This window comes from Urocampus carinirostris, chromosome 19 (assembly GCF_059441175.1).
Source record: "Urocampus carinirostris isolate Australia breed hairy pipefish chromosome 19, RoL_Ucar_1.0, whole genome shotgun sequence".
NCBI classification, from domain to species: domain Eukaryota; kingdom Metazoa; phylum Chordata; class Actinopteri; order Syngnathiformes; family Syngnathidae; genus Urocampus; species Urocampus carinirostris.
In genome coordinates this window covers 22,700,362-22,824,853 of record NC_142367.1, presented here as the reverse complement: position 1 = coordinate 22,824,853, position 124,492 = coordinate 22,700,362, and the positions used below count along the sequence as shown (strand labels likewise).

General features: G+C 39.6%; 6 protein-coding genes across 11 annotated transcripts; 3 read left to right on the top strand and 3 right to left on the bottom strand.

Annotated features, from left to right (window-relative positions):
• The first annotated feature begins 31,027 nt into the window (after positions 1-31,027).
• Positions 31,028-40,073, top strand: LOC148347757 (progestin and adipoQ receptor family member 4-like). Its single transcript, XM_088323581.1, has 3 exons — positions 31,028-31,296; positions 38,247-38,465; positions 39,596-40,073. The coding sequence occupies exons 1-3, from the start codon at positions 31,134-31,136 to the stop codon at positions 40,027-40,029; spliced, it is 816 nt and encodes a 271-aa protein (XP_088179707.1). The 5' UTR covers positions 31,028-31,133; the 3' UTR covers positions 40,030-40,073.
• A 1,819-nt stretch (positions 40,074-41,892) lies between these two features.
• pelo (pelota mRNA surveillance and ribosome rescue factor) lies at positions 41,893-55,021 on the bottom strand. The gene is made up of 13 exons (XM_088323755.1): positions 54,778-55,021; positions 53,200-53,292; positions 51,168-51,318; positions 49,898-49,988; positions 49,669-49,832; positions 48,091-48,151; positions 47,854-48,015; positions 46,256-46,302; positions 46,119-46,192; positions 45,711-45,782; positions 44,126-44,200; positions 44,012-44,043; positions 41,893-42,092 (listed from the first exon to the last, which is right to left on the bottom strand). Exons 1-13 carry the CDS (start codon positions 54,816-54,818, stop codon positions 42,004-42,006), a joined length of 1,152 nt encoding a protein of 383 aa, XP_088179881.1. The 5' UTR covers positions 54,819-55,021; the 3' UTR covers positions 41,893-42,003.
• A 5,073-nt stretch (positions 55,022-60,094) lies between these two features.
• LOC148347755 (serine/threonine-protein phosphatase PP1-gamma catalytic subunit B-like) lies at positions 60,095-74,703 on the top strand. Its single transcript, XM_088322951.1, has 7 exons — positions 60,095-60,534; positions 62,807-62,938; positions 64,230-64,460; positions 66,063-66,167; positions 70,328-70,551; positions 71,558-71,692; positions 73,946-74,703. The coding sequence occupies exons 1-7, from the start codon at positions 60,480-60,482 to the stop codon at positions 74,039-74,041; spliced, it is 978 nt and encodes a 325-aa protein (XP_088179077.1). The 5' UTR covers positions 60,095-60,479; the 3' UTR covers positions 74,042-74,703.
• Positions 74,704-79,753: 5,050 nt separating this feature from the next.
• Positions 79,754-105,324, top strand: atp2a1l (ATPase sarcoplasmic/endoplasmic reticulum Ca2+ transporting 1, like). 6 transcript variants are annotated; one of them, XM_088323090.1, is made up of 25 exons: positions 79,754-79,934; positions 80,878-80,990; positions 83,314-83,431; positions 89,068-89,085; positions 89,744-89,826; positions 91,665-91,769; positions 93,464-93,602; positions 95,238-95,318; positions 95,711-95,796; positions 95,869-96,166; positions 96,245-96,411; positions 96,494-96,582; positions 96,751-96,853; positions 96,936-97,067; positions 97,939-98,055; positions 98,129-98,347; positions 98,436-98,547; positions 99,530-99,753; positions 99,882-100,102; positions 101,626-101,828; positions 101,896-101,981; positions 102,062-102,195; positions 102,261-102,378; positions 102,569-102,686; positions 104,995-105,324. In XM_088323090.1, exons 7-25 carry the CDS (start codon positions 93,515-93,517, stop codon positions 105,009-105,011), a joined length of 2,613 nt encoding a protein of 870 aa, XP_088179216.1. In that variant the 5' UTR covers positions 79,754-79,934; positions 80,878-80,990; positions 83,314-83,431; positions 89,068-89,085; positions 89,744-89,826; positions 91,665-91,769; positions 93,464-93,514; the 3' UTR covers positions 105,012-105,324. The 6 variants fall into 6 exon arrangements, with proteins under 6 accessions (XP_088179216.1, XP_088179215.1, XP_088179214.1 ...); XM_088323089.1 differs by having other exon boundaries at positions 83,297-83,431; XM_088323088.1 differs by having other exon boundaries at positions 83,272-83,431.
• Positions 105,325-108,756: 3,432 nt separating this feature from the next.
• On the bottom strand, positions 108,757-117,285 carry LOC148347753 (sulfotransferase 1 family member D1-like). The gene is made up of 7 exons (XM_088324281.1): positions 117,135-117,285; positions 114,752-114,880; positions 111,840-111,937; positions 111,632-111,758; positions 111,475-111,569; positions 110,122-110,302; positions 108,757-109,008 (listed from the first exon to the last, which is right to left on the bottom strand). The coding sequence occupies exons 1-7, from the start codon at positions 117,283-117,285 to the stop codon at positions 108,875-108,877; spliced, it is 915 nt and encodes a 304-aa protein (XP_088180407.1). The 3' UTR covers positions 108,757-108,874.
• A 777-nt stretch (positions 117,286-118,062) lies between these two features.
• Positions 118,063-123,119, bottom strand: LOC148347752 (sulfotransferase 1 family member D1-like). The gene is made up of 7 exons (XM_088324280.1): positions 122,969-123,119; positions 122,644-122,772; positions 122,416-122,513; positions 122,209-122,335; positions 122,048-122,142; positions 119,468-119,648; positions 118,063-118,175 (listed from the first exon to the last, which is right to left on the bottom strand). The coding sequence occupies exons 1-7, from the start codon at positions 123,117-123,119 to the stop codon at positions 118,063-118,065; spliced, it is 894 nt and encodes a 297-aa protein (XP_088180406.1).
• Between the last annotated feature and the right edge of the window lie 1,373 nt (positions 123,120-124,492).

Below are 124,492 nucleotides of genomic sequence, written 5' to 3'. Positions count from 1 at the left end.
GTGGTGTCTTGGGCAAGTACAGCCTGGTGGTGCCCATTTTTGTCCAGGCCGTTTTTAGTGTAGAGGTTTGCTGTGTTACATGAGAGTACTGGTTTTCACTAGTAGCAGAAGCTTACTGATCTGACTGTTACAGCACCTTCATCATCTGGTTACTGTTTTTCGGGGAACAGCGTCATCCCGCTCTTAGAGATGAGCTGGACCTCTGCAATGACAGCCAGCGGTGTTCGTAGATCTGTACTGTGTACAGGATTTAAAATATTTTTGAAATCCCTGTAAATACATTAATTGTGGTACATAAATGTCTTCAAAACATTTGAAATTATTTTGTACTGACTGAAAAGAATATAAAAACTAAGGTATTGTCTTGCCCTTGGCTGTTAAATTTCCCTTACACAAGACATTGGACACCCTTGGTTAATACAGACCTGTCGAGAACCAATTTAAAATGTTTCAAAGATACTTTTGTTATCCCAACAAACACAAAGGATGCCATGCAGAGGTCATCAGTCACAGTCTAAATACCCTCTCTTTGCTTCTCTAACTTTCAATTCAGTGTAAATGTGCATCAAGGGCCTAATTGCTCACTTGGCGCTTAAGTGCTTACAGCGCCCATGTGGATTCTAGACAAATTGGGTGGGAGAGCAAAGGAGGAGCACTCGTGGACTGTGTATATGAGACACTGGCATCTGGTCATATTGCCCACTCTTCATCTTCAGTGAATTCTGCCATTGCCAATAAAATAACTTCAGGACTTTATTTTCCTTCTAGGTCTACTATGGGTGGACACTTGGTGTTGCAGAGTGTGCTGATCTTGTGGCTGGTACAGAGTGCGCACACTGGGGGTAAGCCTAACATTTCAATTTATGCAGACAAAGTTGACAAATGAGTGTTTTTATTCAGTAGTTGATCAGAACTTCACTGTCCAACGGCATACTCGTATTAAATTTACGCTCCACTAGTAAGTTTACATTATGTAAAATAAAATATATGATGATGTTGATTGTTTCTACTGTGACCACAATCACGCACAACTTTGACCAGCAATCAATGAAAATGTGAAATTTGAAATCTGTCATTATTACATTTTGATAAGCTTATTAAAAACTGTAAAGTGAGTGAGTACTGTTGAATCTTTTTAGTTTTTTTCCTCTCTGTACTTGTTTTAAGATACCATAATTTGCAAACATGTGAAGTAGTTCTTAACATTTTAATTTTCATGATTGTATGAACAGCTTTTTTTTCAAATATTTGGTTATTTAGATGTATATTTCCATTTTATGTAGTGAATAAAATAAAATCAGAATATATTGTAGATGCTGTTGAAATTGCGGGGAGGCGGGACAAACCACAAAAAACCCTATGCTCAATGATTTTATCTTTTTATTTGTTTTAAATAAAATTTATCTTCCACTGAACAATACATGGCAAATAAGATTTGTGTACTCTAAACATTGTACTTAATTGTGAATTGGTTATTTTTCTAAATTGCAAACATGTGTTTTTTCTTTTTTGCCGCAGTTCCAGAGACCATTTCTATTGCAAAAATTGCCATATACTAAAATGCAAAAACATAAACTTTTAACTATATAATTTTGTAATTTAAAAATCATTTATTTTTATATCAGGATCATTGGAGTAAATAGTATTTATATGGAGTTATCAAAATGCACCAGTGTTAAACCTTTCTATTACTTTCCAGCTGACTGACATAACACTGAGTTTTTACAGTTGGCAGCTTTATTATCCGGCAATTTAATTTCACAACCTAAAATTCGGCTTAGCGGTTTGATATAACGACAAAGTAAATATATGCAGTTACTGTAATGTTATCCTTATTCATCTCGCACCGATTTCTTGTGGTTCTTTGCCAACGCGCTTGTTGCGGCCGTGTATCATGAATGGTGTAACCTGCTCCGAGTGTACATAAACGCTGTGGTTTACCCGTCAAATTTCGAGCCGGCGTGTCAACCGGAAATCTTAGCAACCATCCCCGCGTTGTCTTTAAGCCGTGCATCCCCTTTTGTGTGCTTCCGCGCAGAATCAAAGGCGGTCGGGTTGCGCTGGCAGCAGCCGTCTAAATTTTGCATCCCGCTGTGAGCCCAAGAGAAGGGTTTTCACGGCCTTACGCACAGTCACGGCATTGACTTCCACTATTCGTAAATGTGTTACTATCTTAATGACTTGCTAATGCATGGATGTTGAGGAAAAGTTGTATATGCGTCAAATTTCAGAGAATCATTTTGAAAATCTGTTTGTTGAAGGCTATGGAGCTGGTGTGTCTGGAGTGCCCAATGGCCATGGACACTTGAACGGTGAGACGCTAGAATCTTCTCAGATTATTTTACATATCTATAGGTAATAACATTTTTGGTTTAGGAAGGAGGACATACAATGGTGGTGGAGCTGCGAGAATGTTGATGCCAAACAAAGGTTTGTATCAGGGGTCATCAACCTATATATCAAAGCACTTAACTCCTTGTCAAGGTTAAAACTTGAGATTGTAGTAGAATGAAGAAAAGAACACACTGAGTCGGAGATTTAGGTTTTCGATAGCCCCTTCCATTGGAGGTGCGTGTTTCCAGGATCAGATCAGGGAGAAATCACGCTCCTCTTTCAAAAGGCTAATTTATTGGAAAACACAGGAAGGAAACAACACATCGGATTGGTTTATATGAACAAGGGAAATGAATATGATTAGTTTAGACAGGAATCACATATTTAAATGCAGTGTATAATGTCCGTCGCTAGATAGCATGCGAGTGTAATAAATGAGCAATAAGGATGACTTGGAATGTGTGTGAAGCAAGCTCTCCCAAAACCGAAACTTCTTAAACACAATGCGTCTCTGAGAAAAAAATGTGGGAGGCAAGGCCCTCTTTTGACCTCGAGGGCGCTCGTCTCTGATCACCAAGGGCAATCATGAAACCACACACACCTAAGTATACTATAAAAATAAAGATCCGAGTACAAAAGTTAAAGAGTATATAAAATTACAAGAGTATAATTTCCCTTACACTCATTTTCATGGATTATTTTTCCCAAAGGTGTAGGTTCGCCAATGGGCGTGCAGAACGGATACAGTGGATACCCCAATAAAGGATTAGGTGAGTAAACTTCATATGAAAGGGACACATTTCTTAGGTTCATAACTTTACAAAATATAAATAACATGACAAATTATAAAATTTTGCCCCATTGCTTGTACAGTTAAACACGTTTTAAGCTCAAGTTTCACTTTTAGTATATGTCTTGGGATACTGAAAAAGGGTTGGCGAGTAGCAAATGGCCCCCAGACTGTATTTTGAATGAATTTAAAAACAAATTTTTGTTTGAAATTAAGGATATAGAGGTGCTGCCGGAATGACCAACGGAGCAGCAACTAAAGGTCAGTAAAACTAACTTGATTATTATAGTCTGTGTTGACTAATGAACACGTTTTGACATTTTTTCAAGGTTACGGTCCGGGAAGAGGTCAAGGAGGGTGGCCACAAGGTAATGGGCATGTCTTAAAAAGACACACATTTCAACTGGTAATTACAGATGCAAATAATAAAAAACAAATAATTTGAGAGCACTAGGATGATAGTCTAAGAATAGAAGGAAATATGCAACCTAAAGTTCATTTGTGACTTTATGGTATCACTTGATCATTGTTGCAGGATATGGCAGTCACGCGGGTCCCACCAACCAACATCCATTGAAAGGCAATGGTATGCTTCCCTCAGAATTTCTCAATGTTCGTGCTCCCCAACTATTTTATAATGTCCATTTTTCACATTGCAGGATACAGAGCACACGCTGGTGCTTTTGCCGGAATGGGAAATAAAGGCAAAAAGGAATATTATGTGTGATTTTAATTATTCTAAAAAAATTCTACTATCAATGACCATTTATAATGTTTAAAGGTTACGGTGGTGCTGCTGCTGGACCCCAGAATGGAAACAAAGGCCAGATAAAGGGTATGGAATCAGATTTGAGTAATTAAATGTCATTTTATGTTCTGATATGTTTATTAATATTCCTTAGGTTATGGTCCTTCCACTGGTGCTCTTGGTGGAAATGCTGCTCAGCCAAATGGTGTGTGATCACTGATAGCCAATCATACTCCCACCTCCTTGATACCCCATTTGGATTATTTGGAAAAAAATGCATTTGTTGTGACCCTTTTATAGGTCACGCGCGCAGCGGAATGGCAATTAAACCTTATGGTAAGGAATCTTGGCAGTGAAAAGTAATGGAAGATTCTTGTCCCGTATAGCAAGTAATGCTTGTGATGGGCAACATATAAACTGCGCAGGCAAGGACAAATTGGGGAAACCTCTCTGATTCTATTTGATATTTTGCAGGATATGCATCCAATAAAGTTAACCTGGTGGTTTTTAAGCCCGATTACAAAAAAATGATGACCTAAATACAAAATCTTTATAGTATAGTGTCTTAAAGCTTAAAATGAATGAATTGATCCAGTTATCCAATTTGTTTGTTGATGAGGGCTAAAACGTGATCCTTGTGAAAGACATTAATTGTACAGTTTATGAGATGCTTCGTTTATTTATGACTATATGACCTGTTGCTGTCAAGACCATAACGGATACAGGACCCACTTGCGTTACGTTTCTCACAAGTTTTATTAAAGGAAAGATCTGCCAGGCACGGGAAGAAGGTCACTCTGAACATGAAAGTGTATCTTCCGTGGCGAACGATGGCTGGTCAGTAACCGGGACAGGAGAGCAAAAACTTGGTCAAGGTCGGAAGCGAGGCGTAAGCCAGGAAAGGAGAGTAGACGTGGTCGGGGACAAAAGGAGGTCGAAAGCCGGGACGGGAGAGCAAAGCGTGGTCGGGGTCGGAAACGAGTCGTAAGCCAAGACGGGAGAGTAGATGTAGTCGGGATCAAAAATGGGCCGTAAGCCGGGACGGGAGAGAAGACGTGGTCGGAATCAAAAACTGATCGAAGCCGGGGACAGACGGGAGCATAAAACATGTGGGAGTCGGGGTCGAAAAATGATTGCCTAGTGTCAACCGAGGTTCGCAGATGGACTAACCACAGGGGATTGACAGGACTGGGTTTAAATAGGGACAGGGAGCCAATCAGAGCCTGCAGCGGTTGGCGCCAAAAGAGCTGGCACAGGTGATTCACATCGGTAATCATGACTGATTGCATTGCCTAGATCAGTGGTGGCGAACACGTGGCTCTAGAGCCGCATGCGGCTCTTGGCCAATAAGAATGCGGCTCTTTGCCTGATCATATTTTCTTTATACTGTGGCTCTTTGCCTTGTTTCATGTTTAGTTTTTTTGTGTATTGAGGGTGGACACTTTACTTGTTGTATTATAAGGAGAGGAGTGTGTTATGGGAAATAATCTGTTTTTAATTGTGTGTGTTTGTGTGTGTCTATCTGTCGTGGCAGATCAGTGTGTGGTGTGGCTCTTTGACTCTCACAGTTAAAAACTTCGGCTCTTTGTGTCAAACTTGTTTGCCACCCCTGGCCTAGATCACTGCGTGATGTGTTGCCGTTAATATTACTACTCTTTATCATTAGGATACGGAGCAAAAGCTGGTCAACCAAACGGAGCTGGAAACAATGGTAACATTTGTTGAAGACAACCTCACTAAAAGGCAGGTCTATATGAGTTATATATAATTTATAATCTGCATGGCACACGGTACTTTATAGGTGTAGGCGGTGCAGGACGTAAACCTCTGAAAGGATACGGACATCCGTACTATGGAGCAGGTAATAAAACTCGTCTAGTTGTATCGTATGTCGTCATGAATTTTATCTTTCATGTTCAAGGTCATGGTACGGGTGTGGGAGCATCCTATGGTCAGGGAGTGCCTCAGCTCGCCAGGAACCAGGGGAAGCGTATGTGAGCTTTTCTGTCCAGCATGTCCGTTTCATGATGCATTGTGTCTTACAAAACTTTATATATTTTTATTCAGCTTATGGCAGTTACGGTATGCAACCCTTTGGTAAGTCCTTCAGTCCTCATGAATCTCTCCTGCTATTGTATACAGTTTAGATACGATGCATTTCTCAGGTTACACTGGTGGTTATGGAATGGCTGGAATGGGCCTGGGGCCACGCTATGGAAATGGAGGAATCAAAGGACCCAAACCAGGTTATTTAAAGCGGAGGCATCTATATATTGGGAATATAGGGGCGGCAGTAGCTCAGGAGGTAGAGCGCTCGTCTTGGGATCAAGGGATCCCAGTTCGAATCCCGGCTTGTCCGTGTTACATGCCGAAGTGTCCTTGGGTAAGACACTGAACCCCTAAGACCCCCAATAAGCAGGTTAGCGCCTTACATGGCTGCACGGCCGCTATTGGGAAATGTGAAGCACATTGTAAAGCGCTTTGGGAAGTCATTGACTTGAAAAGCGCTATAGAAATGCAGATCATTTCATTTCATATAAATTAGGGAATTACAGAACAAATGAAACTTAAGAAAATGTATTATATGTTCCTGTGTACTGCGGTTTGTTCGTCTAGACCATGGGTGTCAAACAGGTGGCCCACGGGCCGTATCAGGCCCACCAAGGGTATTAAATCAGGCCCGCAAGATGACATTCAGAGCGCGAGAGAAAAATGAGCTGCAGTGCTAAATATGTCCACTTGATGTCAGCAAAGCCAGGCACCACTCGCAAAGCCACTGTAGTAGTATTTCTCTGTCTCTATCAGTTTCTTTATCAGTTTCTTTGTCAATTTGTTTCTCTTGCTTTCTTTTCTCTCATTTTTCTTTCTGTCTTTCTCACCCTTCCTCTCTCTCTCTTTCCCTCCCAAATTTGTATTTATCTTTTTTCTTTCTCACCCTCTCTCTCCCCCTCCCATTTTTCGATGTATCTTTTTTTCTTATTTATCATCCCTCTCTCTTTCTCTCCCTTTTTTACTTTTCTCTCTTTCGCCATTTCCTTTTTTTTCCTCACTTTTTGTCTGTTTTTCTCACTCCCTTTCTTTATATCTTTCTCATGCTCACTCGTTTCCTCTCTTTCGCTCGTTGCTTTTTTTCTCCTGTGCTTTTGATCTTTCTCTCTTTCTCACTTTATTTTATTTATTTATTTATATTTCTGTCTTTTCTCTCTCTACCCTCTCTCTCTGTTGTGCTCTCTCTATTTCTGTCACTCTTTCTCCCTTTTTCTGACTAACCTTCTCTCTCTTACTGTCTCCATTGTTCTCTCCATTGTTATCTATCTTTCCTGCTCTCTTTTTCTCCCTTTCTCTTGATTTCTCTTTTTCTTCGACCTACTAGTCTGGCCCCCATGCGTTTTTTTTGTTCTAGCATGTGGCCCCCAGCTCTAATGAGTTTGACATCCCTGGTCTAGACCAATAATCAATACCACATACTCGTAATATCCCTTTTCATGGAATACAGGTTACACGGGTGCTCAGAATGGCAATGGAGGCATACCAAATGGTGGGACATTATTTTTCTATTCTTTTGAACTATTATTATTTTACGTTTTCTATTTTTCATTCTGAAGGTTATGGATACCAAAATGGTGGCGCTAACTATCCTTTAAAACCAGGTAGAAGCGTTTTTTATATAGTTTTGTTCTACAGTCCTCAAAATATGCATGCTTGTTTTGATTATGTTCACTGGTGTGAATGTTGTCTCTTCTTTTAGGATATGGCAATATTCCAAAGAGGAACGGCATCAAACCCAATGGTGAGGCTCATATTTTAATTAAGGATTTGTCTCGTGTACTAGTTGTAAAAGCACATTTTGTCTTTCAGGATACGGTGCAAACGGAGGAGGTACTTTATTATTACTATATCTACATATGCCATATCTAAATATACTTCTAAGTCAAATTTCTATTTGGATCTGTTTAAGGTCAAGGTTATGCACCTGGAGTTGTTCCCAATGGATATGGAGCCAAACCGAATGGTAGGTGATCATTGTAAGAGAAGCAAATTAGAAATGATGTATATGATTTTTTGTCTAAAGGATATGGAAACGGAGCTGGAGGCACGAAAGGATATGGAGCCAAACCCAATGGTGATAATGCTAAAAATCTGACAATTAAGTGACTGTCTCACTCATATCTTATTGTCTTTCCTTTCAGGACCTGCAGCTGGAAATAAACCAAATGGTGCGTTTCCAAATGTCAGGATTATGTTGTGACAACAATGTTACATGTTAAACTCTTCATTCAGGTTATGGAGCTGGAGGACTAGGACTTGGCTCACCTCCTGCTAAAGGTGTTGGGCCTGCGTCATCTGTGCAAGGTAGGAGTTGCAAGCTGAACAGGGGTAAGATCTCAGGCCAGAGTCCAAGCCCGACTTGAATTTTGGCTCTGGTCGGGCCTAAAATATACATTTGGGTCAGGCTAGAATTTTCCTTCACTGCCTTTTTAAAAAAAAAAAAAAGAATAAGTTTATAAGAATGTATACTAAAGCAATATGTGGACACTAAACTAAAGAATTACAAGCAGTCATTGTTTTTCTTTGGCTCTCTGCCTCAAAGATTTGGACTATACTCCTTAAATTTGTACTGCTGCTGTGGTTTATGGCTCAACTTTCAACCCGTCAACATAACGGACAGCTCTATAATGTTCCCATCAACTCTTGAAAACCATCAGTCAATGATGGACAATTGACCTTTATTGTAACTGCTGCCGACACCGAAAACATAATAGATGTAAATGTTTATACAGTATTGTTCAAATGTTTTTTTTTCTTTGCAAAACACAGGCTTTAATTTGTTAATCATAAATCACCCCTCTTCCTCACGAGTCCTCAGAGATGACATTTCGGGTTTGCTTCGGGCTCGGTCCTGAAAATTAGGTTTATTGATCGAGGTCGGGTTTTAATACTCGCAAGCCTGGTTTTTTTTAGGCCCAATCTTACCTCTAACGCTGAATGTCATATTCATGATAATGAAACCTCCAAATTAGACTAGCTCGCCAAGCACATGAAGAGGTTTTGCAATTCATCCGTACGCGATTTTTGCATCTCAGGATATGGCCAGATGCCGTATAGTAAAGGTCCGAAGATCCAAGTCGCCCCAAGCGGTCAGCAACCACCAGGCTCAACAAACCGTGAAGGCGTCCAACCTCAGCGTCCAATCATCGTCGGTGACTCACTGCCGGCGCCTGAACCTACCAACGGTCGTTTGGTTTTGGTCACCCAAGACCAGTACCATAGGCTGCCATTGCCCGTCCCGCAAGGAAAACAGTACTTGCCACGGCAGGCGACGCCAGCACGCGCACCCGTTTTCCCGCAGGGGAAAGAATCAAAGCTTGGGCCTGAATCAACTCTTGGATCCATGAAACCACTGGACAAAGGTGTCAAGCCCGCCTCCTATGGAGCTGGACAAGCAGGAGGTAGACCTGTAGGCAAGTACTCGGATGTTTCGACTCACTTTTGATTTCAATGATTTGTAGATTTTTTTGGTTCAGATTACTGGAGATACGACGGCATTTTCTGTTATGAATACTAAAGAAGAACAACTTTGCCTAGTGTAGTTGAAGTTTCTCAGCTTATGTTAGTGTTTTATTTGCCTAGCTTTTAGTATCTGGTGCATCTATTTGCTCTTATTAGCCGCTCTAGCTAATTTTTGTAGATTCTTAGGTTTTTGAGCAGATGAAGCTGTTAGGGGCGGAACATGTTAGGCAGGAGGAATTGTTGTTGGGGGGAGTGCCAGGGAGTGACGTCATGCTCATCCAAGTTTTTTTTTTTTTTTTTTAAACTTCTATTTGTCTGTGTAGCATGAAATTAGTTAAGTGTTTCAAGTCCATTTCACACGCTAACCCATCGAAAGCATGTTGAAGAAATGCACATATTGCGTGCATCATTAAGAAGCTGACAGAGGTTGCATTGATGACACAAACCAGGCGATGGCGGCAGCGTGTAAAATGGTTCCAAATTGCGTTCAGCTCCTTACCTAAAATGTTTTTATCTTTCTGAATTATTTTTGAAAGTGAGTCTGAGGTTGAAAAGGGGGAAAATACAATTGTCCTTCTCGAGTCTAAGTAGCCATTTTTGAGGCTTATGATAGGGATGGGGTGACAAGCCCCCAAAAATAATAATCAGGACTGGGGCTGCAACAACTAATCGATTAAAAATGATTATAAGTGTTGGCAACTGATTAGATCATTGATTCGTTGTATCATGTGGTCTATGACCCCCTTAAGTATGTTAAATCAATGCAAATATGAGAGCACCCAGTTCTGTTGTATTATAAAACATAACTTCAATATTTGAATAAAAATGTCTTCAAGAAATCTGATTCATGGACTAATCAACAGATTAATGAAAATAATCTTTAGTTGCAGCCCTAATCCAGACGATTGCATTTTTAAATATTTATTTGGAATTAAAACAAACCTAATTAAATAAAAAACTAAAAACATTATAGCAAATCTGGGTGGTTTATATTATTTGAAACAATAATCCATTGACCAATTAGATTGAAAAGGCAAGTTTAATCATTTTTTAATCTCGTTTAACCTTTTTAGAGCACATCAGTTTGATCAGATTCAGTTATTCTGAAGGATGGCTACACAACAGTTTAAAGTGATTTCTTTTCACCGTTTTTCTAAGTTCAAGATACTTGAATCAAGACACACTTAGGGAATTTTCTTTACTAATCTATAAAAGAAGCTTAAATAGAACACACAAAGCTAGATTGTTTGGGATCTTGGCTGACACCATTAGAATCGAAAATTTCTTTGTGCCTAACCAAAATTAAGTTAATAATTAACTCAATCATGTCTTATTGCCCCCGCACCCAGGATCTGCCCATTCAGTACCATTTTTTAAAAATTCCTCCCTTCGAGTTAGCACATTTTAACATTTTTTTTCTTTCAAATGGCGAATTAATATAATTCGATTTATTGTCCACCACAATTCAACAATGCAGCTATATTTTTAAATTAATTTAATGCAGAACAGTCTAGTTGTTTGGCGTAGATTCTATGCTGTAGAAGTAACTTTTTGACGTGAATGACTAAACTGCTAATATGAGGTGCACAGAAGAAACTTATAGCTTTTGGCATAAAAAGGTCATAAGAAACTGACTCTAGATTGACACAATCTATGGCCTCCAGGTTATGGGATTGAAGGCGACCATCCCACACAAAAAAATCGAGTGTCAGGTGATGTATATGGGTTGGGCAGCAACGGTGAGGGATTCGCTGCTCCCGTTTCCAAGGACCTCAGCAATCCTGAGCAAACGCCAGCTTCTGAAAATTTGGAGACTGAGGAGGCAACTGACAAGCAGCTTGGCAAAGGTTGAGCTTATAGGGGAGGGGGGACTTTTTGGACTAACGGAATTTTCATTTAGTGCATGTTTGGATGTTATAATTTACTCCAAATCTTTGACTTCAATAACCGGCCTGGTGTCCTGGAGTTGGAGTTTGTTCACGTCGGTTTGCTGCATGGTGTGCAATTTAACATTTGTGCCGTTCAAAACAATTGCAGACACTTTTTGACGTATTCACTTTTAATCCATCTGAATTTCAGACAATGGGGGTGGAGCTCCAACAGCCAAGGGACAGGGAGCTAAAGCAGACAAACCTGGTAAAATAAATCCACTTTTTCGTATATGCTGTGTGCAGAAATGTTTGATCGTTTAATTAAATGCATGTTGCAGACTGTGGCCCAGGTGGTTTGAATGGGCAATGGATGAAAATACCTCGACCAGGTAAATGGAAACGCATACTGGTTGGTTTTTTTTATTTAATCTTTGAAACATTCTTTTACAGGAGCGGGCATAAACACCAAAGGTGCTTACGTTTTGGTTTGCAGGATAAATGACTCAACAGCAGCTTCTACTTTCATTTATCCTCAACGTTGTTTATTGTTTTTTAGGTTACGGCGCTGGGGCGGGTGCTCCAAATGGATATGGCACCAAACCAGGTAAATTCAATCTCAGTTTTTACTTTTAAACTGAGAGAGCATTTATGTTGGATGTATATGTGTTGGAAGGTTATGGAACTGGCGGGACTTATAATGGATATGGAGCCGGTAAGTGACGGTAAAAAACAACGAATTTGTTCATGCTTGATCTGATTTTGGGGTTTTTGGTGCAGGCCTGGGAAATCCCAATGCGGGCAAACCACAACAGCCAAGTGAGTACCCTATTCTCTCACCCCAAAACATATTCTAAATTTTTTCTTACTATTCTTTTACAGATTACAGACAAGCCAATCTTGGAGGAGGTGGAAACGTGAAGGGAAATGTTCACCCAGGTAAGCATTTTGATTTTTAAACTAAATTTGTCAAAAACGAAGAAAAAATGTATAACTGTCCTTTAGGGTGGGGTGTGTAGTTTGAGGTGTCCTTAAAATGTTTTAGATTACATATATTCTCTATTAAGTATGTCTTAACAGTGCCCAACTTTCAGTACACCGTGCCTATCTGCTTTTATTCTTCATCTTCTAGCAAGGGGGAGGCAGGTGGCAAGTGATTTCACACGCATTCTCGCGGTTTACTCTTATTCTAGGATAAAAAGGACTGTTTGAAATACAGTCCTAATGCCAACACAAACTCCCCCAAAAAAGCTTTATTTGAGCACATCTAAGAGGGTCACGTACTTGCACGCGCAACATAAGAAGCTTGACAGGCATCAATGACTGTTTCAGCTTGGAGAATACCTTAAAGATCCAATTTATCTTCCTGGTAGAAATTCAAAAGCAGGTCAACTAAGGAATGTACTTAAGACTTGTGAATTATTTTGTTTTTTTGTTCTGGCCCAGGCTATTCAAATGGTTACGTTGGTGGGGTCCAGCCTGACTATGCTAGTATGTAATTTTTGTTTCACTGCGATTGGATGACATACAAATAAAGAATATATATTAAATTAAATCTGCAAAAAGGCAAACTCATGTTGAAAACGCTTTACAGATCTTGGTCATGGTGTTCCGTCAAGTGATGTAAAATCAGGTATGAAAACGAAGCCCAATCAGAATTCACATATGTAAAGTTTTCCCCTTAGATTTTTCTCTTATGCTGACTTTGCAGGTGGTGGTGTGCAGGGACCCTACAATGGTGCACCAACTGCAGTGGATGGTAAGATATGCCACTTAATAAACCCTTTTTTTTCCAAACTATTTGTAAAGGAAACAATATTGCTGTAGTATTTTGTATGCTTATACAGAATAACCTCAGTTATTGCAGTTATGAGGGGGCAGAATCCCCTGCGAAACGTAAAAATCCTAAAAGTAACAACGCCCCTTGATAAAAGCTTGCACGGGGGCAAACTCACCTCGAGGTTGATGTCTTTACTGACTGAGAGTATACGACAGTAAAAAAAACAACAACTATAGATCTACAAATAATAACACAGAATTACAGTTGAAGGTGTGGTTTATTGTCATTATACAAAAGTACAATTAGAGGGCTTCTCCTTTCAGTGTAAGGTGATTTTAAAAGCAGTTGACGTTGGGCATCCTTGAATTGAGCCAGGTCTCCCTGCTGACTGAAATACAACCATCCCAGATGTAGAAGTTTCCCACGAGTTGTAGCTCCAGGTAATCCGTTTCACGGTTAATGGAGCTAGCGCTGGTGAGATACAGGCTCGACACGGGTGGTTATTGCGTAGCCGTAGCAGTAAGTCCGACTTGTAGTACCGCTCTTACTTTCCCGGCGCAGCCTCAGTCCCTTCCCGGACCTGATAACCCACAAAGCATCCGTTTATATTTTTTTGTGCTTTTCTGACTTTTTTCAGTGTCTAATTTCCTTGAATTTCTTTTCAATGTAATGAGCCGCTAAAATACTAGCTGCTGTCGACTGTTTTGGGTGGAACCATTAACTCGTGCACTCCTCCTGAAAGCATACACGAGATTATCTCACACACAACCTGCACCATGATAGCATTAGGTGTGTGCTGTCTGCTGGAGAACACTATACACAATATGTTAATCGATGACAATTGTTAGGGAAAAAACTATATTACAAATTGTTCGAATTAGTTATCTGACTACATTAACCAAACACAAACTTTATTCTCCTAACAATGCATGCTCGTTTCTTAATTTGAGGGAAAATATTAACAAGAGACAGGCTTTTCCACACGGGGGCGGATTTATTTTCTTGAAGTATTTAAGTGAATTCCATCGAATTTAGCCGTATTATCGTCGAATTAGTCTAATTAGTCTTCTTCCAGCCTCCCTTTCATCCTCGATCTGATCTCTCGTCTCTGCTCCCGTCTCTCTTCCGTCTTTTTCTCACGTCGGGGCGTCGGCCACCCCCATGGGCATGCTGACTCCTCCCCTGGGCGTGCCGACTCATCCCCTGGCAGACTCCTCACGTGGCCTCCGCCTAGTCGCCACCTCCTCGCCGAAAGGCGCCGCCATAAAGGACTCACACCAACAAAGCTTATCAGCCTTTTCCCGCGTTAGCAATCACAGGAATTCTGTTATCAAAAGACATCTGATGCATTCCAGACAGCCTAACGTTCTAATGTACCTTGAAGAGAAATAGTCAGTGAATCTCTCTACTGCATCAAACTGAGTACATGTACTTATTTTGTAGTTAATTTTATAATACCCGTTATAGTCAAATGTATAAAATATTTCACAATCAACATAATTCAATTCAAAAGTATCAAAAGCACGATACAGCAAGGGATTATTTCATATACTGGTATCTTTGTTATCCAAATCATTGGGATTGTATCCATTGAAATCTTGACTTTTGCAGGTGGGACTCAACCTGTGCCACAGCCAGTCGGCCTGAGTCCAAATGGAAATCAAGGCCCAGTCTATGGCGGTATGTTTAATCTTAATGGTAAACCTCATTTTACGTGTAATTTATTCTCAACATTGTCTACTTTTGCAGCAGGTATGGAGGGCTTACCTTACGGGGGTCAGCCTGGGCCCAGTCCTGAGAAAGCAAAGTATGGTGAGTTATTTTCTGATTAAAAATCAGTTTTAAATGGCCTTATTCTATTAAGTACTGAAGTCAATTATTTTTCTTTTGATTCAGGCATTGGTGGATTGCAGTTTGGCGGCAACCCTCAGACGGGGAATAATGGTGGAGGTATTTCGGTGTTTAAAACATGTGACGGAACATTTTGTATGCATCTCAAATTGGTAGCATCAGTAAGCTCTTATCTTATGTGAGAGGAAGGAAAGGATTACAGGGCCCAAAAAAGGTATCAGTTTTAAATTCTCTACACCAGTTTATACGGGTGCCTAATCGTTGAGTATGCATGAATTTTCATGTTTACAAGAATTGAAAAAGGCTTGGAATTTGGGTGAAGTGCGCTTAAATGATTGATATTGTTGCCAGGTTTCTTAACAAGTGTCCTTAAAAATAATACAGACATTGCTCTGTAATGGCTTTGCCACTGCATTTCTTCTTAGTGATAACGGAAGCTGGCATTAGTTTGTATGGCATTGTCCTACGAAGAGGATCATTGCAGGGCTGGCTGAAAGGCTTTGTTTCATCTTTGCACAAGAGGATGTCAGCAAGCAGCCAGAGCTTTACTAAATTATCAGCACAATGAGAATTGAACTCTTCATGATCATGTTTCCCATGTTATCATTCAATGATAGATTTTTTGTTCATTTTAAATTACTGAGATAAGTAATTCCTTGATGATAATAGTACTAAAAATGATGGTAATAAAACAGGTAGTACCCTAATTCCTTGATGATGGTAATAATAAATAAAAGATGGCACGTAATTTAACTTTAACCATTTAAGTAAAAATAAAATAATAATTTATTATTGATATAGTAAATTTCTCCTCATTAGACATGATCTAAGATGGCAAGTGATCCTTTAGCACCCCCTTGCGGTGCAGAGCATTGAGGGGCGTCTGAAGGAAGGCTATGGAACTGAAAGTCTGAGGGGGACTGTGTGCAGTGCATCATTATTATATCATGCAGGAAAATATAAATGATGTACTATAAATATTTTTAACCACTATTTAAAACTACATTAAATGTTAATTTTATTTTTAAAAAATAATTAATGTAAAAAAATCTATTAATCTGGATAATCTGCAAAAATACATTTACCATCAAATGAATGTGCTTTTTTTTTTTTTTTTTAAATAGATTGAAATATTTTTATTTTGTGCATAAATACATTGGGGGCGCAAACTCCCACCCCAAAAAAGAACGGCCAGGAGAGGGATGGTTGCCGCCAGGCTGTTCTTGCCCGAAACACACCACAGGAAGTGCTGCCCCTACAACCCTAGCGGTTAAGGGAACCGTGATCATCATTATGATAGTATATCTAGTATAACTGCCTGAAATGAATGAATAAATGAAAGAATGAATGAATTAATTATGTATCTGGCCAACAAAAGAGTGCAAAAAAATGGAGCATGCATTTATGAAAATTAAAAAGCTACGTTTTGAAAAGGTAAATAAAATCACATTAATAGAGTTTAGGTCTGATTTCTGTGCAATTATCTTTCTCTTTTTACCTTTGGGCTCCATGCCACATCAACCACACATGCTGGTTTGCCTTTAAACAGCCACATGCTTGGTATGTGACGCTGCCCCTTTAAAAAGGGTGGCACAGTGGCTCTCACCAGAGAAAAAAAAAGTAAGCACAGGAGTTGGAGAAATGCGCGTACTTACGTGGAGGCGACTTAAGTTAAGTAACGGCTTCAATGTAGCAGAGTAAGAGTACAGTTTCTTCTTCACAAATCTACTCAAGTAAAAGTACAGAAAATTTGTGATTAAAAAGACTACCACAAGTACAAAATTTCTTGAAACTTACTCAAGTAAATGTAACGGGGTAAATGTAACTCATTACTACTCACCTCTGCATTCAAAGCCACATCATACAATTTTGCACACCCTTAATATTTGAGTGTCTTGGGCAAGACACTGAATACCTAATGCCCCCAATAAGCAGGTAGGCGTCTTGCATGGCTGACTCCCTATTGTTGAGTTGTGAGTATGTATGGGTAAGTGTGAAGCACATTGTAAAGCGCTTTGGGAGGTCTTCATTGACTTGAGCGGCGCTATAGAAATGCAGACCATTTAGCATCTTTATTATCCTCAAAATGTTTGTAGGCTGACTCCCTATTGGTGTGTGAGTGTGTGTGTGAATGGGTAAGTGTGAAACACATTGTAAAGCACTTTGGGAGGTCTTCATTGACTTGAAAAGCACTATAAGCGGCAGTAGCTCAGGAGGTAGAGCGCTCGTCTTGGGATCAAGGGATCCCAGTTCGAATGCCGGCTCGTCCGTGTTACATGTCGAAGTGTCCTTGGGTAAGACACTGAACCCCTAATACCCCCAATAAGCAGGTTAGCGTCTTACATGGCTGCAATACAAGGTCGCTATTGGTAAATGTGGAGCACATTGTAAAGCGCTTTGGGAAGTCATTGACTTGAAAAGCGCTACATAAATGCAGATCATTTCATTTCATTTCATTTGCTATAGAAATGCAGACTATTTACCATTTACCATCTTGATTATCCTCAAAACGTTTGGAGGCTGACTTCCTATTGGTGTGTGAGTGTGTGTGTGAATGGGTAAGTGTGAAGCACATTGTAAAGCACTTTGGGAGATCTTCATTGACTTGAAAAGCGCTATGTAAAATGCAGACCATTTACCATTTAAATGTGTAATTACATAATAATCCAGGTGAATGACTGTCTACCTTTTAATACAGGTTATGGCAACTATAAACCAACTTCCAATGTGAAATCTGGTAGGCGCCCTGATTAATTCAAAAAGAGAATCTAATGCGGACAAATGTTTTAAGTGAACATTTAATTTGAAATCACCTTTTGTAATGATTGTAGGTGCAGCCAATTTGGGAGGTGGAAACGGACAGTATGGTAAGTGTCCAGGTCAATTGGCTACAACGCGTTTGCCTGAAATCTTCATGTTTTTTTTCTTCCAGGGTACGGCGGCGTCCCCAATAACGGCCAGAATTTAGGTCTTGGGAGTAACGGACACGTGGTCGGAAAATACGGTCAGTCCAGTTTTTACCACGTTTCCCTTAAGAGAATCGTCCTCACAGCTGTCCTCGGTGCAGGTTATGGACGAAGGCCTGAAGAAGTGCAACCTGTGGGATATGCCCCCTCTGCTCATGTTGCCTCACAATATGGTGAGAAAATGTTCGATCTATTTTGTCCGTTTCCTGCTTACTGACTGAGGAGATCATTTCTCCCTCATGCCATGAGGCTCTTTAACTCCACCCGGGGGAGTAAAAGCCCACATTAAGCCCCACCCTACATTTGCATATTACCCTATTTTTATGACAGTGTGTATTTTATGTAGCACTATTTAAATACGCTATATCAACACGTTATATTGGGTATTTTTGTATTTTATATCTTTTATTTTTCAACACAAGGATACTGCTGGAAGTGTGATTTCCCCTACGGGGATGAATAAAGTATCTTATTTCTTGTCTATTTACTTCTCACAGGTCCATATCAGCCAGGTCCAAATACAAATTATGGTGAGATACATGCAAGGGAATTTTAGATTATTATTTTGTAATCTTGTTTTTCGTGCTATTGTAAAAGGTGGTGGTGGTGATGGTGGTTCCTATGTTCCACAAAGCCATGGAGGTGAAGCGAAGCCAGCGAAACACGGTTTGTGTGTTATAATCCTCGAGTGCATGTCACTGCTTCAGGTGCGTTGTCATTTATTGTGAACCTTTCGGTAGATAACATGGGACATCATCAGGGCCAGCCTCAGGATGGCCGATCAGGTAAGACTGAAATCAAAGCCGGCATAAGCGATTTTAGCGGCTGCTTGGAGCTCTTGCACCTACTAGGGGGAGCCCAGGAGCGTTTCACTTCTTGGGGGCCAACATTGTCACTTTTTGTGTCCACTCAAACATACTTCTAAGGAAAAACAACAAAAGTACTACACAACAACTACAAAACTACATATCAAATATAGAGCTTCAAAACAAGGGCTGCATATATTATTTTGCTTCCATTCTGAAAATAAAAAATAGTATAGAATGGCTACAAAAACACTACAGTAATACTATATTACAAAATACTTCTACTGAATTATTGACTCAAACTATTACAAAAAGAAATATGACAAAAATACTACACAATAACTACAAAACTAAATATCAAATACAGTGATTAAAAACGGGGACCTCATTTTTTTGCTTTCAATCTGAAAATAAAAAAATAGTATAGAATTACTTCAAAAATATTACTACAGTAATACTATTACAAAATACTACTACCGAATTATTTACTCCAAAAATACTACAAAAAGACATCTTCATATACAAAAATATGAAAAAAATATGACAAGAAATCTACTACAGGAATTCTCCAAAAACACCACAAAAATACTGCTTTGGAAATACATCAAATATACTTGTACTGAAATACTAAACAAATATAAATACATAATATTATAATATTAAAAACGAATTGAGGATTATTATTACAAAAATATTACAAGAAGTTTACAACAGAAATACTGCTATTTACACCTAGGGCGATACTACAAAAATTATCCTATGAAAATACTACAAAAATAAAACTACAGTAACTCTGTACTACAGATATAAAACATTCTTATATGGGAATACTACGAAATACAACAGAGTAAGAAAATTCTGAAAAGAATACTACAGTAATACTACAAAAATACTATAATCCTAAAACTACTGTAATAATACAAAAACACTACGAAAATACTACAGATGTACATAAAAAAATCTACTTTGGAAATACAACAAAAGTACTACAGAAATACTAAAAAAATACGACTTTGGAAATGCTACATAAAAATGACTTCAGATACAACAAAAATGGTGCAAAAATAAAACTACAGTAACACTGTACTACAGAAATAATTCAGATAAGAAAATTCTGAAAAGAATATTACAGTAATACTACAAAAATACTATAATCTTAAAACTACTGTAATAATAAAAAAACACTGAGAAAATACAGATATACATAAAACAACAAAAGTACTACAGAAGAACTACAGAAGAACTAAAAAAATACGACTTTGGAAATGCTACATGAAAATGACTTCAGATACAACAAATATAGTGCAAAATAAAACTACAGTTTTGCTACAAAAAATGACAGAACTTCAATAAAAATCTGACTTTAGAAATACTTAAAAAAAAAAAACTACAGTAATACTTCAAAACTAAATCACAAATGAAGGGATATAATATACCATTTTGCCGTAATTGTGATCGTTTTAAAGCCAATTTGATGAAACGATTTTTAAAAGAAGTATGTCCCCTGCCCACTGCCCAATGATTGCTGGGATGGGCTCCAGCACCCCCGCGACCCTACTGAGGATAAGCGGTGCAGCAAATGAGAATGAGATGAGATAATATGCAGGGTTGGGTAGGGTTACTTTAACTTGATTACTTTCCATTGCTTTTGGATGACTCCAATACCAAATATGTTAATAAAAGACAAAAGAAACTAAATATGAATAAAGTGATGACTCACAACACGTGGTAAGCTTTCTCTCCTGGCTTTGATCTCTTTGATCTCCGGCAAAACGAACATAAAATGCGACAGAAACCAAATGAAAATCAATCCAAACAACTTGCTAACATCATTTTTGCCGTTCCATGTGTTCTGTTACTCCCCAAGTCTGCACAAAATTTAATAATTTCATTTATATTTAGTTTCTTTTGTCTTTTATTAGCATATTTGGTCTTGGAGTAATCCAAAAGTAATTGAAAGTAATCCAGTTAAAGTAACCCTACCCAACCCTGATAATATGCCACATGCAGCCCTCGACACCCCTGGAGTAGAACATGGTATGCAAATGATCAAGTAATAGGGGCCCCAAATCTCATTTTGCTTAGGGCCCTATAAAGACTGAAATGGGTTCTTCCATGTCAGTCACCCCAAAGCAAAGACGGTCTTTGTACTTTCAACAGGTTCGCCTTATGAATCCCAACCAGCCCCTGCAGAGAACACCAACGGTATGGTTCTCAATTTCCGTACAGTAACTCACCCAGAGAAGTCAAACTCTCTTTGAGTCTGGGTCCGGATCCAGACTTTCGGTTCTGAGGAGAACCGGATCAGGAAAAGCATGTCAACTCCAAATTCTTAGCTTGGTTTTCCGGTATTATGCTTTATTATTCAGCCTACACGAGTCACCCGGCCTATACAGTGGCTTGCGAAACTATTTGTGGAACACACATTATTGGATACTTTTTTAAATCAAATAAAAAACGAAAAAGTGGGTGTGCAAAAGTATTCAGCCCCATTACTTTCAGTGCAGCAGACTCTGTCCAAAAAAATCAGTGAGGATCTCTGAGTGATTCAATGTTGATCTAAATGACTAACCATGATAAATGGAATCCACCTGAGTGTCATCAAGTCTCTGTACAAATGCACCTGCACTGTGATAGTCTCAGAGGTCTGTTTAAAGCGCAGAGAGCATCATGAAGAACGAGGAACACACCATGCAGGTCTGAGATACTGTTGTGGAGAAGTTTAATGCTGGATTTGATACAAAAAGATTTCCCAAGCTATAAAATATCAGTTTCTCGATGTGCAAAACTGATAGACATACCCCAAGCGTCCTCCAGCTGTAATCGCAACAAAAAGAGGCGCTACAAAGTATTAACTCAACGGGGCTGAATCATTTTGCACACCCACTTTTTCGTTTTTTATTTGTTAAAAAAGTTAAAAATATCCAATAAAAAGTGTTCCACCTCATGATTGTGTCCCATTTATTGTTGATGCTTCACAAGAAAATTACATTTTTATATCTTTGTGGGCAACACGGCGGCGCAGTGGTTAGTGCGAGTGCGGCACAGTTCTAAGGTCTTGGGATCCTCCTGTGTGGGTTCAAATCCAGCTACCAGACTTACTGTGCGGAGTTTGTATGTTCTCCCCGTGCTTGCGTGGGTTTCATCCGGGCACTCCGGTTTCCTCCCACATTTCAAAGACATGCATTTCAGGTGGATTGGCCGGTCCAAATTGTTCCTAGGTGTGTATGAGCGAGCGAGTTGTCTGTCCCTGTGTGCCCTGTGATTGGCTGGCAACCAGTTGAGGGTGTCCCCTGCCCACTGCCCGATGATTGCTGGGATGGGCTCCAGCACCCCCGCGACCCTACTGAGGATAAGCGGTGCAGCTAATCAGATGAGATGAGATCTTTATGTTTGAAGTCTGAAATGTGGCAAAAGGTCACAAAGTCCAAGGGGGCCAAATAGTTTCGCAAGCTACTGTATATTATAATCACAGGGGATATTTTTCAAACATAACTAATTTACCGTATTTTCCAGACTCTCATTCGCTCCGCAATGTAAGCCAAAAAATGTATGATCAAGGAGAGACCATAAATCAATTCCAGCCAAATTATGAAAAAAAGGCTGCGATTTATAGTCCAGAAAACAAGATTTAGCCATTGAATGTGTTTAAGTAGAGTGAAGGCAGTTTTACACCTGAACCTACTTACCGCATTATGCAAACTCCAAACGAAGAGAAAGCTTTTTAAAATATGATTTAATATTTTTTTCTCTTTTGAGCCTTTAATGGATTTCGGTGTTTATGAAGAGAACTAAAGTTAACTAAATCTCTCACAATGCATTAAAGGGACAGTGTATTTAACCACTAGGTAGTCTGAAAATGAGTTAATAAATACATACCGGTAATAAAAATACTAAGAATTCTCAAAGTGACCCAAAATGCAACTATCCTTTTATCCCCATTCTTTTGGGGCGGGTTTTAGGGGACCCGTAGCAGCAAGATGTCGGACAATTCTGTCGCCTCCCTTTATGTGAGGCTCATCTTATGTAAAATGCTCATTTCTCGACCTCCTATTATTTTTTAAAATTGCACGTTCATTTTTGCATTCATCTAAATGTTTTTACCACTAAGAGGCGCCAAAAACTACATACTGTCGCTTTAAGACCAGTTTGAAAATGTTTTTATTTCTATTTCATTTTTGGGGTTTATTTATTATTTTGGATTTATTTAATATGCAAATCAGTATCTGCAGGTACATATAATCCATCTTAAATCGTATTTTCAGTTTGATGATCCTAATATAAGAAAAAAATGCTCATTTTGAGTGCCGGAACTACTATTTTATTTTTCTGCAGTTGAAACCTACCGTACATTTTGTTTTTAAGCACATCAAGATAAAAAAATAAAAAAAACCTCCTAATTTGTAATGTTCAAGAATGAGTTTTTAAATAGACTTCAAATTCATTGAAGTCCTTGAAGTGCCATGAAGGATAATTGTACCACGAAGTAGAGTGTTTGGAACTGAAAGTGTTGATTTCTTGGGGGGTTTTGTCCTCGTTTCCTCTCAGCGGGAGGTGATCGGAATCCTTCCCGAGGGCATGATGGTACGCCAAACAATAATTACGGTAAGTAAGGATTTGTCGGCCGGTTTTGGGGCGACGCACGATGACGGCTTTTGTTTTTGTCTTTCAGAAAATGTCGGTTACATCAGTGGTAGCAAATTGCAGCCAGAAGGTGGCGTATCGCTTTGCCAGTTTTTATTATTTTTTTCTTCTGTCCTTCTTTCCTGACTTGCCTTCCTTTTTCTCTTGCTTTTTCTTTTTTTTCTGTCTTTATCTTTTTTCTTTCTTTGTTTTGCTTTATTTTCTTTCCTCGCTTTCTTGCTTGCTTTTTCCTTTCTTATTTGCATTCTTTTCATTTTTTTATTCTCTTTTTTTGGGGTTTATTTGCTTTTTTAAATTCCTTCCTTCATTGCCTTTTATTTCTTTTTATTGCTCTCTGCCTTTTTCTTATCCTGATTTCTTGTTTGGTTTTTGTTGCTTTCCTTATTTTTTTGCTTTGCTGTTTTGCTTTTCCTTCTTGCTTTCTTTGGTTTGTCTTGCTTCTTTTTTTTTTTTTTACTTCTTGTTTTTTTGCTTTGATTTCTTTGCTTTAGTTGTCTTCATTCTCTTTCTTTTAATTGTTCTTGTTTTTCTTTTTTTTTGCTTTGCTTCCTTCCTTTCTTTGCTTTATTGTCTTCCTTCTCTTTCTTTTAATCTTTGTTTGTTTTCTTATTTTTTTTGCATGGTTTTCTTGCTTTCTTTGCTTTGTCTTCGCTCTTTCTTTTAATCCTTGTTTGTTGTCTTTTTTTTTTGCTTTGCTTTCTTTGCCTTATTGTCTTCCTTCTTTTTTCTTTTTGGCCTTCTTTGCTTGGTTTCTTCTGCTGTTTTTCTTTCTTTGCTTTCTTTCCCTTTTCTTTTTTTTCCTTGTGTTATTGTCTTTTTTATTTCTATTTCTTTTTTGCTTGTGCTCTATTCTTTTGCTCACTTTGCTTTCCTTTTATTTTTTTCTTTCTTGCTTTATTTCTCTAGTCCTTTGTTTCTTATTATTTCCTTTCTTGTTTTCTCTTGTTTTTATTATGATTGATGGACGGAAGGGTTTGTTTCCTCCCCAGTGATTTCACTCCCCGCGGCACCTTCCCCCTCGCCACTAGACCCATCTCTGACGCCGGCAAGAACGGGCGATACCTCCCCCGACCACCAGGGGGGCGCTACCGGGCTGGCCTTCGACCCCGAGAACCCGGACGACCCGGAGCAGCTGCAGCGACGGCTTCAAATCCAGAAACAGCTCGAGATGAATTTTCACACTCGAGGCAAGAAACTGGATCGGCAGGTTAAAGGGACAGTGTGTATAGAGCGCCTCCTAGTGGTTTAAAAAAAAATGACATGAACTGTGATAAACGTGCAGTATTTTTTAAATATCGGTAGGTCAAAATAATTGCCTTGATTTTGAATGTTAGCCTCACTTAAAGTGAGCCGATATAATTGCCCGCCATTTTGTTGCTATGAGTACCCAAAAAAAAACAAATTCCCTGCAAAAGGTTGGACAAAAAAAGATAAGATTTGGTCATTTTGAGGCTCATTAGTCTGTATTCCTCCCTGTGCTTTCTAGCACTCCATTTGCACAATACAGTGCAATTAAGTGGTTAAATAATACACACTCTCCCTTTAGAGCAGGGGTGTCAAACTCATTTTAACTCTGGGGCCGGACTTGTAGATTAGGGAGAAAGGACAAAAAGAGAAAGAAATAAGGGAAAGAAGAAGAAAAGTAGAGAGCGTGGGACAGAGAATGAGCGAAAGGAGAAAGAGAGAAAGAGAGAGAAAAGAGAGAACGAGAGAAGGGGAGAAAGAGAGAGAGAAGCGGAAAGCAAGAGAGAGAAAAGGAAAAAAGGAAGAAAGAGCAAAAGAAGGTAAAAAGACGAGAGAAAGAGACAAAGAGTAACAAAGAAAGAGAGACAGGGAGAGTGAAAGAGACAGAGATAGAGAGTAAGAGAAAAGGGGAGGAAGAGAAAGAGAGAAATACAAGTGAAGCATTTGTGGAGGCACCTGGCTTTGGCGGCATCAAGTGGATATATTTCAACCTGCAGCTCGTTTTTCTCTTGCGCTTCTCTGAGCGATGTCTCGCGGGTCAATTCAATCCCTTGGCAGGCCTGATCTGGCCCGCGGGCCGCCTGTTTGACACCCCTGCTTTAGAATCTATGAACCTTAGTGACTTTTTCTTTTTTTGTCATCAGGATCGAAGAATGCAAAATACGACTTGAATGGCTTCTTTGGAAATGGCGGCTACCAAGGTAAGTGAATTATTTGCTATGTTCAACAGATTTCTTCATACCAATTCCAAAATCTCTGAGTTTTTCATAAGATACCATATGTACATAAATCATTTTCAATGCCTACACAATGTTTTTCCTCAGCATTTATCGATTGTAGTTTACCACTTAAAGGAACAGTGCTTTATTATTTGAATGAATGAATGAAAACTTTATTTTGAACATTAAAATAAAAACAGAACAAAAACAATCACTCAACAACAAAATAATGTTACAAAATATGTTCGAAAAGGGGTAAAAAGAAGCAGATGTTTATTTTCCCTACCCCTTCGTCTTCCCTATTAAATACACCAATGATGATAACAACAATAGTAATAATACTAATAACAGTTATGATATATAGCAACAATAATAACAAAGTTAACCATAGTTCTAGACGCACTATTCCCAATCTCTCGTATCACTCATACCCCATTTTCTTCATCTCTGTATTCCGCCAGTCATGTTTTTTTGTATTTAAATTTGAACAGGTGAATAGTTGGACATTGTTTGATCTCGTCTTGTAAATTGTTCCCAAGTTTGACTCCGCACACAGACACGCACATACTTTTCCTGGTGGTTCTCACCTTTGGGATTATGAATTTATGACAGCCCCTTAAGTTACAATTTCCCTCTTTCCGAATGAATAATTTTTGGATGTTTTCTGGCACTATGTTTTTTTTGACATTAAATAGCAGTTGTGCAGTGAAACATTGTACTAAATCATCCAATTTTAATAATTTGAACTGCAGGAATAAAATATGAGTATGATCTCGATATCCTACCCTATGGCCCCAGACTTCTGCACAATATGTTAAGTATGGCAGAACTAGAGAACAATATAATAAATACAATACTCATCTCATCAGCTACACCGCTTATCCTTAGTAGGGTCGCGGGGGTGCTGGAGCCCATCCCAGCAATCATCGGGCAGTGGGCAGGGGACACCCTGAACTGGTTGCCAGCCAATCGCAGGGCACACAGGGACAGACAACTCGCACGCTCATTCACACCTAGGGACAATTTGGACCGGCCAATTCACCTGAAATGCATGTTTTTGGAACGTGGGAGGAAACCGGAGTGCCTGGAGGAAACCCACGCAAGCACGGGAAGAACATACAAACTCCGCACAGGAAGTCTGGAGCTGGATTTGAGCCCACGCAGGAGGTTCCCAAGACATGAACTGTGCTGCACATGCGCTAACCACTGCGCCGCCGTGCTGCCCTACAATACATTACAGTTTAAAATGAATTTGGTTTTATTAATTATTGAAATGCTTTTAGATACTTTAGTTTGTATGTGTCTGATGTGTGTTTTCCAGCTTAATCTGTTGTCTATTATGACCCCTAAAAACTGAATTTCTGATACAGCGTCCATTGCAGCAGCATCCATTTTTACATCTAAATCTTGATTTGCGATTACCAAAGAATATTACTTTGGTTTTATTTAAATTTAAAGATAATTTATTTATAGCCATCCCTACTTTTAGGTTGATTAATTCACGATTAATACAGGTTACCAAATCAATATAGTTATCATTTGAATAGAAAATGTTAGTGTCGTCTGCAAATATGACTATTTTCAATAGTTTTGAAACATTAAAAATATCGTTGATATATAAATTAAATGGTCCCTGGATAGAACCCTGTGGTACTCCACAACAGATGTCCAAGTATTCAGATGACAACTCTCCCATTTTTACATGAATAAAGTATCTATCTATCTATCTATCTATATTGCTTCCTCCCCGTCAAATAACTTTGAATCCATTGCAAAGCCACGCCTCTGATGCCATATCTTTCCAGTTTTTTTTAATAGTATATTATGATTAATGGTATCAAATGCTTTTTTTAAGTCAATAAATACCCCGACTGTGTATCTCTGTTTTTCTATGCTATGGGTGATTTCTTCTTTGCTCTATAACCATATTGACTTTCATTAATCAATTTGTTTATCTACGAATTGTTCTAGTCTATTATTGTATTAGAAGTAGGGTTGAAATAAGCATAGTCAACCACCGAAACATTGATTTTTAAAGACGCTGATCATGCCAATGACTTCTCAGGCCAATTAGAAATTTCCTAGAAAATTTCATGTTTTGTCAAGATTATTTGTATAGCCCTTAATCACAAGAAGTCTCAAAAGGCTGCACAGATCAAAGACTATTGCAAACTACGGACTATTTCTACACCATGCCCTGATCTAAACCCTACATGAGGGGAAGGGAAAACACAAAAACCTTTATCAAATACATTTTTGACAAAAATCCCATTTTTAAATATTTTAGTTAATTAGAAGCTTTTTTCAGCGGCACAGTGGATAAGTGGCTAGTGCGTCTGCGGTACAGTTCTGAGGTCATGGGATTGAATCCTCCTGTACGGAGTTTGCATGTTCTCCCCGTGCTTGCGTGGGTTTCATCACTATGATCTATGATCAGTGGTGAGCTAGTTTCACGCTGGAGACGAGTGATTTAGCGTCTCCTAGTGGTAAAATAACTGAATTCTTTGAAAAATAAATATGTAAAATAATCAACTTTGATATAAATTTGCATTTTTTTTAAATACATGTAGGTCTAGGTATTGGTGTTTATAGAAGTAGCTGACATAGTTCTCCCTTGTGCTTTTTATCAGTCGTTTTGTGGTCAAATAATACACACTGTCCCTTTAAGGTCCCTGATTTGTAAAATGGTACTCACCCCATTTCCTATTAAATGTCAATTGATGACTGTGTGTTCTTCCACGCAGGTTAACATTGCCGTCATCACTTCATTCCTTTGTCATTGTATGATAGATATCACTTCCTGTTGTGTATTATTTGTATTTACTCCTTTATTGACTTGTTTATCGTTTTGAGTTTGAAATGATCCCGTGTACGCTGCATACAAACAATGTGACAGGCATGAAAATCCCCCCCACTTAAAAGAAATCGAAGTCAAACAGGGTGACTTCAATGAATTTTATAGATGAAGGAGAAGACATCTTTAGGTTGGGAGGGTTAGGGTATTGTGAGATTTATTAGAGGGAATTTTGAGGTGGTCTGTTTGAATTAAAGTCGAGTCGTGTTTATTTGCGACGCCTTTAATCACAAGGAGTCTCAAAGGGCTGCACAGACTATTATGACACCATCCCCTGATCTAAAACCGACACGAGGGAAAGGGAACACTCCAAAACCTCCACATGAGGAAAATGAATAGACTGCACATGAGGTTATCAGAGAAGTTTGCCTGGGCAGGAGTACTGTGCTACGTGTAACGTGCATTTGATTTTACCTCATGATCACACTTTTTTTCACAGTACCAGAGACAAACGTTAAAGAATTTAGAAAAGAGTCATCCTGAAATAATAAAGGCAAAAAAAGCACAACTGAGGAAACGCTTTTGCTGTAGCTGATGATGAAATCTTATTATGTTGGTAATGTGTTCCTAGTTGTGAATAAATGATGAATTCAAGCAGTGTCTGAAACGTTAGCGGAGACCAGGGCAGGCAACTTTTCAGAGTTTTTCACAACTTGAAACACAATAAGACGACTCATCGCAAAAAAAGTATTAAGGATTGATAATCAGAATATATAACAGAACATTTTAAAATTATGTTTATTATAAATCTACTTATAACATTCATTGAATGTATATGACATTGCTGTTTTCCATCTGCTATCAGTACGTACCTGTATTGACTCATCTTCTTTTATGCAATGTTTGCTACAAGCCACGTGAACTCCTCTTTCCATGATGCTTTTAATATACGTTTACGTTTTGTAGCGTCATCAATTTGGTTAGCTTCTTTTGAATCTTTCTTCTGGGGCTGAGGTTTTCTGCTTGATTCCTAACCACTTCTCCATTTTTCTTGTATTCTCTGTGCGTCTACTTTGGAAAATGATATCCAAATGCTTGACCTCATAAGGCTCGGGAAAGTTTGGAAGCATGAAGTTATCCGTTGCAGGCTTCTGATTGGCTGCCGAGTATGCAAATTGCCAAAAGAACCGATATTCTGAAATTTCCAAACCGAACGAAGATTTTGAAATCGTAGTAAAGCAAACGTTTTTGTTTTTTCCCTTGAAAAAGTTGTCGGCCACCCGGGCGGAGACGTTTTGTAAGTTGTACGCCCGACGTAAAGGATGCACGCCCCGGGCGTCCGGGCAGACGTTATTTCAGACACTGATATTGGTAATGTGTTCATAGTTGTGAATAAATGAATTCAAGGCAGGGATTTAACAACGTTGTCACTTTCAGTGCTTAGTTTGAATCCCGATAATTAATCCAAAATGAGGGGCGTTATACACAGGGTTGGGTAGGGTTACTTTAACTGGATTATTTTCAATTACTTTTGGATGACTCCAATACCAAATATGCTAATAAAAGACAAAATAATAAATATGAATAAAATTACTAAATTGTGTGCAGGCTTGGGCAGTAACGGAATACATGGAATGGCAAAAATGATGTTGGCAAGCTGTTTGGATTCATTTTCATTTTGTTTCTGTCGGATTTGATGTTCGTTTTGCCGGAGATCAAAGAGATCAAAGCCAGGAGAGAAAGCTTACCACGTGTTGTGAGTCATCATTTTGTTCATATTGAGTTTCTTTTGTCTTTTATTAGCATATTTGGTATTGGAGTAATCCAAAAGCCATTGAAAGTAATCAAGTTAAAGTAAACCTACCCAAACCCTGATAATAACAACTGCTAAGAGTTCATTTTGCATTGATTCTAATCAGGGTTCGTATGGGTACTTGAAATCCTGGAAAAAATTGGTAGTTTAATGTGTTTTCACGGATAGAAAATGGCTTGGATTTGGGACAAAGTGCTTGTAAACGCTTGAAATTGTTGCCATGTTTCCCGGTAGTCTGACTTAATAGACCACGCAATGAATAAATATGTGTATTCGTTGCTGTATTATGCATCATGTATGGACATTTATTTTGGGTTATGCAAAAACGAAGGTAGCGTTTCCAAGTGGTATATTGTAGTAGAAGAACTTCCTTCCATTTTCATATTGTTTCTGTCGCATTTTATGTTCGTTTTGCCGGAGATCAGAGATCAAAGCCAGGAGAGAAAGCTTACCACGTGTTGTGAGTCATCATTTTGTTCATATTTAGTTTCTTTTGTCTTTTATTAGCATATTTGGTATTGGAGTCATCCAAAAGTCATTGAAAGTAATCAAGTTAAAGTAACTCTACCCAACCCTGGTTATACACCAATACAGTACTTCCTCCACCCCCTTCTCACCTTTTCAAGCCCCTACCGGTTTTCATGCCTGAATGTGACCAATGGGATTTTTCTTTGCCTTCCTATATAAAATGCTTTTTAATTTATTTTCAATGGCAAATCGAGTATTGCTTTTTTTGGGTGGAGAAATTGTCTTTTTCTAATTTCCTGTACAGTTTTTTTGAGTGATTAAAAGCCAAGAACACATTCCAGCTTCCTGCAGTTTCCAATGAGGTTAAGGTGCGATGGACCTAAATTGCCAAACGAGGCGAGCGCGGGCCCTTTTTGTGGCGGGGATTAGCGCACCTTTAATCCTTAAGAATCAGAAGCGTGCGGCGATTGGACCTTGGAGAGCTGGCCATTCGGACCGGCGGCGGCGGCTTCCTCTGGCGATGGCTGGCGGGAGGCGGCGGGAGGATGCCGAGCGCGCCCCCGGGTAAAGCGTCGGGATGGTGGGCCGGGGGCCGCGGCTGGTGGACTTTGCCAAAACCCCCTCGCATCTTCAGTTCAACAAGTACGTCTTGACCGGTTACCGGCCCGTTTCCAGCGCTCACGAGTGTGTGCGGAGTCTCTTTTACATGCACAATGAGCTGGGCAATATCTACAGTCACGGTAAGCCACTTTTTCTGTTAAAAATCGTGCTTTTTATCTTTTTTGGGGGCGGGTGGGGGCCACATTTCGCGTCCGTCTACTCTCACTCGCGGCTAGTTTTCGAAAGCCGACTGCAGGAGGGTGTAATGAGAAGATGGGATTAGTCGTAATCTGCCCTGTGAATCCCGTGCCTGGAAATATCCCCTCGCGAGCTGGGACTTGAGCAAAGATAGCTGAAGTACGTGGTCAAGTTGAAGTATACGGTGCCTTGCAAAAGTATTGCCCCCCTGAAGCAATGTTCCCTGTCATTTTCCTTACGAGTCTGAGCGTTCACACAAAGTCGGTGAGCAGCGCTTGAAACAACAGTGAGCAACCATAATCCCAAGTGTGGCAAGATAATTATCAAACATGTCCAAAACTTGACATCAAGTTACATTTTGCTGAGTTTCCGTCAATGCGAAATTATTTTTCTCTTTTGAATGAATTGACTCATGTACGATTGCAAAGGTTGTAACGGCCTACAAACGTCGTTTGTTCTTACAACAATTCTTTCACAAGATTTCCATTTCTTTTTTTTCCTGGTATCTTTTGTTGCATAATTCTAACATTTTTAATAATAATAATAATTTCCTTTGTATTGTCATTCTTTGTAACAATGTACACAGAACGAAATGTCGATACACCTGACCCGTTGTAGCGAGCCGATGCAGCCGCAGCCAACAGAGGGCGCCGCCATTTTACCAATGTTATAAGTCTTAGGTATGACTCGGCCGAGGCGCGAACCAGCGACCTCCCAGTCTCAAAGCGGGCGCCCTACCATCTAGGCTACTGAACTGGTTTTGGGGGCTTATTGAGTCGGTTGTAAGATACAGAACTGCACTAAATCACATATTTTAATGGAAGTACAATGTTGGCAACAAAATTCACTTGATATAATTGGAAATTATTTGAATGCAACACATAACTTTCTTCTTTTTTCCGTGTTTTTAAATTTCTTTTAAAAAAAAATCTCATTGTGTTTATTTTTTCCGAGCTGTTACTTTTTTCTTTTTGTTCTCTATTTACTTTTTTCCTACATTTCTTTCTTTTTTTTCTGGCTTTTCTCTAAATTTTTCCTTCTTTTTTCTCTTCCTTTTGTTTCTTTTTTTTCTCAGATTTTCACTTCTTTTTCATCTTGGTATTTTTTTCTTTTTTTGTTCTATTCACCCTTCCTTTAAGTCATTTTGTACATAATTTTACATCATATTTGGTTATGTTGGGATTAAAGAAGCAAAAACAACCCGAAAGAGCCGTTTAGGACCCGAAAGAGCCAATTCCTTTTAGTGTGCCGAGCCGAAGAAGCCGGTTCCCCGACAAACTCTACTGACTTTACTCAACTTCGTTCTCCTTCGACTCGACTTCGAAATACCGCATTTAGGACACAACGTCAGGGGAACCCGTGTATTTTTACCTTCATGCACTGTAACTTTGACTTAAGTCGCTTCTTAATTAGTAATTTTGAGCCCTCATTTTTGTACGCTGGCTAGATTTTCTTGTGCGCTGAGAATGTGCGAGCAGTGCGCAATTGCGCACGCGCGCAGCTTAGAGGGAACACTGCCCTGAAGAATATTTCAGGCTTCCAAGTTACAAAACAAACTATTGACCAATAATCAACAACATGAAAGGTACATACCTGTCAAGCTCCAGGGCTCCATGCCCGTCCCAACTGTTGTATTTTTCCTTACAAAATAATCTTGCACTAAATATTTTTTTTCAGAATGATGCATGATGGGAAATCCCCAGGCGGCAGACGCATGCGCACAGTAGCATCAAACTGCTCGCTTCGTTTGCAACAAAAAAAAACGATACCGAGATAGAGGCTACCGCGGCAAACTTGTTTGACTTGATTGATTTGCCGTTTCATGATAGTCGGTGTATACCGGATGGTACCCATCATTGACAAATTTGCGTTTTTCCGTACAGATTTTCTTATACGTTGTACACGTCTTAAAATGCATAATAAACGTACTTTGTACGGCAAAGACGTACAGGTTGACAGGTATGAAGGTAGGATTGTGAAGTAGAACCAAATTATTCCAACATTTTGTATTCTGGTTAAATGGGTTGGATCCCTGAACCACTAGGATGGTAGGGACACCACTTCCAGTGGTGTGTCTTGGGCAAGTACAGCCTGGTGACACCCATCCCTCTTCAGGCCAACACGTTTCCACCCGGTCTTGAATCGGGGACCTTTTGTGTGAGAGGCGAATATGCTAACCACTACACTACGGAACCTTATTTTGTATTCTATCGACAACGCACAAAAACCAGTGTCGCGAACATATTGCCCCGTGTTCTCTCAGCTCAGCAGATTCCGGATGTTCCCTGATGATTTATGAATGATCCAATGTCGACCTAAATGACTAACAAAGCAAAGTGCTTTAAGTCTCAGTTTAAATGCACCTGCTCTGGGCTGGGCTCAGAGGGCTGTGAAAGGAGACACTGGATAACACACAGCATAATGAAGACGGATGAATACGACAGGCAAGTCCGGAATAAAGTTGTGGAAAAGTTCAAAACAGGAATGAGATGCGAGAAGATTTGGCAACATATCCTGGAGAACTGTGCGAATAATATCAATACTTTTACAAGGTACGATAGATATTTAAACAAAAGGATGGAGTTTTGTTGCCTTCCTGGTAAAAAGCACATGTTAATGTAGCTAATATAACTATAGAGAACACTTAAAATGTGATTTTTTTTTTTTCATCCTCTTAATCAATTTTTCCTTTTGACAGTTTAATATTAATCTTTTCTTTGTAGGAGTCATTTTTAGACTGGGTTCCCAAACAAGTGTTTTTTCAGAAGATGGAGAAAAAAAAATTGACATGGTCTGCATGCCAGGTTGAATTAGTGTAGAAATGTATTTTTCTGATTTTTGTTCTGCAAAAGTATGTGAAAATGCAAATTGTCACTGCTATTCTAAAAAGATATCTTTTTTTTTTTTTGTTTAGCACGAATTGAGCTTCTTGGGTATGAAATGTTACAAGAGGCACTAGCAGAAAACTTGCAGGCCTGAAACCATTTTTATTTTTGTGCGTAGCGTTTTGTTGACTTTATATTTTGAAAATATCCTGCAAGAAAGAAAGAAATCAATACAAACACTTAAAAGCTTATGCTTCAAGTTGATTCTCTTTGGGCACATAATTATGCAATAAATTATCGTAGGCTATATGGTTGTGTGTAAATATTTGGCTTTTTGGTAATTATTTGTTGATTCATTTTTTGTTCTGTGACCAAATTCATTCCACAAACATGAACATTGGAACATTTAAAACCCAGCTCTTAAACTTAGTTGAGTCTGGGGCCTCTGAAGCAAGGATCCGGGTGTTGTTAAGCCAAATTGTTTTTTCACAAAAACTTCTGCTGTTCTTAAAGGGACAGTGTTTTCTACTTGTCCACAAGATGTCGCTGACATGTGTAGGGCAAACAAAAATGAGTCCGAGGAAGAACAGTGAGCAAAATGCAGCCCTTCCAATTTTTACCCAGGCTTTCTCAATGAAAGACAAGATTTTTTTCTTTTAAATTAAAAAAATAGAGAAAAAAAATCAGAACGGGCAAGAAGGGAAACTAAAGCAAAAAAAACCGAGAAAACAAAATAATTTCTTTTTTTTAAATTTATTTTCCATTGCCTTGTTTTACTTTTTATTCTCATCCCCCCCCCCTTTTTTTTTTTCTTTTCCTGATAAATTTATATTGATTTCTTACCAAAGTAATAAGGTGCGTTTTCGTCATTTTGTTTTCTACCGTTGTGCTTTTGGCACTCGTTTTCAGAGGAATGACAGAATACAGCGACTTCTAGTGGTAAAATAATACACGCTGTCACTTTCGCATTAAGGCGAAGGCCTCAAACTATCATCGTAGGGGCTGCAATTGTCTTCCGGGCCATGAGTTTGAGACCCCTGATTTTCAAACCATCCATGCAATTTAGATTTTCCATACGAGACCCTGAACTGAAAAACGTCTGAGGTCATTACACATCATGATTTTCCTCAAAATAATACATTCATACTTTTTTTTTTTTTCTTTTTATAGAAACATTTGGTTTGAGTCTGTACCAGGGGTGTCAAACTCTGGGGCCACACGATAGAACATTTTGTCGGGGGCCGGACTCGTAGATTAAAGAGAAAGAAAAAGAGAGATAAATAAGAGAAAAGGGAGGGAAAAGGAGAGAGGGAGGGACAAAGAAAGAAAAAGAAAGAGAGGGAGAGAGTGTGAGAAACAAAAGATAAAAAGTCGTGAGAGAGGGGGGGAAGAAATCCAAAGAGAAATAGTAAGACAGGAGAGAAAAAGAGCCAAGGGTAGGAAGAGAGAAAGAGAAAAGAGAAAAAAGGAAGTTAGAGCAAAAGAAGTTAAAAAGACACATAGAGAGAAAGAGACAAAGAACAACAAAGGAAGAGAAAAAGAGACACAGAGAGTGAAAGAAACAGAGACAGAGAGTGGGAGAAAAAGGGTGGAAGAGAGAGAGAGAGAAAGAAATACAAGTAAAGTGTCTTTGTTCGAGGCACCTGGCTTTGGCAACATCAAGATGACATATTTCAACCTGCAGCTCGTTTTTCTCTTGCGCTTCTCTGAGTGTTGTCTCGCGGGCCAGTTTCAATCCCTTAGCGGGCCTGATCTGGCCCGCAGGCCGCCTGTTTGACATCTGTGGTCTGTACTATGATTGGATTTCTTTTTTGAGAAAAATTTACCGGTATTCAATTTTCCGGATTTTCCTTGGGTAAACTCGGAATAAAGAAGGAGGCAAACATTTTTAGGATGGCCTGCATAGAAATGAGTTATAATAGTGCAATTAAGAAATAGTGCATTGAAATTTAGCAGACAAAATATTTCAAAGTTAGAAAACATGAATACCCATTTTTCTATACAAAGGCAAGATGTATATTCCAGTTTTGCGTGCCTGTTTAGGGTGGTGATGGCTCTAGGGAAAATAACTGCATGTTTGTCCTTCTTTTAACCCTGGAGAACCCAAGATACCCGTTTACTTTGGAAATTTCTGACCCGTGGGTTCCTCAGAGTTAAGAGACCAGCGGCAACTACTCGAGAGCAACAGGTCATTGAGGTGGTGGCCAGGGTGAGAAGAGTCCTTTACAATGTTGATGGCTTTGCTACGGTATTGCTAGGTGGAAATGTCCTCCAGACTGGGCAGAGAGTAGCCAATTACCGTCTGGGCTGTGTTGCCTTCCAGCATATCAGTGACTTTCTTCCTAAGAAAATAAATCCTGGCCTAAAAATCTTAATTGTGTGAGCTTAACCTCCTTGAAGTGTTGAATCCATGCTCCATTTTCTCAGATAATTCCCTTAGTTAATTATATGTAACACGCTTAGAAGAGGAAGAAGTAAAGGCAATGGAGCTAAGTGAGGTTATTCCAGCGGTGGGATATCAGGGCCTGCAAGGCCTTCTCTGCTGGCCTAAAATATACCTGAACTATATTTTGTCCATCAATACTTGTTAAATAATACCAAACTGTCAGCTTTCATTCATTGCTTGAATATGAAAGCACCCATCTGAAAACAGCACAACCAGGGAAAAGTACTCACCCAATCACATCATTCGTTGTTGCTAAGCTCAGAAATCTACCCAGAAGCCAGGGTTGGGTAGGATTACTTTAACTGGATTACTTTCAATTACTTTTGGATTACTCCAATACCTATTATGCTAATAAAAGACAAAAGAAACGAAATATGAATAAAATGACTACATTTTGTGCAGGCTTGGGGAGTAACGGAATACATGGAATGGCAAAAATGATGTTGGATATATTTTCATTTTGTTTCTGTCGCATTTTATGTTAGTTTTGCCGGAGATCAAAACCGGGAGAGAAAGCTTACCACGTGTTGTGAGTCATCATTTGATTTATATTTCGTTACTTTTGTCTTTTATTTGCATATTTGGTATTTGAGTAATCCAAAAGTCATTGAAAGTAATCATGTTAAAGTAACCCTACCCAACCCTGCCGGAGGCCTTCACAAAAAAATCCTGAAGGCCCTGTCCCAAAACATCAGTTCGAGTAAGCTGAGTAAGATCGTTCTAAAACAAGATACCGGGAAAATATAAAGCCGTATAGCTCACCTAAGTTCTCTTGCAGCCATCACGTTCAATAATGATATGTAACCATGGTCTTCTTACAACCGTGAGTGTAGTAAATCCAGGAGAGTCAAATATTTACAAATACAGAATAGTAAAAAATGTTTTCTCTATGCCATAGTGCAACCCAACGTGTGATTTACATTCATCTTTTTCGGCCAATTGCGGGCTTTGTTTCGCCCCTTTAGCCTATGCGAGCCTCTAAATGATAAAAAGGATCCGCCCCCTTTGCCTCCGAATAACTTTAGCCAATAGTGACTGATTCAAATGATGATTGACACATTGGTTAGGAAATGAAACGCCGGTATATAAATCCCGGCATACACCATGGACGACTTCGCCTTCGGGGGAAAATCTAGTCGGCGGCTGCTTGCCTTAGTTGCAAGACTTTGCCACTTAATATTGATCCATATATAAGGCGCACTGTATTATAAGGCGCATGGTCAGCTTTTGAAAAAAATAAAGGCTTTTAGGTGCGCCTTATAGTGCGGAAAATACGGTACTCGTTTAATCCTAATCTGGTTTTCCAAATGAGTTCTCACAAATAAAAACGAGAAATTTCACTTCAAAGAGTCGGTTTGCTTGCATAATTACACATCACTAATTCAGACTGGAGCTGACCACCCTATGAAGAGCAAAGGGTTTCTCTGTGCATTTGTAGATTAGATTAAAACGAGGAAAATGAACCTCCGACGTCTGAACTGGGATGGCAAAAAGGCATATTACAAAAACAGCAGAATGCCAATGAGGGCAGACTGATGAGATGAGGTGGGCTGTTGAGAAGGCAGAGGGGATCAGGATTTTCCCAGAGGAACGAGAACACTGATTTTCCTGTCTTTCCCAGGCATCCCCTTCTTCATGTTTCTGGTCCTGCTTCCCTTCAGCATCCCCTGGCAAGAGGTGGACAGCGTTTGGATCTGCGTGGTCCACTACCTGGCCTGCTTAAGCCCGACGGTGGGCTCGGTGCTCTATCACGTGTTCATGAACCACGTGGGCGGCGAGCACGTGTACGACACCCTGCTCTCGCTCGACATGTTCGGCGTCTGCTTGGTTAACACTTTAGGTGGGTTTCCGTCAAAACCGGAAATACATGTCGATAAACTAATGTCTAATCGATCGATTATTTTTTTGATTGATCGATGAATCCGATTTTTATTCCTCCTCTTTATTACAGTATTGAAGTTTTGGATCGAAAAATAGTGCACAGACCAGAATATTCTGTAATACAAAACAATAAAAAAGTTTGTCAATTAATTTGACATTAAACAAAAATACATCATTGTATGCAGGGTTGGGTAGGGTTACTTTTGGATGACTCCAATACCAAATATGCTAATAAAAGACAAAAGAAACTAAATATGAACAAAATGATGACTCACAACACGTGGTAAGCTTTCTCTCCTGGCTTTGATCTCTGATCTCCAGCAAAATAAACATTAAATCCCACAGAAACAAAATGAAAATGGAAGGAAGTTCTTCTATTACAATATACCACTTGGAAAAAAAACGCTACCTTCGTTTTTGCATAACCCAAAATAAATGTCCATACATGATGCATAATACAGCAACAAATACACATATTTATTCAATGCGTGGTCTATTAAGTCAGACTACCGGGAAACATGGCAACAATTTCAAGCGTTTACAAGCACTTTGTCCCAAATTCAAGCCATTTTCAATCCGTGAAAACACATTAAACGACCGTTTTTTTCCAGGATTTCAAGTACCCATACGAACCCTGATTAGAATCAATGCAAAATGAACTCTTAGCAGTTATTATTTTCAGGGTTGGGTAGGGTTACTTGAACTGGATTACTTTCAATGACTTTTGGATGACTCCAATACCAAATATACTAATAAAAGACAAAAGAAACTAAATATGAATAAAATGATGACTCACAACACATGGTAAGCTTTCTCTCCTGGCTTTGATCTCCGGCAAAACGAACATAAAATGCGACAGAAACAAAATGGAAAATAAATCCAAACAGCTTGCCAACATCATTTTTGCCGTTCCATGTATTCCGTTACTCCCCAAGCCTGCACAAAATTGAGTCATTTTATTCATATTTAGTTTCTTTTGTCTTTTATTAGCATATTTGGTATTGGAGTAATCCAAATTAATTGAAAGTAATCAAGTTAAGGTAACCCTACCCAACCCTGATTACGAGTGACCCGGCTCCTTTTCACCAGGTGCCCTCCCCATCATCCACATCACCCTCCTCTGCTTCCCGACGGTGCGGCGGGCGGCCATGCTGGCTTACGTCTTCCTGTCAGCCTACGGCATCTACTGCGCCACCACGGCGCGCACCAACGTCCTGCGCCTGAGGGCTTTCGCCTGGCAAGCCGTCTTCCGCTTCGGCCTCTTCCTCTACCGGGTCTACGGCAGCGGGGCGGGTAGCCCCGACTCGCTGCGCCTCTTTGTCATCATGGACGCCTTGGCCGTCCTGGGGGGGCTGGTCAACGTGGTCCAGATCCCCGAGCGCTTCGTGCCGGGCTTCTTCGACAACTGGGGTAACAGTCACCAGATCATGCACGTTATGGTTATCTGCTCCATCGTTTACCTCCACTGGGGGACGTTAGAGGACCTGACCTGGGTTAAGAACTACAAGTGTCCTGCGGAGTGAGTCTCACTGATGACCAGTGTTCCCTCTGAACTGCGCGCGTGCGCAATCGCACACATTCTCAGCGCACAAGAAAATCTAGCCGACGCACAAAAATGAGGGCTCAAAATTACTAATTAAGAAGTGACTCAAGTCAAAGTTACAGTGCATGAAGGTAAAAATACACGGGTTCCCCTGACGTTGTGTCCTAAATGCGGTATTTTGAAGTCGAGTCGAAGGAGAACGAAGTTGCGTAAAGTTAGTAGAGATTGCCGGGGAACTGGCTTCTTCGGCTCGGCACACTAAAAGGAACCGGCTCTTTCGGGTTGTTTTTGCTTCTTTCATCCCAAAATGACCAAATATTATGTAAAATGATGCACAAAATGACTTAAAAGAAGGGGGATCAGAACAAAAAAGAAAAACATACCAAAATGAAAAAGTGGGGAAAAAGAAGAAAACATTTGTGTTGCATTCAAATAATTTCCAATGATATCAAGTGAATCTTGTTGCCAACATTGTACTTCCACTAAAAAATGTGAAGTACAGTTCTGTATCTTGCAACCAACTAAATAAGCCCTTAAAAATGTTAATATTATGCGACAAAATATATCAGGAAATAAAAAATTGATATCTTATGAAAGAAGTTTGTAGGCCGTACAACCTTTGCAATAGTACATGAGTCAATTCATTCAAAAGAGAAAAATAATTTTGCATTGCCGGAAACTCAGCAAAATGTCACTTGATGTCAAGTTTTGGACATGTTTGATCATGATTTAGTTACCACACTTGGGGTTGCCGTTGCTCACTGTTGTTTTAAGCGTTGCTCACCGTGTGAACGCTCAGACCCGTGTAATATTAGAGGGAACATTGCTGATGACTAACAGACCCGACAGTAGGGCCAGAGAAATAATTCTAAAGAAAAAAAAACTTAAGTTTTGGTATCCATCAATCCTATGCACCTTGAGTTTGTGCAGCCGCCAGCATGCCGGACCAGGCCGGGCTGTCTGTCTCACGTTCTGATTGGCAGGAAATGGTGCAGTGGGATCTATTCTAATGACCAGCTCATGATCGCCCTCAGGTGTTACTCTGCAGAAGCTCATGCTGTTAATAGTATAATGTATCATGTAGCAATTTTAAAAAACAAAATCCAAACATTGGGGCGTGAGACACTGAAAAAGTATAATTTATTTTCCATTTTATTTTCTTCTTTTACTTGATTGCTTATCTTTAATGGCACGTCGGCGCAGTGGTTAGCGCGTGTGCGGCACAGTTCTAAGGTCATGAGATCAAACCTTCCTGTGTGGAGTTTGCATGTTCTCCCCATGCTTGCGTAGGTTTCCTCCGGGCACTCTGGTTTCCTCCCACTTTCCAAAAACATGCATGTCAGGTGAATTGGCCGGTCCAAATTGTCCCTCGGTGTGAATGAGCGAGTGAGTTGTCTGTGTGCCCTGCGATTGGCTGGCAACCAGTTGAGGGTGTCCCCTGCCCACTGCCCGAAGATAGCCGGGATGGGCTCCAGCACCCCCGAGACCCTACTGAGGATAAGCGGTGCAGATGATGGATGGATGGCTTATTTTTAATTAGGGGAGAAAAATGAGCAGGTCCTTTTGATCTTTAGCTTCCTCAACCCTAATACAACTCATGTACACTATAGTAGATGGTGCTATTGGAAGGGAGATGTATACAGTAATCCCAAATGTTTTAAGTACACAAAATTTTCACCTATTTTGAAAGGAAAATCTATTTAAAATGCGCGTTAGCTCAGTCAGTACTTAGGCGGTTTAAATGAACAGTGGAATTCACATGCAAATAAAAATCCTGCTTACTTGACCTGTACAGTAGCTAGCTGAAATGCAGATGGTTATTTTTAAAAAAGGCACAATAAAGTATATTTTTGCATTTTATTCCTGTGTCCTTTTTTCCCCGATTTTAATGAAAAGATATTTACAACACTTGGAGATGATTTTTTTTTTTTTTTAATAAAGCATGTTTTTATACTCAGTCTTCCTCTGAGCTGCTGTCGTCTTCGGAAAGGTCGGCGATGGGAAAGCGCAAGATGGCCGCCACACCGCTCAGTTGAGTCAGTTCTATAACAGGAGAAGAAATGGAATGGGTTGTACTGGAAAACGCCCAAAGAAGATGAATAAGTATTGTTCCCTCTCAGCTATGCACTACCCTGACTGTCTCGGAGCACAAAAGCCATCCTGTGCATAAAAATCAAGACTCCAAACCAGGGATGTCAAACAGGTGGCTGGCAAGACAACGTTCAGAGAAGCGCAAGAGAAAATCGAGCTGTGGGTTGAAATATGCCCACTTGATGTCGCCAAAGCCAGGTGCCTCTCACAAATGCTGTACTTGGATATCTTTACCTTCCTCCCTTACACTCTTTTTCCTCATCGCTTTGTCTTTTTACCTTCTTTTGATCTCTCCCTTCTTTTCCTTTTCTCTTGCTATTCCCTTCTTTCTTTCTCCCCTTCTCCCTTTCTATTTCTCTTTGACTTTCTTTCTTTCCCCCTCTCACACTATTACTTTTTATCTCTTGTTTCTCACATTCTATCCCTTTCTCTTATCTCTCTCTTTCTCCCTTTCTCTCTTCTTTTTACCACCCACTCACTTTATCTCTCTTTCTCCCTTTCTATCTTCGTACCACCCTCTCTCTTTATCTCTCCGTCCCTTCTCTTATTCTTTTTCTTTCTCTCTAATCTATTGGTCCGGCCCCCAAGAGAATGTTTGTTCTATTGTGTGGACCTTCGAGTTAAAATAAGGTTGACACCCCAGCTCTAAATTTTGAAATTTGCAGACAAATTCGGCCAGAATTCCATTGCATGCAGGCAAAAACAATGCATATTCCCTCTGCTGTTTTAGGTGTGGTCTTTTGAAGACAATGTCAGCGCGAGATTGAGAAAGATAGAGGTAAGGCAGGGAGGAGCAGTGTGTAAGAGTTTGTATTTTTTCATCAATAGGACATTAAAATATCAAGTACAGTTTTATTTATTGCCTTAACAATTAGAAAACATAGCTCTGTAAATGTTGCTGTGCAAATATTCGTCTTTTTTTTTTTTAAAAGAAAAGCCACTCCGCTCACTAAAAAGCTCATCCATATTATAATATGCACAAAATGTATTAAAAGGGGTGGGAACAAAACAGGAAAAGTAAAATGCTAGGAAAGAAAATGAAGAAAAAGAGGTCTTGGGTTACATTCCAAAAATTAGCAAATTATTTGAATGGAACAATCTTTTTGCCTACACTGAACGTAAACTAGGGCAGGATGGCGGCGCAGTTCTGAGGTCATGAGATCAAACCTCCTGTGTGGAGTTTGCATGTTTTCACAGTGCTTGCGTGGGTTTCCTCCCATATTCCAAAAACATGCATGTCAGGTTAATTGGCTGGTCCAAATTATCCCTAGGTGTGAATAGGCGAGTGAGTTGTCTGTCTCCGTGTGCCCTGCGATTGGCTGGCAACCAGTTCAGGGTGTCCCCTGCCCACTACCCGAAGATGGGCTCCAGCACCCCCGCGACCCTACTGAGGATAAGCGGTACAGATAATGGATGGATGGATGAACATAAACTAAAAAGTGTGATTAAATCCAGGTCTGTATAATGCAAGGAACTAAATAAATCCGTAAAATGTTAGTCTGTAAAAACAAATATGTGTGTGAGCCGTGCAACATTTCCAATAGTACATTAGCAAATTCATTAAAAATTGAAAAAAGTTAGCAGAACATAACTTGATTTGATCACAAATTATGTTGGATAATGATTTGCTTGCAACACTTGGAATTGATGTTGCTCAGGGTTATTCCAGGCAACACTCTGACTTTTTGTGAAAGCTTAGAGAAAACATTCTTTATGAGTAGTACTTTATTTGCAGTTGTATACATTTTATATATTTTAAGCATTTTTTGTTCGGTAGGCCGGATTCAAAAACCTAGCATGTGACCTGCGAGCAACATTTGGCCCACCCTTGTATTCATTTACACTTATTATTCGAAAGGCCTTGAACTTACGTTCTCCAGAGACGTGAAGACTTGAGAATATTCTGTTTGAAGAAGACGTGCGTGTCAGCACATGATAACACGGCCAAGATAAACTTTTATTTATTTTTTTTGGTCTGCTCTTACCTGACATTGCCACCGCTGTCTTTCACTTTGTCCACCAGGCGAACATAGCGCGCCCTAGTGGGCACGTCTTGGTGCCTGCACGGACGGGACGGTAAGCAGTGAGTCAACACACATCAGGTTTTAATTCGCTTCTTTCACAAAATAGCATTGGAAATGTACAGTGGCGTGAAAAATGATTTGTTCTCTTCCTTATTTCTGTGTTTTTTGCATATTTATCACTGATTAAAATAAAAGTAAGTTTTCAGATCATCAAACCAAGGGAATACACAAGGCAGTTTTAATATGTTGATTCCATTTATAAAAATTCTACGCCTACCTGGCCCTATGTGTAAATGGAATTGCCCCTTTTAGGCCCCCTTTGGCAGCAATCACAGGAATCTAACGTTTGCTATAATTGGTAATGAGTCATGACACTGGTCGAATTTTGGCCCACTCTTCTTTGCAAAACTGAATTAAATCTGCATAATGGAAGGTTTTCTAGCATGAACTGCCTGTTCAATAGTCACACTAATGCATCTCAATTGGATTTAAATCCAGACTTTGACTTAACCACCTTGTTTAGCCATTCAGAGGTGGACTTACTGGTGTGTTTCGGATCATTGTCCTGCAGCATGATCCAAACCTCCCTAGAAAGTGGTCGAACAACTAAGATTACTTCAAGAGTGCAACAACAGCTCAACCAGGAAGTTGCGAAGAACCTCCATAACATCCACGAAACGGTAGGCTTTGATGGTTTCATTTAGGGTCAGTGTTCATACCTCTACTATAAGACACTGGCCATAGAGGGTATCCATGGGAAAGTTCCTAGACAAAAACCACTGCTGTCACACAAGAACACAAAGAGTCGTTTCACATTAGCCAAAAAGCATCTTGATTATCCTCAAACCTTTTGGAGAAACATTCTGTGTAGTGATGAGTCAAAAATTGAACTTTTTGGAAAATGTGAAGCTCATTACATCTGGCGTAAAAATGACACAGCATTTGACAAAGGACATGATGCCAAGAGTAAAGGATGGTGGTGGCAGTGTGATGGTCTGGGGCTGCCCATGCCGCCTCAGGACTAAAACAAAATGCTTTGGTTGATGGAATCCTGAATTCTGGTGTTTACCAGAAGATCCTGAAGGAAAACAAACATCCGAAACACACCAGCAAGTCCACCTCTTAATGGCTCAAAAACTAAACAAATGAAGGTTCTGGATTTATATCTAATTGAGATGCTGCAGTGTAAGCCTAAACAGGCAGTTCATGCAAAAAAATGCCTAGAAACAACTTTGCAAAGAAGAGTGGGCCAAAATCCCCCACAACGTTGTGAAAGGCTACTGTTTATCGTCAATGTTTGATGACTATTATCGCTGCAAAACTCACTATTAGGTCCAGAGGGCAATGCCTTTTTTTACATAGGGCAAGATTTTTGGGTTTTTGTACCTTAATAGGTGGAATCAACATTTTGTATGCCCTTCGGTCGTCTCTGTGTTTTATTTAAATCGGTTTGATGATCCAAATCCTTTATGACTGATAAATATGCAAAAAACAGCGAAATCAGGAAGGGGGCAAATACTTTCCCTTGGCACTGTATATTACTCACCTAAAAAGTTTATCGCTGACCAATAAAGTATCAACGGCGAGAGCATCGGCGGCCCTTTCCACATGAGCGAGCCTGGGATAAAAAAGGAGCTCTGATTTAGATAGATAGACGGATACTTAATTCATCCCCGTAGGGAAATTCACTCTTCCAGCAGTATCCTTGTGTTGAAAATAAAACAATAATAAGTAAAAGGAATATAATACATGAATACCCAATGTAACGTTTTGATATAGAGTATTTAAATAGTGCTACGAAAAATACACACTGTAATAAATATTGGGTAATATGCAAATGTGAGGGTGGGGTTTAATGTGGGCTTTTACTCCCCCGGGTGGAGTTAAAGAGCCTCATGGCATGAGGAAGATTTAATCCCGAAAGACCACCGTGAACACCTTTGACAACGCTCACCCGTAAAAAGCTCTGTCGGGCTCATGTTGGAGCATCTTGTAGAAGTCTTCCAGGGCTTTCACCTCTCCTGCTGCCTGCAATTTACAAAATCGTATTCAGAAAATAATACATCTACACTCTGATCATACCATGCTCACCTTGGTATCGGATAGCCTGTTTGTCACTGTAGGGTCCGAGAGGATTTCTGCAAAATAACCAATCGATGTTTTATCTAACTCAATTTCATTCGTAATCATGAAATTATTATGACATTTGTTATTATTAAAAGCGTGATTGACAATAATTTAAAACCCTATGACATTACGATAAGTTTTTCATTTATCAAGGCATTCGTATAATGGAATATTGAAATTGGTAGTCTTTTCTTTAAAGGTACAGTGAGTAAGATTTGACTGTTAGGTAATGTGTATGGTGTTGTGCAATGGAAAACGAGTGCCAAAAAGAAAAAGGAAGAACACTGACCAAAACACAACATCATTTTCCCTCACTATTTGCCAAGCTTTTTTGTGACGAGGGAAAAGAGGAAAGGATCAAAATATTTTGAAAAAAAAAACTAACAGAAAAAAAGGGGGAAAAAGCAAACTATGAAGATATAAAAAGAAAGGTTAGAAAATCCAGAAAGGGGGAAAAATGGAAAAGAAAACAAAGAATAACAAAAACAGGTGAGGATCATCATATGTCAAATAAAGGCTAATTTCTCGACAGACAGCTGTTTTAAAACTGCATGTTTACATAAGAGTTCATACAGTTTTTCTTATCATTTAAATAGTAATTTTCACATAGTTATTTTTACCACCAGGAAGCGCCACATAATACACACTGTCCCTTTAATGCACACCTTGGCCACACAGGGGGTTGCATAAAACAGTACACCCCCGGGATACAGTTCCCTGACTTACAATGTTTTCGTTCTATGAAGCTGAAAATGTTCTTATAATTTTATAAAACAAAAACTTTGTGGGTTTGTGTTAATGATGACGTTTTTTAGATGCCTGTCTGCTATTGCTTTATGTCGCGGCATCATGAAAAGGCAGACATGCTTTTGGCTGAAATACTTCCCACAATGCTCAATGTCTCGTTTTTCCAGTTTAAAGGCTTGGGTGCTTTGTTTGGACTTTGCAAGTCAGCAATAAAATACAGTATTTATTTGCTATGAGTTCGAAGGCTTGCAGAAGCTAAAGGGTGAATCAAAAACATGATAACCATGGAAACAAAACTTGCCGTCATTAAAAAAAGGAAAGAGGCACACAAAATATAGCAACCTTTGCTATATTGCTTGGCCGTAATCAATTTACGTACAGGACTATATTTAGGAACGAGGAGAATAAAGCATGGGAATCTTTTCAGTGCATTACCATCATTCATTTTTTATTTGTCAACTCTTCTTCTTTGCATCTACCCGCAACACCACTTGACCAGTTCAAGCCATGTCACACCAAAGGAATACAATTTCATTTTTCCTATACATATTAATGTTATTTAATAAGCACACATGCTACATACAAGTAGAACTTACTAAAAACAATTTTATCTGAGGGTTCAGAATGCATTAGCTGATTACCATAAGGTCCTATCCCCCACTATAGGGTGATTTCCTCTTACGATCCCTACCTCAGAAACAGATTGTTGTTGTATCCCAAGGCTTTGTGCAAACTACATTAATATTCGCTATTCTTTAGAGAGGATAAAGAATATAGAACTGAAGATATTGTACACCAAATTTTCTGTTTCTCACCTTTAAGCGAATACTTGTGACCGGACGACGAGTGGACCATCACGAACTTAGGTCGGTTCTCCAGCAGTATCTTGTTGTCCTGTCGCACGGCCTCTTTAAACAAATACGTCATGAACTGGTCCTTCACGAAACCCGGACTGGCCACCAAGATGCATTTCACCACTGAGGAACGCGTGACCGGGTTATCGCGGTTCACAATTTTTAGGCTGCTATAAAAACACAGCAGGAAAATCTTACCGTCGAAATTAACGTGGCGAAGTATGGCTTGCATAACGGCTTCATAAAACCTCTCCAGAGCCTGCAAGAAGCCAAATGAGTTCAGGAAAAATACAATGCCTAGCGAGAATATTGACCCCCCAGAACAGACTTCAACCTTAAAGCCAAAGAAAATATTTTTTTTATGAATCAACAACATGTAAGACAGAATCATGAAGTAGAACCAAATAATTTCAACATATTTGAAATGGGTAAAAAAACATAATAGTAGGTGTAAAATGTTGGCCCCCTGTTCCTTTAGACTTCTGAATGATCCCATGTCAACCTAAATGACTAACAATGTTAAAAAGTGCACCTGTGAGTCATTAAGTCTCAATTTAAAATGCCTGCTATGTGATTGGTGCAGAAAGCAGACACTGAAAAACAGACAGAATTAAAGACCAAAGAACACAGCAGGCAGGTCTGGGATACGGTTATGAAAAAGTTGTAAGCCGAGAATGGGATACAAGATTTCGCAAGATTATCACGTCTCCCTGTGCAAGTATCAAAATGGAGAGAGCATAAAACCACTGCATACCTGCCAAAACCTTACCATCACTCTACTAAACGTTGGGCCCAACAAGGAAACCAAGAGGCCCATGATCACCTGCAGGCATGCACAGCTGAGGTGGGACAATCTGTGCATAAGACAACTATTAGTCATACCCTGCATAAATTTGCACTTCATGGGAGAGTGGTAAGAAGAAAGCCCTTTCTAAAAGAATCCAGCCAGTTTAGTGTTTTCAAGAAGCCACATGGGACACACAAATAACATGTGGAACAAGGAGCTCTGGTCAGATGAGACCAAAACCTTTTGGGTCGAATGCAAAGTGATGGTTTGGCGTCAAAGTAACACTGCACATCAACCTGAAAACACTATCCCCACTGTCAAGCATGGTAGTGGCAGCATCATGCTCTGGAATTGCATTTCTTCAGCAGAGACTGCTGTTAGACATGATAAGAAGATGATTGGAGCCAAACACAGGGTGATTCTGGCAGAAAATCTGATGGAGTCTGTAACAGACCTGAGAATGGGGTGCAGATCACTTTCCAACAGGACAAGGACCCCATAAATAAAGCAAAATATACAATAGAATGGTTTACAACTAACAGAATTGCCGAGCCAAAGTCCAGACCTCAATCCTAGAGAGCGTTTTATGGAGATATCAGAAAACTGCTGTGCGCAAATGATTACCATCAAACATTAAGAAACTTGAGCTGTTTCCTAAGGAAGAACGGGCAAATATTTCTGTTTCAAGATGTGAAAAACTTCTAGAGAGATACAGAAAGACTTGTGGCTGTGATCACAAAGGAGGGTCTACAAAGCATTAACTCAAAGGGGGCCATTATTTGTACAACGTCTACTTTTCATTTTTTTAGCGCAATAATGAAATGTGGAAATTTTTCTCTCACGATCGTGTCTCACATGTTGTTGATTCTTAGAATATATTTTCAGTTTTTTACCAATAAGTTTAAAGCCTGATTTATGCCAATATATAGATAAGTTCTTGGAGGGACAATAATTTGCCAGGCACTGTAAAATACCATGCTATGGTGCACCTTTTCATGCTGAGTGCAGCTTCCCCTGCGTTTGCGAGGAATAGTGAGCTCCACTTTGGCCCGCAGAAGTGTCATGGCAGGGGTTACCAGCACCAGGTTTGCCAGGCCCTCCTGCATCACCACTGCCGCCACGTCCGCCTTCTGCGAGGCATCACAGGCCTCGTCTACGCCGCATCGAGCCGTCAACGGGACAAAAAGCAGGAAGACTTCACGAGGTCGGCGCACTTACCGATTCTGGCCAATACCACACTGTCCCAGTTCTTTTTGGCGAGGGTGAACTTCCTGTTGAGCTCCAGCTCAATTGTGTGGTACGCCCCCATCTGGTGGGAGGAGACCACAGTCTCGTTAGACAAGGGGGGGGGGGCAAACTTTGGGAAGGAAAAAATGGTCAAAATGTAATGACAATATATATAATGATAAAGTATTAGAAATGAGAATTTTTTTTTGCCAACTTTGTCCCCAGTGTCCCTTTGTGTCAGCTACAACAAAACTACTACAGAAATACTACAAAATTACTACAAAACTTCCTAAAAACCTGGGACATAATAGATTATTTTGCTTTCATTCTGAAAAGAAAAAAAAATACTACAAAAGTGCTACAAATTACTACCCCAGTAGTACTATTAAACAAAAATATTACAACAGAAATACAAAAATACAACTGTAGTAATATTACAAAAAGTACCCAAGAAATACGACAAAAATACTACAGAAATGCAACAACAACAAAAAAAAAAACACAGTAATACTACAAAAACTAAATATCAAATTCAGTGCTTGAAAACAGAAACCTGAATGTATTATTTTGATTTCATTCTGAAAGGAAAAAACTAATAACAAAAATACTACTACAAATATAATCTAATACATCAATATCACTACAAAAATACATTTACAGTAATATTGCAATAATCCTATTATGGAATTATTATAAATATTCTAATACAGGAATACTACAACAATACAAAAATACAACTACAGTAATACTACAGCTTTGCACCAAAAATAGACGGCAATCGAATGATGATCAGGAACCTTCTTCTGCTACTGGTATCACTGGAAACCAGTACTATCATTTCATGTGGGGGAGCAAACCCCTACACAAAATATCGGAGAGGGATGGGCGTCGCCAGGCTCTACTAGCCCAAAACACACCACAGAAAATGGTGCCCCTACGACCTAGGTGGAACCGAATACTACAAAACAAAATAAATTAAGCACTTAAAACAGGGACGTAATATATTTTTGGGATTAATTGCGAGCGCTTTAAAACCAATTTGATGAGACCAATCTTGTTAAAAACAAGGAATGTAACATGTACATTAATTCATAAATGAAAAAAAATGGACAGGTCTCCGGGATCAGCCCCATAGCCAGATTTCTGAAGGCAATGCAAGCCCTGGCGACGCCAATTCGATGCCCACCCCCCGCAACAGACGATAAGTTTACCCATAATCGATCCGCGAGTACTTGAGTTTGTGTTTTCTTTTGAACAAGACCTTGACATATTGGTTCTCTTCGATGTTGGTGCCCTTGACTCTCAGCTGGCAGGCCTGCGTGTCAAAGTCGATGGTCTCCACGCATAATGTCAAAGTCGTACGAACTCTGGAGCTGCCCACGCTTCCCGTAGTGGATTCGGTCTGTACTTTTCTGCAGGGGGAAGTCAAGTCACGTTTGTTGGTCACAGAGACTCTTAAAAGGCTGCATAGGCTCAGCATTATGGTAGTTACAACATCCCCTGATATAAAACCAACATGAGGGCAAGGAATAACACCAATATTAGCATGAGGAAAAAATAAAAACCTTGAGAATAGAGGTCGACCTATCACCAGGCGGGACGATTATCGGCACCTATATTTAGGAATTCACGGACATCCCTATCAGCATTTTTTCAAGGCTCAGATACAGCCGAGCCTTTCTCTCCCTCTCTCCCATCTCTGACGCTAACCAACCCACGCCTTCTGACGGGCCACTAAAGCAGGAAGAATACAGAAGTAAACAACAACTCCTGAGTCCCGAAATGCCTGCTTTGAGTCAAGACTGATGATAGTATTGAGATTTAAAAACATCAGTGGTAGAAAAGCGTGTGTGTGTGTGTGATATAGAGATAGCGTAAAAAGTGTAGTTAACTTGTATTAGGGAACCCTGTTTAGATGGAGACTGATATATTGGCTCTTATCATAACATTACTTCGTCAAAGCGTGTGTGTTTGTGATTGAGAGCTTAAAAAGCACTCTAAAGAGAAAGGCTGAGTGATTAGATGTTACCATAACATTAATTTGTCAAGCTAGCTCCAAAACAGGAGTGCCCACAATTCACGAGCTCTGTTGAAATATTGATGCACTTTTTGTTTTAAGTTAATTTAAGTCATGTTGGTTGTATTGACATTTTTATTTATACATTGTAAAACAATCAGGGAGCTATTTAAGTTTGTATGGACCTTTATACTACTTTCTGCTAAGCCTAATTTTATATCCTGCACTGTTAGTTTTTCGTTTAAGTGAAAGATTAGTCAAGTTAGATGTGTTGAAATTCATTTTACTTTAAAATGGTTTCAGAGAACTGTTAAAAGTTGTGTCCGAATTTTTAACAAATATTTTTTGTTTCTTTTCGCGTTAATCAAAATATCTTAGTACCAAATCAGTACCAAAAGACTAGCTTTCTTCTTCAAAAAAGGTTGGTGACCCTTCAATGATGTACAAGATTCTGTGTTTTGGCCTTATGCTATCCCAGTCTGATGCAGAGATTACAATTCATGCATTTTGTTACCACAAGTCTCGATTACTGTAATGTGCTAGGCATTCTGATTTAATTTCCCCCAAAGTTCCTGCTTCGAGACTTTGCTCAGAAAACGCTGATCTACGAGTGATTCCAAGATCCAAGAAGAAATCTGCAGGTTCAAGAGTGTTCTCCAATTGGGCCCCGGTGCTGTGGAATGCTTTGCCTTCTGAGATTACATCTGCAACCTCAGTGGAACTGTTTAAGTCTAGGCTTAAAACACACTTATTTTCAATGGCTTACGAGTGATGTTGGCCTAATAATCTTGTCTTCTTGTCCTTGTGGGAGAAGGATGAGCTTGATTGTTGTGCGGTGCATGCATTCCAAGCCATCTTACTGGCACTTTGACATTTTGTACGCCATCACCTAGAGCCTGCTGCATCAGTCAAGATTTCAGAACAGGAAGCCATCAACTGGACATTTGATGTTGATGATGTCTGTGTATTGTTTGTTGATTCCCCTGCAACATCTATTGCAGCTTGGTCATGCTGGATGGGGGATTATCTCATGTGCAGCCCTTTTCTCAAGGTTTCTTCATTTTCCTCATACCAAGTTTGTCCTTACCCTCATGTAGGTTTCAGATAAGGGAATGGTGTAATGGTTAGTCTGTAGAGCCCTTTGAGACGTCTTGTGATTAAGGGGTTATGCAAATAAACACGACTTTTCGTGAACTGATTTTGACATTTTTTGAGTGATCAATGCACAAAAGAAATCAGAAAGAGTTAGACACAAAGCAAAAAACTGAAGCCTTACCTGATAGTAGATGCTCTCAAACTGTCCCCCTGTTGCAACAAGTTATAGGTGTGCCACATGTCTTCTGCTTCCTCCGGCATCAGAGTCACCTGGCTGCAAAAGTGCACAGCAGGTGAGTTGTAATCAATATTACAACTGGGCACAACATCTAATTCAGTCATGTAGCGTGACACCTTCGTGATTTAAATTAAGTTACTTTGTCATGCTTTTCTCTGAAGTTAAAGTTTTTTTCATAAAGAAAATAAAAACGGCATTTTTACATCACATAACTATTGATTTTTGTTTGTTTGTTTACATTTCAGCCACGATGCGAGAAAGCAAAGACTTCCAAAACTCTATTCAAGCACATTTCTATACTGATTTCCTACATGTAAACATAATTTTATTCTTGAATGTATTTCAAACATGAGAAAAACAAAAAACAAAACAAGTAAAAAAAAAAAACATGTTAACATAACAAGAAGCATCTGCTTATTTCATCCCATCCCTTCGACTCCCTTAATAATTGTTTGTTACAGGTAGCTTTTCTGTGTATTTACATATAACAAACACCTCACCAATACACATATTTACATAGGTGCATTTTACCAGACACTAGGGAATTTAAAGCTTTTAAAAAATAAATAAACCATATTTATTTTTCCTTTAAATTGCGCTTTATGCAAAAAAAAAAAAAAATCACATAAAGGAAGGAGACAAAAGATAGCACGAAAGGGACGTGGGTAGAAGACATGCTTATTTTGTCCCACCCTCTATTCAGTCTTTTATCTTCTGTGGATTTCACCATCTTCATCATGATCCTCACCATCACTATTTTCACCATCATCATTGCTGTTGCCATACATTTTCAGAAAACTAGATAATAATTCAATGAGTTTTATGTTGTGTATTTTCTATCACACAAAGCAACTTTGAACCTGCTGGTGGAGGAAGGCTGCCCCAGGCAGCAGGATCACCCACTGCCAAGTGTCCTGATCCGTGTAATAAAAAGACAAGATATGGGACTTTGAACCAGTCACCTCCAGCATCATAGTTCCCTCTTGTCTTCTCTAATGATGATCCGTGCATTACGAAGACAAGACATTGGACCTTTAGCCAGATACCTCCAACATCAACCTTCCCAGTTGTCTCCCCTAACTATGAGTTGTCCAGTACATGAATATTTGTGTTCTTATCAAGTTATTTCTATGTGATTGTACCCCAGTTTATTTATTTGCATGTTATAATGGTGACAGCACTATAATGACAATTACATCTTTCGACAATAACATGAAAATAGTCTTAATGATAATAACAATAACACAAACAACAATAAAAATAATGATAATAGTTGAGTCATGATAATAGTTGGGTCACGCTAATAAGCTTGTTATTACATCTATTGACTGTATAAGGCTTCTGCTCACTAACATTAGTTGGATAACGATAATGATCACAATAACACCAAGAAATGATACATGGCGAAAAAAATTGGTCGAAAAATAGCAACAAACGTGCTGATTTGCAGCACGTGGGTAAACAGCTGTAAAGTTCGCTAGCAAGCTAGCAGATGCTAGCAAAGTTAGCTAGCTCACTCACCCGGCGTTATCTTTTTCAATGTCCCGATGAAGCAGCTTCATGGTTACTGTTGCTGTAATTTTTTGTTTTTTCAAAGAGAAAGAACACAGATACGCGAAGGTTTATTAGCATGTAACCACATTATCGTAAGTGGATAACAGTCAGGAAATTAATTAAATTCGGACAGAGGGGAAAAAAAAGCACAACATGAATAGTGGCCATGTCCGTGCGTGACGTCACGACAAAAACTCGTTCGAATGGGCGGTGACATCCGGGTACTTTAGCCTTGACGTCATTCCATTCGTTTGTAATTTGGATTTAATAAAAATATAAACATAATAAATAAAATGTAATAATAATAATAAAGTAAAATAAACTATTTGGAGCCACAGGCCGCATTGAGTTTAAAAATTTGGCCAAGGGACTGGAGACCTATTCAGACATCGATATGGTATATTTCTTCCTTGTTTTATAACCTTATCTTCTCGGTTCCTTATCTTCTTGGTTTCTTTACCTCACTGTGAATGTGTGAAACTGGAGTGTCATGCCTAATTTCGTTGTCACAATATGTTAACCCATTTTGTAACAATGACAATAAAGGTATATTCAATTCTATTCTATTTCTTTGTAATTAATATTACACAAATAAGTTAATTTCAATACACTCAATTAAAACAAACTCATATATAAAGTCCCTGATTCAAGCGCCTGATTTGATATTTAGTTTTGTAGTGGTACTGTAGTTGTATTTTCGTATTATTTTTTATTGTATTTCTGTTGTATTTTTGTAGTATTACTGTAGTATTGACGTAGTAGATTTTTTTGTATTTATGTAGAAATATTTTTGTAGCGTTTCCATCGTAGAACTTTCAAGTATATCTATAGTATCTTTGTAGTATTTTGTTTAATGGTATGGTATTACTGCAGTGGTGTTTTTCAGTATTTCTGCAGTGGTATTTTGTAGTCTTTATGTAGTATTTCTTCCGATTTTTGTAGTATTACCATGGTAGTAATTTTGAAGTATTTCTGTAGTGGTTTTTTAGTATTACTGTAGCATTTCTGTAAAAATATTTTTGTAGTGTTTCTATTGCAGGATGTTGTAATATATATGTAATATATTTCTAGCATTTTTTGTACAGTATTATAATATTACTGCAGCAGTGTCTTGGTGGTATCACTGGGGTGATATTTTGTGGTATTTATGCAGTGGTATTTTCGTTGTTTTTTAAGCAGTGGTATTTTTGGAGTCTGTCAGAACAGACAGTGGACCCAGACGCGTAACGTTTTCACACAAGCTTTATTTTATGGAAATTGGGCAGTCATGCGTGTGAACACAAACGCCAGTGATTTCCTTTTCCTTACTGCTCATTTATTACGCTCATACACCATCTAGCGACCAGCATTATTCATTTCATTTAAACATGTGTTTTCTGTCTAAACCAATCAGATTATTTTCTTGTATCCATGTGACCTCGCTTAAGCCAATCAGATGTGTTGTTCTATGCCTGTGCTTTCCAATAAATGAGTCTCCAGCCATCGGCTTTATTCCTTTCTGAGCAGATTGTGCAAGCACGCGCCTCCGATGGAAGGGCTATCAGAAACCTAAATCCCCGACTTAAGAGTGTGTTCTGTTCTTCATCCGAATACAATCTCAAGTTTTAACCTTGACAGTAATTTCTTGCCACCTACTGTTGACGATGAATGCTACAGTTACTTGGCTGATCATTGGAAGAAAGTGTAGACACTGAACAATAGCATACTCTTTTTTTTTTGCAAAGATAAAATGGGGCAATTCCCTGTGGCACACTAGACAAAGTCTCATAGCACACCATTGTGGCCCAGCACACTGGTTGAAATACATATTTAGACTGCCGATTGTCAGGACCAGAACAGAAACAGGAACCAATTGCGTGACGTTAACCACAAGTTTTATTGAAGAAAGAGGAAGGGCTGCGCCCACGATCCGGTGTTTGCTGGACGCGGGAAGCAAGTCGCTCTCGTATTCGGATTCTGATACGAACACGGAAGTGGATCTTCCGTAGCGAGCGATGGCGGTGTCAGGGACGGGAAAACTGGTCGGTAGCCGGGAATGGGAGAGCAAGGCGTGGTCGGGGTCAGAAAGGAGTCGTAAGCCAGAACGGGAGAGTAGACATAGTTGGGAACAAAAATTGGTCGTAAGCCGGGACGGGAGAGCAGACGGCTTGCCTTGTATAAACAGAGGTTCCTAGACGGACTGACAACAGGGGGTTGACAGGACTTGGTTCAAATAGTGATAGGGAGCCAATCAGAGCCCGCAGCGTTTGGCGCCAAATGAGCGGGCACAGGTCATTCAGAGCGGCAATCATGACACCGATTGCCACTACAGTATACTGGATGTAATCTTGCAAAGAAAACTTCTTCTGTATACACTAAAATTTTTAAGTTATTTGGGAACTCCTGGGTTGATTAACAAATTAATTTTGAAACCTTTTGTTCAATGACCTTTAACTGCATAGAAAACAATTATCTGAAACTGTTGAAACTATAATAGAGATAATAATGCAACATTTTCCTCAAACAATCTCTGCAAATATTTCATTGTTGAGGAATAAGACCTCAATAACCTTGAAAAATCATGCTTCAAAGTTGGTCAACTCCCTTTTAGGACACATTGGGGGCAACTGCTATCTACAGGCAATGAAAGGTATTGTTTTTTTTTTGTTATTTAATTCAGGATTTTTTAAATTTGATATATTTTTAAATGAGTCCCAACTCACAATTGTGTTTGATAAATATACCTCAAGTGGGAAAGGCTGGGCATTGCGTCACAGTTAGTGCAATGTGCAGTCGTTAAATTGTTATCACTCTGTTGGCTGTTGCTTCATGAAGCAAACACAATTGTTCAGTTGAGGACGCTAGTTCGGTCCGCCTCATCTCTGATAGGAATGAATACAGGAGATGGAAACGGTGACAACGTGGGTTTCGAGAGATAAACCAATACTGGAAATTAGAAGATGCAGGGAAGTCATACTTGACTACAGTAGGAAAAACACTAGATTTAAACAGTTCCACTGAGGTTGCAAATGGAATCTCAGGGGTCATAGCATTCCACAGCACCGGATCTCTTCTTTGATCTTGAGATCACCAGTAGACCAGTATTTTCAGAGTAAAGGTTCCGGACCGGAACGTAGGTGTATTGTTTGTTATTGAAACATCCGTTGCAGCCTTGTCATCCCGGAAGGGGGATTACCTCATATGCGGGCCCTTCTTAAGGTTTCTTCATTTTCCTCAACTTGAGGTTTTTGAGTTTTTCTTTGCCCTCATGTAGGTTTTAGATCAGGGGATCGTGTATTAATAGTCCGTGGTTTGCAATGATATGTGGTCTGTTCAGTCCTTTGAGACTCTTTGTGATTACGGGCCAAACAAATAAACATGACTTGATTCGACCCAATTTTACTCATCGTCAATGGATATCGTGTAGAGCAGGTATGTCAAACATACGGCCATCGGGCCAGATCAGGACAGTTGGACCATTTACCCAGCTTGACATACATTTCTGAGTGTGTCAAAAATAGAATTGAGTCTGTAAGCCATTTCCAGTGTTGGGAATAACACCGTTGTAAATAACTCCGTTACGTAACAGCGTTATTTTTTCAGAGACGGGGTTATCTAACTCATTATTTTTGCAGAGAGTCAAAAGCGATGCGTTACCTTGTCTTGTAAAAATCAGCATAGATAAGCAAGATACCTTCAGTAAGCCTTTTGGCAAATTCATTCCTGTCAACCTCCACGGCTCCATGCCCTTACAAACTGTCGTATTTTCCCTTACAAAATAATCTTACATCTTGTTTTTTTTTTCAAACGTGTTTATTTATGTAGTTTAACATGTTATATTGTATATGTGTTTCATTATATCATATATATATTGTTAATTAACATTTTGTTGTGAGATTCTGAGTCGCTGGACATGAATGAGGTTTAGTATAAAAAAAGTTCAAAAATGAAGTAGCTTGGACGTTCACTTGAGAAGGAAAAAATACATGCAAATATAATTAAGTAGAATTTTCTTATTCAAATTATAAATTCATTTTCCGCATTAAATTATTGTTGGTAATATACCGATTAAAGGGATAACCACAAACCTGTCCTTTTTCCTTTTATACTTCCTTTTTTTCTTAACTTCTTTATACAACATAATAATTCGTAATATAATGCATCAAAGCAGGTGAGCCGTTTGAGAGCCGGCTCTCTTTAATGAGTTGAGCCGAAAAAGCCGGTTCTCTAAAAAGAGACGGACTTCCTTTCACTACACAACTGCCACGGAATGATGCATGATGGGAAATCCCCAGGCGGCAGACGCATGCGCACAATAGCATCAAATCGCTCGCTTCATTTGCAACGAAAAAAAATGATACAGAGAAAGAGGCTACCGCGGCGAACTCGTTTGACTTGATTGATTTGCCGTTTCGTGATAGTCAGTGTATACCAAATGGTACCCATAATTGAGAAATTAGCGCTTTTCCGTACAGATTTGCTTGTACGTCGTACATGTCTTAAAATGCATAATAAACGTACTTTGTACGGCAAAAACGTACAGGTTGACAGGTATCTACCTACCTTGGTCATATCCCTCAAGAGGGGTGACCGACAGCAAGACACACACATACAATAACAAAGAAAATAAAAGGGAAATAAATATCCCCCCCCAAAAAAACACACAAAATTTTTTGGACCATGGCCAACCCAATTGCCCCAACAAGTTAGGCACCTCGGCACCCAAGTTGGTCATGCTTTCGTCCCTCCAGATGAAATGGGACACTAGAAAGCGGCCATGTCACTCGGGTCAGGGTGACACAACACACTCCTGTGTTCAACAGCAGGGCCCGGCAGCTTTCACTGGTTTACCCCTGCCGCATCATACGGACAGGTATGGAATTCACAATACTTAACATCTCATTTGGGGAGACTAGTGTAGGATTCTTTCTTAGTGGCTTATTTAGAGGTTTTTTTTTGTCATATTTAAGACTATCCTGACTTTTACTAAGGGAAAGAGAGATTATTTAAAAATACCGGTAATTTTGGGGGGTGTTTGAGAACCCCCCTAAAACGGGCTGGTTACGCCCATGGCTTGGCTTGAAACGCAAAAACTGGTATTATATAATGTACAATAGTAATTTAAATTCTGCCGAGTCTGTGTCTCTTAGTTTTAAGCAAACGTTTGGCATTTAAATGATTGATTTGTTTCGTGTGAGTAAATGCTGACAGACACTAGAAACCACCCATGCTCAAGAATATTGAATCCCGCTAACCCCGCCTCCCTAGGAAACCTAACCAATGAGAGAGCGGGGATTCCGCCGTCACTTCCGCCCATCCTTTCACGCCATCGCTCATTCAGTCTTCTAATTTTTTTGGGTCGATGGCATGGTGCTAAACACCCGCGGCAGGGACAACCAAATCCTTCGACGATCCCCCGTTTGAATTCGGATCTCTCTCGGGAGGTTTTCCAAGCAGTCGCATTTTCCAAGTGAATATTAGCTCTTCCGTTCTGAGCGGCACCGGTCGACGCGGCCTTTCGGCTTTGCTCATTCTTTCCCCAAGGTTAGCTAGCTCGCTGGCTAACGATAGCCGATTAAGCGCTATCGCTAAACTAGTCGAGCTAGAAAAATACAATCAGGAGATCGCTATCATTTAGTACTCCGTTCGTAGGTGTTTGCAAACACATATTTGGAATAAAAGAAGATATCATGGCGGAGGCCGACAAACTGAACATCGATTCCATCATTCAGCGTCTGCTGGAAGGTAGGAAGGACTTCGATCGTTTCGCTCTTCCACCGAGGTAGCCATTTTGCCAAGTTTGCTGCTGATTTCTCGGTGCTTATCGCGTACATTTGGAGTATTTCCCGTTAGGAAAAAACGCATGAAATAATATTCTTTTTTCCCTCGCCTTTATCATAATCACGAGGTTAACAAAAATGATCAAGAATAAAACGCAGGATACTTTCCCGCCCCCGATGCATTTTTGTATTGCATATAGGAAAAAAACTACTGTGCAAGGAATAAATCGCGTATAATTTCCCTGCAAGTTTGGGAGGAAATGAGAATTAAAACAGAAAATAACGCGCGCAATTGTTTTTCTCTACTAATTATATGCGCTTTACTGCGCGGAGAGAACAATGTACAACAGTGGTTGTGACCTACTTTTGATGAAAGTTAGCAATATTCGCTGAAAAGAATCAGTAAAATTGCATACCCGTCAACTTATACGTTTCCCTGTATTTTTATATATTTTTTTCATCATTTCAAATTGTGTGCAATATTCCACCGTTAGCAGACGACAACCTCATATTGATAGTATTGTCGCGGTTCACGAGTACATTGTATCCTCGATCGCGCGTATTTTCTTAAAAAACAATTGTTTTTTTTTTTGTTTAAATAAGGAGAACAATTCCCTGAGGTTGACAAGTATAAACCAGTTTGTCTTTATTTTACACCTGCTACAAGTACCAAGTGCTTTTCTGGTTGTGGCTAAAATAAACTTGTGGTAAAAAATGGCTCTCAATAAATAGCAATTGACGGGAAGTAAACACAAAATAACTTGGCAAGAAAACCAGACTTTACTAATAGTTTAGATTTTGCATAAAGGAGTTGAATTGTTTTATTGAGCTGACATGAAGGGCGTCTTCCAACTGCAGCCAAAGCTTGGAAGAAATTGTGAGATTATAAAAACCTTTATCGGAAGACCAAACAAATTCCAAATTTTGCAGCACCATATGCACAAAATTGGCAGTGTTTCTGAGCACATTTCTGATTAGAACCTCGAATTAACTGCTGCAGAAAAGTATTCATTTTTTTGTGGAGAAATGTTTTTTCTCAGCAGCAGAGTTTTGCAAATATGAATTATAGGTTGTAAAAAACTAAAATTGTTCTAGATACAAAGGCAAGTTGTCATCAAGTGTACCCTAAATAAAGTAACATGAAAAAAATGTTCTAAAGTTGAAGCCTTTGCAATTCCAGAAGATCATTTGATAAATAATACCTTTTACTGAGCTTCCTAAATCTAAGAATCTCTGCGGTTTACTATGCCAGTTTATAGCCAATTATATAATACTGTACACATTTTCTGTGAATACTGTAGGCAGAAAATCAAGCAATGTTTGATTTTTGTTGCAAATGTGACTAGTTTCAAATTTGTTGACTTTTGCAAACGTTAAGCAGCTCTATTCATAAAAATCTACTTTTTGAAGATATTTTTTAGGTGATAACACTTTTCAAGAACCACCTTCAACCTAAGAAAATGGTACTAAGAACAGTTTTCTTCCTTTATCCATTTTGAATATGATTTTGAATGTTTGGCAGCTCCGCCTTAAAAAAACATTATTTGATCTTAAAACTTATTTTATAATTTACTTCTTCATTAATGAGACTTATACAGTTTACTTTTTTTTTTTCCCCGTCTATTCTGCAGTCCAGTATTTGTGCTTTAGCTGTTTTTGTCTTTAAAGGGTGGTTTCTCATTGCATTAGATTCGTGATTTGAATTGACTTTAGTTCAGTTTTGATTTGAACATCTTGGTGTGAATTGTTACCCACTTTTTTTGTATTGTGCGTCAGTTTAGTTCAAAAACACAATTCAATCCACCCTAGCATTAATAATGCATCTTTTGAAAACATAAACGTCATTCCTTATTTACTGTGAAATAGGATCTTTAATATGTGATTTTTAAATATATTTTCGTGTATGCGCATCATTTTAAAATTCTATACATTTTGAAGACCAAAGCTAATTAATTTACAATTGATTATAATCCTTTTAAAAATTAAAGACTGGCCTAAGTTTTGCCGATTGTTCTACAATTTAGCTTAGCCCAAAAAGGTTCGTTAGAGGCGGATTGAGCAGGTTCCTCAAATGTGTTGGATGTGGTGCCAAAAGTGCTTTTTCACTACCGGTTCCAACTCTCCCATTAAATGCTTGAGCCCTGACCCATCACTTGGGAATCACTGCGTTGAAAGACAGTTTTATCAAGTGTTTTGTTCAAGATTTCTCGTGGAGTTCACTCTCTCCTCGGTTGCAGTGAAAGGATCCAGACCTGGCAAAAACGTCCAGCTGACAGAGAACGAAATCCGCGGTCTTTGCCTCAAATCCAGGGAGATCTTTCTCAGCCAGCCAATCCTGCTGGAACTCGAGGCGCCTCTCAAGATTTGTGGTGAGACTCCTCTTCGGGGCTTTTGGGATGTATGCCAAAGTGCTTTTTAGCGCTCAATCAGGCGTTTTTTTTTTTTCTTTTATTAGTGTACTCTTTGCTTAGTGTATGCTCATGTGTATTAAAGGATTATTATATTAAATGTATCAAAGGACTGCACGGGCCAGCATTACGGCATCCCGTGATCTGTAACCGCCTTGCGGGCAGGGGAAAACGAACACTTTAGCATGAAGAACATAAGAAACCGATAGAGGTGGCCACCCAATAGGTAATCATCCTTCCAGGATGGTAAGGCTGCAATTGATGTTGCACTTGGTAACAATAGACAAAATGTAAGCAACATCAACAATAAACATAGGTAATATGTAAAGCTGTTCAAGAAGTCCAAGACTGCGACAGCGTGGCTTCCCATCGAAGCCGCACTGGTCGATGCAGATGATGACATGCGTCAGGTGATGGTCTGCTGACTCATCTCAGTTTGTCCTTCTCCCTCATTTCACCACAAGTCAGGCAACCAGAAAGGACAGGAAAAGAAATGCATGAGATTGGAAACAATCATAAGATATAGCAGGGGTCTCCATCGTTTTTCAAGCCAAGAGCTATCACCCAGTTGATGTGCATTACTAAAATAACTTACTATATTTTGATGTTACTACTATTTTATTTCCGGGTTAATTATTGGAAATACGGATTAGTAGAAGCAGTCAACCACTAGAAATAATTTTACTAGAAAATAACTGACCAAGCACCGGTGAGCTATTTCCAGAACAGGTCTGCGGGCACCTCAGCGGTCCTTATGGGGCACCCTGGTGCCCGTATGCACCATTTTGAAGACTCCTGAGTTATAGAGTAGTAGTGTGTAGTAGTCTAAACTTCAACACTTCTGCCAAGGTTGCAGATGATCTCAGGGGGGCAGAGCATTCCACATCACCAGGGCTCGGATGGAGAACACTCTCAAGTTTGCAGATTTCTTCTTGACTCTTGGAGTCACAAAGTTGTCCAGCATAAGGGGAAATAAAATCAGAGAGATAAAAGAGGGCAAGTCCATGCAAACATTTGTATGTTAGTAACAGACCTTAAAGTTAAATCTTAAACAGACTGGGAGCCAGTGCAAGTTTGCTTGAATTGGATTGATATGATCAAACTTTCTTTTCCTAGTAAAAAAAAAAAAGTCTTGCTTAGAGGTCAGTGGTTCTTGCTTAAAGCAATTTCTTCATCCTACTTGAACTTAACCTTGAAATGACCAACCCAATTCAAACCAAAATTAACATTCAGACGCTCATCTGTTCATTAGGGGACGTTCACGGGCAGTACTATGACCTGCTGAGGCTCTTTGAGTACGGTGGCTTCCCGCCAGAAAGCAACTATCTGTTCCTGGGCGACTACGTGGACCGAGGCAAGCAGTCGCTGGAGACCATTTGCCTGCTGTTGGCGTACAAGATCAAATACCCAGAAAACTTCTTTCTGCTGAGAGGAAACCACGAGTGTGCCTCCATTAACAGGATATATGGCTTCTATGATGAGTGTAAGTCGCCATAAACCCCATTTTCATTCTTGCAGATCCATTGTGGCTTAGTCGACTGCACTGAAGTAAGCGCAATAAACAATGGAGGGTAACATGATAACACATGTTGTTGTTTTAAAATCAAGGACACTCAATTTATAAGGTCCAATTAAATTCAACTCCCCTGGTGTGAAACATCACAAGTTTCACTATAAGGAAGTCTTTCATTTCGGTAAGCACTTGTTTGATCGCATTAATTTGCGTGAGTAATTGATAATGGGTTGTAATGCCACGCCCTGCTCTGCGTCACTCTAAAAGCTAAAAGAACCGTTTGAGACACATTCACCTCCAAGTATATTTGTGGTGGTGCATTTTGAAGTATAAATAAAGAAAACATTCAAAAAGTAGCAGTTATATTTACTCATTGAAATATTGAGGGAAATTCCGAGTAAAATAATGGATTCATCAATTTATGAATTCATATAGTATTTAAATAAGGTTGACTCCAGATTGATCCTTTTTTTTTTAAGGGTTAGTGTGTGTTATTTCACCATATAGTCCCTGTATGGTGTAGTGCAACATAAAACAAGTGCTAAAAAGAACAAGGAAGAAAACAAACTACGGAGACACAGAGTGACAAACGAACAATTTTCCTTCTCGTTATTTTTGGGCATAAGGTAGACAATTATGTCAGCTTCATTAATGTGAGTTTTATGTTATGTACAATAAATACTAATTTTTTAACATACAAATAGTTGAAAAATAATGCACATTTATATTAAATCAATATAATTTTTTTCAATAACTTTTCATACCACCAGGAAGTGTTTAAAAATATGCACTACCCCTTTAAGCCTAGGTCTAGCATTGGTGGTATCGATATATAATGGTTACATATATAAATTAAAAAAATTACAAGACAGGACCCTTTAACTAAAGGGGAATTGTGTAATATTTAGTGCTTCCTAGCGGTACAATAACCCCCTAATCCCATAAAAAAATTGAATAACGGGCAAAAATACACAAAAATTTATAGCAATGTTACTTATTATAAATATTCTTAGGTCAGGAAGTTTGTTTTTCTTTTACATGGGGGAATCTATAGCTAGTAGTCGCTGCCATGATTGTCTGGCATCCTGCTATTATGCTGTGCTTATTTGGTAGTAGGTTTTGTATGCGTCAGACAATACAGTTCCATCTCGTGGTCAAATATTACACAATGTACCTTTTAACTTACTGGCGTGATCTTAAGTGATTTACTATGTGGACATGATTTTCTTGAAAGTTAGTATCACATAATTGTCTCTAGCCTTTGGGGGCTCCACCATTCTCATTTTAGAATAGATGTTCCAAAGAGTTTGAACTCGGACTCTCGCACAAAGAAGCAATTTTCGCTGTGTAGTCTGCGTTCACGGGTTTTGCAACACTGCCAAGCCAGAGCGCCGTGTGCCCACAGGCCACACAGCGTGATGAAGCAACGTGAGCCTGTCTAATGTTTACGGCCCGAGTTATGTAAAATGTTTCATTAATAACGTGATGCAAGAGTGTCCCAGCCTTGAGATTTTATTGGCGTCCAGATAAGACCGTTCAATTTATCCTCTCTCTCTATTGCCCGGTCCACAGGTAAGAGGCGATACAACATAAAACTGTGGAAGACTTTCACCGACTGTTTCAACTGTTTGCCCGTCGCCGCCATTGTTGACGAGAAGATCTTCTGTTGCCATGGAGGTAGTCACCAGAACAACAAACACTCACGTGCTCGCTTGCCGGCTGTTGACTGTCAACAGTGTTGTCGCCGACCTTTAAGGCTGTCGTATTCCGTTCGGATGAACTTGACGATCAGTCCGAGCACTTCTGTTTATCAAAGGGGTCTCAAACTCAATTGACTGCATTAATTCGTGTATAACGCGCATTCTCTCTCGTGCACTATACACGAGATTTTGGTTGTAGCGGTATATGAACCTGGGTCCGAACCTTGGTCGGGACAGTGAGAGCACCATACCCTTTCCACTGGGCTACCAGTGATGCCGATGACATTTGAAAAGGCATTGGGTTTTATATGTCGCTGTCACAATTGATGTGTCACAATGCCTAAAATAGAATAGAATTTATTGTCGTCGTAACATGTGAAAAGCACAACCAAATTACCATTTGTTTTTGGAACAGTGGTAAAAGGTAATTGCATAAAACCCAGTGTCTTTTTATGTGTTACTGTTATCACTGGCGGTCCAGTGGTTAGGATTTGCTGCTCACACCGAGGCAACCCTGTATTCCCACTGCAAAATTTGAGCTGAGAAAAAGTGGAAACAATTTATACTGATTTCTTAAAAAAAATTAGGGGTGCACGTTCTATGCAAGTGTGCGTTATACATGGAAAAAAATCTGTGCCTGGGGGCCACTGGAAACTGTGTGTGTGTGTTTTTTTTTTTTTTACAAGCAAAATTGATAAAAACATTCCAATTAATCAGGAATAAACCAATAAAATGGTACAATAAATACAGGGTTGGGTAGGGTTACTTTAACTGGATTACTTTCAATTACTTTTGGATTACTCCAATACCAAATATGCTAATAAAAGACAAAAGAAACTAAATATGAATAAAATGACTAAATTTTGTGCAGGCTTGGGGAGCAACGGAATACATGGAACGGCAAAAATGATGTTGGCAAGCTGTTTGGATTGATTTTCTGTCGCATTTTATGTTAGTTTTGCCGGAGATCAAATAGATCAAAGCCAGGAGAGAAAGCTTACCACGTGTTGTGAGTCATCATTTTATTCATATTTAGTTTCTTTTGTCTTTTAATAGCATATTTGGTATTGGAGTCATCCAAAAGTAATTGAAAGTAATCCAGTTAATGTAACCCTACCCAACCCTGAATAAATATAAAGGACTGAAGAAACCACATACAGTGTAGTTGCTGATGAGAAAAAACATAATTGTATTCAGTTCAACTGCTTGTATTAAGTTATTGAACTTTTCTAAACATGCATTGAACATTAACTGTTCTGAACAAACAATATGAATTGCACTTTCAAATTTCTGGCCGTTATTGGTTGCGTTTAACAGTCCAGAAAATATGGAACTTACATTTTGAAATATAACCGGTGCAATTTGTTTTCTGAATGCTTAATTCATTAGAGGATGGAATCGGGTATCACTGCAACATTGACTTTTCACCTCTGCTGGTTTTCTGACTACTTGAGTCAGCTAGGGGTCAAAAACATGCAGGAATGACTAGAGTCCTATCAAGATTCATACTGAAGAGCAAAAATACACACGCTCGCACACAAATAGGCAAATGGTATTGCTTATCTTCGGATTTATGTTTCTGTTTTTGGTTTAAGTTTTTAGTATTCGAAATATCTAGCATCTATGAAAGATCATTTTGCTCTTTTGGGGGATATTTTAAAGTAAAATATCAAGAAAAAGATTGTACTAAAATTGGGCTTAACTCTTCTTGTTATTTTCATGTCACATAGTGAAAATCTTGTGGCGTTGACATCTTTTATTGTCACTTTTGACAGGTGGATTTAAAATTCTTGTTAGGAAAGCAAATCATGCCAACTCTTCTGGAAAATATGTCTCTAATTCCTTGAAAGTATCATGACTATTCCCCAGAACAATGTGATTAGTTTTGCCTCAGAATGTGTCATATGAGTTAAGAAAAATGAATGTTATTGTTTTTTTGATTTTGTAGTCTGGATCAAGTTATGAAATCATAGTGATCCGCTTAAGGCAGCGCTATCAAGTCTCAACCATCAACAAACACATTGCTGAATATGTAAACAGACGGCACTGATAATGGAGAGGGTAAACACGGCCCGTCGGAGCTTGTGCCACGGTTCCCTTAACCCCCTGGGTTGTAGGGGCACCACTTCCTGTGGAGTGTTTTGGGCAAGCACAGCCTGGTGGCGCCCATCCCTCCCCAGACCGTTTTTTTGGATAGGGGTTTGCTCGCCCATATGAAACGGACTGTACTGATTGCCATGGTAAGCAGAAGCCTCCTGATCTGATTCAGTCACAGCACTTTCATCATCCTGTAGCTGTTGTTTTTCGGTGTAAAGCGTCATCCCGCTCTTTAGAATTGAGCCGGATCTTGGCATTGACGGGCAGTGGGATGTGAGTGACAATACTGATACTGGATAGTTATAATCCATTAAATTTTGCGTCCGATCCTTTTCCACCACAATATTCTTTAAATACAGTGGGTCTGGACTAGTGGGTCGGGACCCAAAATTGCGTCGCGGACCCATTTTCAGTGGGTAGCAGGATTTTGCCTGGGGAAAATGATGCTAAAATGCAAAATAATGCTAAAGTGAGGCAAGAATTACCTTCTAAACTGTAAAATAGAATACTCAATACCATGCTTAAACGGGAATGTACAATATTGGCAAGGGATGATTATTTTTTTAATCTAAAAAATATTGTGTTTTCCAGACTACAAGTCAGTTATTTTTGATAGCTTGGCCGGCCTGGTGTGCAACTTGTACTCCGATTAGACTTATCTGTGAAATTATTCTCACATTATTACCAGGTATATTACTTGGCATGTTATTTTCACACCAAACTGCAAGAGGGCGATCTAGGCTCAACACTGTTGTGGCCATACATTTTGGGGAATTTTATTTGATAAAGTCCAACACCCAAGACATGCATGTCATCCTGAAAGGCAATTTTAAATAAATATTAAACGGAGATTAGGCTGAATGAGTGTACGTTATACTAACGTTACATGAATTACATGCCTGGTAATGAGGTAATTTATTAAGTTAGTCAAATAACTCTAGCATGGGAGTTCCTGCATTAAATTCGTTATTCTAAAATATTAAATTAAATTGTCTTAAATTCAGTTTTAGAAAGTCTTAAAATGTGAACACATTAGTAAGATTTATTTGTTTAAAAGGTCTTGTATTTAACTTGCTTTAAGATGTAGGAACCCTGTGCATAAAGAACATGCTTACCAAACTATCAGTTTAGCTCAAAGTCAAATGAAAATTTCATCCTCTGTGTCACTGTTACGATAAACAATCGGCTGCTTCCGCTTCAACGTCGCTTATGTCAGACTCGTCACCTTCGCTTCTGGCTAACTCAACTTGCTTTCTGCTGCTCAATTATCGTTTTTCGGCTGCATATTTCACTATTTGCTGCTTGTAATTTGTACAATATGATTTTCTTTTCAGTGTCATTTTTGTTCAGCCCCTTCAGGTTCTGGCAATTTTTTAATATGTTTAGAGGCCTAAAGCTCTCTTGCAGTTTATTGCAAAACTAAGAAATGATATAATGTGATAGTAAAATTACACATAAGGTTTAGTGAGAAAATAACATTATATATGTTAATAATTTCACACATAAGTCGTACCCCCGACCAAACTATGAAAAAACAAATGCAACTTATAGTCCGGAAAATGCGTCACTGCGGCGCAGTGGTTAGCACGTGTGCGGCACAGTTCTGAGGTCATGAGATCAAACCTCCTGTGTGGAGTTTGCATGTTCTCCCCTTGCTTGCGTGGGTTTCCTCCGAGCACTCCAGTTTCCTCCCACATTCCATAAATATGCATGTCAGGTCAATTCGCCGGTCCAAATTGTCCCTTGGTGTGAATGAGCGAGTGAGTTGTGTGTCTCCGTGTGCCCTGCGACTGGCTGGCAACCAGTTCAGGGTGTCCCCTCCCCACTGCCCGAAGATGGCTGGGATGGGCTCCAGCACCCCCGCGACCCTACTGAGGATAAGTGGTGCTGATGATGGATGGATGGATAGTCCGGAAAATACAGTGTGTATTTTTGGGCTGGTGCGGATTTTAATCCGGGGACGTTTATATTTGTAAAAATATTGTATTTTCATACCCTTTATTACCCTTAACGGGAAAGCATTTTTTCCCCCTACCTCAGGTTTGTCTCCAGACCTGCAGTCAATGGAACAGGTGCGAAGGGTGATGCGCCCCACTGATGTCCCTGACCAGGGCCTCCTGTGCGACTTGCTGTGGGCCGACCCCGACAAGGACGTTCTGGGATGGGGAGAGAACGACCGCGGCGTCTCTTTCACTTTCGGCGCCGACGTGGTCACCAAGTTTCTCCATAAGCACGACATGGACCTCATCTGCCGGGCTCATCAGGTCTGATTTGCTCCCAAGAATCTGATTCAGATATACTTTATTGTCATTCTTTTACACATGTATACAGAACGAAATGTCTACATCTGACCCGCACAGTTTCCTTGAATGTACAGATATAAATAAATGTTATATTGAGTTGGAGTATTGAAATACTAATATACTAAATAATTTATAGCTATGAGTATTATACAGTAGTTGCAAGAGGAGCAGCTAAACAGATGTGCAAAATGGGCAGTCAGGTAAACAAGTCGCTATACAATAACAATAACAAAGATCTTAAAAGACTGAATTTAAATGATGATAGCATAGTGAAATATTAGACATGGCACTCCTAACCAAACACTTAATGTATTCATTTGAACATTTTTTTAAGCAATACACATCTTTCAATTTCGATTACACATATATCTGTGTATAAAGCACATTTTTTCAACCTAAAAACGGGGTTTGCATGGGTGCTTGAAATCCTTGAAAAACTCTGGAATGTTAATGTTCCTTTTTCCAGGGATCGAAAATTGCTTGAATTTTGGGTGAAGTGTTTGTAAATGCTTGAATTTGTTGCCATGTTTATGTCTCTCGTTAGACCACAGGTTAAATGAAGAAAAATAAAACAAGTCTGCTTAAAATGATGCCGACATTGCTCACTGATGGGCTCACTTTGCCATTGCATTTCATCTTCCCTCATGATTATTGGCAGCACGCATTCGTTTGTAAGGCATTGTTCGCAGTGTTTTTATGAGGAATACCATTTGGATATAGAGTCCTGTCAATACTGATCAATGTTTTCATTCAAGCTTATTGTATTGACATTATAGAAAAGCTATCACATTATTTTGCCAATCCATTTCTATTTACGTCAGGAGTGTAGCATGTCTTTCCGACAACAGGGGGCAGCAGACTTGCATTTACCCCCTTTGTTTCCCGTTTCTTGTTCAACCTTCATTGAACAGATGGTTTTTAAGAGTGTGTCAATATTCTTGGTGCTAATGGCTCGTCCTTGTTTCAGGTTGTGGAGGACGGCTATGAGTTTTTTGCCAAGAGGCAGCTGGTCACGCTGTTTTCTGCCCCCAACTACTGTGGAGAGTTTGACAACGCCGGAGCAATGATGAGCGTGGACGAGACCCTCATGTGCTCGTTCCAGGTGAGTAAGGCCGCATTTGGGTCCATTTAAAAAGGGGTGTAATGAGTGCAAATTCCTATAACTCTTAAACCCTTTTTCTAATTTGGATGTGGAAAGTCTCAAACTGCAGTTGAGATTGTGCACTTTAAGCTCATATTTATTATGCTAATGTATTTCAGAATGTGTTCACGTGAACAGCTAATATGACCGTGCTTTTGTCACTAGTAAAATAAGCAATAAAATGACTATTATTTCACTATGATAAAAAGCTTATAATGCTTAATCTGTAATGGTCTTTGCAGTCCTTTGAGACTTCTTGTGATTAAGGGTTGTACAAGTAAACATGGCTTGACTTGACTATTTTATTTCACATTAAATATTAGGACTTTACCTAGAATGGTCCCAACAGTAGAAAACGAAATATTTAAAAAAAAAAAAAAAAAAAAAGGGCTTTGAAATGAAGACACCACGAGGGTTAATCATATTGACATGCTCCCTCTTGGGGAGCTTTAAAAAAAAAAAAACGCAGTGTCTTGCGACGACACTATTACAGTACGTCACATCGCAATATCGATTAGATTTCGGTTGATCGTGCAGTCCTAATATATATAGTCTATCTTAAAAAAACTGTACTTTAAAAAAATATGTCCATTTGTCAAACATCTCAAATATCATGTTGAAATATTGATTTTTTTTTATATATATATATATATATATATATATATATATATATATATATACTAATGCATAAACTTGTTTTGTGTTTTTCCCCTCCAGTTTTTAAAACTGGAGTGTCATGCCCAATTTTGTTGTCACAATATGTTAACCCATTTTGTAACAATGACAATAAAGGTATATTCTATTCTATATATATATATATAAATACCCTTGAAGTTGGATAAGCTTAGCAGTAGATTAGTAATTTTTGACCCATTTGGGTTTATTATTACTGTAGTTGTGACATATTTCATCACCACTCAATTCTCATTAACTAGCATATTTCCCAGGCATTGTACTCGGTTGGGTGCCGGCGAGCCACTAGGGAGCGCCAAAGGGCTACTTGATGGCGAAAGTAGATGTTTAATCAATTTTGTTTGTATTTATTGGGGGTGCCTAAAACCGAAACCTAGCTATTACTTGCAAAAGCCTATACTACAAAGGTGTACATTTTCCCGAAAATCGGTTCAGCCGTCACATTGGTCACATTCAAACACACAATTCGGGATTCATAAGGTAGTGTAGATTTAGCTAGTTATTATTATTCTCAAATAGTGGGGCACTGGCCAGGGGGGTGCGTGAGACATCGGGAAACATTCTTTTCTTTACTTTTTTTATAGATAGATAGATACTTTATTCATCCCTGTAGGTAAATTCACACTTCCAGCAGTATCCTTGTGTTGAAAAATAAAATAATAACATAAAATAAATAGAATACAGAAATACCCAATATAACGTGTTGATATAGAGTATTTAAATAGTGCTACATAAAATACACACTGTAATAAAAATAGGGTAATATGCAAATGTGGGGGTGGGGTTTCATTTGGGCTTTTACTCCCCCGGGTGGAGTTAAAGAGCCTCATGGCATAAGGAAGAAACGATTTCCTCAGTCTGTCCGTGGAACAAGACTGTGACAGCAGTCTGTCGCTGAAGCTGCTCTTCTGTTTGGAGATGATGCTGTGTAGTGGATGTGATGAATTGTCCATGATTGACCGAATAAGGGCAATTGGCTGAAGTTATACTGGATCAGACAAATGCTGCAAAAATAAAAACTACTGAGACCTATGAATCAAGTTTCATTTAATGTTGTTCTCCTGAATTAATGCGAGTTCAGTTAGTTAAAAATAATTACAGTTTAAAGATTGAATTTTTTTGATTCATGGGCTGTGGTAGTTGGTAGTAGGGGTCTTTTGGGGGCACGACAAAAAAATGGAAGCACTACTCCCTGGTAAATATTATGTTCCATGGACAGACTGAGATCATTACTTCCTCATGCCATGAGGCTCTTTAACTCCACCCGGAGGAGTAAAAGCTCACATTAAACCCCACCCCAACATTTGCATATTACCCTATTTTTGTGTATTTTCCGTAGCAGTATTTAAATACTCTATATCAACACGTTATATTGGGTATTTTTGTATTCTATATCTTTTATTTTTCAACACAAGGATACTGCTGGAAGTGTGAATTTCCCTACAGGGATGAATAATTTATCTAACTGTTCTGAATATGGCCGTTACCTGTGATAATTAACCGTGTCGATTTTCACTGCAGATTCTGAAGCCGGCAGACAAGAAGCTGTTCTACGGCGGCGGCGGGGGCATGGGTTCGGGGCGCCCGGTCACCCCCCCAAGGAAAGCCAAGAAATGACAGCAGCCGGAGGGCCCTCGACCTGAGTCCCCCACATCCTTCCTACCCTCTCTACCTCTCTTCTCCTTTCTTTCACCAAACAGCCAGAAATCAAACCTTGACCCAGGGCTTTTTTCTCCCCTCTTTTTTTTATCTACTTCTTCAAACGTATAATGTTACAAAAAAAAATTGTCCGAGCGAGTGCGCATACGAGTGAATGTACGCCCCCACCCCCACCCCAACCCGGGCGTGTTTAAACTTGGTGTGAGAGTATTAGCGATTTCTACTTTTTCCTTTTTTTTTCCCCTGCCACTCTTCCTGTGGCAAGGTTAAAACCACACAAAGCGTCCGACTGAAAAAGTGTCCGGCCTGGCAATGAATTTGGCAGCCCCAACCCTGCCAGCAGGTGGCGTGCGTATCCTCCTGTAGGGAGGTGGGGGGAGTATTTTAATTTTTCCCCCGGTCCTTCCGTACTGTAAAATCTCCACGTGTGTGTACGTGTGAGCGCCGGGCATCGGCCACTCGCTCACACGTGCACAACTCTTCAGATTCATATGAGCCAGAGCTGTAAAGAAAACAAAACATACAGTTTAGGTTTGTACAGATTTGATTACTTGAAAGAGATTTTTTGTGAATTCGTTTTGTAGTCTTTCATCAAGTTGACCAATAAAGCGAGAATCTGAGCTACCGTTTTTGATGATTATTAGAAACGCAATACACACAAAAATGTCGGTTTTACGGGGTTTGTACAGGTGCTTGAAATCTTTTAATTTGAGGATGGAAAATCTTTGCCATGTTTCTTGGCAGTCTCTCATTAAACCACTCGTTAAGAATTTTTTTTAAAAAAAAGCTTGGTTAGAATGATGCAGACACTTCTTTGTGGCTTCACTTTGCCATTCCGTTTCGTCTTCCTTTGTGGTTAACGGCAGTTGCATTAGTTTGTATGGTGTTGTCATTTCAAGTATAGCATACATTTCTATGCATTTTATATAATCAAGGTAATTGACAAACACTTATAATTGTTTTACATCATATAATATTTTGTTTAGTGCATCTTTTATCTGTCAAGAACTTCATTTTTTTAAATAAATAGGAGGGAAAGACCGATTCATCGATTATAAAAATAATAGTTGCGGCCCTAATGTCATGTGTCATCACCCCTTTCGCATTGCCTCCAAATGGACAGGTGAAAAGACCAACATGCAGGGAGTCTGCCACTTTAATGAACGACTGCTAGGAAACAAAAATGACAAACATGGTTCAAAAGTGGAATAAATCCACGCACAGCATGTTTCTAAATATGCAAAAAAATCCAACTCTCCCTATTGGACGAATCAGATCTTAGAAGATGACTCTTAATCAGGGTTGGGTAGGGTTACTTTAACTTAAATTACTTTCAATTACTTTTGGATTACTCCAACACCAAATATACTAATAAAAGACAAAAGAAACGAATTATGAATCAAATGATGACTCACAACACGTGGTAAGCTTTCTCTCTTGGCTTTGATCTCCAGCAAAACTAACATAAAATGCAACAAAAACAAAATGAAAATAAATCCAAACAGCTTCCTAACTTCATTTTTGCCGTTCCATGTTTTCCGTTACTCCCCAAGCCTGCACAAAATTTAGTCATTTTATTCATATTTAGTTTCTTTTATCTTTTATTAGCATATTTGAAATTGGAGTAATCCAAAAGTAATTGAAAGTAATCAAGTTAAAGTAACTACCCAACCCTGCTCTTAATGCCCCATTTGTGTAAGATGTGACCACTAGATGTCACTGTATCCTCATCTGATGCAAACAAAATCCACTTTCGTTCGGCTCTGTGTATTGGGTCACTGAAAATTTTCTGGCTGGGGCTGCAAATGGTCCACAGTTTGGACTGGTCTAGGTGATTTAAGTTCATAAATACATTAGACAGAATTAACTGCAGGTAATAAATTACTCTATCTCCTATACATGATATTCATGCCAAAGGACTTTTACTGGTGGGTCACACATACTATATTTATCTGTCCCAAAAAAGGGGGATCCTGTTTCCTTCTTGGGCATTTGTTCATCTCTTTGCGTTCATTCATCTTGCTGTCAGCACACTCGCAAGACTCTCCATCCATAACTCGGCCTTTTCAAATGCACCAATCAGGTTAGAGGTGACAGCAGTTGAAGTGGGCCAACAAGGCAAGACTATTGATTTCAATGAATTTACATGCCAAAGGAGCATTTTAGATAGATAGATACTTGATTCATCCCCGCAGGGAAATTCACATTTCCAGCAGCATCCCTTCGCTGAGAACAATACAATAATAAAGCAAAAGGAATACAATATACAAATACCCACTGTAGCGTGTTGTATAGAGTATTTAAATAGTGCTACATAAAATACACACTGAAATAAAAGTACGGTAATATGCAATGTAGGGGGTGTGGTTTAATGTGGGCCTTTACTCCGCCGGGTGGAGTTAAAGAGCCTCATGGCATGAGGTAGAAAAGATCTCTTCAGTCTGTCCGTGGTACAAGACAGTGACAGCAGTTATTGAGTATTTCACGGGACTGTTAGGCCCACCTAAATACCCCAAATTGGCTGGGAATTTGAAAGTGCACCTTTTAATCCGGTGCACTGTTTATAACGCAAAATACGGTGGATAAATTGCAATTAAACCCCTCAAAAATGTCAATAGAAGGTACAATAGACAAACAAGGGTTTACAAAACCACAAAATGTTCAAACAGACCAAACCAGATCGTTGGTTGTTTCTCTTGAGAACACATGTCGTAGGGGCACCATTTCCCGTGGTGTGTCATGGGCACAGCCTGGGTGCCCATCCCTCTCCATAAATTGAAAATGCTTGGAATAAAGTAACAAACTAACAAGTGGGCACAAAAGCACTTTCAAAATGTCCAAACATGAAACCAGAGCCATTTAGTAAGAAAACAGACGTGGAATGGCAGTGGAGTGAAAATGACAGTGGTGGCTTTTGGTTCCTGTCTCGGCAGCGAGGAGAAAGCCCCTCGGCCGCGCCTGGTTACCTGTCCTGGTGGCCAGGGGCAGGGACCTTCAGCCGTCTTGTTGCTGCAGCCTCTGTAATTTTTTTTTTTTTTTTGTCCGTCTGATATCCGGCCCTTGGGGGGGTCATTTATGTTAGGGTCTGATGCACCTCCTTCCACCAAAAAGCGCAGAGCGTCCTTGGAACTCAGCACAATTATGTTTAATGTCTTAAAACCAGTCCCTAATCATCATCGCACCTTTTATTGACTCAAAAAAAAACAAAATGAAGGTCCTGGAGTGGCCGAGTTAAAGTCTGGATTTGAATCCAATTTAAGTGCTGTGACCTTAAGTGAGTAGTTCATGCTAGTAAACACTCCAATATCAAATATTTGAAACCATTTTGCAAAGAAGAGTGGGCCTAAATTCATCCACAGCATTGTGAAACACTCATTACCAATCATCCATTATCTGCACCACTTATCCTCAGTAGGGTCGCGGGGGGTGCTGGAGCCCATCCCAGCTATCTTTGCGCAGTGGGCAGGGGACGCCCTCAACTGCTTGCCAGACAGTCGCAGAGACAGACAACTCACTCGCTCATTCACACCTTGGGACAATTTGGGCTGGCCAATTAACCTGTAATGCATGTTTTTGGGAATTTGGGAGGAAACCCATGCAAGCATGGAGAGAACATGCAAACTCCACACAGGAAGGTTCGATCTCATGACCTCAGAACTGTGCCACTGAAGCGCTAACCACTGCGGTGCCGTGCTGCCCCACACTCATTAGCAATTATTGTAAATGTTTGTTTTTATTTATTGCTGCTAAAGGTAGCACAACGCGGGATTCAGATAGGGCCGAATAGGTTTACATTTTTTGTGTCTTAATAGAACCAACATTTCAAAACTGTATTTTGTATTTTCTTGGGTTGTCTTTGAGTGATATTGAACTTGGTTCGATGATATTAAACCTTTGGGTGATAAATACAAAAAACTGAAAAATCAGGAAGGGGGCAAATACCTTTTAAAGAGTACTGTAATTGGTCCTTTGAGCCAGGTTCCAGTAGCTTAGATAAACTCAAAGCGACTCAAAATCCTGTCTGGGATGGACTTTTGCATCAGTTTCTGGGAGATGAGTGTTGAATTGTTTTATAACCGGTGTCAAACTTACCAAAACAAATGTGATCGTCGCAATGGTCTATCCACGCACAACAACTTAGTCTCACTTGAAAGCATACGTATTACTAAAATACCACACCCAAGCTGGAATGACGGATGTGTCGTCCTTGCTGACCTGAACACCTACACGGCGGTAAATGTTTTCATACCTTTCTATTATCTCTAGTATTATCTTAAGTCTCTTCCTCTTCTTTTCTCCTTGTCCACTTTTCTTCATGTCTTTCGTGGATTCTATTGTGAATGATAGCGCTTTAGCGGTACCATACAGTAGACTGTTTCCAGAGTGGGAAGGGTACACGAACAGCATGCCTGGATTCACCCTTTTGCACCGTATTGCCAGGTAGAACTCTGGGAGTGGTGAATGGCAGCAGGTAGTGTACCGTATTTTTGACTTTGTATCCTGAAACGCTTTTGTAACTAGAGGCAATATTTTCCCGTTCAGGTACATTGTAACCCAAAATTTTTGTATGTAGGGACATTTATAAGTAGAAGTTTCACTATAAAGCATATTTGACAATAAAGTTGAAGTCGAAAGCTAATAGAATATTATCATACCCTTTTGAAGAGTCCAATGACCTTAATCACAGTCGAGCACAGATCTTACGTTATTTCGGTATGCGGCCTTCCTGGTTTTACGAGCGCAATCACAAAACCCGAGAGGGATTTTGTTTACGCTCCGTGCAATCCCGCATGCGGTCTGCAATCGGAGCTTCCTATTCTAAATATAAAGTGACGCATGCACATAGTGAAATGTAATGGTTAAAAGAAAGCCGTGGCTCGGTGGGCATTCTATTAACGGGACAGTGTGTCTTATTCAGCGCCTCCTAGTGGTATAAAAATACTTCATTTATTTAAAAAAATAGATTTAGATAAGAAGAAAAAAATACACGAACTATCATTTTTAAAAATATAGGTAGAAAAATGAGCATTTATTTAACATAAGATGAAGCACAACTAAAGAGAGCTGACATATTTGTCAGCCATCTTGATTCCACAGAAAACTAAATAAATGGGGGGAGGTAAAGAAAATAAAAAAGGGAAAGCTAAAATGAGAAACAGGTAAAAGAAAAAGGAAAAATCGGAAAAAGAATAAGAAATCAGCAAATAAAATAATAAAGAAAAGGGGAAAAGAGAAAACGAAAGGGAATAAAAAATGAGAAAAGGGAACAAAGAAAAACAGAAAATAAACAAAGGGAAGAAACAAAAGGGAAAATGAAAAATGGTGGAAAGAGAACATGACGAAAGAAGCAAAACATTGAAACGTAAAGAAAAAAGTTGAGAAAAAAGTGGGTATAATGGAAAAAATGGAGGAAATGGAAAAAAGTACAACAAGAAATGGAGTAAAAAAGGGAATGAATGGAAAATGATTTTTGGTCACTTTGAGTTTCCGCAGTTGTTATTCTTCCCTTGTGCTTTGTAGCACATATATCTGTTTTTGGAAGAGGAACGAGGCTATATTTTCATTTATGTATAATTTTAAATGCTACAGTATTTGTCAAACTGAATTCTGAACAAGTGTGACGTCATAACGACTTCGGCGTGACTCTTACGTCGGTGACGTCATCGCCACTCTCCGACCAGTCGTAAAATGGCCGCCTGAGTCACATATTAAAGGCAAAATCTATTTTAATTAACATTCCACAAACTCATTAATAATTAAAATTTAGTGTTTGGACTGTTATTCAACTTCCACTTCGAGTTGTTTTCCATTTGTATGTTTTACTTTATGAGACACGTTTAACAGCATACAGGTAAGGTGTACTCATTAGCTCATTAGCTCTTTTTGCTATTGTCAAAAAATATATTTCATGTTTTTATTACTTTTATTACGACCCTTACATGTTTAACACTTAGAAATAAACAGTGCTCAAGCTCAGGGATGGATATAATTTGAATTATAGCTTGTTTTCTTTAACAGTGTCTCTGAATGTTTTCCACCCTGCCATTTCCTAACAAACATTGTATATTTTCAATTTGTTTTTTATAAATACATACATTTATACTATACTAAGTTAATATTAGTTACATTCTACGCCTACATTAGTATTATTTGAATATTCATAACATTATTTTTAGCTAATCTGGCTGTAGCTCTTTAGCTGATCACCTTTTAGCTAGCTAACTTTCAACAGATTAATAAAACTTAAACCCCATAACGTTCTGACGGCCCGATGTAATGAAAATAACATGGCAATATTTCCCTTTTGGTTTTTGAATTAAAATTTGAATTATCTTTAAAGTCATTGATTAGACTTGGCACTCCAGGCTAAACATGTAATAAAAACTGAAAAAAGGAAAGAAGGTGAAAGATATGAAAAGATAAATAAGCAAAAACATTTCGAAGCGAGATCTTAGAAACTGGCCTAAGTTGTAAGTGCTCTTTTAGTTGGAAAAGCCTCCGATTCTTTTAAATTCTGTGACATCGACCATACAGGTTTTTATCTAAGATGGTAAGATGGCTGACAATTAACACATTTTATGTCAAATAAATGCAAATTTCTCCAGGAACGAGTATCAGAGTTTGTGTAACTAGATACATTTACTATAATGTGATTCAGTGACTAATTCGGTTACCTTTTGGAAGCGGTAGTGAGTAGCTATAACTAATTACTTTTTTTAAAGTAAAGCGTCCAACATTGATTATTTCTCAATTTGTTGGTGCAACTGATCATTTTTCGTTTCTCACGTTTACAGACGGACTTTCTTGGCCGCGCAATCGTCCCCATATCCTTATACATTTGACGATATGTGGGATGACGTCCATGTCAAAATGCCCTGTTCGAGCAGGAATCCGTCCCCAATGCAAGGTGAGGTACTGTCATCCTATTTCATTAATTCGTGCCGATCACATATTACACATTTCGTTTTTCGTCTTGAGTCATGCCACGGGGCGTATTTTTAACTATACTACAGGTGCTTGAAATGTTTGAAAAGACTTGAATATGAATGTTGTGTTTTCAAAGTTTGACACATGCTTAAATTTGTTGTGAAGGGTTTGTAAATGCTTGAAATCGTTGCCATATTTCTCGGTAGTCTGCCTCAATAGACCGGTGTAGTTCTGTGGTCTGTGCAGCCCTTTGAGACTCCTTGTGATAATAAACTATACAAATAAACATGACTTGACTTTAATTATTTCAGAACAAAAATAGTTTTTCCTCAGTAATTTAGGATTTAGCCGCTGCCCGTCAATGAAGAGAACTGTCTCATCTCTGAAGAGCGGAATGACGCTTTTCACCAAAACACAACAGCAACCAGATGATTAAAGTGCTGTATTTGAATTTAACAGACACACATGGCCACCCACGCATCGGCCCGGTATTGCAGTACCTCCGGGAACGATGCATTCGCTATGATCGCAAGGCTTTAAGGCTAGGACCTTAGCTTGGCCTTTTGGCTGAGAGTAAGAGTCCCGGCTCCTAGGCTTTGTAGCGTATTATGAACTGACCGATAACGGATAATGGATAATGAATAAAGAAGATAGAACAATAACCCTTAAAAAATCCCCCCGAATGTTAATTTTGCTGTGCATTTTAGATTTTACAGTGACAATTCATTTGTCACTTACAATGCTAAGAATAGAAGGGAACACATTGATCATAGATCTAGTTTCATGATTTGCTCTAAAAATGGACCAAATCGATTTTTTTGAATTGTTAGATTGTTACGCGGTCTCAGAAATTCTATGGGAAACAATGAATGAGATATTACTTTAACGGTAATGAAATAAAACCATCCATCCATTATCTGCACTGCTTATCCTCAGTAGGGTCGCGGGGGTGCTGGAGCCCATCCCAGCTATCTTCGGGCTGTGGGCAGGAGACAGCCTCAACTGGTTGCCAGCCAGTCGCAGAGACAGACAACCATTGACTCGCTCATTCTTCCGAGGGACAATTTGGACCAGCCAATTCACCTAACATGCATGTCTTTGGAACGTGGGAGGAAACCGGAGTGCCCGGAGGAAACCCACGCAAGCACGGGGAGAACATGCAAACTCCACATAGGAGGTTCGATCTCATGACCTCAGAACCGTGCCGCACACGTGCTAACCACTGCGCCACCGTGCTGCCCGCGTGAAATAAAACCATTTGAGGCTGTACTCTACCTGCCTCCCCTGGACATCACTGAAAAGAATTACGTCCAACCGTTTTGATAATTGCTTAATCGACAACTAAATCGATTATAAAACTTATTCACCGGCACTTGAATTGCAACAAACACAATTAAATTAAGGGAAACAGCTCTGGCAGTGACCAAGCTACTTTTTTAAAACAACATATTTCTTGTGTCTAAAAAAAAAAAAAAACTGAATTAATATAAGCATTTAATATAGTTATAATTTTATATTTCGTTAATGACAGGTAATCACAGCCTCACCTGCCTCATCTGACTGCACGTCACGAAGCTATAGTACGGAAGTTAGCAAAAAAAAAAGAAGAAAACTCGTTTTGTATTGACTTGGACAAAGTCTTGTTTTTATAGTGCCAAACGATTTTGTAAACAGAGGTTTGTAAACAGCAGCACGGCGGCGCAGTGGTTAGCGTGTGTTTGGCACAGTTCTAAGGCCTTGTGAACCTCCTGTGTGGGTTCAAATCCAGCTACCGGACTTCCTGTGCGGAGTTTGTATGTTCTCTGGGCACTCCGGTTTTCTCCCACATTCCAAAAACAGGTATGTCAGGTGGATTGGCCGGTCCAAATTGTCCCTAGGTGTGAATGAGCGAGCGAGTTGTCTGTCCCTGTGTGCCCTGCGATTGGCTGGCAACCAGTTCAGGGTGTCCCCTGCCCATTGCCTGATGATTGCTGGGATGGGCTCCAGCACCCCCGCGACCCTACTGAGGATAAGCGGTGCAGCTAATGAGATGAGATGAGATGAGGTTTGTAAACAATTCCACGCTAACACACATGTCCAACACCATAGACAGTCTAATGAATAGCATTTATGGAAAATAAATAGTGAGGTAACCTTGTTTCGCAGGGCAGAACAGTGAAAGAAATTACCAGCATCATTCATTATATTTGAAAAAAAATAAAATGATTAAAAGAAAACGCACATATGTGTGATGATATGTTTTTGTCTGCAACTTCTTTTAGACTGGCTTTCCCACTATCTCCCCAGCGTCTTCTATATTGCAGACTCAAGTTTAAAGAATGGTGCGAACAACCTGGAGGGATCCCCTGAGCCCAATGCAGTCACCCCAATACTGCAAACATGAAATTCTGGACTCCAATTAGGACCAGGAATTGAAAACAGGTCGGTCCCTAGATTTGTCTACATGGTTCATTTGCTTCCCTGGCGAGATAAATGTAATCAAGTCACTTTCTGTAGATGTAGAAAACTGGATTGAAGTAGATTCAGGACTTGTTTACTACAAATGGTTCTCCTTGGGATGTATTAATAAGTAAAACGTGTGTAAAGCTTCCGTGGTGCCATACCCAGAACCACAGTGTCACCTGCTCTATTTATATCTGCAGAGGAATCCTGGATTCATAGACTCAGCTGCCACTTCTATTATTACTATTAGCTAATGCTGTAAAAAGTACTCGGCTAACTCGGACGCTATAGCTCCTTTATCCGCTGCCTTATTGCTCGCTACTAATTATGTCCTCACTTTCAAGTGCGGCCGCGTCTTTCAAGTCGAGTTTGCTCAAGCCGTCTCTTTGCCGGACGATTTTGTTAGTGACTGCATGTGAGTTGATGCGATTTGAAAATGAGAGTTAACAGAGTTTCTGAAAATCACTCACAGCTAGGCAATGCCTCTTCAGGACACTATCCGTTTCAATAGCATTTAGTTTCCTTCCGTCCTTCTTTCTTTCTTTCTTTCTTTCTTTCTTTCTTTCTTTCTTCCCTCACTCCCTCCCTCCCTTCTTTCCTTCTATTCTGTCTTTCTTTCTTTCTTCCCTCACTCCCTCCCTCCCTTTTTCCTTCCATTCTGTCTTTCTTTCTTTCTTTCTTTCTTTCTTTCTTTCTTTCTTTCTTTCTTTCTTTATGTCAGTCATTCCTTCCTTTCTTCCTTCATCCCTTGCTATTTTTCTCCCCTGTGTCTTTCCCTAATTACTTGCTTGTTTGCTGCCTTGTTTAATTTATTGAATTACTTTATTTATTTACTTTATTTATTTACTTGAAATATTACCTTTTTTTTAGCTAGCTAGCTGGCTATCTCTCTCTCTCTCTCTCTCTCTCTCTCTCTCTCTCTCTCTCTCTCTCTCTCTCTCTCTCTCTCTCTATCTATCTATCTATCTATCTATCTATCTATCTATCTATCTATCTATCTATCTATCTATCTATCTATCTATCTATCTATCTATCTATCTATCTATCTATCTATCTATCTATCTATCTATCTATCTCTCTATCTCTCTCTCTCTCTCTATCTATCTATCTATCTATCTATCTATCTATCTATCTATCTATCTATCTATCTATCTATCTATCTATCTATCTATCTATCTATCTATCTATCTATCTATCTATCGGTCGTTCTGTCTCTCTGTCTATCTATGCCGACTTCCTTCCCAGTTTGCCTTCTTATTTTCTTTCTTTCTTTTCTTTATCTCTTTCTTTTCGATCAATCTATCCATCCATCTATCTTTCTACCCTCCCTACCTCACTCTTGTCATTTTTTTTACCTCCTTTCTTTGTAATATTTCCTCCTTCTTCACCCTGACCCCCAACAAGCAGTTTTCTTCCCTCTGTAATTTTATTAGGACTTTTTATCCATAGCTAATACTGCTTTGAAAAAAAAGGTGTAGGCCTCGTCTCACTTTTGGACCTCGATCTGTTTGGTTTATGATGTTCTGTTCTAGTCCAACTCCAATGTGTAATGGGTTTAAGGTTATGTAGGTCATCGCTCTTGTGTTCTTCCACACCAAACTCTGAACCTTGGTTGGTGCCCTGGGAACATAAAAAGTGACACTTGCCAGTTCTCTCTAATAGGCAAACTCATCATCACGCTGATGTTGTAATGCAAAGCCTTGCCTTTGTTCCTCAAATTCAGCCTACTTTGTAATTTTGTCGTTATCATGCTTCACAATGACGAGCTGTTTGAAACACAAGCAAGATACTGAATGTTTTATCTATCCCTCACATTTTCTCTTATGCATCCGAAAGTGTCTCCTTGTCCGTCCCACTTGACTTGTGCAAGTCAGCAGAGATGCTCTTGAGTTGCATAAGCCTGACGCTCACACAGCTGCAGCCCGCACAACCCACCACAACTCACATCCCAACCCACCCGCACTACTTAACACTTGTTCAGAACTGGCAACACGGATAGTGGTCACAAATGAAGGAAAGGCTGAGAGGAGTTAGGCGGTTGGGGTTAAGGTGGCACAGTGTAATCCCTCAGACCTGGCAAGATGTCCCGGCATGTTGCACCCCCACTGTTGTCACAGCTTGCACCGTGTAGTGGCTTGAAGATGGAGGGTGGGTGAGGGTAGTTGGGGTTGGGAGGGTAGGGAAACATTATACTTCTGGGATATTGAGTTAAATGTCACTGCGCCGCAATGAGGGAGACACTGACAGGCCGACCCCAATCACAGCCCCCCAAAATCTCAGAGGTCAGAACGCTTGTACAACAGCTGAACAGCAACCGATGATGTTGTCGACCAAATATGATTGGACAAAAGAGTACATAAAAAAAATACACCTGAAACAATACAATTTATCAAGTTGAGTTAGCCCACTTTCCTAATATAAAAGTGATTGTCAGACAGTGTACTTGTGAATCAAACTGCTTTGTTCTGTACCTCATTTGTTCCCAGAATATTCTGAATAAAAAACCTCAACAGAACTGCTCAAATCCAGCGCTTTTTTTTCTCCCTGTATCACAGCTCAAATTTTAAACAAACTTGTGGAGTAAGAAAAGTCATTCTTCATCAGCAGATAGATGATAGCTACATTTTTATTATAGCTTGCTAGTTAGAGACTGTTTATACTTGGGCCTTTTTCTAAGCACAACAAAAGACATAGATTAGCTCCCCATGATGGTACAATGTAGGATATAGTAATTTTGCAGTTCTTTATATTAAAGTACTTATTATATAGTAACAATAACAAAGTATATTTCAATTTCTACAACATTAATTTGACAGGTTGAATGCACATTTGTCTTTGAAATTGGCATTTTTTGAAGTTAGACATTTTACGTAGTCTTGAAGAATTTTGAATTAAAAACAGAAGAACTGAAACTATAGCAACAGGAAACATAAAACCTGTACATAGCGTCAAAGTCCAGTCATTTATATCATGTGTCATCTAAGGCCACATAATCTTCAACAGTGTACTAGACAGTAAGTGGGCATTTATTGATGCAGCAACAAATGACCGACCGGCGTCTTTTTAAACAGTTAATAACGTCAAAGCTGAACATGGCTTGAATAACATGTCAAAATAAGCTCGGTGTAGAATTCAAGGCTGCACTGAGCGACGTTATCAGATCTGAAGGGCGACATCAGCCTTCCAAGCAATCATTCTATATGTCACTCATCATGGTAGAAAATATATTTATTTCACTCACTGTTATCCTCCAATACATGTGGATATATTTTTTGGTCCAACTAATCGCATATTGATTTCAAATAAAGTTTTTTTGTAATTGATTTTATTAAGCATGAGCTTGGTAAACTATTGTTAGCTTTCTCTTCAATTTTTAATAACTAACAAAAATCATCTTGAATGAAAACCCCTTCACTTAAAATAGCAGGAATACACATAATCACATTTTTTTTAACCGTGTTGCTAAGTTGTTCTTTAAAAGTTAGCAAAGCAGAACAAGAACAGTTTGGACATAATAAAAAGAAGAGCGCCATAGCTGTGTGGTGTGTGACACCTGATGTCTTATTGACTTGTAGCGCCAACTTGTAGATCCCAGGACCCCCGCCCGCCTGTTTACGACACTTTAGTGCTGTTTAAACAAATAGTAAATCAACTTTTCATCTGCTCTTTCCTCCGCGGGATCATTTAATTTAATTGAACCTGCAAGATCTGCCTGTCTGTCGGCTATCTAGCTGTCAATCTGCCGGTTGAGCTGCCTGTATTGCTATCTAGACTGCTAACTGCTTGTCGAGAGGCATTCCTGGCCTACCAGAAAATATATCATAAGCGCACACTAGAGGCTTTTTTTGTGGATTTAATGAAATAGTGCCATTGTACTGAATGTTACGGACACTTCAATGCTTTGACTCTGCCACAAGAGGCCATTGTGAGACCAGCTGAGGTTGTTCACTGCTTGTAACAGCGAAAGAAAGGGGAATATAATCTGATCCCCTACATCTATCCATCAGTGCATCTCCTCTGTGGTGCGATTAGGTGTCATGCCGGCTTTGCTCTCAACATTCCTGCTCCTATCCCCCCTCCTCTTGCAAACTTTCATCTCTTATGCAATGTGCATGTTCGATAGAGCCTCAACAGTGTGGAGGCACATATTGCACATTGAGAAAATTCTGAGGATATTCCACCACTCTTGAGCATCTGTAAAATATTTGGTGACTGCAGTGAAGGGTTGTGGTTAATACCTTATCAAAAGGATTTAGACCTATTCAGTGCTGCAGGTGTTTTTGCCTCCAAGTCTTGGTAATCACGTAAAGACGATAAGGAAAAATAATGTACCAAGTTTATAACAATGATTTGTTGATCTGAAGTTCACAAAGGATCGAGTACATTTTGATGTTCATCCTGCAACTTCTCCCAAAAATGTTTTACCTTTTTCTGGGTGACCCCAACTTTCCTAAAGACAAATAAACACCACTGGAAACATTGCCATTGATGTCCATGGATCCCCACGTTTAGTCCCTAACATGTCTCCAACCTTCCGCAATTTCTTCAGTCAAAACCAGTTGAGCTGTCACTCAGTGAACGCTGCCCACCCCCCTGGAAGAAAAAAAAAACCTTCCTGCTGTATGATCCTCTGCGTCGCTCTCTCACCTTCTCTCTTAGTCTTATTCCACTGACCATGCATGTTCCAAAAACAGATCCCATTTTCAACCGTGGTGACACCCCTCCCTCCGACCCACCACTACTTCATCACGTCCTTTCCCAAAATCCAAGCCTCCTTGTACCCATCGTTCCTGTCTCACCTCCCTATTGCCCCACCTCATGCCACGCCCCTCCCTGATGCGGGGCCTCCCAGTCGCCATGTGCGCCCTTGGTGTTGGTATGTGAAGGCGTGTGCCGGCGGGGGGTGTCCACCAATCCTAGAACCCTTTAGGTGGTATAAAACCCTGGGCAAGTATGCACTTATTCGCTCTTTCTGTCAGACCAGCACTCCTGAATTGGAGGGTGCCACTTAAGGGTGAGGGTGGTGGAACAAGGGTGCGCGTACTTGTAGACGAGTAGACCCAACAAGAGAGCGCGGACAGGAACCGTCGGTACGGCCCGTCCTATATCTATCCCAACAGGATGGAGAACGCACACACCAAAGTCCCGGCAGAATGCCTGGCTTATTTCGGCGTGAACGAGCAAACGGGTCTGACGCCCGACCAGTTCAAGAAGAATCTGGACAAGTATGGCTTCAACGGTAAGACAGTGTGTGTAGTCGGGCGAGAGTCTCGGCTTGCTTGGCGACGGCTTTTTTAGCGGGGCCTTGCGACAGCTGCTTGACACATAGCGAGACATTGAGAAGCAGAGATCTTTGAGGGCTTTAAGGGGCTATTTAAAGATAGCCAAAGAAGATGGCTGGAGAGCGAGAGAGACAGGTGACAGGCTCAAGAAGCTGATATATGGGCCGGGGAGCTCGTTTTAATTTTAGGCCAGGGTTCAAAGGGGCGGTCCTTGGATAGTTTAGGATTTAATGATATGCAACATGATTGACCAACAATAGCTAATTACTGTTGACTGTAAACATTTTGTGTGCATTACATTGAATATCTGTTTTCTCTCCTGTTCTTCTCCAGAGCTGCCCGCTGAGGAAGGTAAGCTCTGAAAGGACACCTCTCAGTAGTATTCATGTGACATGCATCTTGTACGATTAGATTCTTAATCATTCAAGTCATGGTGAGACGTAAATGACGAATCAAGGCAACTAAACCCTTCACCTTATTTTCATGAAACATCTCCAAGTCTAAATTTTTAGATGTGGAGTCTACCCATTGATCCAAAATACTTCTCTTCCTAATTCAGCGATATCAAACCCTGTCTAAAACTGAAGTACTTTTACGCAAGCCCAAATAACTTGTTCAGTCAAAGATTTTATTCGTACTGTGAAACTGAGGGAGTCTTTTGGAGCATTGACCTTATAATACAAAGTTCGAAAAGCAGCGATATTCTGCACAGTTTAAATTCGAAGACATCAGGATCATTGAATCAATATATTTCTTCACATTTAAAGTCTGAAATTTCGCTAATTGTCTAACACTGAAGATGTCCTTTGTAATTGTAAATCCAAAACGTGAGATTTCATTCTTCAATTTTGGGATCATTAGGTTTTCATTACGTTAAAGCCAAGTACTTTTTGGTACATGTATACAAAGGAGAGTAAAGTCACCTTGATTCAAACACTGATAATTCATCTTGACCACATTTTGATGACTGAATTCAAGCCTTTCACACGTCTTTTTTTGCACATGTCAGGCAAAAGCATTTGGGAGCTGATTGTTGAGCAGTTCGAGGACTTGCTGGTCAGAATCCTGCTGCTGGCCGCCTGCATCTCTTTTGTAAGTTAAGCACTGGGCGCCTTGTTCCACCATGAGGGTCATTTGAAATCCAGAGTTGAGAACTCAATTGGTGTGAGGGACAACAAGCCCTGTCAAATTCTGTCTTGAACCTCTATCTAAAGCTAGCCCCCACCACCCCACCCCCCAATTTAGTCTCCAGTTCGTCTTCCAAGATCACTCAGTGTATTTCAGAAGATGACAACTTGAGACAAGTTGCGGTGTCGTAGGAGGAGGTGTATTAATTCTGGCTGCCGGCTTTCACTGCCAGCTGTCATGATGGCCTTAGAAGGCGAATATTGAGGGGTGAGAGGGAGGGTTTGAGGGGTTCATGAAAGTGAATAGGGTGGCTGAGGGAGGGAACAGGAGGGTGCAGTGCCGGAGTGAGGCGGGTGGGGGGTTATTTTAAGGGCAACCCGAAGCTGAGGAGAGAAACTGAATCCTTCGGGAAAGGTCAGGACTCAAGGAAGGAACGATGAGCTTTAAGTCGCAAGGACGTCCAGATTCAATTAATATCGATGACGTCATACAATTATGACTCCACCTCCCGTACGATCAAGATGTCTATTTTATTTCTGATTGATAAAACATTAATTGCATGGGTATTATTTTTATCCATTTCTTATGCACAGTCAAACAGACTTCCAACTAAGAACTTCACCCCCCCCCCAAAAAAATCGATGGCCTTTTAAAGTATATTGATGTCTTTGAGGTATAAATTTAAATTTGAATCATCCAGCAACCATTAGAATTTCCTCAACATCAAATTTAAAACAGTGAAGTCCCTTTTTCTGACAATCGCGTTATAAAAATAAAATATAATTCAATACATTTGATGATTGGTTCAATTTCAAGTTTGTATTTATGAAACAGACAATCCAATTCAATATGCTAAGCAAGTTAACTTCAAGGTGCATTGCATAGTTAGAGGCGTCCCTAAAAAGTTTTAAATTAAATATTTTCTCTAGGTTTCTTATTTTCCTCATGCAGAAGTTTTGAAATTGTCCTTGCCCTCATGTAGGTTTTAGATCAGGGGATGGTGTCACAATAGTCTGTAGTATGTGAACCCCTTTGAGACTTTTTGTGATTAAGTGCTATACAAATAAACATGAATGGACTTGACAATTAAGTATGTGTTACAATGCCCATTTGAGTCCAAACAGCCTATATATATATATATATATATATATATATATATATATATATATATATATATATATATATATGCCCTCCGCGCCTATCTGCTTTTATCTTACTTTTATCATTGGTGTTCCATCCACGAAGCACATTACGCAGGGGGATGGGGGGAGAAAAGTGATCTTACCCACATGGTCGTGGTTGATTCAAAGATGAAAATGGTCAAAGTAAGAATAGGTCTGTTTCAAATACAGGCCAAACCCCCAAAAACGTGAAAAAGCAAGAAAGTATTCCAGGGCGTCTAATAATTTCACATATTTGCACGCGCAACAAGAATAGCTGCAATGAAGATTTTATCCAAAAGAGGTTGTCAGCAGGTAGAATATTTGTGAAGTTATATACAATACCTTAGATTAGAAAAAATGTTGACTTAGCTTTGTTATTTTTTCTTGATTAATAATTTAATATTATAATAAAGATATGTAATTTTCGCTTTCATTTTTTGAATTGCTTGATGTCATTACAACATGGGCCTATTAAGATGCCGCCGGCTATTCATTGCAATCAGGTTGGGTTTTGAACACCTTTACACAACGATATAGCTCATAAAAAAGTTAGTTCCCCTAGTTGATACTCAGTTTGCAATCCTGACCTCAATGTTCAATTCGCTGCTCAACAATCTGACTCCCTTTATGTCCTTCAAGGTTCTGGCTTGGTTTGAGGAAGGCGAGGAGACCGTTACAGCCTTCGTGGAGCCTTTTGTCATCCTCCTCATCCTCATTGCTAATGCTGTGGTCGGAGTCTGGCAGGTTAGTGCAATGAACGGGTCTGGACTGGAGAAGGTTTCGAGGGGTCCCTGGCATTTTGGGCAATAACACACCAATCCCGTTACGGTGATGTCAGAAAGCACACGGGCAGGCTCGGGTTACCCCGGGCTGGCCCGCCTCATGCCCGACAGGAACTCTATCACTTTTACAGCGGGCAGTCTCAAAATAGCCTTTGGCTGCTCAGGACGGTGGTATTACACCATTTCACACAACGTACGTAAACAATGTCACACATGTCATTCTATATGTTGTAAACAGAAAAACAAAAACATGACAAAAATATTGTTGTCTTGTTTAATTGCGCGAGAAGATGTTTTAAGAGTGCACCATAATATAATCACATTGATTCTGTTGGATTAATTTAGAGTTTATACAATATGAATTAAGCAGAGAAATCAACGTTTTCATCGATCTCTCTCTAACTTGATGTAGTACTAAATGTCAGTTAACCTCCTAATTTACATCTCAGTTGTTTCGGCACTCTGACCAATCACAGCTCACTGTGTTTGGTCTCGTGATGTTCCCGAGCAGACTGATAAATGGAGAGGTTGAGTCAGAAACTAATTGATATTTTACAAATGTAATATTAATTGAAATTGTGTGTTTTGACTAGAAGGAGCGCATCATACTTTTAGTTCTAAAAACAAACTTGTCTTAAGGAATGAAATCTAGTACTAAAGAAATGATACAACTCATTTTTACTTAAATCGTGTTTCCTTTAAAACAAAGTCAAATAAAACCCTTTGTTGATGAGCTATTGCAGGTCTGTAGAAAATGCACTTTAGCTTAAAATATGTATATTTGTATTTATAATTTAATGTTAAGTAAAAATAAACTTACCAGGCATTTTAAAAAAGTACAAACTAATAAACTCATTGCACACCTTGATAACTTCCTGAAATTACTCCAACTTTTTTTCTCCTGCATTTCATGAATGGAAAAAACTGATTAATCCAGCTCTGCCCTGCCGTTGTCCTCATGATTATGGAGATCTGGCACACTTGGCTCAATCAGTGCAAATCTCTGCAACGAGTCCATAAGAGAATATTACATTATATTAAAAATGTAGCAGACCACTAAACCAGTTTTTATGTATATAATAAAATAAAGTTGAAATTCACTGCTTTAATGTTGGAATAGGGATCTCAGATTTTTCAAATGTATCAAAAAAAAGGTTGTTATTAGCAATCTGGAATAGAATACAATTTAATTGAATATTGCACCTTATTCGCATCACAAAGTTGAAACATTTCAAAAAGTAAATGGTCAGCAATAAAATATTCTCCATTACTGGCTGGTCTCTTAAAAATTAGGTTGTCTAGTCTTCTTAATGTGGTAAGCCCTCTGTGTACATGACAGATGTGCTAGCAGGTATTGGCTGATTCCTGGCGGGCTATTCCAACACCTCTGCAGGCACGCCGTTAAGTGCTTGGCACCGCTGTTGGGCATTAGTCTGGGCAGGAAGGCCATCTAGCCCATGCCAGGGCTTTTTTTTGTATGAGAGCATTTATCATTCTTTTTTGTCAGCCGCAGAACAATGTGTGAGGAAGCCACGCAATGATGGCGCTCATCTTTGTTTATATGTCGCTCATTTACGATGACATCCCCCTTGCTGATGTATCGCCTCTTTTTTTTTTCTTCAAAATTTGAGTCTATTGTGTGTGTTTGCACCACAGGAGCGTAATGCTGAAGATGCCATTGAGGCTCTTAAGGAGTATGAGCCTGAAATGGGCAAAGTCTACCGTTCTGACAGAAAGAGCGTGCAGAGGATCAAGGCCAGGGAAATTGTGCCTGGAGACATCGTTGAGGTGTCTGGTAAGATTCCATTATGTTCTTTTGAGGAATTTGTTTGTGGGGAACCGTCATTCCCAAACTTTTGGCCACCAGAAATGCCAGCTAAATATTTTCCACTAATAATGTATCAGTGATGTACAAGTGGAACCATTCAATTCCAATCCCGTTTTATTTTATTGTGTGAAAAATTTGTCATGCAAAATAAGTGCTTTGGCGCAATACATTTTGTGAAACATTGATTGAAATACGTCTGCAGAGCTCGAGAGTTAGGAATGTTTGGTATGGTAGTCACCCAACATAAATAATAAATACTAAAGTTCCCCTGTAAAAATAAATAAATAAATAAATAAATAAATATATATATATATATATATATATATGTGTATATATATATATATATATATATGTGTATATATATATATATATATATGTATATATATATATGTATATATATATATGTATATATATATATATATATATATATATGTATATAAATCTAATTTTCACAGCAGTGGAGTAGAAGTGGGTAGGCAACAAAATAAGACAAAAAAAAGAAATCAATAAATGTATTACTCTTGTATACACATTCATACACTTGTATACACTTAAGTTCCGCTGTCTCCAATTTTAGGGGAAACTTGGGGAATCTCTTATTGGCAATCAGTAGCCACCTAATTAAAAATCTCTCATTATGAATTTGGTGTGACTTCAAACTATAACCAAATAAAAGTAAACTTATGGATGTAAGAAAAGCATCTGTCAGCGTGATCATTCGACCTAATTATTAGAAACAGAACTAAACAATAATGAAAATATGCTGCAGGTAAACAATTTTTTGTCTTAGAGTGTCTGTCAACGCTAAGCATATTCACGTTTTATATTTAATTTTACCTACTGCAAGTTCACCTCATGACATGTCCATCAACAGACGCACGATTGACTGCGGGTTGAAAGCCGAAGGCCACACGCGCGTCTTGGCTTTTTAAGGCAAGGCCCAGCGAGGGCCGGCGGAGCCACCGCTGGGTTGTGAAAACATGCTGAGCGGAGGAAAACAAAATCACAAAGTATAAATACCCTGGCTAGCACCTGCCGCACCTCTTCTCCCCTCACTGGTCCGTGTACACCTGTTGTCCCTTTGGCTGACAATCCAACACCCGCCTGTGCCTACACGCGCACCCCCTCCCTAACCCGCTGTACTTCATTCTCGCAGGGCATCGGTTTACCCACCGCACCCTTATGAAATCCGTGGATCAAGTATAGAAATGCTGCAGGGATCTCCCTTACAGTCGCTTGCATTTTATGGAGTGTGAAAATAATTAATGTTCCTGCAGAGGGGTATCATATTTATGCAGTCAGTCACCTGCACTAACCAATATATTACTATAAAGAAAATATCAAATTTGTGGGTTATGATAACGTGACAAAACAAGAATTTATCATGGCAATTTTATTAATTTGATTTCACAATATTGCCATTATCGTTACACCACTAGCTATAAAATAAGTCTTGATCAGTGCATTTTTACCTAATGTCGTGTGTTTTTTGTGAAAGCATACAATCTAAATGAGGCAAAGATGCCGTCATTGTAATAGTTTGAATCAGTCCAAAAATATGAATGGAGGATGTTTACCATGTTTTTTGCATGTGATTCCCAGTTGGTGACAAAGTTCCCGCTGACATCAGGCTTGTTTCCATCAAGTCCACCACCCTTCGTGTTGACCAGTCCATCCTCACTGGTAAGCAGTTTGAGGTTATTGGTTGGCTTCAAGTGATAAGTAAGAATTAAATAATGTATCATGACTTTCGAGGGTGATCAAGAATACTTTAAACTCAAGGAAAAATCACGGAAGCTCTTTGAGCTGCAAAACTTTAATTATATCACTCTGTGACCAATATGCATTTTCTACTTCACAAGACATGAATCTTTTTGAATGTCAGTGCAATCATGGGTCAACCACTTTTATCTCCTTGTTAGATGCCAGCATGTTGCTCAAAATGTTTTAAAACAATTAACAGTGGTACATAAGAATTCTAAAGTTCAGCTGTAAAGACTCTAAGGGAACGTTCAATGTGTATTGATCAAAACTCCTGGTTGTTTTCATCACAATTGCCTCATTTCATGTGTCAGGTGAGTCGGTCAGTGTGATCAAGCACACCGAGTCTGTTCCCGACCTAAGAGCCGTCAACCAGGACAAGAAGAACATGCTTTTCTCTGTGAGCTTCCTACCAACTTTGTTGTTTCTTCCAGCTCTTCCAAACAACTTAATTTCCTACTCTCCACTGCAGGGCACCAATATCGCAGCCGGCAAAGCTATCGGCGTGGCTGTGGCCACCGGAGTCTCCACGGAAATCGGCAAGATCCGCGACCAGATGGCCGCCACCGAGCAGGAGAAGACCCCTCTGCAGGCCAAACTTGATGAGTTCGGCGAGCAACTGTCCAAGGTTATCTCTCTGATCTGCGTTGCCGTCTGGGCCATCAACATTGGCCACTTTAACGACCCCGTCCACGGAGGATCTTGGATCCGCGGTGCCGTCTACTACTTCAAGATTGCTGTCGCTTTGGCTGTGGCCGCCATCCCTGAGGGTGAGACGTCCGGTGTCTTTTTCCAATGTCTCTTCTGTGGGGATAAGCAACAAACAAACAAGGTTCTCTTTTCCTCAGGTCTGCCCGCTGTCATCACCACCTGCCTGGCCCTCGGAACCCGTCGTATGGCTAAGAAGAACGCCATTGTCAGAAGCCTGCCCTCTGTGGAGACCCTTGGCTGCACCTCAGTCATCTGCTCCGACAAGACCGGCACCCTCACCACCAACCAGATGTGTGTGACCAAGGTGAGTCCATTAGAAAAGTCAATCAGGCCAAAGCAAGTTGTTTCGCACGCTTGACAAGGCCTGACGAGTTCCTGCTCCGCAGATGTTCATTGTCAAGAACGTTGAGGGCAGCCACGTTGACCTTGATGCCTTTGATATCTCCGGATCCAAGTACACCCCTGAGGGCGAGGTGTAAGTTTCCAGCTCTTAATACATTCATTGTCGGCCTACTAAAACGGAAAAATAACATTTTGACATCAATAGCTGTCATTGGCACTGATATCAGTCAGTGGTGGTCAATGCAATTGCTTCCTGTGTTTCAAACAACGTCTTAAAACCATCACATATCACATTTTGCAGTTCTCAGGCTGGTGCAAAGACCAACTGCAGTGTCTATGACGGTCTCGTGGAGCTTGCCACCATCTGCGCTCTGTGCAATGACTCCTCTCTGGACTACAATGAGGTAGGGCCTGCGATACACTTCCCCCAGTTTTGCTATGTGTTGCGGACCAGTCAGGGCCAATTACTGTCTTCGATTTTAACAGTCCAAGAAGATCTATGAGAAGGTCGGTGAAGCCACTGAAACCGCCCTGTGCTGCCTGGTTGAGAAGATGAATGTGTTCAACTCCAGCGTGAAGAACCTTTCCAAAATTGAGAGGGCCAACGCTTGCTGCTCTGTAAGATTCAGCTCAATAATTTATATCCCATAAGGTTTTAGTGGTTGTTGCTATTGTTCTTCTTGATCTTTGTATACTTTAGACTCTGAAAATATACCAATAGTTTAGGCGTTAATGATAATAGTGTCTATTAATTATGTTAAAAGTGAGTGTCATGTCTTAAAGGTAGTGTGCATAGTTTAAGGTCTCCTTTAAATAAAAAAAGGTATTAAGTATGTGTTAACAATGCCCAACTGAGTTAAAAGACCCTCTATATAGTTTTTTTCTCCAAGTCTATCTGCTTTTGTCTTACTTTTATCTTCGGTGTTCCGGCCACAGAGCACATTACACTGGAGGGAAGGAGGCAGGGGGGATGAAGGGCAGAAGAGTGTTTTTCAAGTGCTTGCTTGAGGTTTCCTTTAATTCTAGGATGAAAATGGTGAAAGTAAGAAAAGCAATGCTCTAAATACAGTCCAAAAAGCTAACCTAAACCCCCAAAAAGATGAAAAAAGAAGAGTTTATTTAAGTGTGTCTAAGAGAGACACATACTTGCACACGCCGATACAAGCAGCTTGACAGAGGCTGCAATGATGATTTCAGCCAGAAGTTGGCGACAGCAAGTAGATCATTTTAAAGTCATGAAGACCACCTTTACCTGGGCTTGATATAACCCTACTTTTATAACTTAATTAAAGTGATAGGATATACAAACACATTTGACTTAAGAAAATCTTCCTGAAACTATTTATGTTTGTAAACTGGACACTACCTACCTGTTTTTTGAGTCCTTGCATTTATTGGTCTCTTTCTTATTTCTAGGGACATTAATTTGACAGAAATTAACTGTTTGAAATGGTTGTTAAGTAAATGTTTATCAATTCTTGGTCTAAAGGTCATCAAGCAGCTCATGAAGAAGAACTTCACTCTGGAGTTCTCCCGTGACAGGAAATCTATGTCCGTGTACTGCACCCCCACCAAGGGTGAGGGCGGTGCCAAGATGTTTGTGAAGGTTGGTGCCTTTCTCTCTGGCCAAGTGTTTCAAATCTCCAAGCCAAAGATATTATAACAACCTGTCTCCGTAGGGCGCCCCCGAAGGTGTGATCGACAGGTGCATGTACGTGCGCGTTGGCACCACCCGCGTTCCCCTGACCAACGCCATCAGGGAGAAGATCATGACTGTCATTAGGGACTGGGGTACCGGCCGTGACACCCTGCGTTGCCTGGCCCTGGCCACCTGCGATAACCCTCTTAAGCCTGAGGAGATGAACTTGGAGGACTCCACCAAGTTCGCCGAGTACGAGGTGAGAGCTCGATGGCAAGTCGCATGAAAAGTATGCAAGATTTACAAGGTCCGATCGTTAACGCCTCCCCGGCGCGCTTTCTCTGCAGACTGACCTGACCTTTGTTGGCTGCGTTGGAATGTTGGACCCCCCTCGCAAGGAAGTATCTAGCTCCATCGAGCTGTGCAGAGCTGCCGGAATCCGTGTCATTATGATTACTGGTTTGTATTCAGTGTTATTGTATGTTCTCACGTAAGCCTAAAAATATGGGCAATTTCATTAGCTTAGCTTGTACAAACATTCTATAACATTACAAGTCACAAGCAATTCATTTCTGGCCCATTTTGTCCTATTTATGTATAACAGGGTTTTAGTATGTATGCAATGATTCTTAAATTTTTTTTTTCCTGCTATTTCCCACCCGCAAATAGTTTGTAATTCTAAGGAGACTTTGCTCAAAATATAACACAGCGAGCTCTTTCACTCTAAAGGACAGCATTTATTGTTTAGCGGTAAAAAAAGAACACCTTCATTCATTAAAAAAAACATATTCATTTATATAATAAGCAATAATACATGAGCTATCACACAAAAATCTATTTTAATATTACTCATAGGTTGAGAAAGTACCGTTTATTTGACATAACATGAGCCTAAAGCAGAGATGTCCAACGTGATGCCCTAAGACCACATTAGTAGCCTGGAGAATTGTTCTAAAATTATATCATGGTTCGTTGTGATTTTCTAGGAAATTTGATTTCTAAGTGGCATAATGCTTAGTGGTTAATTGAGCCTATTTTAATTACATTTTAATTATAATTACAACGTGATATTTTTTTGCATTCTTGCTGCTGCGGGTCTATAGCTGGTATTTTTCCTTGTGCTTTTTAGCACTCATTTTGGTTGCACGGTCAGTTAGTCACTAACACATTTAGCAACATTTAGAGGTTAATTAATTCTTGCTGGCCTTTTGAAAAAGGTTGAGAGCCACTAACTTAATGTCTATTAGATGGGCTTGTGTCAGAGGCCAGTCCCTTGTAAATATTTGCCTATTCATCCTACGTTTCTATTTGATCCCATTTTCTTTTAATTCTTTTATTACACGTTTATCCTGAAGTGCCACGTCTAATCTCATAAACATTGTTCATTACATTGTTAATAATGACAAAAAGGACAATTCTATTGTATTCTATCACCTCTCAGGTGACAACAAGGGAACCGCCATCGCCATCTGCCGTCGTATTGGCATCTTCAGCGAGGACGAGGACGTGGAGAGCAAGGCCTACACCGGACGCGAGTTTGATGACCTTCCTTTGCACGAGCAGTCCGAGGCCGTCCGCAGAGCTTGTTGCTTTGCCCGTGTGGAGCCGTCCCACAAGTCCAAGATTGTTGAGTTTCTGCAGGGTTATGATGACATTACTGCTATGGTAAGAAGTCAGCTAAACATGCGATTTACAATGAGTATTATCTACCCTATTTTTGTCAGCTACAGTTTGTGGCTGCAGGAAAATGATCCAATTCCATCTATTTAGCAAATTTCGTCCTCTCGCTGTAGACCGGAGACGGTGTGAACGATGCCCCCGCCCTGAAGAAGGCCGAGATTGGCATCGCTATGGGCTCTGGCACTGCCGTTGCCAAGTCTGCCTCTGAGATGGTCCTGGCTGACGACAACTTCTCTTCCATTGTGGCAGCTGTTGAGGAGGGCAGAGCCATCTACAACAACATGAAGCAGTTCATCCGCTACCTTATCTCCTCCAACGTGGGTGAGGTCGTCTGGTGAGTAAGCTCCACAAGGAAAACACTTGACTCCAAGACTGCATTGATGATCCCTCCACTGCTGTGTGGGCAGTCCGGGTCCTTGTCAGAATATTGAGTTGAAAAAACATCTGCAAGAGGGGTCTCAAACTCAATAGACTCAAAGACCGCCGGAATTAGGTTCCAGGAAAAGCGGGGCGACGTTGCATCAAACATTCCACTATTCTCATATATATACACCAGTATTTGTTTCTTCGCAAAATCAGATCTAAAGATAAAAACTGTATTTATAATTAAATAGAAAATAAGGAATCCAGTAATAAGTAAATAGTAATCAAATTTTCTCTCTCTCTCTCTGTCTCTCTGTCTCTCTCTCTCTCTGTGTCTTTCTGTCTGTCTCTGTCACTTTCTTTTTCTCTGTCTCTGTGTCTCTGTGTATCTGGGTTTCTTTTTTTGTGTCTCTGTTTGTCTGTCTTTCTCCGTCTTTTTTTCTGTGTCTATGTCTGTCTTTCAGTCTCTCTCTTTCTCTCTCTCTCTCTCTCTCTCTGTGTCTTTCTGTCTGTCTCTGTCACTTTCTTTTTCTCTGTCTCTGTGTCTCTGCGTATCTGGGTTTCTTTTTTTGTGTCTCTGTTTGTCTGTCTTTCTCCGTCTTTTTTTCTGTGTCTATGTCTGTCTTTCAGTCTCTCTCTTTCTCTCTCTGTGATTCTCTCTTGCTCTCTCTGTCTCAGTCTTTACTTCTCTGTCTCTCTCTCTCTCTGCTTTCCCCTGTCTCACCCTCTGTCTCCCTGTTTCCTTCTGTCTCTCTTTATCCCTTTCTTTATTTGTCTCTTTCTTTCTTTGCCAATCTGTTTATCTCTCTCTCTGTGTGTCCTCTGCCTCTGTCTCTCTCTTTCTCTCTCTTTCTAATTTGGTGCGTCTTATGCTTATGTTTTGCTCACACTTTAATTGTGGCTGTATTTGTGAGTGAATTGTTCCCAATTTTGACCTCGGCCTATCTAATGAGCACGAAGCTAGCATCCATATCAAGATCGTGGGCTGCACCGACATTAAACTTTAGTATTAAAGCAGTGACTTCAAACTATCATCACACAGGCGGCAAATGTAGGGTGAGAAGCTAGGTCATCCGGAAGAGACTCAGTATAGAGCCGCTTCTATTTCGCATTGAGAGGAGCAAGTCAAGGTGGCTCGGGCATCTGATAAGGATGCCACAAGAACGCCTCCCTTGGGAGGTGTTTATGGACCTGTCCCACGAGCAGGAGGCCCCGACGACGACCTAGGACAAGCTGGAGTGACTATGTCTCTAGGCCAGTTGGGAACTCCCCGGGATCCTGTCGGATAAGCCGAATGAAGTGGCTGGGATAGATATAGGGAGGTCTGGGCTTCCCTGCTGAGGCTACTGCCCATGCTAACAGATCCCGGATGGCAATGGATGGATGGAGGAGTCGCAAATGGCCCTCTGGTGGAGTTTGAGACCCCTGATCTATATTCTGCAGTACTCTGCCTCTACAAGACCCTCTTTGGACTTCTCCTATTTGTCTTGCTAGTATCTTCCTGACTGCCGCTCTGGGTCTCCCTGAGGCTTTGATCCCGGTCCAGCTTCTGTGGGTCAACCTGGTGACTGACGGTCTGCCCGCCACCGCCCTGGGCTTCAACCCCCCTGATCTGGACATCATGGGCAAGCCCCCACGTTCCCCCAAAGAGCCTCTGATCTCTGGATGGCTGTTCTTCAGATACATGGCCATCGGTGGTATGTGGCCCCTATAGTCATTTGTGGATGTATTTTGTTTTTTACCCACACTGGGGATTTCCTGCAGGATACGTCGGTGCTGCTACCGTTGGAGGAGCTGCCTGGTGGTTTTTGTATGACTCCACCGGTCCTGGAGTCACCTACCACCAGTTGGTAGGTGTTTGCCTCTTCATCATGTGGTGAGGCTCCATTTCAAGATACGCACTGAGGCCCTCAATTCTCCTCCCTTTCAGTCCCACTTTATGCAGTGCCACGATGAGAACGAAGACTTCGCAGATGTTGATTGTGAAATATTTGAGGCTGCTCCTCCCATGACCATGGCTCTTTCCGTCCTGGTCACCATTGAGATGTGCAACGCCCTCAACAGGTACCTCCATGAATACAAGAGGAGTGTGAACATCAGTAGATTAATTCTTCTGTGTTTTTCTCTAGCTTGTCTGAGAACCAGTCCCTGATCCGCATGCCCCCATGGAGCAACTTCTGGCTTCTCGCTGCCATGTCCCTCTCCATGTCCCTGCACTTCATGATCATCTACGTCGACCCACTGCCCGTAAGTTTATTGCTGATGCTAAGATTTTCACTTAAAAGAAAGAAATTCCATTACTTTTTTTAATGTCTTCTTAATCAAAATAGATTAATCCATCCCAATGACCTAAATACTTTCTGAATACTAATAGGTACAGTCGCCGATGTTTCTTTCAAGCTGTGCCACTGACTCCTAAATGTTCTCCACCCCTCAGATGATCTTCAAGTTAACCCATCTCTCTGTAGAACAGTGGCTTATGGTGCTTAAACTTTCCTTCCCCGTTATCCTGATTGACGAGGTGTTGAAGTTTTTTGCCCGTAACTACGTTGAGTGTAAGTATTTGAGAATTTTCCCTCTTTCTGACGTAACAAGTTTGATGACCTGAATTCTCTAAACAAAAAGGTTTATTTCTCATTTTTATAAACTTTATGATAATTCCATTCTCCAAGTTCAATCACACCTGTCTTACCATTGATCCTCCATTCATTGTCACATTAACACCTTTCTGTTGATTTCCAGGCTAATTCACTCCACCATCACCATTAGCCTGTAACTTAAGTAAGGTATTATAAAGTTGTCAAATTGTACAAGTATTTTTTGTCTTATTGCATGTCATTGTTTCGTCCTATGTGTCCTCATGCACATCCACCAGGCATGTGCATCATTTGCGAACTGTACTTATTGTTCATGTGTTCCGAACAAGTTGTATGCAACGAGTTTAGCTCCTTTCCATTTTTCTTGCATTGGCATTTGTGCTAATTATTGTGAGCTTATAGATTTTCTAGGCTCTGTAGCGTAATTCAATGCTGTGGTGCCTTGACCAGAGAAGACAAAAGACTAAGAAGCAATATCAAAGTTTTCACAGTTCACGGATCCCTTAACCACCAGTGTCATAGGAGCTCCATGTCCTGTGGTGTATCTTGGGCAAGTAATGAAACAAAAAACTGAAAAAAAATAAAAATGGATGTGGTGCTTCAAAAAGGAGGAGCTTAAAATAAATATTCAACTTGCCTCTTCATATCAAATAATCATTTATATGACTAATTGACCCCAATATTGTATTTTAGTTATACTACAAAAATACTACAGTTTTACTACAAAAATCATACTATGGAAATACTACAAAAATGCTACAGAAATGCTACAAAATACTCTTGGAAATATGACAAAAACACACACTTGCATATTACCCTATTTTTTATTACAGTGTGTATTTTCCGTAGCACTATTTAAATACTCTATAGCAAAACGTTATATTGGGTATTTTTGTATTCTATATCTTTATTTTATTATTTTATTTTTCAACACAAGGATACTGCTGGAAGTGTGAATTTCCCTAAGGGGATGAATAAAATTATCTATCTATCTATCCATCTATCTATCTACAAAAATGCAACAAATAAACTACAACTTAAGTAATAGTACAAAACTAAATATCAAATTTAGATCTCAAAACAGGGACCTAATATATTAGGTTGCCTTAATTGTGAGTTTTGCAACCAATTTGATGAAACTGATCTATTCAAAAACAAATATAAAGAAGTATAACACCTGCAGGTGTATTTATTCACGGTTCCCTTGGGTAGGGGTTTGGTCCCTCCCATGAAACAGATAATATGGGTTTCCATGGATACCAGTAGCAGGACAAGCACCCTGTTTTAACTCAGATACAGCACCTTCATCATTTGGTCACTGTTGTTTTTTGGTATAAAGCGTCATCGAATACTATTACTGGGGAAACTAATTTTTGAATAGAAGTGTCAGGACCAGACCGGAAACAGGACCCACTTGTGTGACGCTTACCACAAGTTTTATTGAAAGAGAGAGGAAGGGCCGCGCCCACGATCCGGTGTTCGCTGGGTGCGGGAATCAAGTCGCTCTCGTACTCTGATTGTGATCCGAACGCAGAAGTGGATCTTCCATAGCGAGCGATGGCGCTGTCAGGGGCGGAAAACTGGTCGGTAGCTGGGACTGGGAGAGCAAGACGTGGTCGGGGTTGGAAACGAGTTGTAAGCCGGGATGGGAGAGCAGACGTGTCGGGATCAAAAACGGGTCGTAAGTCGGGACGGGAGAGCAGACGTGTTCGGGATCAAAACAGGTCGTAGCGAGAGAGAAACAGGTGCAAAAAACAGGACAGGCGTGAGTCAGGGTCAAAAAGGCTTGCCTAGTTTACAACAGGGGATTGACAGGACAGGGTTCAAATAGTGACAGGGAGCCAATCAGAACCCGAGGCGGTTGGCGCCAAATGAGCGGGCACAAGTGATTCACATCGGTAATCACGACAAAAGCTATTTTGGAGTGTGAACATCGCTAAACTGCTGCTTGTTATAAATGAATGCTAAACATTTGTCTTGCAACCGACGAAAAGAGAAAAGAATCCCGTCGGTTCCCTCTTAGGTTGAGGTACCACTGTAATTGAATTAGTATAAGAGAAGCTTTTTGTGTCATTTGATGACATATCTAAAGCTGTAAGTTTCTGCTTTTGGTAGAGTAAGCTTTTTTCAACGTTGCCTTGTTTCTGTCTGTTTTTAGGGAAAACCTTCCTAAAAACATTTGCAGAGCAACTTCTTTCTCTGTTAATTTTGCAACACAACACATACCCCCTCCCCCTTTTTTAACTGATTTGCTTTCTCTTGACAGGTACAGAAGCTAAATAGAGATGTAGAAGGAGATCTTAAAAGGGTTGGATAGAAATAGTTGGAGAAGAGCCAAGAGAGAGAGAACGAGAGAACGGAAGCATCACAACCACAAGGCCCAACTGAACTAACCAACTGAGGAGAGAAGATAAAATACAGGGAAATGTGCCCCAAAAAAATCAACAAAACAGGTCAAAAATTGATATAAAAATAGCATCTCTAATAGGAAAGGAGATTGACGTTTTAAACCAGGGAGACATCCCCGCAAATTCAAAGTATTTAAGATTTTATTCTAAGAACTGGTGTATTAAAAGTGACTTTTTTGTTAAACTTGGATATTCTCAGCCGTTGTGTTTTTGTGTCCTCTGTCCATTTTCCTACGATAGATTTTTATCAGCTCGTGACTTTGACTCTTTTAGTCTTTACTGCCTCGTGCAGGCGCCCCGCTTTAGGGGCCAGATCTGCGCAGTGTGCTGTAGGGTTGCATTAATGACTTGACGAAGGGCAGAAGGAGCCAGCATCCATCCTGTGGCCTCGGGCTTCTTACTCTATAGGCGAGCTGCAGTCAGTGGCCTCTTGACACACCTTGGGCATGTCCACGCAGTCTCAACACTTTTGGTCTTATATATTGTTTACGCCATGAGATGAAATAAAATGATGATGACAAACTTCTTATCTGTATTGCTGAGCATATTTTTTTTTTTTGTGGTATTAACCCAGGGATGTCAGACCCTGTTGAGCTCAGGGGCCACATGGTAGAAATAACAGGGGCCTGACTTGTAGATAAAAAGGAATGAGAGAGATAAAAAATAAAGAGAGAGAGAGATTGAGAGGAAGATAAAGAAAAACCACGCAAGAGAGAAAATGAGAAAGAAAAAAAAACGGTAGACAAATTGAGAAGAGACGGAGAGATGTCAAAAAGAGCGAGAGTCGGAATGAAAAATAGAAAAGACTTAAAGAAAAAGAGAAACGCAGAGTGAGAAAGAGAGAAAGACATACTGCTCCAGTTGCTTTGTGAGTGTTGCCTGGATTTGGCGACATCCAGTGGACATATTTCAAACTGCCGAACATTTTTCTCTTGTGCTTCTCTCAGCCTCGTCTTGCAGGCCGGACTAAGAGCCTTTGCGGGCCTGATCTGGCCTGCGAGCCGCATCTTTGACAACCCTGTATTAACCGGTTTTAGTAGTTCTACTTACACATACCTGAAAACACTAGCACTTTACGAGTTAGACTTCCCCATTTCACCTCTTAGAAACGACTACCAAAATAAAACAAAATCTACAATTTTTCAAATATAAAAGATAATAACTGATTTCTGTTTTCCCTATTTTTTCTTTTCTGTTTTTCCTGTATTGATTGTTTTCTATTTTTTTCCTCTTCCCCTCATTTCTTTTCCATTTTTATCTTTTTCTTTATTCTCTTTCATTCACGAAAGGCTTGGCAAGAAATACCAAGGAACAATTATGCATTTGGGTTACTTTGAGTCCCTGCAGTTTGTATTTTTCCCTCGTCCTGTTTTAACACTTGTTAAAAGTTTTACTACACAATACAGTGACATCTAGTGGTCAAATATTACACACAGTCCCTTTAAGGAGACCTCAACGGACACACCCCACCTTTAAAAAGTAGAATGCAACAATGAAAAGAAATGTAAGTCGGCAAATTATTATTAGTTGAAAACGTGTTCATTTCAGCAAAAAGTTAATGGAAAGGAAAGCCATTACCATCCTTGATATTTTATATTTCTTTCACCAGCGTTCATAGCACTGAGGACGCCATTTTGTAAGTGTTTTTATTAGTTATGGCTCATCGTGAACGTCGAAAAGGGGGTAAAATATACATTAATCACTTGACTGAAAATACTTTGCCGACGTTTACCTACTTTAATTGTGGCTTAGCAAAAAAAAAAAAACCTGTTTAGCTCATTAAGTTTTCAGGTACTCTAGCTTGGACGACACTGTTAAACTCAATTATAGTACGTGTTGTGATTTATTCTCTTCGTAAAATGAAAAAGAACTGTTGTTATTTATGTGTTATAAACTGTTAGCGACTTTGAGGAACATCTTATTACTTGCACTTGTTTATATGTAATCATAAGACTCGTTAAAAGAACTTGGAGTGCGAACATTAATGTCACCTCTAGATGGCAGTGTCACCAGACTGTAGCAAATGCAGAAATCAAAAGACTTCAAATGTGAAACAAGTTTAAAATAATAATGATTTAACACAAGACTCTTACAGAAATGTTTTTAAGGTAGGTGTAGTTTGAATTCTCTATCATGTTTGATGTGAATTTTCGTTTTTAAGAGTGTATTGAGTGAGGTAATAATTGAACGTATTCGTAATAATATCCCAGCATTAGCAGCTAGCTAAACTCTGATATTTTATTTATTGTAACACAGAACACGTACAAACAATTAAAGGATTAAATACTACAATCACACGTGAGTTATTCATAGTACACACACCACCAACACAAATAAACCTCAAAAAGGGGTACAACGTTAAAAGGCATCAAACCGAAATAAAACCTTAGTAGCCCACAACCAGAGAGAATCACTAGAATTCCAACGTATTAAAATAATTCAAAGGGCACGGATTTTTGTGTTTTAAAGATTAAGAAAATTAAAAGAGCTCATTTGTACAATGAGGGATAGTGGAATCCTTAAAAATAATAATTGCTGAGTACAATAATCCTTTGTTTTTCACGGGGGTAGCGTTCTAAAAGTGTTCTGCGATCAGGGTTAGGTAGGGTTACTTAAACTTGATTACTTTCAATTACTTTTGGATGACTCCAATACCAAATATGCTAATAAAAGACAAAAAAAACTAAATATGAATAAAATGAATAAATTTTGTGCAGGCTTGGGGAGTAACGGAACACATGGAACGGCAAAAATGATGTTGGCAAGCTGTTTGGATTTATTTTCATTTTGTTTCTGTCGCATTTTATGTTCGTTTTGCCGGAGATCAAAGAGATTAAAGCCAGGAGAGAAAGCTTACCACGTGTTGTGAGTCATCATTTTATTCATATTTAGTTTCTTTTGTCTTTTATTAGCATATTTGGTATTGGAGTAATCCAAAAGTAATTGAAAGTAATCAAGTTAAAGTAAGCCTATTCAACCCTGTCTGCAATATTCAACTCTTTTCTCTCACAGGCAAACACAGAGGTGCTGTTGCATGCATTACATCCTCTCAATTAGATTATCGTAATGCCCTGCTCTCCGGTCTTCCCAAAAAGAACATTGCCAGCACACTGGTAGGGTCTGGTTCAATGGCTGAAAATCCTGAGGGTATCTGCCGCCATACCTCTCTCTGGTCCTCAGCTCAGGGATGCTGCTGGAAATGTGAATTTCCCTTCGGGGATGAACAAAGTATCTATCTATCTATCTATCTATCTATCTATCTATCTATCTATCTATCTATCTATCTATCTATCTATCTATCTATCTATCTATCTTTCCTCACATGGCTAGTCTGCCTTATCATAAACTTATTTTCATTCTATTACTATTTCTTTTTTTTAAATTGTATTTTAACCAATGTGTGTGTGTGTGTGTGTGTGTGTATGTGTGTGTGTGTGTGTGTGTGTGTGTGTGTGTGTGTGTGTGTGTGTGTGTGTGTGTGTGTGTGTGTGTAGAAGCGGGGATTTTATTGCTTCTTTTGTAAACTGAATGTTTTCAATACAGCACTTTGAGGTGCAATCTATTGCCTGAAAAGTGCTCACGAATAAATTTGATGTGATATGGAAAAAAAATAAAACAGTACCCCAATACCAAATAGGATCTCATTCACACTAACGGGGGTGGTATACTACAGTCACAGGGAGACCCACAACTCCAGCACTCCTTAGCCCACGTTGACAACTACGGCACATATGGAAGCTATGGAATTTCTGCATCCTGTTCGATTTGCGTCCTGAATGGTATGTTTGCTTGCTTCATTTTATTCTCATAGTCTTCATCAAATGCTAAAGCTTGCTTCGGTGTGAAATGATTTTTCCAATCACCAACATCACCTGTAAAGAACAAAGTAAAAAAAAAAGATTACTAGATTTTGATAAATTGCTCCGAATTGCTGTTTATGTGTTCCCATAAACGGGAAGCAGATTTTATTTGAAAACAACACTTAAAGAGACAGTGTGTATTTTTTAGCACTTCCTAGTGGGAAAAAAACTTCATTCATTAAATAGAAAATAATATTTCTTTAAATAATAAGCAAAATACATGGAACTATCATATTAACTGGCATTTTTTTAGATATACATAGGTCAAGGAATTTGCTTTTTTTCCCCACACAATATTGAGTACCCAAAAAACAAAAATCGAGCAAGTCAAGTCAAGTCATGTTTATTTGTGACGCCCTTAATTACAAGGAGTCTCTAAGGGCTGCACAGACCACAGATTATTGCAAACCACAGACTATTATTACACCATCCCCTGATCTAAAACCTACATGAGGGCAAGGAAAAACTCAAATTCCTCAAAATGAGGAAAATGAAGAAAGCAAAATGCTGGATAAGAAAAATTAGATGAAAAAAGGTGCGTTTTGTTCTAGGACTGCAACTAACGATTATTTTATCAATCGATTAATCTGTCGATTTTTTTTTCCTGATTAATCGATGAATCAGATTTTTCTTTTAAAAAAAAACACATTTTCAATTTCCTCCTCTTTATTCAAATATTGAAGTTTTGGACAGATAGAAAAATAGATTAAAAAAACAAACAACATATCAACATACTAAAATATAAAACAATACAAAAAAAGTGTTTTTCAAATAGCTTAATAAACAAAAATACATACAAATATATGCCATACACTACAAGTTCTTAGCTGGATCGAGAGGACATCCCCCAAAAAGTGGACTCGTGTTGCCCTCTGCTGGATCAAATTGATACTACAAGCGTGTCTCGCGACACAACAGATCTAACAAAATTCGTGACCATTACTATTTAATAATCAATTTTATCAATTCGTGGTTGCAGCCCTTGTTTGGTCACTTTGAGCCCCGATATTTTGTTATTTTTAAAACTCGTTTTCAGTTTCACTAAACAATATAGTAACATCTGCTGTTCAAATAATACACACTGTCCCTTTAAAAACGAAAAATACTTGACCCTTATCGATTTACCTTTTCTCATGAAGCTGGAGATGGACTGATCCAAAAAAGTGGTAGGAAAAAAGCTGTAGTTGGTCGTTGGGTTGTTTTTCATGTTTTTAAAGGTTGTCAGCTCCACAATGCGAGCGATGACCTCATCGGAGAGGGACAAATCTAGGTACCTCATGATTCTTTCCACTTCACGTCGAGGATTCTGGGAAGCAGAACGAAAAGGAAACGTTGCAGTCAATTAGGCTTTTACTTATATTCATGTTAGAACTTGTAAAATGCAAATTTGTCCCCTTACATTCATGATCTTTGGAAGTCAGGAAGCCACAAGAATTGACATTAGATTACTACAATGCCTTGCAAAATAATTACACCCCCCTCCCACACACACACAAGTGCACACATATTTTTGGGCATATTGCCAAATTTCTAACTTATAGATTAAAAACTTTAAAGTATTTACTAAGAATCAACAAGGGCAGGTCATCCAATGTGACCATGGGTCTTTTGGTTGCTTTTCTGATTAGTTATCTCCTTGTTTGGGTCGTGTGTTTAGAGGGACGGCCAGGTCTTGGTGTTTTTGCAGAGGTTTTAGGCTCTCTCCATTTTCATATTACTCACACAGTGCTGGGATGGATGTGTAAATGTTTTGAAATCTTCTTGTATTCCATTCTTGCTTTGAACCTTTCCACAACTTTATCCGGTACCTGCCTGGTGTGTTCTTTTGTCTTCATGATGCTTCATTATGCTGTCTGTTCAGGTGCATTTAAACTGAGACTTAATCACACATGTTTGTCGTTGTTAGTCATTTAGGTTCGACGTTGGACCATTCGGAAATCATCAACTGTCAGTTGGCTGAGCTGAGAGAACAGGGAGCCAATAGTTTTGCAACACCTATTTTCTAGTTTTTGCGTCCTTTATGTAATATTAAATGTTGATATACTTTGGTCCCACTTTTCATTTGTGTCTTACATGTTGTTGACTGTAAGAAAATATTTTCCATTTATAAACTGAAATGTGGCAATATGACAACAAATTCTGGGGGCGATACTTTTGTGTGGCAGTGTATCTTAGTCCATTCCCCTGTAATCCAAAATCCACAAGATCACAGGACCTGCAACACCACAGACTACCAGGGATCCCACTGACAAGTCACAATGCAAGGGTGCAACTTTGAGGCAGTTGTTACTGATAAGTCATCACTTCCTTTGTGAGGACCACCTTAAACGGTAACAATGACTGAAGGTGATTCCTTGCACTAATGCTCTATTTTAGCCTTAGGCCAAATGGAAATACTTTATACAGTCACAAATGTTAAGTTTTACTTGATAACAAAACCAGAGATAATAAACTTTTAGAAATGTATTAACTCACAACCTCTTTCATGTCTTCATAGAAGAGGTAAAGGATATTCCTCTTTCCCCGTTCCTCCCAGTAACGCTTGACATGATCGTACCAGGACCCCCATAACACTGCAAAGACAACATTCAAGTCAGAGAAACTGTTAAACAGTCCTCAACTCACCAGGACATACAATTTCCTTCCATAAACTTGTGGATGTAGCCCTCCCAGGGTCCAGTTTCGGGTAAGGCCTGATTCATTTGATGAAAGTAGTAGTAGCTCACCGCAGTGTCCTTTGCATTGCGTGCAATGTAGATAATCTTTAAAACACACATCCATGTCGCTGTTAAAGGGCATTTATTTGTTATCATCCCTGCAGGTTTTTGGCCACATAACCTTACTTTGCACTTGTTCTCCCAAAATCCTTCTGGGACCAACTGTAATGGCAGATGTGTCTTGATAACCCTTGGGGGATCCATTTTCTTCAGGAGTTCAAGACCTGGTGCAAGAAGCAAAAAGGTATTGATTTCTCTGCTGGGCATATAAAATATGCTTATCTTTTAGCTTATTTAGCTATTCGTAAAAACAGTTCAAATTAGATCGTCCTTTATTGTCATTGATAACAAAGCAGTGAACATTAGATTAGACATGGCACCCCAGGATAAACAGGCAAAAACGACTTAAAACAGAGGAATAAGATTTTTTAAAAATGTCAGGAAAGATATAGACAAGGCAGTGCTTGGGGACTGGCCTAAGTTGTGAGTGCAGAAGAACAAAAGTGCTATGAAAAATGTTGCAATTACATTTAGGAGCAAACAATATTCAAAATAAGTCAATAAATAAGATATGAATACCCATTTTTTTACGCAGAACAGGCAAGTCTTGTGAGCTTGTTTAGGGTGGTGATGGCCCAGGAGACCCTAACTCTTTAACCAAAACCTGTCCCTAAGCCTGTTATTCCCTGCATTAAGGGACCTCGAGTGTCTACCAGAGGGCAGCAGGTTGATGTCCTTTAAAATGTTGTTGGCTTTACTGCGGTATTACAAGCAGGCAATGTCGTCCTCCAGACTTGTAAGAGAGCAGCCAATGATTTTTTGGGCAATATTGATGACTCTGTAGGATTTTTCTGTCTACTGCTGTGCTCCCAGCATACAACTCGATGGTGCTGTATGCCAGTTAAAAGTTAAAGTATAGTAAGAAAATAACATTTTACAACAAAATTAGAATAAAAAAACATTTACCGTTATGAACTCCTGAGCCAAGGCTACTAATAACCACCTACACTTTGCCCCACTGTCACCTTTTGGGTTTGAATAACTGATCTAAATCTTTTTTTCTTAGATATATAAGGACATGAAGTTAGAAATGACATTGGTACTTTCACTGAAAGTGGGGCATTAGGCTGGAATCTGGTAAAGGTTTGTCCAGAAGCAATGGTTCTGTACAAAAAGAGTGCAGTACCATGATTATTGCTTTTCAGCAGCAGCAATATTGGACATTTTTCGCCGGCAACCTGCCCGACTCCTATGTGTGTGTGTTGCGTGAACTTGTATTTGTTACCTTCTTAGAACCATTTTAGGGTTTTTACTATTGTTGTGTGAACAAACATCCCTTACGTTGACATTTTGGTTGTCCTAACGTGGCTAGACACCTTTTGGGGGATTCAAAGTCTGTTGTAGAGTTAATATTTGAGTTAGAAATAGGGTAAGGACAGTACTTTAATGTGTATCTTTAACAAGAGAAAGCAAAATGGCTCAATCCCGTCTATATTTTGCTCAATCCCTTAGAACATTTTAGTCAGGGGCCACATGGTGGAAAAAAACACTCTCCTGGGGGCAGGACTTGTAAACGAGAAAGAGAGTAGAGAGAGAGAAATAAGGAAGGTAAGAAATAAAGTAAGAAAGAGAGAAAGTGAAAATAAGAGAAAGAAAGGGAGGAAAAGGAGGAGAGAGAGAAACTCAATGAGAGGAATAATATAGAAAGAACAAGAGGAGAAAAGGGAGACTTTAAGAGAAAGAGTGATAAGAGGGAATGAAACAGAGAGAGAGAGAATAAATAGGAGAAAGGTAATGAGAGAGACATCTCATCTCATTAGCTGTGCCGCTTATCCTTATTGGGGGTGGGCAGTTTATTCCAGCCATCTCCAGGCAGTGGGCAGGGGACACCCTGAACTGGTTGCCCCGCCAATTCACCTGAAATGCATGTCTTTTAGAATGTGGGAGGGTTTCCCGGAGGAAACCCACGCAAGCACGGGGAGAACATACAAACTCCGCACAGTAAGGCCGGTAGCTGGATTTGAACCCACACAGGAGGTTCCCACGACCGCAGATTTGTGCCGCACACGCGCTAACCACTGCGCCGCCGTGCTGGCCATGAACGGGACATAAATAGCAAATGATAGAGATAGAAAGAAGACCTGAGGGAAATAAGAGAAGAAAGGGATAAGGAAAAAGAGATAGACAGAAAATGGAGAGAGAGTGGGGGGAAAAGAGAAAATAAAAAAGACAAAGATAAATTGAGAGAGAAAGTTAGTCAAAGAAAGGGAGGAATATGAAAAAGAGAGAGAAATGGAGAGCAAAAGTGTGATAAAGAGATTGAGAAATAGAGAGAGGAAATGTGTGTGGGAATGAGAAATGGAGAGGGAAAATGAGACTAAGAGAGAGAAATAGAGAAAATGAAAAAGAGGAAGTGAAATTGAGAAAGTGAGTCAGAGAGAAAAAGAATGAAATATAGAGAGAATGAAAAAGAAATGGATAAAGTAAGAGAAAGAAAGAACAAAAGAAAGAAAACAAGAGCAAAAAAGAGGGACAGAAAGAAAGAGAAACCGGGACAAAAAAGAAAGGAATAGAAATCCAGCTACAATTGCTTTGGGAGTTGCGCCTGGCTTTGGCGACATCAAGTGGTCATATTTAAAACTGCAGCTCATATTTTTTTTCTTGCGCTTCACTCATTGTTGTCTCGCTGGGCAGATTAAATCTGATGGTCGGCCTGATCTGGCCCACGGGCCGCATGTTTAACACTTTTCCACGGCAAATTCGTTGTAAAAACTGGTCTACATCCCAGCCCACCAGTTTTTGTAAATAATGTATGAGTGCCTGAGGAACTACTCTACTGTAACGTGTTACTAGAAACTGTTTACACTGATGACAACAGACATATATATACATGAGAGTGCATGAATAACAGCTTTCATGTCTAATAAGTATTCTCGGTCTGAAGGTCTGCAAAGAATCTGAAAATCAACGCCCGCACTGAGGATTTCCGGCATTAATACTCAATCCTTAATTCCTGAGTACAATCTGATTGCACTTACCTGAATCTCTACAGTGACTGATAGTAGCCTCAAGGAAAGGGATTCGATTGCTAATAGAAGCTCGTCTGCAGTGCTCAGCATCTCCGTCATGAAGAAGTAGGTCAAGTATCTCCTGGGTCCACGTTGATCCTTCTCACCCAAGAGTACCAAAACACAGGAATTGATTGAAAGCACACATACCGCTAAATAATCCTTTATATTGAAGCTTAATAAACAATGCATGTTCACTGTTGAGACACTTTATGACGAAATTCCACAGAACAAACATCCAAAAGCTCTAGAAAAGCACCTTGAGCAATTCGATTGGGTGAGTGTAGGAATTTGCGTAGCTATACACATGCACTCCTCCTCACCCAGAGCTGCATTCACTGAAGGTTAATACGTTGGTATCCTTGTTTGCAGTGTTTTGGGACATTTTCACAAAAGAACTTTGCCCGCACCTTGTTTTGAATCCATTATTTAGGACAAGAATGACGGTCGAAATGAGCCTCAACACTCTTAAATAACTGCGGTAGGGAGACACATTTTAAATGGTATGTTGATATGGGGCACAAAACACAAAGGTTTCCGACCCTGTTTTAGAAGATGGACTGCAACTAGAATGTCTAGAAATACCCCTAAAAGTATTACATGCAAACAGAATCCCTAAAGGTCTGAAACAAGATCGAGTAAAGATGTATTCACCAATTTGTGGAACTCTCATTTTACTATACAGTGCATATCGAAAGTGTTGTCCCCCCACCCGAGAACGTTTTGTCAAAACATTTTAGGCTTTAAACTTAAAGCTTAAAAAAATGAAAATATTTTCTTTGATTCAACATGTGAGACACATGAAGTGGAACCATTTTATGAAGGGTAGGGCGCCGCCCCGAGACTGGGAGGTTGCTGGTTCAAGCCTCGGCCGAGTCATACCTAAGACTTACAACATTGGTACTCATTGCCTCCCTGCTTGGCGCTCAGCATTAGGGGTTGGTATTGGGGGGTTTGGTCACCTAATGACTCCCAACACCTCAGTTGGGTTGAGCGAGGGGGCTGGTAATCCCCTCCTCTGTATCAATCTCCCAGAAAGAGTCAGAAATGCGAATGTGTTCTTGACTCTAGCCACCTCCCACCAGGGGATATGGCTCTGGTATATATATGATATATTATATTTACATAAAAAAACTTAGAATAAATAACCAAAATATTGGCTCCCTGTTCTTTCACCTCAGCCAACTGACCTCAGAAGTTCCCTGATGACTTTTGAATGATCCAGTGTTGATCTAAATGACTAACAATGGCAAACAGAGTGGACCTCTATGTCATTAAGTCTTAATTTAAATGCATCTACTCTGTGATGGGCTCAGATGTCTGTGAAAGGTGACACCAACATTATGAAGACCAAATAACTCAGGCAGGTCCAGGATAAAATTGTGGAGAAGTTCAAAGCAGGAATAGGTTACAAGAAGATCCTGCAATATTTACAATTCTCCGGAAGCACTTTGCGAGCATAATGAAAAAATGAAGGGATAATTAACTACCAAAACTACCTAGAACTGGCTGTCTTTCTAGCTTTCAGCCCAAACAAGAAGAAAACTAATCAAAAAAGCAACCAAGAGACCCATGATCACATTGGATGACCTGAAAGCATATACAGAGCTAAGGCGGGACAATCCCTGTATAAGACAACTATTAGTCATACGCTGCATGAATCTGCTCTTTATGGAAGGTCGGCAAGAAGAAAACCCTTTTTGAAAGAATACCATAAAAAGGCCTGTTTGGCGTTTGCAAGAAGCCACATGAGAGACACAAAAACATGTAGAACAGGTTGCTCTGGTCGGATGAGACCAAAATTAAAACTTTTGGACCTGAGAATTTGGAGGTAGTTCACCTTCCAACAGGACAATGACCCTAACAATAGAGCAAAATGTACAATGGAATGGTTTAAAACTAACAATATAAAGGTGTTAGAATGGCCAAACCAGAGTCCAGACCCCAATCCTATGGAGCATTTGTGGAAAGATGTGCTCTAAAAGATCTGCTCAAATGTTCACCATCAAACCTTAAGGAACTTGAGCTGTTTTGTAAGGAAGAATTGGCAAATATTTCTGTTTCAAGTGGGTAAAACCTATAGAGACATCCCCCAAAAGACTTGTAGTAGTGATTCTACTTGTGAGCACAATATAAAATGTTCAATAAATTTTGTTTCTTTTTATAACTGGGTCTCACCTGTTGTTGATTCTTAGAAAATATTGAGTTTTATATCTATAAATTTGAGGCCTGAAGTATGGTAATTTGTCAAAAGGTTTTTGGGAGGGGGGACAATACTTTTACAAAGCACTGCAAGTCGTCGAAATAACATTGCCCAAAAATATCAAAGGACCATAGAAAGAAGCGAACTCACCGGATTTTGGGTAGGAGGCGACGAGAAGGTCGGAAGGATGAGGACAGAAAGCAGAGACAGCATCCAATTTTCTGGCAACTGCGTCTGACAAAAGAACTCCTTTTATTGTCACACCCTGGCACCTTTTCCTAATGGTCTGGTCATTTGCCATATCGACTGTCCAAATGTTTTCAGTGTGCAAAAAGAAGTTGATGTTGCTTTTTTTGAACGAGTGTTCTGACGGAAGTCCTCATTCCTTTTGTGGATCTACAACTGCCCGTACAAATATATAGTATTTAGAATAGTACGTTAAAGTTAATGGTAATTTGTGTAAAAAGCACCACACCTTAACGTTTTGGGCCGTAGGACACTAAGCACTTAAAGGTAACTTTATGCTTCAAATAAGGATATGCAGAACTTATTTGGACATCTTTATGTGAACATTGTATGTTGAACATGTTTGGTTGTTCAAAAAAACTATATTTTTACCTCAATAAAATAAATTAACTATTGAATCAATATTCTGAAACATATAAACTGCGTTTTTAAACACGTGATGAAACACATTGCTAACAATTGCGTGTACTGTATCGTATCATTTCAGACTACCGTATAAAATATAAACCTTATAAATTTATACAGAAAATTTACTAGCTGCAGTAAATACATAGCTTATACACTGTAAACAATGAATGTTTACGCAATTGGTAGAGGAAAACTGCTCGTTTTAAATTAGTTTCCCCCCTAAGACATATGATCTTGTTTTTTGAGTAAACTCAGAAAATACTCACTCGATCTATGCAAAATTGAACATTGAGCAGAAAGGCACAAACTCTAGTAATGTTAAGTACTATTTTTTATTCAGAGGGGTGAAATGGAAAAAATGCTTTTGTGTGTTTTTTTAGTCATTACAAAGAAATTAGTCAAACCATGGAATACCAATTTATTGTCAGTCTTGAGTTCTGAAGGATAAATTGGCCGTTTTCATCTTATTCTCATAGTCCTCATCAAATTCTGATAACTGCTCCGGCGTAAAATGATTTTTCCAATCACCCACTTTTCCTGTTAATAAAGAAAAGAAGAAAAAACTCATTGGCCTTGGTATAAAACAGGGGTGTCAAACTCAATTATACAGAGGGCCATAACTCAAACCACACCTTTGGTCGTGGGCCAAACAGGATGAATATTTATTGAAAACACTTTCCTTTTAAAAATAAATTAAATAAATAAATAAATATGAATTTAAAACAGTCAGGAATATTATTCCATAATAAACAAACATAAACATTAAATGAATTAAAAATCGTTGCTCTCCATAAAAAGATCTCCTGTCAAAATGAAAATATGAAAAAAACGGAAAATACAAATAAAATTTGTGCTTTTCACTTTGGGAATTTGCTTTGGTGAAAAACATCTCCATATTTTTCTTTAACTCTTCAACTTTCTGTATCTTTTCTCTGGATTCAAGGTTTTTCAGCTTACTCTGAAGTTTTGTCTTGTAGTGCCGTTTTACATAAAATCCCTTAATTACGGCCACAAAATCTCCACAAATAAGACAAAAAATCTCATTGTGTTTTTTTCCTAGCTGTTACTTTTTTCTTTTTGTTCTCTATTTACTTTTTTCCTTTGTTTCTTTCTTTTGTTTTTGTCTGGCTTTTTTCTGAAATTTTCCTTCTTTTTTCTCTTCCTTTTGTTTCATTTTTCTCAGCTTTTCACTACTTTTTCATTTTGGTATTTTTTTTCTTTTTTGTTCTATTTCCCCCTCTTCCTTTAAGTCATTTTGTGCACAATTTTACATTATATTTGGTCGTGTAGGGATTAAAGAAGCAAAAACAACCTGAAGAGCCCTTTGGGACCCGAAAGAGCCGGTTCTCTTTAGTGAGCCGAGCCGGAGAAGCCGGTTCTCGAAAAACTCCACTGACTTAACTCAACTTCGTTCGACATTGACTTCAAAATACCGCATTTAGAAAACAGCGTGAACCCGTGTATTTTTACCTTCATGCACTGTAACTTTGACTTAATTCGCTTCTTAATTAGCAATTTCGAGCCCTGATTTTTGTGAGCTGGCTAGATTTTCTTGTGCGCTGAGAATGTGCGGGCAGTGCGCGATTGCGCACGCGCGCACCTTAGAGGGAACATTGTTCATAGACCCGGGCCATTACAGTAGATATATATAAAAGGACTTCACGGGCCAGTTATGATTGTATGCCGGGCCGGATGCGGCCCGCTGGCCGTGAGTTTGACACATGTGGTATAAGATGTCCTTGGTTGACTGGCGAAGGTGGATAACAATCGGTTTATTGAGAATGAGCGATCGATCACTTGTAAAAAACACTTGACTCTTGGTCATTTACCCTTTCTCATGAAGCTTGAGCTGGACCGGTCAAAAACAGTATCAGGAACAAAGTCGTAGTTGGTCGTTGGGTTCTCTTTTAGATTCTCAAATTTGGTCAGCTCCACAATGCGGCTGATGACATCATCAGTAAGAGACAAGCCCAAGTACCTCATGATTCTCTCCACTTCACGTTGTGGATTCTGGGAAGGGGAACACAAAATATACTCGCTTAGACACTAACAGTATAGTCAGAATGCACATGTTCTTCTTGAGGCCATGGTCCGAGGAGAGGAGCATCCTTTACATGGCGCCACTAAAAGGCTATCACTTTAAACAAGGTATGTTGAGACAATAAAAGAAGGCAATGACAATAGGTTCTTCTTTGAACTAATGGTCTATTTTAGCCCAACTCCACTTGGAAATACTGCTTATACAGTATATGAAAGATTTTGCTCCTACCCAAGCACCCCAAAATTTTTTCGATTTGTAAAACTCATTCCCTTAAAAGTTTGTGTCTGTAATTTCAAAATATTCTACTTGCTTATGCCATCTTATGGCTGAAATCGTCATTGCAGCCTCTGTCAAGCTGCTTGTTTGGCGCGTACATGTACGTGTTTCTCTTAGATTCTCTTAGATGCGCTCATATAAACACTTCCTTCCTTTTAGGGGGTTTGGGTTGGCATTTGTACTGTATTTGAAACTGTCCTTTCCGTACTATCACCATTTTCATCCTAGAAAAGAAAACCACGAGCATGCGCATGAAATTACTCTCCTCCCCCCAAAACCCCACTGCCTCCTTTCCTCCAGCCTAATATGCTCCGTGGCTGAAACACCGATGTTGAAAGTAAAATAAAAGAAGATAGGTGTGGTGAGAAAAATCAAATAAAGGCTCTTTGAACTCAGTTGAGCATTATTAATACATATTAAGATTAGAAAAACATATTAATTTTGAAACTATATTAGTACACTTCATACTACGCAACACACCTTTAGTAAAGGACAGGATAGGCTTGAATATGATGACAAATGCTGGATTTAAAGATACATATATGTAAAACAAAACAAAAATGAGCGATGCAGCATCAAGAATTGTCGTCAATGTCTGCGGATGGGAGAGTGCGATTTTTTTTCGATTGTATGTCAAGTACATCTGAGAAAATTGACAAATAAAAATAGACTTTAAAAATACTCTTCTGCCTTGAAATGGTTCAGTGCATTTGATTGCTGGCACCGCTCACGCTTTCGCTTTCGCTCTGTCACTTGGGGCATAGCGGCGGAGTCTGTGGAGGCTCTGGCCTATTACAATGAGAGTGGTGGACAGAACAGTAAAATGAAGGAAGAATCAAGTTGTTTTGGTTTTGCTGGTCATTCTGTCTTTTTTTTCTTAAAAAATATATACATATATATAATCATACACTCACTGGCCACTTAATTAGGGTCCATGCTCGGAATGGGTCGGACCCCCATTTGCCTTCAGAACTGCCTCAATTCTTTGTGGCATGGATTCATCAAGGTGAGGAGAGTTTGGTTCCTATTGACATGATGGCATCACACAGTTGGCGCAAATTTGTCTGCCACACATCCATGATGCGAATCTCCGTTCCACCACATACCAGAGATCCGTGGACTGTGGAAGCCATTTTAGTACAGTGAACTCATTGTCATGTTCAAAAGAACAGTCTGACATGATTCAAGTTTTATGACTTGCTGCATTGTCCTGCTGAAAGTAGCCATAAGAAGTTGGGTACATTGTGGTCATACAGAGATAGACAGGGTCAGTTACAATACTTAGGTAAGATGTAGCGTTGCAACGATGCTCAATTGGTACCAAATGGCCCAAAGAGTGCCAAGAAAATGTTCCACACACTATTACAACAACACCACCAGCCCAGAACTGTTGATACAAGGCATTATGGATCCATGCGTTCATGTTGTTGATGCCAAATTCTGACCCTAGGCAACATTTTCCTAATTTTCTATTGTCCAATTTCGGTGAGCTTGTGCAAATTGTAGCCACAGTTTTCTGTTCTCAACTGACAGGAGTGACATCCTGCGTGGTCTTCTGCTGCTGTAGCCCATTTGCCTCAGAGTTTGACGTACTGTCCGTTCAGAGATGCTCTTCTGCCTAACTTGGTTCTAACGGGTGGTTATTTGAGTCACTGTTGCCTTTCTATCAGCTTGAACACGTCCGGCCATTATCCACTGACCGCTAGCATCTACAAGGCATTTCCGTCCAGAGAACTGACGCTCACTGGATATTTTCTCTTTTTCAGGCTATACTCTGTAAACCCTAGAGACGGATATGTGTGAAAATCCCAGTAGCTCTGCAATTACTGAGATACTCAGGCCAGCCCTTCTGGCACCAACAACCATGCCAGGTTTTAAGTCTCTCAAATCAGCTTTCTTCCCCATACTGATGCTCGGTTTGAACTGCAGGAGATTGTCTTGACCATTTCTACATGCCTACATGCAATAAGTTGCCGCCTTATGATTTGGGTCACGGCTTTACGAATAAGGTGGGATGATGGTTCCTTAGGTCACACCAGTCGAGAACCACTGGCATACATAATAAAGGCTTTTAAAACCGGATTTACACTACCTCTTTCATGTCTTCATAGAAGAGGTAAAGGATATTCCTCTTTTCTCGTTCCTCCCAGTAACGCTTGACATGATCGTACCAGGAGCCCCACGGCACTGCAGAGAACAAATTCAATACGTTAATTAACCTACTCAAACAGGCCCGATCTCACCAGTTCGTACCCTTCCCATCCATAAATTTGCGGCTGTAGCTCTCCCAAGGTCCAGGCTCAGGACAGGTCTTATTCATTTGTTGAAAGTAGAAGTAGCTCACCATTGTGTCTTTGGCATTGCGTGCAACGTAGATTGTCTTAAAAAAAAACAATAGGTGGATGTAGAAGAGCAGTTCTGTATTCTCTCCGCTGCAGGGGTGTTGTGGCATATACTTACTTTGCACTTTTTCTCCCAAAAGCCTTCAGGGAGAAACTGAAATGGCAGATGTGTCTTGATGACTCTTGGGGGGTCCATTTCCTTAATCATTTCAAGACCTGATGATTTACAGTAATATATAATCTATGTTCTACTGGGTACACATTTCTTCATGACTCAACCTGTATCTTGCAAGTTTTTTTTTCATTTTGAACGCTATTATACAATCTAATCATGAAATCTCCTTACCTGGTTTCAGGGATAAATGATTAATATACTCAAGGAAAGGGTGTCGGTTGACAATTGGATGTTGTCTGCAGATCTCATCATTTCCATTATGAAGGAGCAAGTCTACTATCTCCTGTGCCCATGTTGTCCCTTTTAATCCAAGCATACAAGATCACGTCGCTTACATATCGAGGACGTCAATGTAATTCACATCAGGCTATCATGTTGGAAGATGGTCCTGAATGAGTTTAAAATTGATTCTATATCTGCTACTTAATGACATTGTTCCAAGTTTAAGCAAATATCTCAAAACGAGTTACAAGAGGAATCATGAAAGATGACATACCTGATTTCGGGTAGGACGCGATGAGTAGGTCGGACGGATGAGGAGAGAAAGCAGAAACAGAATCCAAGAATTCGGCAACTTTGTCATAAAAAAGAACTCCTTTTACTGTGACCCCATGACAGCGACTGATGACAGTCTGCTTGGTTTCCATGACAAATGTCAAAAATGTCAAATGTGTATTGTATCTTAACTTTGTACTGGTATTTCTAAACTAGTTCAATTTTCCCTTCCGGTTATGGAGTGTAAACCTGTTTTGCAAATCTTTGTTTTCGGCCTACGACCAAAGGTGTGGTTTTTAAAAAGCGCCACACCCAAAATGTAATAAAGAAATGTTATTGATCACCTTAGATCTGAATAAACATTTTCCTTTTAACTCACTCCATCTTAAAACTTATTCAATTCCAGACGTTTCTCTCTAATGGGATGTGCGGGTGTCAGCTATGGATGTTTTGTAGTGTTCACCATTGCTTAGGAAACAACAGTTGAAGTTTTTTGAAAATACCCCTTTCTAGGAAAACTTCTGAGAAAAAACATCTTTTGTGAAAGCATGCATTTCAAGCAGAACTTTCACTTTTGTATTTTTTTTATTTTGCATTTGTGACACCGGCATTATCCAACAATGCTTTCCATAAACACAAGGGCACTTTGCCTGCAAAATAATATTTTATTGCAAAAATACTGAACATATGCATGAACGGTGCATGAACTTTGCAAGAGCTTTTCAGCATCTGATGCTTTGATGATGCGATCACACAATTTCGGTCACTCGGGAGCCAACTGCCCACTAATTTGCTGAATAGAAGAAGCAAAATAACACAAAGAAAGGGGGGCTCCTCAATGTGCGGACAAAGATCTGATCGAAGCTATTCCTGACATTTGGTTTTGATTTATCATACTGAAATCGTTCCCAGAGGCTTGATACTTCATGATCAGCGAAGCAGTAGGTTTGCGACTGGTGCTGGGGCCTATCTTAGCCACCTTCGGGCAGTGGGCAGAAAGACCCTGAACTGGTTGCCAGCCAGTCGCAGGGAGCACAGAGACAACTCGCATGCTCATTCATACTGAGTGGCAATTTGGAGTCACCAATCAACCTGCCATGCATGTCTTTCGAATGTCGGGGGAAACCAGAATTCCCGGGGGAAACTCACGCAGGCGAGGCTAATGCGCTAACCACCCAAAAAGAAAAAAAAGCCTTGAGGGCGTACTACAACATCACAGTCATTGATTATCTTAAACTGGGTGTCAACATGTTTGTTTAGGCGACTGTGTCCTTAGTAAGTGAATGTTGTGACAAGCAAATGTTTGGGTAAACCATTCCTACACTTGTTGCATAATTACAATCGATCGTATTTGTTTCTCATTGTAATATTGCTACTGCAGTAATGAATGAAATGATCTGCATTTGTATAGCGCTTTTCAAGTCAATGAAGACTTCCCAAAGCGCTTTACAATGTGCTCCACATTTTACCCATTCACACACACTCCCACACCAATAACTGCCGAGCAGCCATGCAAGGCGCCAAC

Bases quoted from the DNA above. Each gene is read 5' to 3' on its own strand.
- LOC148347755 (XM_088322951.1), top strand. From the start codon at position 60,480: ATGGCGGAGGCCGACAAACTGAACATCGATTCCATCATTCAGCGTCTG. The intron at 70,552-71,557 runs GTCTGATTTGCT...TCCTTGTTTCAG, and splicing joins TCATCTGCCGGGCTCATCAG to GTTGTGGAGGACGGCTATGA. The intron at 71,693-73,945 runs GTGAGTAAGGCC...TTTTCACTGCAG, and splicing joins CCCTCATGTGCTCGTTCCAG to ATTCTGAAGCCGGCAGACAA.
- LOC148347753 (XM_088324281.1), bottom strand. From the start codon at position 117,285: ATGGCAAATGACCAGACCATTAGGAAAAGGTGCCAGGGTGTGACAATA. The intron at 111,570-111,631 runs GTATGTCCTGGT...TTGTCTTTGCAG, and splicing joins CAAGTTTATGGAAGGAAATT to TGTTATGGGGGTCCTGGTAC. The intron at 110,303-111,474 runs GTTGTGAGTTAA...TCTGCTTCCCAG, and splicing joins TCTATGAAGACATGAAAGAG to AATCCTCGACGTGAAGTGGA.
- LOC148347757 (XM_088323581.1), top strand. From the start codon at position 31,134: ATGGTGGGCCGGGGGCCGCGGCTGGTGGACTTTGCCAAAACCCCCTCG. The intron at 31,297-38,246 runs GTAAGCCACTTT...TGTCTTTCCCAG, and splicing joins GGGCAATATCTACAGTCACG to GCATCCCCTTCTTCATGTTT. The intron at 38,466-39,595 runs GTGGGTTTCCGT...CCTTTTCACCAG, and splicing joins CTGCTTGGTTAACACTTTAG to GTGCCCTCCCCATCATCCAC.
- pelo (XM_088323755.1), bottom strand. From the start codon at position 54,818: ATGAAGCTGCTTCATCGGGACATTGAAAAAGATAACGCCGG. The intron at 45,783-46,118 runs GTGAGCGTTGTC...TTTTTATCCCAG, and splicing joins CCCGACAGAGCTTTTTACGG to GCTCGCTCATGTGGAAAGGG. The intron at 42,093-44,011 runs GTAAGTTCAAGG...CTCCTGTTATAG, and splicing joins TCTTCACGTCTCTGGAGAAC to AACTGACTCAACTGAGCGGT.
- LOC148347752 (XM_088324280.1), bottom strand. From the start codon at position 123,119: ATGGAAACCAAGCAGACTGTCATCAGTCGCTGTCATGGGGTCACAGTA. The intron at 122,773-122,968 runs GTATGTCATCTT...TTGGATTAAAAG, and splicing joins CGCGTCCTACCCGAAATCAG to GGACAACATGGGCACAGGAG. The intron at 122,143-122,208 runs GTACGAACTGGT...TGTTCTCTGCAG, and splicing joins CAAATTTATGGATGGGAAGG to TGCCGTGGGGCTCCTGGTAC.
- atp2a1l (XM_088323085.1), top strand. From the start codon at position 88,574: ATGGAGAACGCACACACCAAAGTCCCGGCAGAATGCCTGGCTTATTTC. The intron at 93,603-95,237 runs GTAAGATTCCAT...TGTGATTCCCAG, and splicing joins AGACATCGTTGAGGTGTCTG to TTGGTGACAAAGTTCCCGCT. The intron at 95,797-95,868 runs GTGAGCTTCCTA...TCTCCACTGCAG, and splicing joins AGAAGAACATGCTTTTCTCT to GGCACCAATATCGCAGCCGG.